At 52.1% G+C, this 105738-nt stretch overlaps 3 protein-coding genes across 5 annotated transcripts; 2 read left to right on the top strand and 1 right to left on the bottom strand.

Moving 5' to 3' along the window:
* Positions 1 to 8563: 8563 nt before the first annotated feature.
* ADCY3 (adenylate cyclase 3) lies at positions 8564 to 86420 on the top strand (the record flags this gene model as incomplete). Of its 3 annotated transcripts, XM_082745041.1 has the most annotated exons (22): positions 8564 to 8681; positions 9188 to 10038; positions 44934 to 45083; positions 65703 to 65833; positions 66357 to 66468; positions 66605 to 66732; positions 67750 to 67908; positions 68317 to 68494; positions 72568 to 72696; positions 74234 to 74376; positions 74505 to 74666; positions 76223 to 76310; positions 77118 to 77234; positions 78734 to 78993; positions 79260 to 79325; positions 80638 to 80719; positions 81528 to 81686; positions 82056 to 82202; positions 82739 to 82858; positions 83967 to 84090; positions 84740 to 84864; positions 85387 to 86420. In XM_082745041.1, the coding sequence occupies exons 2-22, from the start codon at positions 9364 to 9366 to the stop codon at positions 85567 to 85569; spliced, it is 3438 nt and encodes a 1145-aa protein (XP_082601167.1). In that variant the 5' UTR covers positions 8564 to 8681; positions 9188 to 9363. The 3 variants fall into 3 exon arrangements, with proteins under 3 accessions (XP_082601167.1, XP_082601166.1, XP_082601168.1); XM_082745040.1 differs by lacking the exon at positions 85387 to 86420 and having other exon boundaries at positions 84740 to 85182; XM_082745042.1 differs by lacking the exons at positions 8564 to 8681; positions 9188 to 10038; positions 85387 to 86420 and adding an exon at positions 12104 to 12254 and having other exon boundaries at positions 84740 to 85182.
* Positions 77809 to 97968, bottom strand: CENPO (centromere protein O; the record flags this gene model as incomplete). The annotated part of the gene is given in 11 exon segments (XM_082745172.1): positions 77809 to 79779; positions 79942 to 80187; positions 80348 to 86189; positions 87491 to 87655; positions 88384 to 88555; positions 90546 to 90805; positions 91486 to 91603; positions 96163 to 96332; positions 97570 to 97674; positions 97855 to 97915; positions 97918 to 97968. Coding segments are annotated over 8 exon segments (1074 nt in total). The 3' UTR covers positions 77809 to 79779; positions 79942 to 80187; positions 80348 to 86189; positions 87491 to 87518.
* PTRHD1 (peptidyl-tRNA hydrolase domain containing 1) lies at positions 97829 to 102183 on the top strand. The gene is made up of 2 exons (XM_082745255.1): positions 97829 to 98252; positions 101839 to 102183. The coding sequence occupies exons 1-2, from the start codon at positions 98001 to 98003 to the stop codon at positions 102007 to 102009; spliced, it is 423 nt and encodes a 140-aa protein (XP_082601381.1). The 5' UTR covers positions 97829 to 98000; the 3' UTR covers positions 102010 to 102183.
* The last annotated feature ends 3555 nt before the right edge of the window (positions 102184 to 105738 follow it).

The following is a 105738-nucleotide window of genomic DNA, read 5'->3' as shown; positions in this document are numbered from 1 at the left end:
CCAAGGTTGGAAACATCCAGGGAAGATATGTTTAGGAATAATGAGCTCACATGGGTCCTTGCTCTAATAGGCACCCCCTGGACATCCTAGCAGGAGCTTACTGGGGGAGGCAGAACAACGACCCCCCCCACCCCAAGTTCATTATCCTAATCTCTAGAATGTTACTTTACATGGCAAAAGGGATTTTGCAAGTATAATGAAGGACCTTGAGATAGGGAAATTATCCAGGTGGGTCTAACCTCATGCCATGGGTCCCTAAAATGGGAAAAACTTCCCAGGCTCTGGTCGGAGGGAGATGTTGCTATGGAAGAATGGCAGAGAGGTATAATGTTGCTGGCTTCGAAGAAGGGGGCCATGAGCTGAGGAATATGGGTGGTCTCTAGAAGCTGGAAAAAGTAAGGAAAAACTGGATTTCCCTAGTCTCCAAAACAGAAGGTAGCTCTGCCAAAGGCATGACTTCTGCCCAATGAGATCCGTTTTGAACTTCTGACCTCCAGAACTGTAAAATAATAAATCTGTACTGTTTAGATCCTACATTTATAGTAATTTGTTATGGGAATTTCAGTCAAGGAGTACATTCACTATGGGCCGACTTGATGCTAAGCACGTGAAAATCAACAGGTAAAAAACCAAAACAAGGGTCACCTGGGTGGCTCAGTCAGTTAAATGCCCAGCTCTTGATTTCCGCTCAGGTCGTGATCTCAGGTCTATGGGATGGAGCCCCATGTCCGGCTCCATGCTCAGCGGGGAGTCTGCTGGAGAGTCTCTCTCTCTCCCTTCCCCTCTGCCCCTCCCCTTGCTCACTCTCTCTCTCAAATTAATCAAAAAATCTTAAAAGAAAAAAAAAAAAAAAGAAACAGGACCCTTTTTCCAGCAGAACTCACATTCTATGGGGAAGAAACAAAACTTGTGAGCAAACAAATAATTCTGCACTGTTGTTCCAGGCGGACCGCGCCATCAAGAAACAAGAAGCAGGGGAGGGGAGGGATGGGGACACTTTTGAGGACCTCAGCCAAGTAGAAGACAGATGAGCAGACTGTCCTCACAGTGGTTCCCAAAGGGCTGCCCCTGCTGGAGATCCAAGAAGACCTCACGGACCAGGTGACACGGGAAGGGGGTCTTTGAGGATGAGGAGGAGTGTGTCCCGTGGACAGTGGGGGTGGAGAGACCTGGGCAGAGGGAATGGCATATGCAAAGTATGGGGGCATGAAGAGTGTGCTGGGGAGGGTGAGGAGCGCCAAGTGGCTGGGCTCAGGAGGAGAAGCGGGGCAGGTCCGGGGAGTGGCGTGGGCCATGGGCATCCCCAGCATTCCTGTAGGTATAGAGAGAACGAGCCCCCATGAGAGCTGGAGGCGTGACCCAGAGATAGCCCCTTGTGTCTGTTTTCTTGCAGTCCTGCACGACCAAACAGATACAAATCTATGGGTTCCACTTACCAATCAAGCTCTGAAATCAATCCCTGGTTTCGTGATAAAAATAGTGATTAAAATTACTTATCAGGGGCGCCTGGGTGGCTCAGTGGATTAAGCCGCTGCCTTCAGCTCAGGTCATGATCTCAGGGTCCTGGGATCGAGCCCCGCATCGGGCTCTCTGCTCAGCGGGAAGCCTGCTTCCTCCTTTCTCTCTGCCTGCGTCTCTGACTACTTGTGATCTCTGTCTGTCAAATAAATTAAAAAAATCTTTTATAAAAAAAATAAATAAATAAAATAAAATTACTTACCAGGTAAATCATTCCACTTCCTGCCAAGGGGTGGGGGAGGGATCACTTCCGGTAAAACTGAAGTCTGAGAATAACCAGGAGGCGGATCTTGCCACCTCCTGGCACATTTCCGGGTAATTGAAGAAGCTCTGGGATTGGGAAAGAGGACCCAACAGATCGGTTATTTTAATTCAACGAGGCTCACTGATAACCTCGCAGGGCGGGCACTCCAGGTGTGAAGGTGAATCAAGGCCTTGAACCTGGGTTCAAAGTCCAGTGAATGGGGTGACAGGTAAAATTACACAAAATCCTAATAAGCGTTCTATAAAGGCCTAGAAAATGTGCTGTTGGATCCTGTCTTAGGTTTCTGCAGCTGTCATAACAACCACAGCTGGGTGGTTTAAAACAACAGAATTTATTTTCTTGCCATTCCAGAGTCCAGAAGCCTGCAATCAACATGGTCGGCAGGACTGCGCCTCCTCTGGAGGCTCAAGGGGAAGTTGCCTTCTTGCCACTTGGCATTTTTGGTGGCTCCAGGGACTTCCTGGCGTGGGGCCCCATCCCTCAAACTCTGCCTCCATCTTCACATGATCTGCTCTGTGCCTGTCTCTCCAAAGGATGCTAAGCTTTGGGATTACGGCCATCCAAGCAGTCCGGGATGGTCTTCTCTCAAAATCCGTAACTCAATTACACCTGCAAAGACGCTTGTTTCAAAGTCACAGTCACAGGTTCCAGGGATCTGGACCCCTTTTGGGGGTCAACATTCAACCTAAGTAAAAATATCACTGAAGTTCCTTTAGTGCAACTTGAAAGGGAAGGTGACATCTGAGCATTTTACTAGTATTTTCTTATTTAATCCCCTAGCAGGTGGGAACTGGGCAGTCCTCCTACCTGGGAACAGGGACAGCTAGGGACCGGATAGCAATGAGAACAGATCTGAATTTGGAAGGATCACCCTGGTTGCAGGGTAGAGATTTGGCTGGCAGGGTGAGAAGGGCAGGGTCTAGGGTGATTCCCGAGATGGGCGTGGCACCCGTGGAGAGGGGAGGCTAGAGGGATGGGAGATTGTTCTCATCTGCTGGGAGAGCCCTAGACCAGCCCTCTCTTTGCCCCTCCAGCCTGATGACCCCGTGGCGGTCTCAGCCTTGCTCTTCAGGGTGTTGTGACTTTCCACCTGTGAGAGGGACCGTGAAGGTGGAGGCCCCCAGCTCCTCCCCGCCTGGACCTTGTCTCGCCATCTCTTGTTGTTCTCAGATCTGTGTCTGCTCCCTCTTATCCCCAGCAGGCCGGGGGAGAGGCTCGTTAGCACGAATTTCTATGGTGCCTCTTCCCAGAGGGGCCCTGGCTTGAGTGCTTTTGGAAACGTGACATTTCCACAGAGGCCCCGGGATTACTCAGCATTCACACATTGTTTCACGCTCCATGGGCATGGGTCTTGCTTTCCCCAAATCTAACCTGTCTGGGCTTTGACTTCCTCATTGGGCTGAAACAGGATGATGCCTCGTGCCCCCTCTGACATCCGGGGAGCCACGATTCTACAGGTGGCCTCTGGCTGTCAACTAAACACCAGGTCTCTGAGATTGAGTACACCCTTGGTTAAGGAAGCAGCAAATGACCAGAGGAAGCTTCTTGAGGATTCCTGCTTGAGTCAGACTTCTGCGTGGCCTAGTGCACATTCGGCAACCAAGCCTCTCTCTGCTGCCCCTAGCTGTGAGGTCACTGTGTCCTGAGGACGCTGGTGCTTATCTGGTTAAGCTAAAGGAGAGCCACAAACCACTGGGCCCATAAGGCCCGACCCCACACAGCATGGCGGCTGCGGATACTGACCTCACCACCGACCCCATTGGGAGGCCCAGGTCCAGCGCAGGAGCACTGACACATGGTTAGGGTTTAATTGATGTCATTTTGGTGGCAAGTTAAGGAATAGCTGGTCTGTGTCAAATACTGAGCAGGAGAGACCAGGGACCCGGTCCTGCTCCTGTGGGGATGCTCATACCCAGGCACGGGACAGACCCAGAAACGCACCCGGCCCCGGAAGGCCGGTGCTGTGCTCTCTATCTCTACTCACTTCCCTCTGCCCACATGAGAGGCTGTGGAAGTCCCCGCAGGCAGCGAGCAGGCCGTACCAGTGGGCAGCACAAGTGGGGCACGGGGACCCGAAGGGGAGGCCGGAGCCACATCTGCGGGACGCATGCGCACCTGCACACGTGCTCATTCACACGCGTGCTGACATAAAGATCACACATGCCCACACTCAGCACGTTTGCTCACATGGCACATACACCACACTGAGCAGACAAGCTCACACTCACCACACCTACTCTCGCACTGATCACACATGGTCAGTCACAATGATCACACACACCCACACCGACCTCATTCACTCCCAACTCACACTGATCACACATACACAAAACACATACTCCTACACACAACACTCACACACATGCACTTCCTATCACGCTCCCCTTTATCCACACACACACACACACACACACACACAGTGGCCTTGTCAGTGTCCCAGAAGCAGAGGCACCAAGAGGCACAGAAAGGGACACGGAGGACAGCAAGGACATCGGCGGATAGGCCGATGCTGTTGGAGAAGAAAATGGCAGCGGAATCAGGAGAGGCTCCCAGATGCAACCAGGGAGGGCTCCCGGGAGGTGGCAGCCCAGCCCAGCATGCGTCACGCAGGGACAGCTGAGGCCAGAGCGCCATGGGGATCCCACCATGAGGTGGACCCAAGCTCCCTCAGACTGACTTGTTCTGTGGAGATTTGCCACCCACTTTGGTTCGCATTAAGTTCCTCTTTCCTCCCAGTGACCCCACTTGGGTGTGAGTGCTGTGTCATCGCACTGCCAGGACCCATGTTTGGGGAGGGTGAGTAACTGAGATCCCGTGGCCTCAGCTGCTTAGCCAGGGCCCAGGCTGAGTTCTCGGACTGCGGAGGGCCGGCTTCCTCCCGGACCACGTGGCACTCTCCTCCAGTGACAGGGCTCGAACCTCTAAGCCAGTGGGAGTGGATGCAGGGTCTGGACCCCTTCCTCTTGGGCCAGTGCTCTCCTCCGCCCTGAGCATAGGCATCTAGGTCCTCTGTGCTGTCCTGTTTCCCGCCTCTGAGCCCATCACTCGGCCCCTTGCAGCTTGCACACACCTGCCAGTACTCCAGAGTGAATGTGCCACTCGACAACCCCTTCAGCACGGGATAGGAAGCAGGAATCAATGTCCCCCACCCTCCAGTCCTCCAGTGGAAAGTTCTGAGGCGCTCTGTGCACGAAGGAATTGAGCCCTATCAGCCACTGTGCTCCCTGTTCACACACCCTTGTCTTTACTGGGTTTCCTATCTTCTTTCCCTGGCAATCACTTGTCCAGTCAAACCAACTGCATGTAGGCCTTGGTCTCAGGCTCTGCCTTTAGCTAAGGCCCCAAACAGGGCCCTCCTGGGGCCCAGCATCAGGGGAGCTAAAGACCTTCTCTCCTCCCCCTTCTCTTTCCCCAGGACACCAGGGCTCTGCTCTGATCTATTGTTTGCAGGGTTCAGGAGCCACTGCATCTCTCCAGGGGGCCAAACCACTCTTGTTTACGCAACAGCAATTACTGCTCGGCAATCATCTCCAGTCTCAAGCCATACAAACAAGAGGTGTCTTCAGCAAAGAGATATCCTGTCCCCGATCTTGAGTTAGGGTGGGGGTCAGGATGCCCACCAAGCTTCTACCCAAGCCCAAGATTCCATCTTCACTTTAGAACATGCGTCCTAGGCAAGTCACCCACACAACCTAGGTTGCGTGGGTGCGTGCCTATACGTGTAACGTGTGTGTTTTAAGATAGACTTACTGTATCTTTGGATTATGAAAGCAAATGCTCGCCAGTTGTCCGGATTACAGCAACAGAAAATGTATATAGCTTGGGAACTGAAGGCACCTCCTATCCTATTCTTGAATGGAGTTGTTTTTAATATCCTTAAACCAGGGCATTTTCAGCATCAATGAATGAGGTCTATTGGCTTCCTCATCAGCAGGAGGTGCCCTTATAAAGTGTCGTTTCTTCTTAGGGAAATCATTCATTCCATGACTGGCTCCAGGTGCCGGAGACGTTGCCAAGAGCAAGACAGACAAGGAAGGCTCTTAGGCCTGTCGGCCTGTCTCCCAATATTGTGTTTTCCCCAGTCTCTGTGCACAGCACCTCAAGCAGCTTGCTTGCTCTGGAATATTCACTCAGTTGCCTCTGGCTCTTAGGGAGGTCCACGGAGCTTCCCATATCCACAGGGAAGGGCTGCACCCATTACCCAGAATGCCAAGCGGTGGTAGGGAGGTTGTCAGTCTTTGTCAGGAGGCTCCAGGCCTCTGAGGGTGCCCCTTTCAGGACAAGTCCCAAAAGGCCCAGTGTCAGGTCGCCTCTGATTGCCGCCCACGCCCAGGGTCTGTCTTGTTGGGGGATCTGGTGCTCAGAGCCAGCGGGCATCCTGAGGGCAGGGGCTGGGGGTGGGGGGCATCCCTGGCCTTCCCTGATGCCTGGTTCAGCTGCTGAAGAGGTGCCCACAACAAAGAGAGGAAGAGTAGGGACGGTCAGGGAGTTGGAGCAGTGTAGGAGAGCCTTAGGGCAGGAGCGTCAGGAGACTGGGTTTTTGTGTTTGTGTTTTTTTTTTTTTTTTTAAATCAGAGACAACTGTGTGGAATCCTCTCCCTTCCCTAGGGGAGTTTGGAGCTGAGGCTGAGGCACAAGGGCAAAAACCCAGCAAGGAACACACACGGCCCAGGAGCCGGGCATGGTCTTGCCAAGTAGGGAGCCGCACAGGAGAACTCCAAGGGTAGTCCCATGTACCAGCAAGGGGGAGGTGTCCTTTGTGCCAACGCAGACCCAAACAGTATTTTTTTAATTTAAATTCAATTTAGTTAACATATAGTGTATTATTAGTTTCAGGGGTAGAGTGTAATGAGTCATCCGTTTCATACAACACCCAGTGCCCACGACATCAAATGCCCTCCTTAGTGCCCATCGCCCTATCGTTCCATCCCCCAATCGAGGCCTAAACGTCATCCTCTTTTGTTAACACCTGTCTCTTTGTTAAACATAAAAACCATGCCTCCTTTAACTGCACGCAACAATTCAAAATAAAAAACACTGGGACTCCAAACAAAAGAAAACAATGGGAAAAGGTGTTTTATTCAAATTATGTTTCTCCTAAGTTTGAGCTGACACCCCCCCCCCAACCTTGGTAATCAGAGCCCTGACAAGTTTGGACGGATGTTGGCTGCATTTCAGAATTAGCGTGAGGGACGGAGAGAAACAGCTATGATAGGATCCATTCCCTGATGAATCTTCTGAGGGCTGAGTTAACTGAGGCTCTGGAAAGGGATCACTCTTTCCAGGACCTGGATGGCTGAGTTTTCTCTCCTTTCTGATCCGCGTCTTCTGCTCTCCCTGATGCTGCTGGCTGTCCTCAGCAACCCCCCCCCCACCCCCCATGCTTTGTTCCCCTTTCCCTTAATTCTTAAAGCCTGTGGCCTGTAGTGGCGCTTGGCAAGGTTCTAGCAAAGCCAAGGAAAGGAATTTTTTTTTTTTTTTTTTAGATTTTATTTATTTGACACACAGAGAGAGATCACAAGCAGGCAGACAGGCAAGCAGAGAGAGAGGGAAGCAGGCTCCCCGCTGAACAGAGAGCCCGATCCCAGACCCTGAGATCATGACCACAGCTGAAGGCAGAGGCTTAACCCACTGAGCCATCCAGGCGCCCTGCCAAGGAAAGGAATTTATACTAAGGTGTAAGAGATTAATAGGCTTAACCATTCACAGGAGCATTTGGGTTTTTATAGGGTGTTCGTAAATTCAAACCCATCCCAGGTGGAATGTGCACGGGAGATCTTTCTGAAGCCAGGTCTCTGGCATTCCACGTGCCAGGTGCCCAGCGGGCCTCTCCTCCCCTCTTCCTTCTCGAACGGAGCTCGGCTGCGGGCCCCTCTGCAGAAGGCTGGGGCTGCCAGGGTGGGCGGGGACACTTAGGCCCGGCGCGCCCGGCGGGGCAGGCGTCCCCAAACCTCAACCCCGGCCTCTCATCTCCAGGCCCAGAAGGAAATCGCGGCGAAGGAGGCGGCGGCGGGGGTGCTGCGAGCGCGCCTCACCTGCGGGAGGCGGGAGGACACGGCCCGGGCTCCCTTCTCCAGAGACCCGGCCTGCCGCGGAGCTAGGTGTCGGGTCGCCCATCCTTCCTGCCCACCGCCCACCGCGGCGCCTCCACCGAGCGGCCGCCGCCTGCTCGCCGCCCCGGGTCAGAGCGCGGGGCCACCGGCGCCTCGGCCCCTCGCCCCCGCTCTCCTCCGCGCCCTTCTCCTCCTTCCCCCCGCCGGCTGGAGCGGGGCGCTCCCCCCCACCCCCCAACTCCCGGACGCGCTCGCCGAGAGGGCGGCGACTGCGGGGAGGGAGGGGCGCCGCCCGCCTCCCGGGGCCTGGAGCGCGCGTGGCCCGGGAGCCGCCGGCGCCGCGCGGGGACTCACAGTGCAGCGCGCCGCGCCCGGACTCGGCTGGCTCGGCTCGGCGCGCGGGCGGCCCGGAGGATGCTGGCGGGCTGCCCCGGCCTCGGCCCGCGCTCCCGCCCGGGAGGGCCCGGGGCGCGCCCCTAGCCGCGCCGCCGCCACCGCCGCCAGCGCGGGGGCGAGAGGGAGGGGTCCGACCGCGCCGCGAGCCGCAGCCCCAGGGGCGGGCGCCCCCCGGTTTCCCAGCCCCCGCCGCCTCCTTCCTCCTGCCGCCGGGCGCCCGCGGATGCTGAGGGGCAGCCCTGCGCCTCCCCCTGCCGGATCCCGGGCCTGACGGCGGGGGTTGGGGGGTGCTCGCGCTCCGGCCGGGGACCGGGGACCCGGGCGCTGGCGGGGCGGCGCGGTCCCCGGGCGTCCTGAGCCCTCCTGTCCCCGCCCGCCACACGCGTGACCCAGCCCCGCAGCCCGCGCAGGGACCGGCCGAAGCACGCGGCTCCCGAGTTCCCGCACAGGTAAACGCAGGGGCAGGCCAGCCTTCCGGAGGGCAGGTAGTGCCCCGAGGTGGAGAGCTCGGGGCCTCCAGGGGTCGGGTGGGAAAAGGAAGTAAACAGAAGGAAGATTCGGGAATCCCGAGGATGGTTCCAGCTGCTCTCGGGCACGTTTTATCTCCCGCTTCTAAGGCTTGGGCCTGGCGGCGTTTTAGGTGAGGAAGTGAGGCACTGAGGGAGCAGAGATGACATAGAGACGGACCCGGAGTGTGAGGGGTGGAGAGGTGGCCAGGCCTTTTGGCCAGCCGGGGACAAGAAGCTGTTCCACGAGGACAGGAGTGAGTGTGTGTGTGTGTGTGTGTGTGTGTGTGTGTGTGTGGCCGGGCGGTGGCCTGAGTGTGGGGGTGGCTGGAGAAGGCCCTGGTCCTGGAGCGTCGTGCGCAGCGATCCTCTCAGGAGGGGTAGGGTGGGTCGTGCGGAACCCCAGGCAGGAAAGCAGAGGTGTTTCTACTTAGCCATGTCCTTCTAAGTTCCAGATGACCCGCGCTACCTGTGCCCTGGAGGTCTGCGGTGCGTTGCTGCGGGAGGTGGCTGGCCCTCTGTTTGCCCCAGCTCTCCGAGAGCCCTGGTAGGTGGCCCAGTCCGGAGCCCTCCCGCCGTTCCCGGTCCCTTTCTCCTGGGCCAGTAGAAGCAGCCCGCAGCCAGGATGCCGAGGAACCAGGGCTTCTCCGAGCCTGAGTACTCGGCCGAGTACTCCGCGGAGTACTCGGTCAGCCTGCCCTCTGACCCTGACCGCGGGGTGGGCCGGACCCACGAAATCTCGGTCCGGAACTCGGGATCATGCCTCTGCCTGCCTCGGTTCATGCGGCTGACCTTCGTGCCCGAGTCCTTGGAGAACTTGTATCAGACCTACTTCAAACGGCAGCGCCACGAGACCCTGCTGGTGCTGGTGGTGTTCGCGGCCCTCTTTGACTGCTACGTGGTGGTGATGTGCGCTGTGGTCTTCTCCAGCGACAAGCTGGCTCCCCTCCTCGTGGCCGCCATGGGACTGCTGTTGGACCTCCTACTCTTCGTGCTCTGCAAAAAGGGGCTGCTTCCGGACCGGGTCACCCGGAAAGTGGTGCCCTACGTGCTGTGGCTGCTGATCACCACGCAGATTTTCTCCTACCTGGGCCTGAACTTTTCGGGAGCCCATGCGGCCAGCGACACCGTGGGCTGGCAGGCCTTCTTCGTATTCTCCTTCTTCATCACGCTGCCGCTCAGCCTCAGCCCCATCGTCATCATCTCCGTGGTCTCCTGTGTCGTGCACACACTCGTCTTGGGGGTCACCGTGGCCCAGCAGCAGCAGGATGGCCTGAAGGGCACGCACTTGCTGAGGGAGGTGAGTCCTGCCTCGGGTCCCGCCCTGGGGCTTCCCTTCCCGCCAGCTCTCATCCAGGGTGGCCACAGTTTCCGGGGTGGGATGGCACTGTTTTCTTGGCCTTCGAGTCAACATGCGTTGGGGTGGGTATGTGCTTCTGGGGATCTCAGCTGCTTGTGCAGGAAGACCGTCTCTCCCGCAGCCCCTGGGCTTAGCGCTAGAGCTTTCTGTGCTGGGCCTGAGGGAGTGGAGGATGTCCGGACATTGGGCCTCAGGGCCACTATTTCACTGGTGTCCTGCCTAAGTGGGTGGCAGGAAGGCCTATGAGGCCTGGTCCTGGGGCGGTAGTTATCAGCCATGTCCCAGCCAGTCCCTGCCCTTGATCCCTCCAGAAAGACCTCTTGTGGGGAAAGGAGCTCCCTTGGCTTCTGATCTCTAGCCTGTCACGGGTTAGCTTCAGCAGCTGTCTAACTCGTGCAGATGCAGTGATTCTCTGTCAAGTGGGGGCTGTCTGTCTGTCCTAGTGCTCATTTCCAAGATCAGAGGGAATGTGGGTGAAGACATACTAGGAGACCTGAAGGTGTGATGGCCCTAGATCCTGCTTGTGCCTCAGGGAGCTCAGGGTGTGGGGATTACTTAGATGACGTGAGGTGTGGTGTGGGGACACAAACAGGGACAGTCGTGCTGGCCACAGCGGTGAAAGGTCTGCTAGTTCTTTGAGGACGTGTTTTGCTGGAAGGGGTGGAATTTTGGCCTCAGCTTAATTAAGAGGCCGGTGCTCTGCCCAGGACCCAAGAGCCTGGAGGTGCTGCGGGGCTGTAGAGACTGGGAGATGCCATTCTCAGCCTCCGTGTTTATCTGGTAACCCATTGGGAGGAGTCTGGGGGGGGGGCTTAATAAATTCCATCATCCTGCTACCTCCTTTATGCACGAGATGGGAAGTGACCTGCCTAAGGCCCTTCGGTCGGTACAGTAGTCATGTGCCCGGAGCGTCCATTTCTCACTTCCAGTTTCAGTGATCTTCCTACTTTATTGTGATGCTGGCTGCATCTCGGCCAAAGCCATCATCCTGGTCTTTTGCACTTGAGGGCTGAGTCTCCAGGGGCCCCGTGGGACTGTGGGGCGTTGATGCAAGAACCCTGTGGGGCTTGTCCCATCGCCTCCCCCTCGGTTAGAGGGAAAACACAAGTTTGCAGTTTTGACTTTTTCTGGGTTCTTGGACCCAAATTCTTCATGTTCCTCCATTCTGGCTCACACACTGTGCTCATTCGGGAAGCTCTGTGCTCTCATTCTGCAGAAGCCTAGTCCTGGGCTGGGGCAGCATCTGAACCCTGTGGGTACAGCAACAGGTCCTTTGTTTTTCTCCGAACACCCCGTTCACGTAAAGTGACGACCTGGGTCTGCCGTCGCTGTCTCAACTTCTGGGTCGGTCGACTTCAGCCTGTGCTTCTGCCAGTCAAGGGCCCTGCTGGGAGCTGTCTGGGGAAGAATGGTGGGAGCCCTGCTGCTTGGAATCAGTAGGAAGCACGGACTGGGGCAGACAGGCAGGTGGACATGGCAGCATTTGGGGTCTGTGATCTGACTCTGAACCGTTCCTAGCTGCTGCGGGCATTTTCCTCTCTCTGGAGCCCCTGAACCATGAGGCTCCCACGTGCTTCACTGTCCGTTAAGGAAGCAAAGCAAAAATTCCATCCTTTGGAGCCTCAGATGCTAAACCCAGGATTGCTGGTATCCTTTGGGCACTATTAAGAGGAGAGACAAAAACCCGAAAAGATTAAGAAACAGGAAAAGAAATAAGTAAATAGAAGATAACCACGTTAGCATCCCAGGAGAGCATGGCCTTGACGTGGAGGCAGGGCCCTCCTTGTGGCTTTGGGGGATTGGTGGGGAAGGAGGAGGTGGCTCTCGAGGTCCATTTGGGAGCCTGAGATAGAATGCAAGAGGCCCCGGCTTTCAGTAGGCTGTGTTCCAGAAGTTTGAGTCACTTGTTTGGAACTCCTGTGACTTTTTAAAAGGTGCCTGGGTTCCCAGGCTCACTCGCCAAAGTTTTCCTTAAGTCACAGAATCGCCGCCTTCAGTATTTCTGGATGGGGTGGAAACAGCCCAGGTGTGTGTGTGTGTGTGTGTTGTGAGGACACTGCATCCAGCTGTCCTCCAGCTGTGGAGTGAAGCGACACTCACCTGCCGGCGGCCCTGGTGGGCCCAGCTTACCTCCTGGGATGGGAGAACCATCAAGGGTAGGTTGGCCCAGGGGCTGCGGGGCAGGGATGTGAGGCTGGGGCACCAGGCGCGCACTCCAGACCTCCTGCCCCTCCTTGCTTTTCTGTCTCTTACCTGCAGCCTCCCGTCTTCTTTTTCTTTGCCCATCACCTGTTGGTTCTGGCCAGGAATTCCCTTCTGGGCCTGTGGGGCGGGGGAGTGTGAACTAAGTTTCATGGTTAGAAGCAGACCCTGGATTTGGGGGCTTTGAGAATGCTTCTGTTGCTTCTGCCTTCTCTGCACCCTTTAATCTCTCAAACCCATGCTCTGCTCTCATGGGGGCTGGGGATCGACAGAGGGATGGTGGGGGGGTCCTCACAGTAGCCCACATGTCCCAGGCAAGTCATGCAGCCGGCCCCTGGCTCTTCTCATGGGAGGCAAGCAGGTTGGGGTTCCGATAGGAAGAGCAGGTGAAATCTGGCTGTCGGGTGGGGTGTTGCTGGGACTTTATTTGTGAAGTAATATTACTGGGCAAGAGGGATGGGCCTTAACCTGCAGGGTTGCGACTAACAGGAATCCGATAATCACAGTCAGGCACTGGGGTGGAGGGGAGCCTGAGCTGTGGCTGGCAGGGTTTCCCTACATCCCTTTCCTGGCCTCAGTCCTGGCACCACTAGGTCTCTTATGGCACAACTTGCCTTCTGCTGCCCTGCACCACCCCACGTGATGTGTTGGAGCAGGAGGGGGTCAAGGGCAGGACCAGGCAGCAGCCAGTGGGTGAAGATGGGGAGGGGGAAGGGCAGAAAATACAGCCACGGTGATGGGGGGCATTCCTGAGACCAGCGATCATTCCTGAGACCTTGATGCATTCAGGACCTATTAGCATCTGATGGGGGTGTTAGAGCAAAGAGTCTGTGACAGGTTAGGGGACAGGGAACAACATTTACAAAATCACTTGTTGCTTTATTTCATAGCAGAAAGGTTATTTGGAAGCAAAATTTCCTCTTGGAATTAATAGCCTGTTAAGACCTTTCCTTACAAATTAGAACATGACAGAGCCGTGGGTGTGTAATTCCCGCCACCCATACCATGACCTAGACCGTTCACCGTTCACCCTGTGAAGGAATGTTCGGCTCCAAGGGGCTGGAGGCAGCTACAGTAGGGGTGTTGTGGAAGGGCTGATGCTTCCAGATGCCTTCATTGGCGGGCTGGAGTTTAGGGTTCTATGCACATCTTCCCATTCAATCCTGGATTGTTACCAGCTCCATTTGACTGATGAGGAAACCGACGCCCAGGGAGGTTGAGGGATGGAGGGGCCGGGTAACTGGGGAGGGTCACTGGGGAGTGAGAAAGTGGGTGCAGGGGGTGGGCAGGATGGATCCCGGGGCTTCCCTGAAGGCCTCTTTCTCTCAATATGGCCTGAACCACCAGAGGCATCAAGGTAAGAGATGGGTGCAGGAAATGTGGGGTCAGGCAGCAAGGCCAACCCTGGATCAGCTCTGCCACCATCCCAGAGCGGGACAGAAACGGCCATCCACTGCCCCCACCCCTCAGAGTGTGCAGGTGGGCAGGTTTTAGGCATCTGAATAATAAGGAAAGGCCTCGAAGGGGACGGGGAGGTATAGAAATCCAACTGTGGAAGAACAGTCAATTAACGAACACATAAACACCTTTGCAGCACGTCACCCCCTCAGTCCTGTCCTGGGTTGCATTTCTCTGTGGCCTCTTTGGGTCCTTCTTTATGTGGAAACAGCTTTTCCAGTATGTCCTTGTCCTGTATGTGCGGTGGGCCCTGCCTTTTGCTGGCTGCATTGCCTCTCAGAGCTTTAGCCGTGAGTGTCCAATCCCTCGTGTTTATTTTAAATCTGTGCTTTATCCTTAGTGGGCTTCCCTGGAGAGGAAACCAGAGCCCGGGGCTGGGCCGCTGGTGGGTAGCTGGGTAGCAGCAGGCTAGATTAGACACCAGTGTCCGTGCTGCGGTCTCCCTTTGCCCCCCGCCAGGCCCGCCTTGTGGGCAGGTACATGTTGTACGTCCATCCATATGTGTGTACACATACACGCACACCCAGGCTTGCTCTGCCTCACAGCCTGCCTGAAAGCCCCTTGAGATGGACTTGCCGGGACTCCAAGGTGACGCTCATCCTGCAGTTTCTTGGTCAGTAAATCCCACTAGGGTGCTCCAAGCCTGCATAAATATTCGGACCTTCCCCGCCAACCTCCCTCCCCTGTCCTTTCTTGATATGCACTCTTGGGGGTAGGCGTCCGTGGGTGTCATCCAGACCGACACTTGGATGTGTGTGCTCAGGGCTCACGCCCACGTTCAGGGCCAGGCCTATGGACGCGGAGTATACACAGGTGCCCTCATTTACTGAGCTCCACCTGGGTTTCTGTCGAGGAGCTCCCAGCAGGAGGTGGATATCATTTTCATTTTACAGACAGGGAAACCAAAATGCATGACGAGTGACGTGACTTGTCCAAGGCCATATAGCTAGCCGGTGGCGGAGCAGGATTCAAACTCAGGTCGGTGGGATTACAGCGTTCCTTGTCTTCTGCAGTCCTAAAAGAACCCCTTGGATTAGCTATCCTCAGCCCTGTTCCAGTCGGGATAGGATTCTTGGTTCCTTAACTCACAATCCTTCCAAGGAGCTACATGGAGGAGGAGGTGTTTCTGGGGGCAGGCATGGCACCATGGGTCAAGAGCACTGTGGTCTGGGGGGCTAATGGGGGTTGCAGCCAAGAGCCTGCGCACTTCTGTGGCTGCTGGAGCCTTTGCTGTGCTCCGGGACCGTGTCTAACTGATGTGTGCCAGGCTGACTCGCTCATCCGGAAAACGCTGAATTACATCTCGTGTAAGATGGGGCGCGGTATTGCTCTCTGAAAACATTTTTGGGTCAGAATTGGGTAAAGACTTGTTTGAATATTTTGGTTCTCTAGGAAATTCAGTGCGGGGCGGCCCTTTTCTCCGTGGCCTTCCCGCACACATATGTGCTCACGGACTGTGTGTTTCACTTACCCTTTCTGTGATAGTCTCAACACGAGAGCCTACTGTCTCATGAGTCCCTGGGTCGGCTGTGCTCAGCAGGGCAGTTTTCTGTTTCCGAGGCACCGACTGGGGTCACTGTCTTGACTCTGGCCCTCAGCCTTTGGCATCCAGGAGAATGCTGTCCTGGAATGCTCTAGGAAGCCTTGCGTGTCCGGAGCCTCAGAGCTCCCTCAGGTGACTTCTCTGTGTGTTCCACTAGGGCTTCCTCACAGGTGTGGTGGTCCCTGAGAGAACATGGAAGCTACTAGAATGTTTTAGAGGCTAGACTGGTCATCGTGGTCAAAGCAGGTCACAAAGCTAAGCCGGATGCAAGATAAGGGGAAACGGATTCTACCCCTTGATGTGAGAGTGGCATGTTTATTTCGGGAGGGAAGGGATAGAGGCCAGGCATCTTCTGAGGCTGCCCACAAACCAGGGGGGCACAGGGGGTGTGCTGGGAGAAGGGATGAAAGAAATCCATGAGTCTGGGCGGGGGGGGGGGGTAAAAAAAAATACCATGTGACCATAGGTTGCTTCCAGAGTTAGAGATGTGATCCAGGCAGGGTGTATAGAACTTTAAGGCATTGCTTCTCTGTGAAATTCATCATTTCTAAGATTTTCAGAAAGTTCCAGAAACTGCATTGCACATAGAGAGACAGTGGCTCATAGTTCATCTGCATGGGCTATGGCTTGCCTTATGTTTTTGAGAAGACTTCGTTCTCTAGTCAAACATGCAGACCCGCTCTGTCCAGGGCTCTGTGCCAGTTCCTGGGGAAGCTGTCCCTGCCTTCAGCCCTGGTCCATGCTTTGGCAGCCTGGCTCTGATGTTTGTCTTCCTTTCCCAGAAGGTGGGAGTTTGCTCAGGTACGTGCTTCAGAAACATGTTGGATTCGTCTGTCTTAGCAGGTTGTCATTTATTTCAAGGAGATATTAAGAATGATTGAATTCCTTTTCAGCTCTTTGTGGTGCCTCGGTTGTGACTGTCACTCTGTAAATGTTGAATACATACATTCCTGCTTCGCTTTTACATTTGTTTCCTTCCTTATCATCTCGTGAAGAGTTTGATAAATTTTTGGTTCGATCCAAGATGGGAATGTTTTAGTGCTAATCCAAGTGATTTGAGAATTTTTAAAAGCAAGATTTATATTACCTTTCAGGGGGTGCTGATTCACACTCCCTTGCTGCTTGTTTGAGGAGAAAAGCAGCAACAAAGGAGGGTTCTTAGGAGCCCCCAAAATGAGTCCTAGATCCTGTTGGCTTAATTCTAATCTCCTCTTTGGACAAAAATGTGATTTGTATGAGATCATACAGAAGAATGGCTAAGCCGAGTTAGACCTCTTACCATCTCACCTCCTCTGCTTATTCCTGTAGTTTAAGGAGAAACTTCATTCCTTCCACCACCTCTCAAATATTTCATCAGGACTGCAAGCAGTGATCTAGTGAGAGTGTACGGAGAGGAAAACTTGGCTCCTTCCCTTTAGAAGCTCCTTCCCTCTAGAAACTTCCCTCTTGGTACAAGTCCTGTTAGTGAGGACCTACCTAGGCAAAAAGAAGGCTTCTAAGGAGCTGGCCATTGATCTGGGTTTTGAAGGATGAGTAGGAGTTTTCCAGGGGGAATAATGGGAATGGGGCTTTCCAGGCAGAGTCATAGGAGTTTTGCTCTTGATTGGGACTGGTGAGCATCATTATGTGACAGGAACATAAGTGGGTTACAGGAGCTGGAGAGACAAGGTGTAGAGAAGTCAGATTTGGGCTTTGTTCCTACAGTGGTGAGGTCCATCAAAGGAATTTAAGTAGGGGCAGATGGAGTCTGATTTACATTCTGAAGAGTCATTTTGGTAGACTTGGGTGAGGCCAAGATTGATTACAAGACTGTTGAGGTCATACGGGCATGATGCCATGGGGGCCATCCAGCAATATGGAAACAGGCTAAAGAAGATGAGTTCAGTTTGAGGTGCCCATGGGACATCCACGTAGAATTATCAGCTTATTCAGTGGGTAATTATTGAACACTAGGCCCTATATTCAAGATCTGGAGCTTAGAGACATTTAGAGTTCCAGATTTGGGAATCATCAGCATTTAAATGGCACCCATCTCCATGGAGAGGGTGAGTTTTGTCCAAGAAAAGTGTGTAGAATCAAGAGAGAAGAGGGCCTAGGACCTAGCTCTAGGGAATAGTCAGAGGAGGAGTCCCCAGCACAGAGCATCCATGCCCCTCCCCGCTTCCTGCCGAGGTCCCTGGTTATGTATTGTTTTGTGTCCTCTATAATTTTTCTTGCTTACCAATATGGATGCCTCATTTCTTTTTCTTGTTTGATTGTGATGGCTAGGACTTCTGGTACTATGTCGAATAAATGTGGCAAGAGTAGACATCTTTGTGGTGTTCCTGATTGTAGAAGAAAAGGTCTCAGTTTTTCACTATTGAGTAGCGTGTTAGCTATGCATTCTTCATGTATGGCATTTATTACCTTGACGTATGTTCCCTCTGAACCCACTCTGAGAGTATTGTGAACAGTTGTTGAATTTTGTCAAATATTTTTTCTGCATCTATTGAAATGATTATATGATTTTTATCCTTCATTTTGTTGATGTGGTATATTGTGTTGATTGATTTGCAAATATTGAGCCATCCTTGGATCTCTAGAATAAATTTCACTTGATTGTGAAAGATGATCTTTTCCGTGTATGGTTGAATGTGGTTTGCTCATATTTTGTTAAGGATTTTTGCATCTATGCTCATCAGGGATAATGGCCTGTAGTTCTTTCCTTGTTGTGTCTTTGGCTGGTTTTGGCATCAGGGTAATGCTGGCCTCATAGAATAAGAATATATTTAGAAGCTTTCATTCCTTTTCTACTTTTTTGGAATAGTTTAAGGAAAGTAGGTACTTGCTCTTCTTAAAATGTTCAGTAGAATTCTCCTGTGAATCCATCTGGTCCTGGATTTTTATTTTTTGGTCGTTTTCTGATTATTGATTCAATTTTGTTACTAGCAATCTGTTCAGGTTTTCTTTTTTTTCCTGATTTAGTTTTGGAAGGCTGTATATTTCTAGGAATTTATCCATTTCTTCTAGGTTGGCCAATTTGTTGGCGTATAATTTTCCCCGGGTGTTCTCTTACAATCCTTTCTCTTTCTGTGGAATCATTTATGACTTTTGTTTCTGATTTTATTTGGGTCCTTTCTCTTTTTTCCTTGAAGAGTCTGGCTAAGGGTATATAAATTTTGTTAAACTTTTCAAAGAACCAGTTTTTTGAGTTTCATTGATTTTTGTTTTTCAATCTCTGTCATTTATTTCTGTTCTGATCTTCATGATTTTCTTCTTCTACTCACTTTGGGCTTTGTTCTTCTTTTAGTTCCTTTAGGTATAAAGTTGGACTATTTGAGCTCCCTCCTGGCCATTTTCTGTCTGACGCGTCTTCCTTTCTCTGTTTAGGTTTTTAGCCATTTCTTCCAGCAAAATTCCTCTTTGTGGTTGTGAATAAATTTCCTTTGATTAATAACATAGGCTTTTCTTTTTCCCTCTCCTCTCTTCAAGAACACTTTCTTTATTGTAAACAAAACCAAAAATGACATGTTTAAGAAAAATTTCCACCCCACCCTTTACCCCCATTCAAAACCCCAAAGTAAGCAACTGGATTTGAACCTTTACAAGATTTCCATGGTTGTGGTTTCTTGTTCCCATGTCCTTTCAAGACTGCTCCCTATGCAGTGTAACTTGGGCCCAGCTAAGTGAGATCTGGCAGCATAAGGCCAGGCAGCTGCCTCTCCCATTTCTCTGCTTGGCTCTAGATGAGCTTCTGGACTGCTTCTGGAAGGCTGTTTCCCACTCAGTGGGACTGGGCCCTGGGTAACTGATCCCCACTGGCCAGATTCTGAAGAGACTGACTGATCAGCCCAAGGCTTACTCACCAGCGTGATGATGATAGATGGACCTTGCCATCCTCCCGAGGAGGAGAATACTATGTATGTCTGTTTTTTCGTACAAATTGACTGCCAATTCCTAAAAAACCAAATCCATAATTTCCTGAAGGGGAATCTGAGCACAGGGCATCCAGCACTGCTGAGGGCGGGTCATCCTCTCAGGCTGGGGCTGGGAGCTGTTCCTTCTGCTCCTGCTATCCTTACGGCCTGTTTCCCAGTATTGGACGACGCCATTAGACACAGCCTCCCTCTGATGGCTGGCAAAGGGGCACGATGCCCTCTTCAGCTCTTTTCCTGAACTCCTACATGTGATTGTAGTTGATCCTTCATGAGCACTCTGGAAAACACTACCCTCCCCCCACCCCAAAAATTGGGATGGTAAATTATACTGCCCACCTCTGGGAACAAATCTGGGACCCTGCCTCTTTATTTCAGGAAGGATCGAGTGTAGCCTGGCCATTTTAGGGAGCGTTTCCTCTCCTTTCTGTAGCCTCTGGTCTCCAGCTGACCTCTACAGTTATAAACTGGTACAGGGGCCTTGGGAGCCTGGCCTGCCCATGAGCTTGCTGCTTTGGGAATCTGTAAAGGCAACTGGCTTCCCACCTTTGACTCTGAGTACCTCCTGGTTCCCCAGCTTACCAGCTGTGAGCTCTTCGGTACATCATTTAATCTGTCTGTCCAGCATCTATCTCTGTGACCAGTGTCCGTGGCCTTCCAGCACAGGGCTGGTTCACTGCCAGTGCTAGCCATGCTTGTTGCTCCGGCTGGGGCTGGCCTTGTTCCTGGCTCTGATAGAGAGGAATTTCGAGCAGCTTGGGCCAGTCCCAGGGGAGAGAAGAGCAGCTCCATGTTCCAGATGTCTAGAGGGCATCTTGGTTGGTCACTGGACACTTAACCCCCTTTCTGGGAGGGGAGGGGAGCTCGGCCGCCATTTTGTTGTCATTGTTGTTGTTGCCTTGTAAATGTTAGAGGAAATGTGTTTTCAGCTGAGGTTTCCCATGAGGACAAAGAATTCTGTACTTTTTTTAAAATTCTGTACTTTTGATGCGGGGGTTTTTGTTTTTGTTTTTGGATTTGCCTTACAGCATTGGCCTTTCATTTAGTATCTTTCCCTATTTGGAGAGGACTGAATTAAGAGTAGGTCATGTGTGGGTGAAGAAAGTCTCCAGAACAGATTCGGATGGAGTCATATCAAATGTATTCTCCCGGGGTCAAATCACTTGAGCCATGTGGTGCTTGGTTTCTTTATTGGGAATAAAGGGGACCCTGGGGGCTGGGGGACATCCTGCCTGATCCTGGGTGGCCTTGCTATGCTCCTCTCCACCAGTATTAGTGACATATACCACCCAAGACTTCTCACTGGACTTGGGGTGGAAAGAGTTGTGGGGCTTATGGTCCAACACGCAGGCTGTGGATGTCCCAATCCATTCTCTAGTCTTTGCTTCCTTTTTTTCTGGGGCGGGGGAGCTCCCTTTCTTTACCAACAGCCTAATTGGTCTGAAGACGCTGTTCAAACTAGTTCTAAAGGACATTTACATAGATCTTTAGAGTACTTCTTAATCTGCTGAATGTCTTTAGTCCTCATACCTACTCTGAGTTGATATTCTTGTTTCTGGAAGAGAAGAGGGCAGAGGGGCATGGGGGTAGACGAATGCCCAGGACCACACACTGAAAATGCTGTATAGGCTCATCTCAAGTCTTCTAGATCCAAATGTAGTGAAAGTGCTCTTGCCTGATGAAATAGGGGTGGGTCGCTGGCCAGTGAGTGTGCAAAGTTCCAGTGATAGTGGCCACACAACTGTGTGCCAAAGCACATAGACTATCCACCAAGAGAGTAAATTCCACTGTATGTGACAGAAGTAAAAGCCCAGGCTGGATGGCTGGGGGTCAACAGATGACCTCAATATGGTGCGGTAGGAGACACACTACCTCAGCAGGACTGTTTGTGGGGTGAGGGCGCAGACTTGGATGGACCCTGATGGAACATTCTGGAGTGAAAAAAAATGTTCTGGGTCGTGATTGTGGATGGAGTCCCATAGCTGTTTGTATTTGTCAACACTCCTCAAAATACACACTTGCCGATTGTAAAGAAGAATGCAATGAGGTAGAATTTTTTAAAAAGTCAGTAGAATCCAGAGATCACAAAGAAATTGTATGTATGCAGATACATTTATATGTATTTAACATTATTTTAATTGAATACATTTAGCTGTATCATCGCTTGTTCGTCTTTTGTTGAGGGGAAGATCTTTCCTTTCCGTCCAGCTAATGTTCCTTAGAACGAGGGTAAGTCATCTGTAACTTCCAGTTTCCTTAAGAGAGAGGATTGAGGGTCAGTTGGAAATAATCCAGATACAGAATTTTAGAGTATTTTTTTCTTAAGACTTTGTCAGAGAGAGTACAGAAGCAGGGGAGTGTCAGGCAGAGGAAGAAGCAGGTGCCTGCTGACCCAGCACCCTGGAATCATGACCTGAGATGAAGGCACACGCTTAACAGACTGAGCCACCCAGGTGTCCCAGAGTTTTAGATTTTTAGGATCTTTTTTTGGTCAAATTTTTGCTGGTATCTTGCTTACTTCTAATTTATCAGCAGTTTCTTCTAGCTGTTCACTCAAAATTTTCCAAAATATTCACTTTTCTTTAAAAACTCAAACTTTATCCATTTAGGTTGTATTTAAATTATGTAAATATGATACCAAAAAAACAGTGGACAGACCCAGGTTTGGGACTAAACACAACTGCCTCTGGGGAAACACTCCAAAAGTTGGAGCAGAAATGCAGGCGAGTTCCAGAGATGATCCTGCCAGCTACGAAAGGCCAGGAAGTTTGAGAGGGACAGCTGGTCTTGCCTCCTCTGGCGTATTGGTTCACAGGACTTTGGGGCTGTCCTGCACTCCTGGCCTTTCTCTCTGCGCCCCTTCCTTCCCTCTCTTAGCGTCTGTTCCTAGTTGTAGTTTATATCGAGAGAGATGTGCACCTGCCTCCTGCTTCCTGTCCGGCAGCCCTTCCAGTGTTTGAATTTGGCCACCTCGCTCCCCTCAGTCTTCTCAGCTGAAGCCACCTTACCTTTCCAACAAGTCCTCAGGTGACGAGAGTTTTGGACCTTACAGGATGCTGGGCACCTTCTGCCTGCAAATCGAAACGCGGTGCCTGGGAGCGCCGGCTCCTGTCTGACAGACCTCGTCCCCCGGCCTTGCTAAGAGCCTGCCTGGCTTGCCTTGTCGCAGGACACATGTGCTAGTGGCATACATCCTTCTACAGCTCTTCTTTAACATTTGGTGGCGAGGGTGGTCTCTGCTCTTGGACAATTAAGGGATCAAACCTTCAGGAAAGAATTATAGTCTCCGCAAATATTTACTGTAATGTAGAGAAACCCACTGCTGCTGGATGCCTGCTCGGCGGAGACTGTTGGAATGTTCCCCTGCCTGGCTGTGCTGTTTAAGGGAGTGGGGGGTAGGCAGAGGAGCCCTTCCAAGGGACCGTGCAGCTGGGGACTGCTGCTCAAGCCTGGAGGGTGTGTTAGCTAACCTGGGCTGCCCACGACCCCTGGCCATGATTCTGTAGCCTGCACGCCCCTGTGCCGTCTCCTTTCTCTGTTGCTTCTCTGATCCCGTGACCCGCCAGAATAGCCAAGATGAGTGTGACTTCCAAGTTAACCTGAGTCGGACCCATCCCCGTCTTTGCTGTTGTTTCCTGCAGGGATGATGTGTGTGATATTGACTACCTGGACTGGGTAATTTCATTCACACGTCTGCTGCTGGCCACCTGTGGTCCATCTAGCTAGTCATTCTTCTTTTTGGTCAGCCAAACACCTATGGCTCTGGATCCATGTTTGTGCAAGGTGCTGGGGCTACAGGAATGAGTAATCTGGGGTCCTGCCTACAAGGGGCACCCAGCTTGCTTTATTTACTTAAAACCCAAAAAATGGTCTGAATATGAGCATGGCACAGAGTGGTGCCTCCATAAATATTTGTTGAATGTTGATGCATGAATGATTAGGTGGGATCATCTGAAATCACCAAAATCCAGCCACTTTCAATCTGTAAAAAAAAAAAAAAAAAAAGGTAATTGCATTGCTTATGGTTCAGTCTAATATAAAAGTAACAAATGCGCCCATTATGGAAAGCCCAGAATAGACTAAATAGTATAGGAAAATATTGCCCATGTTACCCCTCAAGGATGCCTACTGGTAACATCGGGCCCCTTTTTATCAATCGATAGATACAAAGATTGATTTTCTTCTGTGTTGTGTGAAGTGCTTGATGTAAGAAATGATTGGACCCAGGCAGGAGTTATAAATAGTTATAAATAACGAAAGCCACCCCCCCACACACACTTCCTGCCCCTGCTCCCCTTTCCATAGGCCCCCGCTACCAAGTGTTTTGTGTGTGTGTACTTCCAGAGAACTTCCTATGAATTTGCGTATTTGTTTGAGTATATGCACATTTAGGATTGAGAGATTATTCATACGTTTATGCAAATCACTGAAACTAACTCCTCGCTAATGCCCACCCGCTCCTCCTCTCCGTCACCCGGTTTCCCTCTCAAGGTGGGGACATATACCTGCAGCCTGCAGCAGCCAGGGGTTCCCACCCGAGGTCCACGCTGTGTCTCTCGTGTGCAGCTGTGGCTGCTCCTTAAGCCGAGGAAGAGCCGGGCTGGTGTGGTGAGCTGCTCCTGCAGCCTCCATGCCTCCCTATGACAGCATGGGGGACTCCCACGGAGCAGGAAGTGCAGGCCCAGCCCAGCGGGCTGAGGGGGGGTGGCTGGAGGGGTTGGGGAGGTGGACGGCAGCACCCTGGCCGCGGGTGAGGTGCTCCATGAGTCCCAGCACTTGCCGCAGCCCTGGTCCCGAGTGGGGCACTTAGAGACACCCGCATCAGCACAAATCAACTTGCCGGGCAGAAGAGAGAGAGGGTGGCACTTTGTGCAGATGGAGGGGACCCGAGCTGGGAGCTGGCCACCCAGGGCACTGTGGAGAGTCGGGGCCCCACAGTACCCACCTTTCCTGCCTGTGCTGACATTCTTCACGCTTTGCCTGTTTCATCACTGTTTCATCAGGGAATGGGAGCTGCGTTCCCACAATGGTCTTCTTTGGGTACTGGCATCTGAGGCAAGCCCTTTGATGTTCCAGGGGTTGGTTGGCTTCTCCCTGAGTGAGGAGGCTAGAGGGGCGAATCCCTGATGAGTAAGAGCCAAATGCAAGGCCAGATGCTGGGGTTCCAGGGCTGGGTCTGCCATTCATCAGCTCTGCGGTCTCGGTCAAGTTGCTCAGCCCGGGCTGTGCCGCCCATGTTAAGCCTCTGCGTGAGTGATCGTAGGTAAAGCTCTCAGAGCAGCGCTGGCCTCACAGGTTTGCTGAGATGCTGGGGACCAGCCCGCTGGGTTGTGGCGAGGAGGGTGGGAGACTATGAGTGCAAGTCCTTTGTGAACCACCAAGCCCTGCTCACATGCAAGTGTTACTTTGCGTTTATCAGTAACCATGTTAAACCAGAAAATGTATCCTCAGGGAGAGGTGCTAAACTGCATTTTGCTTGAGTGGAATTTACAAATTGTGCTGAGCCCAAATTTACAAATTTGCAGCTAAAAGGACCTTGTTCCTTCCGCTTTCTGTCCCCTGCTTCGCATGTTGCTTCTGCCAGGTGGGGACGGCCTTGGAGAGGTTACTGTTTCCAGAGAGAAGATGCCGAGGCCTAGAGGGGTGGTCACTTGCCTGAAGGTCACATGAGAGATGGTGTCCTGGCCCCTCTGGGTAGCGCTAGTCTCCTGGCTCTCAAGCTGGCTCTTTTCCATCCACTCAAAGAAGGGACTGATATGATGAGGCAGGGACGTGTAACAGGTACAGTAAATAGGAGGTGGAGGGTCTGTTTGTGCGTATCCTGTGTGGTTCTCCTCCAGGAACTTATGTGGAGATGGGAGAGCCTCAGAGGGCTGGGGGTGGAGGAGTAGGTGGGCATTGGGATATAGGGTGACAGGGTACATGAGGGTTAGTGGGGTATTATGAGGAATTTACTCAAGTGGAAGGGTATTGAGTGTGTGGTTGTGTGAAGAAGATGTGAACAGGAGGTGGCGGTCAAGGAAAGGTGGGTGACCTAGGGTGGGCACACTTGGAGGGGATGGTCCGGAGTTCTGTACCTTGAAAGAGCTTCCAGTGTAAAACTGGGGTGGCCTTAGGTTTTAGATTTTTGCTGGGGAATTGTTCTCGGTTGCATGGTTAAACTTGCTTTTGTTTTCCCAATCTTGGGAAAGGTTTGTTGTCCTGGGGCCAGGGCTCTCTCCTCTGAGATCTGGAGCCAGGAGCTGTGTGGTTTCCTGGGACAGGATTGCCTGCCCCTGCTCCCCTGGCTGAATAAGAAGGAAGTCAGAGGCTGGCGTGGTTTTCTCCCCAACTCCTGAGAGGCTGTATTGAGAGAAACTGATCTGACAGTAAATACCTCTACGGGTAGTTCCTCTGGCTCAGAATAATTGACTTAATCTGCAGTGTGGCTCATTTTTCCCTTTGGAAATAGGAGAGCTTCTGCCTGAGTCACTGCTTCGTAAGATACTGTTGCTCACCTTCTCCCTCAGGAAAGTCTCTCATAGGCACATTTTGATATAATCGTTACTTCTACTCCCAAGACAGAGACATTTGGGTCCAGCACCTTTCCTTTTCCTGGGCATGAGGGTGGGGCTCACCCCAAACTGACTGAAAGGATGTCCTGAAACCCTCAGAGTGCCGCTATGACACATAAGACTTATGAGAGTACAAAGAATACAACTTCTTTCTATCTTGAGAGGGAGAATGCTCATGGAGGAGGCAGTACTGAGCTGGGCCATGAAGGGCAAACTCCACTGTGAGCTCTGTATTAAGAGATGGAGGCAACTTTTAGTGAGCAGTGGTCTAGAGGATAAACATATATTAACAGAGATCCTTTGGAGAATTGGGTAAGATAGTAAGGGAGAAAACTAGAAGGTAATTTTGGATCTGAAGTGGAAGACCTGAACAGACATTTAAGACGACCTTGACTGCAATCTGTAGTCAGTGGGGAGCAGTGCAGTCCCAGAAAGGAGGACAGAAAAAATATTTGAAGTTGTGTCTGAAGCTGTAAACCCATATTTTAAGAAGCACAGCATAATTCAAGTAGATACAAAAACCAAAACTAAAGAGAATCACATCGGCGCCAGGGTGGCTCAGTCGGTTGAGCAGCCGCCTTTGGCTCGGGCCATGATCCCAGGGTCCTGGGATCAAGTCCCATATTGGGTTCCCTGCTAAGCAGAGAGTCTGCCACTGCCTCTCCCTGCTGCTGGTGCTCTCGTCCTCTCTTTCTCAAACAAATAAATCTTAAAAAAAAAAAAAATCTAAAAATCTCATCAAGGTGCATCATAATCGAAATGCTTAACACTAGTAATAAGGAGAAACTAATGAAAACTGGAAAGAAAATGAAAAGACATGTTATATAGAGAGGAAAAAGAATGATAGCAGATGTCTGGTCAGAAATTATTCTAAGGCAGAAGACAACAAAACTGAAAGATAAAAATGGTCAATCTAGAATTCTATACCCAACAAAAATATCCTTCAGAAAGTGAAGGTGAAATACGTTTGAGGGGGGCATGCCTGGCGACTCAGTTGGGAGAGCATGTGACTCTTGATCTCAGGGTCATGAGTTCAGGCCCCACAGAGGGGGTAGAGATTAATATTTTTTTTAAATACTTTTTAAAAGATGTATTTATTTTAGAGAGTGTGCACATGAGAGAGCATGTGCGAGTTGCGGGGAAGGGCGAAGGAGAGAGCATCTTTAAGCAGACTCCCTGCGGGGCATGGCGCCTAATATGGGGTTTGGTCTCGGGATGCCTGGGTGACTCAGTTGGTCAAGCAGCTGCCTTTGGCTCAGGTCATGAACCCAGTGTCCTGGGATCAAGTCCCTCATCAGGCTCCTGGCTTGGCGGGAAGCCTGCTTCTCCCTCTGCCTCTGCCTGCTGCTCTGTCTGCCTGTGCTTGCTTGCACTCTCTCTCTCTCTCTGGCAAATAAATAGAATCTTAAAAAAAATATGGGGCTCAGTCTCATGACCCATGAGATCATGACCTGAGCTGAAACCAAGAGTCAGACACTCAACTGAGTGAGCCACTCAGGCACCCCAAGAAATGCTTTTTTTTATAGACAAACTAAAGAGAATTCATCACTAGCAGAACTGTACTACAAAAAGTATGAAAGATTTTCAATCAAAAGAAAAATGTACTGGACAGAAATTTGGACTGTACAAAGGAACGAGGAGACACTAAATGGTAAATATGTGGGAAAATATGAAAGTCCTTTTTTCCTCATTTAATCTCTTTTGAAGACTATCTAAAGCAAAAATATGAAGAATGCACTGTGAGGTTTATAACCCAGAGGAAAGATGTATGACAACAACAGCACAAGGGACCAGAGAGGAGACATGACTGTAGACTATTGTAATTCTCTTATACTTTAGGTAAAGGAATATTTGAAGTGGACTTTATTAAGTTAGTGATGTGTATTGTAAATATCAGAGCAACCGTTAAAAAAGTGTAACAAATAAGTATGGCACATAAGCCTATAAAGGAGGTAAAGGAGAATGATAAAATCAAAAGATGCAGGAAAAGAGGAGAAAAACAACAGAACAAATGAGACAAATAGACAATATTGATAGTTGAAATTCAGCCGTATCGATGAAAATATTAAATATATGCAATGTAACAACTCCATTTAATAGGCAGATATTGTCAGATGGATAACAAAGCAAGAACCAACTATAAGCTATTATAAGGAAACCCATATTAAATGTAATAAAAAGATGGAAAAAGATATCCTATTCAAATATTAATCAAATGCAAGATGGCTTGGCTGGCTCTGTTAGGCAAAACATAAAGACAATGGGACTTGGGAATCTAGAACATTACCAGGGACAAAGAGGGACATTTCATAATGATGGAGACAATTCATCAAAAATTCATCATAATCCTAAATACATATGTACCTAATAACAAAGCTCCAAAATACATGAAGCAAAAACTGACGGAACTAAAAGGAAAAATAGACAATTCCATAATATTTGACGATTACATCATTCCTCTGTTACTGGTAAAACAAATAGGCAAATTAGTAAATATATAGAACATTTGAACAATCTGAACAACCAGCTAGACCAAAGCGTTTTATAGAACCTTCCACCCATCTACAGAAAATGCATTATTTTCAGGTGCACTGAAATGTTCATTAAAAAATGATTAAAAGCATACAACAAAGTATGTTCTCTGACAAAAAAAATGATGGATTGAAGTAGAAATAACAATTGTATCTTGAAAAATCATAAAGTATTTAGAAATTAAACCAATACCTAAAGAACCCATGGGTCAAGACAAATCACAAGAGACATTAGAAAATGTTGAGTTAAATGAAAATATACCAAAACTTGTGCAATGTAGGCAAAGTAGTATTAAGAGGGAAATAAAGAAGGTCTAAAATAAATTATGCTTCCACCTTAAGAAAAATCCAGAGTAAAAAGTTGGAAGGAATTTAAAAAAAATAACAGAAAATGGTGACAAATAATAAAAAACAGTGAATCCAAAGCTGGTTCTCTGAAAAACCCATAGTGCTAAATCTCTAGTTAGATGATCAGAGAAATGAGAGCAAATACAAATTACAAATACCAGAAATGGAAATGGGAACATGACTCTAGGTCCTACAGACATTAACAGAAAAATAAGATAATATTATTATCTTTAACTACTATATGCCAACAAATTTGACAACTTAGATATTTTGAACAAATTACTGGAGAGATATAAACTACAAAGTTGAGTAGTCCTATATCCATTAAATAAATTGAGCAAGAACTTAAAAACCTTCTTCAAAGAGCACTCCAGTTCCATGTGACTTCAAGGCTAAATTCCACCAAACAATTAAGAGTGGAATAATATCAATTCTACACAAACTGTGCCAGAAACTAGGATGGAACATTTTCCTACTCCTTTTATGAGGACAGCATTCCTGGATATCAAAACCAGAAAAAGACGTGGTGTGGGGGAAGACTATAGGCGAATAGCTCTTTTTATTTATTTATTTATTTATTTATTTATTTATTTATTTATTTATTTGACAGAGAGAAATCACAAGTAGATGGAGAGGCAGGCAGAGAGAGAGAGAGAGAGAGAGGGAAGCAGGCTCCCTGCTGAGCAGAGAGCCCGATGCGGGACTCGATCCCAGGACCCTGAGATCATGACCTGAGCCGAAGGCAGCGGCTTAACCCACTGAGCCACCCAGGCGCCCCTAGGCGAATAGCTCTTGTGTAAAAATCTTCGAAAGAACATTAGCAAATGAAACCCAGTATGTAAAAAGAGTAACACATAATGACCAGTTAGGGATTTTCAAAGGAAAATAATGTTTTGACCTGTTAAAGTCAATTGATATAATTCAACATATTAGACTAAAAAGGAAAATTCATGATTATTTCAATAAATGTGGGAAAAGTACTTGACAAAATTCAACACCCATTTATGGTAAAATGCGTTAGCAAACTAGGAACAGAAGAAAATTTCTTTGACCTGAAAAAAGGCAGCTCTGAAAAACTTACATCCTATTTAATAGTGAAAATCTGAATTCTCTCCTCCTAAGCAGGCTTGGCTTTGTGGGCACATGACTTGCGCCATCTTGAAATTCTTGACGTTATCTCTGACCTTCTGTTTTGTCATTGAAGTCTACTGGGACAGTGGAACATGCCTGGGTACAGAGGAAATATGCACAGTATGTGTGTCTTCCATTCTTTGGTCCATCTTCTTGTAGTGTTTGCAGAGCTCCAATAGCATGAATTCTGGGGGAGCTCCTAGAGTCTGGGAGTTCAGCAAGATGCAAAACAAGTACAAAATAAACTTTTGTTGCATCTACAACTAAGTGGAGATCCTGACAACCCTGAGGGGCCTTGCTTTCTGTTCAAACTAGAACTTGCTTCTAATGTGGAAAGAAGTTCAGTGGCATTCTAAAAACATCTCTTTTTACCCACATTGCTTCCCTGTGTTAGCCAACCATTTAACGCAGAAATTGGTGGCATGGAAGGAAAGATAGAAACCATAGTCCCTTTTCTTTTCAGTCCTTCATTAGTCAGCTGAAGGTAAAGTAGACAGTGTTAGTAGAGTGCGTGCATATCAAATGAAATAAGTTTAGTTTTGTACAGTGTTTCCACTGTTTTGGTAAGAATAAAATACACATATGAACCTATACACGTGGAGCTACTCACTGTTTCATTTCAGTGTTCTACATATGTGTCATGTGCTCTTGTATTTGCATTTCAATTGGCATTGTACAATGTAAAGATGGTGAAAATCCATGCTAATAATTTTTAAATTTAACTTAGACCAATGTTGCATAAAAAATAAAAATCACCATGACAAAGGAAATACCACGGAGGAAAGGACAAAGCTTTGTATTTTAGTACCTTCATTGGCTCTTTTTTCCCGCTTTTTGAATAAGGGAAACTTCATTTTTCCCTTTCCAGTAGTTATGTAGCTGGCCCTGTCCCTCAGGTCAGGAACAAGAGAAGAAAGAAAATTGGTTCTTAGCACTTCTTTCATGAGGTCCTAGCCAATGCAATAAAGCAAGAAAAAGCAATCCTACAAATAGGAAAGGAATGGAACTGTGTATTTTCATGTGATTGGATCATCTGTGTAGAAAATCCTAAGGAGTCCTCAAAAGAATAGGAAGTTACATGATTAGTGTTGAAAGATCTTTTGTGGGGGTGCCTGCATGGCTCAGTTAAACTTCCAACTCTTGATTTCAGCTCAGGTCATGATCTCAGGGTTGTGTCATCAAGCCCCATGTTGGGCTCCGTGCTGGGTATGGAGGCTGCTTAAGATTCTTTCTCTCCCTGTGCTGTCCCCCCTAAACACTGCTCTCATGCACTGTGTCTCTTTAAAAAAAAAAAAGTCTATTTTTTGTATACTGGCAACAATTAGAAATTGGAAAAAAAAAATTGGGAAAAAAAATCCATTTAAAGTAGCATCCAAAACCAAAAACTACTTAAAGCTAAACTTAACAAGATGTGTGAAGACCTTTATAATAAAGAATAAAAATATCACTGAAAAAAATTAAGACCTACATTAATGGAGAGATCACAGATACTAAAATGTCAGTTCTCTCTGAATTGTTACAGATTCAATTCAGTGCAAATCAAAATCCTATCAGTCGTTTTTGTAGAAACTAATAAGATTAAAAATTTATATGGATACATATGCTAGAAAGATAACAATATTTTTAAAAAGGTCTTATACTACCTGCTTATAAGATATAAGGTTATAGGGGCACCTGGGTGGCTCAGTGGGTTAAAGCCTCTGCCTTCGGCTCAGGTTATGATCTCAGGGTCATGGGATCAAGCCCTGCATCGGGCTTTCTGCTCAGCAGGGAGCCTGCTTCCCCCAGTCTCTCTGCCTGCCTCTCTGCCTACTTGTGATCTCTGTCTGTCAAATAAATAAATAAAATCTTTAAAAAAAAAAAAAAGATATAAGGGTATAGCAATCAAGATAGTACAGTACTAGCCCAAGGTTAGATTCCAAATAAAGTCCAGAAATGAGCACATCTATAATCAGTTAATATTCAATAAAAATGCCAAGGTAATTCAATAGAAAAATGATAATCTTTCAACAGATGATATTGGAATCATTGATATCCATGTGGCAAAAATCATAATCCATATCTCACCCCAAATATAAAAATTAACTTGAAATAGATCATAGTAAAACTTACAGAACTTTAAGAAAAAAAAAATCCTTGTGACCTTGGGCTGGGCAAAGATTTCTTGAAAGGAGATAGTATTGGAGCTGCAAACCTCATTTTCCACATGAGGAAGTTGAAGATGGTGGTTTTATGGGACGTGCGAACAGATGCTAGAATAGGAGTTGTTGGGCTCCAAAGCCACTGCTCATCCCCTGGGGTCACACTGCCTCCTGTGGTGGGGCGGGAGAAGGGCTTGCTGATGAATGGCTGAGGTTCTTCGTGTCTCTGTATGAGGACAGCACTGTGGGCCGGTGAGATGCTTGGAGCAGCTGCTGGCACTGCCATCAAGGGCTTCCCAGTCGGAGTGGGTAAAGGGGCAGTGTATTCTCGGCTCACAGAAAAGGAGCCAGCTCACAGCGGCGGTGACTGGCGCAGGTCCCAGCCCCCAGCGACAGGGGCAGGATTCAAGCTCCGTGTCTAACTGCCGTGTTAGTGGCCCTGACTGGTACTTCATGGAGGGAGGGGAGGGTGGGGGTGTGTCGGGGGACAGAGTCATCAGGGACCCACAGAGGACGATGCCGTGGGAGCGTGGAGTGCCGGTGGTGAGCTGGGAGAGGTGCGGCAGCCCCTGTGGGCAGAGTTGGCTGTCTCCGGCCGGAGAGAGCCCAGGTCGGGACCCTTGTGTGTCAAAAGCCTAAGGCCGATAAGTGGGGAAAAAGCAATGGAAATATGTTAAAAGCCAGGAACCTCTCAGGAAGCTGGGGGTTGGTTTTTAGAACTCTTTGGAAGCCTGGAAAATGCATGTTCCCAGGCCGGGAACATCCCCGCCACCTCCGTGGCAGCGGCCCGTCTCCCAGGGAGAGCCTGATGGCGGCTCCCGCAGGAGGAAAAGCGTTTGAGGCCACGAGGAAGGAAGCTGGGTGGCTGCAGAGAGCAGCCCAACAAGCGAGTCCCGTGGCGTTGTTCGTGAGGGATGGTTGGGCTGATGGCGGTGGCCCGACGGAGCCCCCTGGGACCCGCGGCAGAGTGAGACGGTGACTGGGGACAGCCTGAGCCGGTTCTGTGTAATGTGTGTGTCCTCAGTAAACGCTGGCACCGGACGGTGAGGGAGAGAGGACGGGCTTGGCAGCAAGCTGGGCAGGCAGGTCCCCCTTCTCCTTTCATTGCTGGGGGCCGTGACCCTGCGGTTCCCAGTTCCTGCCTTTCACAAAGCAGAGCGGGAGGCCGGAGGGCGAGGCCATTGGACTCCGTGCCCGTGTGTCGTGGGAGGACCCTTGGGAGGTTTCTCTGCGCAGCTGATCCTTGGAAAGATCGGGTTGGGGGGCGGGTGTGTGCGTAGAAGCAGGTGCACAGAGAGGAGCTGCCCACTGGGCTCCCCGACCGAACACCGAGGCTCTGGGATGGAGCCCCCGTCCGTGGGGTGTTTACGGGGGGCCACTCCCAGTGTCCGTGAAGAGGAGGCTCTGTCCCCAAGCGTCCCCACGTCTGCTGGCGGTCCGGCTGTTCCACGAAGAGATTTGCGCTAGAAAGATGGTAAGGCAAAACAGGACAGCAGAAGTTGTCCTAAATGTACAGCCCTGCCCTCCCTCACCCCTGCAAGATAACCACGGCTGACATTTTGGTATTTTTGCTCCTGTCCTATCCATCTCCTTCTGTGAGATCAGAGTGCGGCTGCATATTTAACCCCCCCCTCCCCGCCCAGTAATTTATCCTGCACGTGTTTCCTCGTCAAGAAGCGTGGGGGAGACGGATTGCTCAGGCTGTCAAGGAAGGCTCTGTGGAGGAGGCAGGGCTTAGCTAGATTTGTAAGGGAAGGAGTGGAAGGGTGGAAGGAGTGGGGGTTACAGGGGAGCATTTCGGATGGGACCCTTCTCACATCCGGGTCTCACATCCGGGGCTGGGGGGAGGTGTTTTCCTGCTGTGCTTGAAGCGTCAGGGTCGTAGCTATGGAGGCAGCATTTCCCTTCTCTCTCCATCCCTCTGTCTGTCCCTCCCTTTGCCCAGCAGTCACTGAGCACCTCGTGCGTGCCCGGGGCTTGCTGAGTGCTGGGGACATGGTAGTGATTGGAACAGACCTCATCTCTGTCTTGCTGGCGCGTATAATATAACGGGCAGACATGTCTCTTTTACTCTTTTACAACATTTAAAGGTAGTAATACAAAGGGGGCTTTCATGGACTAGAATGCCAAGTCCATGTGCCCTAGCAGGGTCGGAGGAGGTTTTCCTCCCAGATGCTTTAGTGGGAAAGTTCAAGAGCTCTCAAAGTGGGGGCCATAGCCAGTGCTGAAGCCAGACGTGTCTGCTGGCCACCACACCAGGGATGTCAGCTTGGCTGGAGCAGATGTGTTACGTCAGGGACGTGGAGGGTGGGAAATTTAGAAAAATCGATTGGGGCCAAAGTAGGACTTTGAGTGCCAGAATGAGGATTTTGAATTTCTACCTTTTAGACGATTGGAAGCTAGCTATGTGGTCTGAGCAGGAGATAGTGCTTGCAAAAAGACAATTTGGGAAGATTATGTGATTCCAGGGGGTGGATGGACAGAACCAGAGAGGGGCCAGGGAGTGCCCCATCCTGAGGGATAGGTGATGACGAAGGAAGACCCAGAGAGAGGAGATGGGATGAGTGACCCATGGGTGCTGCTGAAGGGAACCCCCACCCAACAGGGAGAATGGGCTAGTGCGGGTTCAGGCATTCAAGGAAGGTTTCCTGGGGTGTGCACAGTGTTGGGTGCTGGGTTCTAGTCATCTGGGGTGCACGGTCCCTGTGAACACCGGGGAACTGGACTAAAGGCAGGATCCTTGAACCGGCATTCATGGTGGAAGACCTCTCCGTGGGCATGGCTTCCAATGTAAGGAAGAGATGCGGGTCGACGGGGAAGGGCAGTGAGGAGGTCCGGTGTCTTGGGGTGAGGGGTGAACATTGGAAAGAGAGTCAGCAGACAGGAGAAAAATAGGTGACGGGCGCAGGGTGGGTGATGGGAAGCAGCCATGTATGTTTGGAGTTTGGTTTACAGAACCAGGAAAGTGGGGGTGGGGGAATCTTGGCTTTGCTTTTGTATTTATTACACCACCTAGAACAGTGACTTGTAGAAGAGCGCACCAGAAGTAGAGAGGGTGCAGTGCAGCTTCTTGTGCTGCAGGCAGGAGGGCCCCGGGAGCCCCGTTCTTCATCTGGTCCCCTGGGGATGCCAACGCACTTGGCTCCGAAGCCCGGAGCTGGAGAGATAGCAACCGAGGGGGAAAGCCCTGGAGGGTTGAGTTGGAACCAGTGACTGAGAAAACCACCCCGGCTGTCATTGGACGGGCTCTGAGGGGCTGCAGGGAAGAAAAACCCCTGAGGAAGGCCTAAGCGGCACGTTGGGAGAGAAGGGGATGGCGTCCCCAAGGAGGAGGAGCGGTGGCTGGTTTCTGCAGCTGGAGAACCTGCGGGAAGGCTCACTCTCAAGGTCTGAGCCGCTCTGAAATGAGAGGTCGGCAGCTCTGGAATCCTGGGAGCTTGCTCTGTTCCATGGGGCAAGGGCTCCGATGTTTTTGTGTGATTGGCGGTCTCCCTGCACATTTCCGCATGCTCGGTTTATGTGATGGTTCTGTTTCCAGAATTCCAAAAATCTCCTGTCTCTGGATTACGTGCTCCTCCTCCTCTGGGCTGGTACATGTGTTCTCGAGTTCATTTGAAGACATTTCCAGAAATTCAGGGTCTATGCATTAAACGCAGCTGGATTGCTCAGCGGCAATAAGACCAAAGCAGGAGGCACAGAGCTCTGCTGTCACTCTGCTCACTCTCGTGAGCATCCAATTTATTTTTTGCCTTTTTTTTTTTTCATTTAATATTGGTCATCAGAAATTGGCTTAAATGTTCTTTACCATCCAGAATCCATATATTAAAACATCTATAAAAGCTCAGCGTTGCGTGTGTGAAAGTCCATAACCAAGTTTGCCAGATCAAATTTTACTCCCTCGTGGGGGCCTTTGCTGACCTACCCTTTCCCCCCTCCCCAAAGATTTTATTTATTTGTCAGAGAGAGAAAACACAAGCAGGGGAAGAGGCAGGCAGAGGGAGAAGCAGGCTCCTGGCTGAGCACAGAGCCTGATGTGGGGCTTGATCCCAGAACCCTGGAATCATGATCTAACCCGTAGGCATGTGCTTAATCAACTGAGCCACCCAGGCATCCCTAGCCTTTTCTCCATCAGGATCAGTCTGTGCTTCCTCTCTTTCTAGTAGCTTCTTTATCCCCACTAGAGTTAAGCTCTTGAGGTCTTTTTTTTTTTTTTACTGTCAAGGACCAGTATGGGACCCCACTGTTTCCCAAGACACTAGTGGGGTTGAGTTTTTTAAAAAAGGAACTGAAGCCAAACATGATTAAATGTTGTAAAATAGAGCCCTTTAAGTAAAATCGGAATTATTTGGCCTGGAGAAGAGGACCAAGGTGACTAAGTAACGGGGTCACATCAGTAAGAGAAGACACGGAATGCTGGGACCAGATTGTCTTCTGTCTGTAGTGAGGCCACTGGAGAAGGGGGAGCTTTTGATGAGTTCTGTGGTTCTTACGTATCTGGGCTAACAGACCCTTCTGAGAATCTGGTGAGAGCAATGGACTTGCTTCCCCAGAAAAGGGTGAAACATTTGCCCCTAATTTTAGGGGTTTGCTGATTCCCCGTGTCCTAGTCCCCTTCAAGTGACTAATCCCTGGGTCAGTATAAAATATTAGGTGTGGGATGTTCATTCCTGCGTCTCCTCCTGCAGAGAGACAGGCAGGACGGCCTTCTCTGGTCTTCATCGCCCTGCCCCCAGGGACATGGCCGTCTTTCCATCCGGGGTGGGTTTGTCAAGATACCGTGTCCTTACGTTCAGCGGGCATCAGTCACGATTTCCTCTCAGCCCCAAGGCCTGTGACGGACATCAACATCTGCTTGCTCGCATCTTTGTCCTCAGAGTTTATTACCGTGCAGTTAAAAAACCTTAGGAAAGTTTCATGTGAATACTCGGACATCAGAGAGGAAGATGATTTTTTTCTAGCCAAGGTTTCCCGACCTCGCGTCTATTGACACCGGGGGCTAGGTGATTAATTGTTGTGGGGACTGCTGTGTGCTTGGTAGGGTGTTCTGTAGCGTCCCTGGCCTCCGCTCAGCAGATGCCGGGAGCCCTGTGTCTCCTTGTCGCTGTGGTCAGACACGTCCCCAGATGCACTGCTGCCTGGCCCCGGGCAGGGTGGACCGCCCCCAGCTCTAGCCTTTGTCTGCCTCATTTTGGCTCTCTTACCTAAGGGAACACGTCAGTGGAGGGTGAACCCTTCTCTGGCCTGCCTTCTCTTGCCATTCACTGTGCTCTGTGCCAGTTGACTGTGCCGGCCCCAGAGGCTGCCACAGAAGCGAGAGACACCCCTGCCCTTGGGGACTTTGCTGTGTCCCCGGCAGGGAGAAGCAGCAGAAGGTACAGTGGGGGCGTCCGGTGGAAAAGAGGCATGTGTTCTCCAGCCAGGACGCTCTTTCTTCTGGACTTTTCCCATGGCGGAGTCTTTTTTGTCATTCATATCTCAGCTTCGAGGTTCTTGCTTCAGGACCGCCTGCGCTAACGACCCGTCCGACCCCGAGTGGCTCGCAGCCCCACGTTCCTCACTCGCACGAGCGCAGCGTGGACAGCGCGTGGCCTGTCGGGGCTGCGTTCAGCTGGGCTGGGCTCCAGGCGTAGCTTGGGTTTTGCGGGGCTCCCACGGGTCCCTCGTTCTGCTGGATCCCCGCGCGTCTCCATGCTTATTGTTCTCAAGGCAACAGTGGAAACACGAGAGCACATGCGGGCTTGTCTCAGCATTCCCTCGCGTCATCCGCGCTGAGGTCCGTTTGGGCCAGAACGGATCCTGGGGTCAGAATCCATAGGAGGGAGGAGTCTCGGTGAGGGTGCGGCTGTACAGTGCTCGTCCGGGGAGACAAGAATGGGGCCCGCCGGCTCCCTCGCCTTCTGATCCGAAGCAGCTGCCCGTCACCTCATCATCTCTATTCTCTGCTGAGCTCTGACCCTCTTGTTGTTGAATTATGTTTCTTTTCTAGTTCTGTCACCAGAACATCCACTCCTGATAGCTGGAACTGCCTCTGCTGTGTTCAATGCGACATGCCAAACATCTCCCTGGCACAGGGTGGACATTCACAAAACCTTCGAATGAGTGAATGAATGAATGAATGAATAGTTCTGTTTGGGGAGTGGGGGTTGGAGCTGGGTCTTGGGACTGTAACAATAACAGGTATGTGCTGGGAGTTTGAGCCAGGTTATGCTGGAGGGTCATCCCGTGTGGCCCTCCACAGGCGGAGCAGAGGCAGGATGTTCTGGTTAGAGCTGTAGAGCCTATCTTACTGGAGGATTGGAGAGAGGATCAGTGTGGCTGGGGTGAGGGGAGCGCAGTGGGCAGCAGCCAGGTAGAATAAATAAGTGATACTAGAACCCAGTTGTTAGGAATGCTATGTTCCACACCTGCAGGGGAGCCGTCAGGTCAGAGTCTGCAGAGTGGTGCCCCTGGTGTTATGCAGTGCACAACCTGAGAGACTGTTCTGGCAACCCAGTTGATCATGGAGGACTTCTTGTAACATGTCAGGTTGGCTGGATGCTTATTCTAGAAGTTGTTTTTATTTTGGAAGAGAGTAGACATTGAATATTTTTTAGCAGAGGCATACCCAAGCTATAAAACTAGCTGGAAGCTTCTAGAGGTTTTCTTGTTTTGAGGCCCCTGGTGGAAACTTGACAAATGCCCAGCTTGGAAGGATAGCTCAGTGGTACCCCAAGGCTCAAACCTTGAATGATACAGAGTAGGGTTGTATTTACTGGAGACCCCAGACATCTCTTGGCACAGTGATGCTAGAGTTAGCTTTAGAGTAGCATGAGAGTGGCCCCTGTTGTCCTTTCTGGGTTCTGTGCTCCCCATGGGCCGCAGGTGCCTCAGACTCCACCCAGCCTCTGCTGAGCCTCATCACAACTCAGCTGAGTGACGCAGGGCAGGTCCTGGACTCCTGCTCAGGTCCTGTGCTGGCTTGTCAGGGCGAGGCCAGCAGCGGACCAGTTCCCGGGCAGTACAGGTCTGGTCAGGCTGTCTTCTAATGTTCAGTCTCCTGGGTTGGGGGCAGGTTTTTATTAATGTCTTGAAACTTGAACTCTGTGCTTGGAGTGGGGACAGAAGAGGAAAGAGATCTGGCTCTCGCGTCAGCACCATCAGGAGACCATAACCTTGTTGCTTCATGCCTCTGAATCCAAGTGTTTTCCATAAAATGAGAATAGGAACTTCACTCGTTGTGACATATGAGGATCGTGAACCTGGAGGCTCTGAGCAAACTGTTACAGTATCGTCAGGATTTCCCAGAGTCACTTAGCACCTGCTCTGTGCTCAGCCCTGGACCAGGTGGTCTTGCACATGACCTCTGTTTTGATCTTGTGGAGGAGCCTTCAGGGCCACCGAGGGGACTAAGCCACCTCTCAGTCTCGGGAGGGGAAGGGACTTGCTCCAAGCCACACAGAAGCCTGACCTCTCTCTGCCACGCATTCCTCCAGTGGGCGCCGGCCTTCCCGTGTGGACTCACAGTCCCAGGGCTGGGGAATTGGCAGGGAAACAGAAACAGAGCCCTGTCCCCTGGGCGCTGGCTTTCTAGTGAAGTAAACAGAGTAAACGGACAAATAAGAAGATCAGGGAGTGGGAAGTGCAGGTACTTCTCTGCAGGGTCTAAAACAGGAAAATGTTAGAGTCGGGGGTTGTCAGGGTAGGTCTCTGCGAAGAGGGGACATAGCAGGGACCTGACTGATGAGGACCAACTATGGTCTGCAGTGAACTCCAGAGAGGGGTGTCTCTTGGGCACTGTATGGGACCACCGCAGGCTCTGGCCTGGCTTCTAGGTTGGGGAGCCTGGTTACCTACAGAGGGGCCTGCTCCCTTGCTCCTTCCTGCCCTACAGCTCCTTGGAGATTTTTTTTTTTTTTTCCAAAACATCTAAGTTAGTTTTAATGAACAGAGGCTCCAATGTGGTCTTCCCCCGACACAGAGCATCACAAGGTCTCTGAGGGCAGCTGGCAAGGATGTTGATTCCCCAGAGCGGCTTTCTCTCTCTGGGTTTCTTCTCCCCAGTTCTAGAGTGTTCTGGAATCTCCAGGCTGGAATGAGCCTATGGGGAGGGGCCAGCCTAGGCAAGGGAGGCACCAGCCCTCCTTGGATAGGATGACTTCCTGCTTGGCCTGGCCCCGTGTCCCCGGGGACTGTTAGAAATGTGCAGGATTTTGTGATTCATCAGATTCCAAGGGGAAGGATTTTGTGAAGGAATTTTCTCACGGCTGCGTCTCGGAGCTGGGGTATTACAGACACTTCATCCGGCTGTCATCGGTTAGATGAAGCTGTCTTCTGAATGTTTGCCCACTTGGGAGATTCATTCATTCTCCTCATTGTTTTAAAAATCTTACATTTAAAAAAACAAACAGTTCTTTTGCACTGAGACTGAGGCCTAGTCTCTTTCACTAGAGAAAGGAGACCACTGGGATAAGAAGAGGTGACCTTGATGGCACCCCAGAACGGGACTTCTCAGGCTTGCTGTGCGGGGGAATCACACCGAGTCTGAAGCCTGGTGTGGAACAGGCTCAAGGTGGCACCACGGCCCCCTGCCTGAACCCCATCTCCCCTGGAGCCAGAGGCCATGCATCAAGGCTCCCATGGGCCTGCCCAGGCTGGGAACCTCTTCCCCTTCTGTTCCCAGGGTCCTGTGTCCTGTGTGCGAACCCTGCCCCTGGAGCGCCCCAGGGCAGTCCGTGTTGACAGTGATGGAGAACAGAAGCCTCCCGACCATGCTGCCATGCTCAGGGGGTCGCCAAGTGCAGTGTCCAAGCCGGTCTTTGTTTCCAAGACTGGCGACTTCCTGAAGCTGTGCAACACCTCCCTGACCCAGTGTGACCTCCCCACCTGCCTGGTCTCTGTCGGCACTCTTTGCAGGCTCAGCCTTCGCCTCTGGACGGTCTCCCCTGCTGTCCTGGCCTACACGGTCCCCAGGGAAGTGACTGAGCCTTGTTCCTCTATTCTGATCTGGGGTGGGGTGGGGTGGGAAAGGTGTGGGGTGCACGGAGGGGATATTGACTCAAGGGCTGGCTCCCGGGGAGATCCTGAGGCTGGGAGGTCAGGTCTGTGATGGTTTCTAGTCAGCTGATCAGAGGCTAAAGGGGTCAGGGCGGGGGGCGAGTTGTGACGTGGTTGCACTACCTTTCAGGTGGGCCGGGGGAGCACAGGGGTGGCGGGGGATGCTGCCGGGGCCATGGGGGCTGAGCAGGGCTCTTGAGGAGAAGGAGGGGCCTGCTGGGTAGGCCAGGTGTAGCTGGGGGTGGGCGAAGGCAGCCCTGGAGGGCGGAGATGAGTCCTGAAAAGGAGACCTTCCCCCCTTACCCTGGCATGAGGTGGGGGGGCGCGCTCCAGGACTTACTGTAAGACAGCAGGGCTCAGGGCTCAGTTTGGAGATGCCTGTTTGTCCCAGTCACATGAGAGACATGGTTCAGATGCTTGCTGGGGTTCAAGTTTTCCTTGGGTCCTGTAGTGGGAGCAGGACTCATCAGTGTGTTTTGGAGAGAGGACAGCCTCCCTGCTTACCCCATCTTGTCCTCCCTGGACCGGGGCCACCTCCCGCCAGCGGCGGCCCTGGGGGCAGGGACAGTGTCTCAGTCCCCGTGGACTCCTCGATGCCTGCACAGTGCTGGGCTGAGAACAGGAGGAGGTTTTCTGGCCCTGGGCACACAGCAGGCCGCACAGCAGGATCACCCAGCAGCGTTGGCAGACCTCTGCCCACCACGTCCAACCCCTGAGCGCCCCCCACCCCCCGAGGGTGGAGCCGGCGCCATTACTCAGGTGACTGTGTTGCTGTGTGCTTTGCATGTTGAGAGCCTCCCCCTTGAGCAGAGCAGCAACTCCTCACTTCTGAAACTTCCTCCTCCCTAGTGGACCCTGGCTTCCCGGCTGGAGGTCTCCTTGGCTTAGCAGCATTGCCCGATCTAATTCATGGCCTGGACCTGGAGGCAGAGAGTCACCTGTAGGGCCCTGGCTATCCTCCCACGGCTGCGTGGAACAGAGGGGTTGGGTTGGAACAGAGCAACAGCCACCCTGAGGACCCTTTCTTTTGTCGAGGCAAGTTTGGAGAACTGAGGGAGCTCTGAGAATCCCACAGCCTGGGGCTCCTGGGAGAATTCTCTAGGAAGGAATAAGCTCCCCGGGAGGCCGGGAAAGAATTCCCTGGCATGGGAGGGACCTGCAGGACCCACACGAGTCTCCAGTGTGTGACCCAGTCATGGCCATTTGCCTCCACGTCCTGCTGAGAGCGCAGGTCACGAAGGGGTGGGCCGCGCCCTCTGTAATTCGGGGTGCTCCGGGGACAAGATGCTGTGTGAACGCCCCGGCCTGGCCTTCCCTCCTCCGACTCCAGCCTTGCTGAGTGGGTTCTCTCCAGGCCCAACCTTCACCCTCCCAAGTGCAGCCTGATGGGGGCCAGATGGGGTCAGGACGGCAGGGATGTGTGAGAGGAGTTAGCCCGCCCCTCAGCTCATAGATGGCAAAGCAGGGGCTCAGAGAAGGTACCTGAACTAGTGGGTCGCCCATCCAGCGAGGGGCAGCACCCCTGGCCAGTCTGCCTTCTACACTTGTTGTCTGCACCTACGAGTGGAAGGCAGAAGGGGCGCCTGTTTTAAAATAGGGTTCGAGGAAGGGAGTGTGGCTCCATGTAAATGGTCGCCAAGGGCGAGCCGAGCCTGAATCTTGTTTTGCTCCTTGGATAACCATCTTTGGTGGGGGTTGGTCTGAGGCTTTCCCACTGTAGTTGTGGACTGTCGCAGAGCGGGTGTGATTTTCTCACGGGGCAGCCCGATGGGTCATGACAATAGTAATCCTGGGACAGCCTCAGCAAAGTACGCTTCACAGAGTCTGTTCCATCCACCATGCCAGGTGGTCAGGCTGAGCTTGTTGCGGGGCAAAGAGACCCCTGAGCATGAAGCTCTGTCCGTGGCCTGGTATGGCAGCCTAGGCTAGTTGTGGCTGGGACCCAAGATGAGCCTATGGCCCCAGGGAAGCTTGCCTGGGGCCTCTGGTTTGGAGTCATGGACACTGGTAGCTATGGGGCCCAGACATGTGACTCCTGATGTGCAGCTACTCCCCTGACCTCTAGGACCCAGAGCCCCATAAAGCCGGAGACCCTTGGCCTTGGTGACTGCTGTATCTGGACCCCACGTGGGCTCTGGCAAAGTGCGACTGCTCAGTGAGGATGTGTGAGGTACAGCCTGACCTTGTTGACTGGCTTCCTGTACCATGAACTTGGGGCTGGGCAGATGTCCAAAGTTATACTGCCTTGGAAATACAGGTAGCCTCTGGGCTGGTAGGAGGTCCTGGATTTCAGGCCAAGACTGGCTTTCAGACTCAGCATGGTCTGTGTGATTTGCTTGGACTCAACATAAATTGGTGGCTCTTTGGACTCTTGGGTATTTAGTAAGTAGCCAGAGGCCATACAGATACTGAGAGCTCAGGTTAGAATGGTCTGTCATGCCCAAGCAGAAGAGCAGGAGATGTCCCATGGGACTTTGAAATTGCCCACCCACCACATGAATGGTGTGGGCATTCGGGGCTGCCCAGACCCCAAAACACAGTAAGGTGGTATTTGCTGGAACCAGCCACTGAAGGAGCTCGTGACATCTGCGTTTGATGACCAGTAGCAACACACATGTCACCTACTAACAAGTTCACTACTCAGCAGGCCTTTGCTGATTGCCCAGGCCTGCAGGAACGTTCTGCTGGGGACTGATCAGCCCTGGTGAAATAGAAGTAGGAATATGGCGCAACCAAGAGTCCCCAGGACATTCACGTCAGAGTTAACCTCTCTTATTTTCTATTAAACCATCTTGTTCAAGAATCTAAAATTGATGTTCCTGCATTTTTCACCTATTCAGAAAATTCGGAAAACATGATACTTCACTAGGAGAACTTTTCTCTCTGAGGGGTCAGAAATGAGGAACCTTTGTCACCCTAACCACATCTCAGCTACAAACTTCTGCCTGAAGAGCCACACCCTTCAGAGAAGGGGTCAGGCCTCCCCGGCGGGGATCAGGGAACCCAGGTGGGGAGGATGTGAGCCGCCCCCCCCCCCGGGGACGTGAGAGGGGCCTGACCTGGAAATGGGCCTCGTGGGAGCTGGAGAAGCTGTAGAGCGAGAACCTGGGCCAGCCCTACCTAGATGGGACCTAGTCAGGGTCAAAGGCCGTGGCCATTTGCACAAGCACTAGGAAATCGGATGTGGTTTTATGTTTGGGTCCAGAGCCAAGGTTGCCTCTGGCAGGAGGCAGTCAGGTCTACGGTCCCAGCCTGTGGAAGGCTGGGGACCACAGGCACCAGGGGGAGCCTGCAGGGGGCCAAGGAGGGAGGAATAGACTCGCAATGCCCCAAGGAGGTCTTTGTGCCACTGAGCTTGCAGAACAGGAGTCTGGCCCCACAGTTGCCCTTTCCCCTTCCCGTAGCTTCCTCATGGCACCTGGGTACTGGGACTGCCAGGTGGGCTGGCTGAGGGGGTGCATGTGAAGCCCAGCCCCCTCCACGCCTGCAGCCCATACGTAAGGTTGCGTGATGACTGCGGGTCGGCCTGGGGCGGCTGCCTGTCCCTTGTGACCTTCCATACAACCTGTAGCTTTTAGAGTCATACGCTCCTGGCTGGTGGATCTGGGGGCTGGACCCTCTCCAGCCCTGCTAATCAGCACAGCAGCTAAGGGCACCTACTAGGTCCTCAGCAAGTGCTGGTTGAATGAATGAGTACGTGAATGAATGAATGAAGAATGAACTGGGTAGCAGAGGGACCTCACAGGTGGACAGGACTGGCCAGTTTAGCTGTGGTGTGAAGCAGGGGGAGCGAACAGCCCCTTGACCAGGCTTCCAGGCCTGGGCCTCCCCCACCAGTGGGACCCAGATAGGCTCGCTGGGGTCCCCCATGGGCACCGTGCAGCTTGGGAGTTGATTTTTGTTACCCCTGCGCCACCTCCCTCCGTCCCTCCTCCTGAGCTGGAGCTTCATCGTTGTCCTTTTCTCTCCTGGGGGCACAGATCCTGGCCAACGTCTTCCTCTACCTGTGCGCCATCGTCGTGGGCATCATGTCCTACTACATGGCGGACCGCAAGCACCGCAAGGCCTTCCTGGAGGCCCGCCAGTCGCTGGAGGTGAAGATGAACCTGGAGGAGCAGAGCCAGCAGCAGGCGAGTCTCCTTCGGGGTGGCCTCCGGCCTGGAGCCGGGGGGGGGGGGGGGTGAGGGGGGTGGGGGGGAACCAGGGCGGGACCCAGCGGGGGAGGGGGGGTCAGAGTTCACTGCCAGGGTCAGGGGTTGGCAGCCTCCCGGGCCTGTCGCCCCCCAGCGAGCATCTCCTGACGTCAGGGAGTTTCTCTCGCTGGAACCTCCCTTCTCTCTCCTCCTCCGTGCTTGACCTAAACCTCCCCTCCGTCTGTGTGTTTTCCCCTGTAATTTAAAACTTTGTAAAGAACTGCATTGACCCAAGCAGTCACCGGTGACTTCCTGTGTTCCTCTCTCAGGCTAAAAAGTTCTGTGTGTTTCTTTTGAATACTTTACCCCCCCGGGGCATCACCTCCTCGGCTGCCCTTTCTGGTTCTCTGGCCCCCTGGCGGCGCGCACCTGCCGCGGGCTGGCCGGCGCTGGGGTCTCTGCCGCTGTGGTGGGCCCAGCCGTAGCGGGGGGCCTTGCCCGTGAGGCCCCCCCAGCCTGCTCCCCTCCACCCAGGGTGCTCAGTTTCCTTTGGGCTCAGGGCAGGTTCCCATTTCCTTCTCCTTCTAAGTCACTGATGAAGAAGTAAAACCAGCCCAAGCCCGGGGGACCCCCCCCCCCGCTGTTTACATTGTCCCACGGAGAGAAGTGCCTGCGGTCCCCGCTCTCTGTTTACCAGCTTGACTCCAGCCTGACCCACCCGGTTCTCCTGTGAGTCAGTCGTTTATATAGTTTCTGGTCTGGATTCATCTCAAGTGCCTTTCGAAGGTCTGCAGAAGTTACATCTGCCACCTTCCTGTTACCCATAGGCTTGTTTCCCCCTAACAGACTCAATAGGTTGAAGCTACAGGATTCTCTGGGCTGGGAACCATGTCATTTTGGGGTCAGGTGGTGCTCTTGGCTCTGGATTCGCTGAAATTGTTGTTTTCACAGACCCTGCCACTCAGGTGGACAGAGCCATAGTTTTGGGGGGCCGTTCTGGAAGGCTGTCCCGTGGGCGAGCCTCACCTTCTCTCAGTGGTGCTCTTCAAAGCCACATACTGAGTCATTGGCTGAGTCCCGAGGATGTGTTTTGTCTGTTTACCAGGGATTGCTAGAAGCTTCTGAGCTGGGCCTAGGGGCCAGCTTCTTCAGAAGACAGGTTTTAGACGAGAAGTCTCCCCAGCCTCCATTGCCACAAAGGGCCAAGTTCAACCTGAGAGCTCACTGTGTGTGTCTCCTTCTCCCATCCCTGTATCCCGTGGTTCCCCAGGAGCTGCTCCTGCTTGCCTGGACGTAGAGAATCCTGCTGTACCGGCTTTATGGAGTCTCTTGAAAGGTGTTTTTCAGTTTTGGCTTTTATGCTGTCTCTTCTGTCTTCGCATCTCCTCTCTCCTAGTGTGGAGTCATCCCACTGGGTTCTCAACGTTAAAAACCACTTGTGTCCCCGCTCAGCTAGGTCAGGAGTTTTTGTCCCTCGTACTTGTGCAGTTTCCAGCATCCCTGTTCATCTCGTCTGCCTCACAGCGTGTAACTGGCATAACCCAGGACATCTTCGGTCACCGGGGGTGGGGGGGGGGCGCTGCTCCTGGGGTGCTGGGGAAGGTCCTGTTATCCTCTGCAGAGATAATTTAGACAAGCTGCCCACCTCCCGCAGCCTCGCTTTCCTCGTCTGCAAAGCAGGAGTGTTGTTACTTGTCTTGCGGGGTTCCCTGCAGGTAGAAACCCAGTGGGAGTGCTTCGTAGCCTGTAGAGCTTGGACATGCTGCTGATCAGGCTGCAGTGCACGGGCCACGCAGTGCTTGGGCATTTTCTGATGTCCCCTCGAGGTAGGGTCAGCGTCTGGAGCCTGGGGACCACGCGCTCTAGGACTCCTGCATGCCATGTGGCAGCCAGGGGGCGCTGCAGCCTGTCCGGGCCACACTGCTGTTCCATGTTGTTGCCTGCCCAGGGCCGCAACCGCAGAGCAGACCCTGGTTGCAAGAGTGGGAGGTCCAGGGAGGCAGAAAGGAGGTGGGGGGGGGGGAGGCGGGGGAGGAGACACACAAACAGGCCAAGCTGGGACAACACAGGTGCCTGTAAATGCCCATCATGTGGAATGAATTTGGCTCGCCCCGCTCTAGCCCCAGTGTGACCTTGGGACAGTATCTTCCCCTTTTTGGGCCTCAGTTTCCCTATGTGTAAAGCGTACATGAGAATAAAACCTTTGGCGAAGATGGGATAACATGCGTGAATCCCTCTGGAAATGAGGAAAGCACTGTCCCCTTCAGGAGGGGCAGAATTCTGCAACCCCCCAGCACCACTGTGCCTTGCAGTGGGCTCATGTTTCCCTTAGGACCCTTGTGGCTGTGCATGGAGGAGAGCTGCTGGCATTTTTGCTTTCTTCCCATGTCCTTGGCAGGTTTGGGCATCGTGGTTGTGCTGGACTTAGGAGCTAATTTGAAAAGTGTTTCCTTTTTTTTAACCTGGGAGAGCTTGAAGAATGTACGGGTTCTTTACAGGATTAAAAGGACTCACGAGTGAGGTCCCGTGGCTCAGGAGTTTCCTTTATGAGACTCCGTTTCCTTCACAAGTACAAAGTTTTTGGTTTTTTGGGTTTTTGTGTAAGTTATAGAATGTTTTTGTTTTTTCAGGAACTCATCCATTTCATATATATATGTTGCATTTTTGACATGTTTATTCTCTATCTTTGTGGGATTTGTAGTGATGTTCCTTTTTCATTACTGGTGTTGGTAGTTTGTACCTTCTGTTTTTTTTTTTTTTTCTCCTTAATCTGTCTTAGTTGAGGTTTATTAATGTTTGGGCCTTTTCGGTGAACCACCTTTTTGTTGCTTTTTTTGTACACTTCTATAATTAGTTGTTTTTGACTTTGATTTTCTTCTGCTTTCTTCAGGGTTAACATCATGTTCTTTTTTACCTTCTCAAGATGAAATTTAGCAAGTAATTTTAGTGTTTTTATTTTCTAAAACATGCACCAGATGCTATAGATTTCCCTCACTACTTGTTTTTGCTTTCTTCTACAAATTTTGATATGTCTTAATTTCCATCAAGGTATCTTTGATCCACAGGCTATTTGAGAGGACATTAATTAATTTGCAAAGATCCAGGGAATTTTTAAGGTCATCTTTTCATTACTGATTTTTAGTTTACTTCTGGTGCAGTCAGAGAACATACTCTGTATGATTTCAGTCCTTTGGAATCTGTCGGAACTTTATTTTTGATATTGCATTTTTTGCTTGACTTTGATGTACTTAAGGATGACATGTATTTTGCAAAATGCATCAAAATATCTTTCAGCAATGACATAATGTCGGTACGTGTCAATCGTGCATTTTCATCTACACCAAACTAGTACTTTTACCTTTTTGGTCACAGTGCAAGGACCTCACAACGCTCAATTCCCCCTCCCCTAGACTTTCTGGCAATTGTAATATATTTTAACTCCACATATATCTGAAGCCCCGTCAGATGGTATGACTGCATCTTCCTGCAGCAAATAGCCAGTGTGCACACTTGCCCCCATTCTGCCTTCTCAGATGCTCTCTTGTTTCTTCATTTTTGTGCTTCCATCTTGAAGAATTCCCTTTAGTGTCACTTTTCTTGAAGGTCTGTCAGTGGTAAATTCTCTCCATTTCTTAATTGCCTAGAAATGTGTCCATTTTGCTTTCAGTTTTGAAGTTCAATTCTCAGAAGGAGAATTCTAGGTTGACTCTGCTTTACTCTGAGCCCTTTGAAGGTGTCTTTCCGACATCCTGTGGCTTCCACTATTTTCGTTGAAATGCCAGCTGTCCGACACACGCTGCTCCTCTTGAAGTAATGCAGTAGTTTTTCCTCTGGTTGCTTTTACAATTTTCTTTGGTGTCCACAGTTTCCTAAGGATGAGCTTAGCACTTTTCTTTACAGCTACTCTGCCTGGTATTTGAAGAGCTCCTTGAGTTGATGGCTTGAGGTTTTTCGTCAGTTTTGAAATTTTCAGTCAGTATCTTCTTGCTTCATCCTGTCCTTTCCTTCCAGGACTCTAGATGTCCTTATTAGACATTTTTACCATGTTCTGTGAATCTCTCTCTCTCTCTCTCTTTTTATTCCCCTGAATCATCATCTTCTTCTTTTTTTTTTTTTTTCTGGGCTCCAGACTGAATATTTTTACTGACCTAACTTCTGGGTTACTAATCCTTTTATCTGCTTTATTAAATCAATGCTTGAGCTCCTCTGTTGAATTCTTAATTTCACTATTTTTTCATTTCTAGAACTTCCACTTGATTTAAAACGAAACAGAACAGATTCCAGTTCTCCAGTTAAGTTCTGTGCATTGTCATCTATTCTTTGGAATATATGGAACATTTTAAAGGCTCTGACAACTGTGATGTCTGACAGACCAATGGGTCTGCTTTTCCCCCATGATTTTTGGTTTTTCCCTATTGACTTTTGCCTTTTGTGGCATTCTGGACTTTTTTTTTTTTTTAATGCTGGATAAATTAAATGCTGAATGTCGTGTACAGAGAGTAGTCATGGCTCTGGTGAATATGTTTCTCCTGAGAGGATTTACTTCTCTTGCAGCTCATCCTGATCCAGCGTGGGGACAAGAAGATTTAGGGCTGGGTTTTGGTCTGAGAGCAGGTTTCTCTTTGTGCCTCCTCTTGGGAAAAAGTCCTTCAGGGGTTTTAAGTCAAAGGCTTCTTCCACTCTTGAGGGGCCCTGAACTCCCAGCACTAAGAGGACTGCCCAGACTCCCCTTTGACTTCAGCCTTTCCGCTGTCACTTTCTGCTTGAGTTCTCGGTCTCGCTCGCCTCCTGTAGCTTGGGGGTCGCAGATGCTTCGAGAAGGTGTATGTAGAGAAAGGGTCTCTCCTCTCCAGGACCTCGCCCCGCTGTTCCGCCTTGAAAGCCTAGCTCAGCAAACCTTGTCTCTCCAGCCCCTCGACAGCGTATAGCCCTCGCTCTCTGGCCGGCCTCCGAACCCTGGTCTCAAGGGCAAAAAGGGGCAGAGTGTGTCGGCCTCACTGAAATGTGTTTCCCTGCCCTCAGAACCTCGTCCCTTCTCATCCTAGCTCCCTGTGTGGTTTCCCATGGTCTTCATCCAGCATTTCTGGTTGGTCTTGGCTGAAGCGTTGATCTGGTGTAAGCACCTCTATAATAGCAAGAAGCAAAGGTTGGACATCCTCCTCAATGCCTTGAAGTTAAATTTTAAGTAGCTCAGAGTGTATGTACATGGTATAAAATTATGAAGGTGTGAAAAAGGTTATTCCGTGGAAAGTAAGGTTCCCTGCATGGCCATCCACTTCACCATCCCTCAGATCGCCACCGTCACATCTTGTAGACCCTTTAAGGATTCCAGTTACTTCCAAATCTGGGGCACAGACAGGCAAGTAGTACACCCCTCTCCTGCCCCAGGTCTTTCACCTGCTCTTCTAGAAGGTTCTCCGGTGACATTGCATTGCCTTATCCTTGTAAATGACTGTATCGTATTCCGTGATCAAGAAGTAACGTTTACTTAACTGGGCTTCCAAGTGTACTGTTCTCAGTGGCAATTGAGTTCACGGTGTTGTATGCAACCTTCACTGCTATTCATTTCCAGAACTTTTTTATCATCTCAGACCGAAACTCTGTGGCCATGAAACACTAGCTGCTCCCCCTTCCTTTCCCCTGGCTGCCACCATCCTACTTTCTGTCTCGATGAGTTTCCCTTTTCTCGGTACCGCGCGTCGGTAGTATCACGTCCGTCTGCGACCAGCTTCTCGTTCTTGGCACAACGTCTTCAGAATTGATCTGTGGTGCCACACGTGGCGGGACGTCCTTCCTTTTCAAGGCCCAGGAATGTTCTGTTGCCCGTACACACCACATCTGTGTATCCCCTCGTTTGTGGATGCCCAGTTGTTTCCCCTCCTAGCTGTGGGGAATCGTGCTGCTGTGAACACGGGTGGACACCGACCTGTTTGACTCTCTGCTCTCGATTCTTTGGGGTGTAAACCCAGAGGTAGAATTAACGGCTCATGTGGTAGTTCTCGGTAGTAGTTCTCATTTTTTAGGAAACCAGGCGCATTCATGGTTAGTGTTGAGAAATATTACTGAATTGTCTCATATAGAGGTTCAAAGAATTTACACTCCTCCCAGCAGTGAACGAGAATGCACTTGGGCAGTTAAATCTTCCTGGTTTATTGAGAAAATGCTGCTTTGATATGGGATTGCAGCAGCTCCTCCAGAAATGCCTGTTTGAAAACCCCAGTGGCAGGGCAGGGGCCCCGAGGAGGTCGTGGTGTCCCGTGAGCTCTTTCCTGCTGAGGACTCCTTTGGCTCAAGTCACGGGCCAGGTAGACTGAGGCTGGGAAGAGCTTTCCTTGTCTGTGTATTTTAGCATACATTGTAGACTATTTGGTAAATGCAAACAAGTATTAAAAAAAAAAAACACTGATAGAGAATTATCCCTACGAGTCTTTTTTTCTTCCTCTGTGTTTTGAGAGTGTCCTCAGCATGTTTTCCTGATTATAGAAGTAACATGTTATTCTCGTAGATAGCTGGTAAGAATAGCGGCTAAGAACCAGCTGTCCGAGCGTGGACGCCTGCGTCACGTGGTACTGTGGATGCCAAATGGAGAGTCTGTTTTGCACGGTGCACCTGGGCTGTCTCCTATCGGATGGTTGTTGTCGGATAAAAATCTGAAGATAGAGAGAAGCGTAGAAAAGACCACCCAAACTTCCAATCCTTTGGGTGTTTGGGAAATATTTAAAAATAACTTTATGCGTGGCTGGGTGGCTCAGTCTTGGATGTCTGCCTTCGGCTCAGGTCACGATCGCAGGGTCCTGGGATGGAGCCCTGCATCGGGCTCTCTGCTCAGCGGGAAGCCTGCTTCTTTCTCTCTCTCACTCCCCCTGCTTGTGTTCCCTCTTTTGCCGCCTCTGTCTCTGTCAAATAAATAAATAAAATCTTTAAAAAAAAAAAAACCTTAAAAACTACAATGTGATAAGTTGTTCTCTGCTAGAAAAGGTCTTAGAGCTTTCCAAATTTGCTTTTTTTTTTTCCTTTTTCCTTTTTATGGAGGTGAAATTCTTGTGCCATCGAGTTAACCATACGAAAGGGTGTCATTGAGAACCTTCCCAAGGCTGTGCAAGCACCATATCTAGTTCTAAAACATGTTCATCACTCTGAAAGAAAACCCCATACCCAAGCCTGATCTTCAAAACTGCACAGAAGGCACTGCCTGAGCGTCAGGCCAGCCCCGAGCAGCTGGTTGCTTTCCTCGCCCCTAAGGACTGAGGCCTGAGGTCCTCACACTCACCTGCCGTTCTGTGTGCGCCTCTCTCTGGGACTGACCCCAGGGTCTGAAGCCTGCACCGCAGGCGGGCCCCGCCGATGAACTTGGCCCTGGGATTTGTGTCCATTACTTCCTCCAGCATTTTCTGGGGAGAAGTGAGACCCGGCTTTCCCACCTTTTTCTCGCCTTGTGATGTTGGCACTCTGCCTGTTTGGTCTTCACTTTTCTGCAAAAGTGAGATTAAAGATAATGCCGTCGTCATGGGGTTGTCTGGAAATCGCTGAAGTAAGAACACGGACATGGGTCTAGAGACGACGAAGCCCTTTCGTGCTATTGGCTGCTGTCGCGCTGGCTCCTGCCTTGGGGACATTGGCTGGGGAAGGGGCCCCAGGTCGATGGGACCAGCTGCCTCCCTCCCTGGGTGGCAGGGCCGACCTGACATCTGGGAAGGTCGGCTGAGTGCCGGTGAGGAGGAAAGGTCAGCAATCTCATATCGCTGTCCTCCCACGAGGACCTCTGGTGAGAATAAACATGAGATTGTAGGGGCGCTTGGGTGGCTCAGTGGTTTAGGTCAGCTCAGGTCATGATCCCAGGGTCCTGGGATTGAGCTCCGCATCGCATCCCCCTCTCTCTGCCTGCCTCTCTGCCTGCTTGTGATCTCTGTCTGTCAAATAAATAAATAAAATCTTTAAAAAAAAAAATATGGGATCGTAGATGTGAAAATGCTAGAAAGGGCTGCAGAAAGTCGGGGAAGCTGGTTTCGTTGCGGCTTCTGTGCGAGGAGCTGTCTGAGGTCTGGGCCTCTGTGGTCCCTCCCAGTGTTTAGATGCCTTGGTGAAAAATTCCTAATTAAAAATACGCTCAGTAGATCCTTTGCAGAGGAGGCCTCATTTCAGAATTGAGTATATCATGGTTCATGTCTCACTTTGGATTTTGCCGGTGTGTATTTATCTTGTTTTCTAAGCCTTGCCGGGGTGGGGGCGGGGAGCAGCGTGTGCACCGACGGGGGGAGCTGCCCTGGCGGCTGGGCGGCCTCCAGCAGGATGGTGGCCTCTCTGGGCCTCCTCCCCTTCCCCAGCCAGGCTGAGGGGATCCCATCCCAGCTCCTCGGATTCTGTTTTCCTTGCCACTGTCACCTGGGAGGTCGTACTCTCCTTCACGAAGATGGCCAGCGTCCTGCTGGTAATGGCAGGTGACCCCTGACAGTGGGCCCCCTCGCCCCCACCCCCACCTCTGGAAGGTGCAGAGCAGCCCCGGGCCTTGGTGTACAGGCTTCCCCTTCTGTTTGGGCACCGAAGTGGGCACGTCTGTGTCGTGAGAAGGAGTGGGATGGGGGTTCTCAGGTTCCAGTCGCCCCATTGCTGCAGCCTCCCTGACCCCAGTCTCCTGTCTGCAGGGTGGGGTCAGGGGGTCCTGACTGCCCCGAAGTCGTTGGGAGCCGGAGTTCTGGGACGGCACCTCTGGCAGGCACGGAGCACTCTTTCTGCTGAGCACCTGTCCCACTGCGGAGGCAACCCCTGCACCAGCCTGGGGCACGGGGCCATAGGATGGACCTGGGGCCTCGCTCCCGCCTCCCCAGCTCCAGGGGCCTGTTAGGGTAGAGCAGGGAGCCCAGAGGACTGGAGGACTGGCGTTGTTTTTCTGTATACCCGTGTGGCCATACCCCAGGGTGTGCTTGGGGACCTCGAGGGTTGCTAAGTGGCCCAACCGCGGTGTGGCAACGGCAGGCTGACAGGAAACCTGCGCAGCACATACCTGTCGCCAGGTGCAAACGACAGGATTCCGAGCTTCTCTGGATCTCACACTCAGAATTAACTTCCCAGGGAGTGGGACAAGGTTGGAGGAGGACGCCAGGGAGGATGGAGGGATGACAGGATGTGGCAGCGGCAAGCGTTTCCTTCAGACCACGTTCTCGTAGACGGGTGGGCCTGTCCTTACTCGGGGAAGGGAGGACTGCCCCAGACCCCACCCATCAGAAATAGAGGAGGGAGAGCCCAGGGCTGACTGCCCAGGGTTGATTTTAAGTCAGAGAAGCATCCGCTGGCCTCAGGGAGGGCCAGGGGGCCAGGTCATCTTCGTCTGGGGCACCCTGGGGAGCATGGTGCGGGTGGTTTCCATGTAGCCCCTGGGGGCATGTGCAGGACAGAACAGCCCCTTTTCTCTGCTTTTCCTTCTACTTAAAGCGAACTGTGGCTTTAAGGGTCACTGTGACCAGGGGGTGGCGTTTCTTCTTCCTTCTGGAGTCTTTCCTCCAGGGGGTGACCTTCGGCCTTGACGTCTTGGAGGGAAGAACCACCTGTTCACGGGGAAAGGCACAGACTTCTCTCCTGGGAGCCCCAGAGCTTGGGACTCTGGAGTGCGGTCATTTCGTAAGCTTCGCTGCTTGTCTTCTTGAACGGTCCTCCTGGCTGACCTCTGCCCATGCCTCACGAGAGGCTGGCTGGGGAGAGGGAAGTCAGGGCAGGAGAGGACAGACACACAGACACAGAGCAAGAAAGACACACAGAGAGAGACCAGCTACCTCTTGCCCTGGGGTTGAGGCATCTGGTGTCCCTCCTTAACATGCTGGCTCATGCCCTGGCAACAGTGAGGGTGGGAGGAACGTGGTCCCAGCAGCTGTGCCTCTAGCCCCTCGTGTGGTGGCCCAGGGCCAGGCTGCTGTGCCATCAGCCCCTGATGTGGGTGGGACAGACCCGTCAACCCCCAGAGAGCCACAGACGACCCTGCACCCCAACACCAGGCTCGAATGTACTTACCACCTGAACTTCCAGTGTATCGGATATTTGTAAGCTTCATTTCAGCCACGAGCATGTCTTGGTTTGAGAAAAGCCAGAAGGCGAGTTGCCCGGGGTGTGAAGCAGGAATTCATGCTTCTGTGGGCTCCACCGCCACCCCTCAGATTTGACAAAACGTTCTTCATTCTAACGTTTTAGGACTTAGCAGAATAAATCCACGTTTTAAATAATGCAAGGGACGAGCCCACAGAGGACAGGTATTTCCCAAGCCATGGGGCCTCCCGGGGGCGGGCGGGCATCTGCAGGGTCGGGCAGCCCCAGGACTGAGTGAGGCCTGCGTGGCTTCAGAGCTATGGCCCAGGGGTAGGGGGAGGTGGCGGCGGTCAGAGCTGCAGCGCCTGCCCCCCCCCCACTGCGTGTGTGTCCCCAGTTTTAGCGACTACCATCCGTGTCCATGACCAGTGTGGCTGGGGCTGTGCTGAGTCCTGCCCTTTCTCTGGCCAGGGGCCCAACGTTTTGTTTCATCATGGGGTAGTTATGAGCAGGTTACTTTGTGTCGAGCCCTGGGCTGCGTTTTCATGGGATTACCTCCTTGAATCATCCCGGCAAACCCAGCGCAGAGGTGGCACGCCTCCCTCCCAGTGGGGGCCTCTGTTCTGGGTACCAGCAGCTTCACGGGTATCTTCTTTGGACCACGCCTGGCCTGTGGGGATCTGCTTCCTTTGACCTTGCCTAGAGTTTAAAACATTTGTAATGCTTAAGAATTTGGACATTCTCTTTATAAAACTTGTATACCTGACTGCCTTGGAAAATGGAAAGATACGAGAGCACAGGGCTCAGGAGTCAGACTCGCATTCACATCCGCGCCAGCCTCTTACTTGCCACATGACCTTGCGCCCGTTAATTATGCCCTCAGATCCCCCTTGTGAAGTAGGAATGGAGTAAGCTTGTTAAAAGGTCTAAAAGAGAGCATTTATTGCAGAAATATTGTGGGCCCTGTCCTTGGCACTGGGATGTGGTTTTAAGCAAAACAGATTCCAATGGGGAGACAGATATTAAATGAGCATACGCTATTAGCAGGTAGGAAGGCTGTGGGCAAAGCAGGGGATGGAGCATAGGAGGCTTTCAGATAAAATAAGATTTGAGCAGAGACCGGAAGTCAGGGTGGGAGCTGTACAATGTTTAGGGAGAGGAAGCAGTAAGTGCCAAGGCCCTGTGGTAGGTTCGCGTGACGTCATGGCAGTGGTTGCAGGTTGAGTAGAAGTCAGGGGAAGAGAGGGAGGAGGTGAGGCAGGGAGTGGGTGGGGGTCAGTCCTGCAAGGTCTTGTAAGGACCATGGCTTTCCCTTGAGGGAGATGGGAGACCCTGGAGGGTGGTAGGTTTGAACTGGATCCATCTGGCTGCTGGTGGAGAAGAGCGAGCAGTGGAAGCAGGGCGACCAATTTGAAGCAATGCGGTAATTTTTGGAAGAGAGGATAGTGGCTCAGACCAGGGTGGAGGGGACGAGGGGAACACTTCTAGATGTGTTTTGAAGGCAGAGCCAACAGGACTGACTGCTGAGTGACCCAGGAGGTGAGAGGGTGGGGAGTCCGTGATGGCGGTCAGGATCGGGGCCAGGAGGCAATTGGAGGGGGAGGAGGCCCAGCTTCGGTGGGGGGTGGAGAGTCCGTCTTTCTGATGTCTAGGAGGAGAATTGATGGCACCCAGCTCATCCTGTGCCCTGCCTGCATGTTTGGGAGGCTCGCTGGGCCAGGTCTGCATCTGCATCCTCCGGAGGGGCCCTTCAGGGGTGAGGAGGGGGTTCCTGTAAGACAGGACCTCATGCTGGGGAGTCCAGCGAAAGTTGGCAACCACACAGCCCGGGTCAGAAGGGCTGGGAAACGTGTGTTCAGGCTCGCATTTGTAACGTGATGGGTGCGGATTCTTGGGTGGCTTTTCAAGAAGCCGGGTGGGTGCTGGCCAGTGTACACTGGGGAGAATGGAGTCCCGATCCACGTGGAAGGGCAGAAGTGGGTCAGCGGGGGCTGAGTGCAGAGGTGAAGCAGGACACGTGGCGGACGGAGTCCTTCCCAGAGCACCCATCACTCGTCACTTGCATGGGAGAGCCTGGGGCCGGAAGCCCAGCCAGAACTGGGCTGGGGCCGAGCCGAGTAAAGGCCCAGAGAGTAAAGGAAGGGGGGAGCTGTGTTTGGGAAAAGCACTGGTAAGATTTACTGCTCCATCGGGAGGAGCAAAGGGAGCGAACCCAAACCACCACGACCCTCACAGGTGGAGAGCTGGTCTGTCAGACTCGCTGGAACCTTCACGCCTGGGTGGGTTGAGCAAGGACGGAAGCCCGTGGTTGTGCTCCCACCGCAGACACGGCAGGTCTTTCCCAGTGACAACAGATGTGGCCTCGGGGTCCTCCAGGCATCGGCTCTCGGTTACCCAGAGTTGGCCCCTCAGCCGCACTTGCTTGCTACAGTGTCTAGAACTGCACTGATAGGGAAGTTGCTAGTCATATGTGGCCATGTACATTTAATTAAAATTGAAAAATTAAGCATCAGTGTGTCTGTTGTACCAGCCACGTCTTCCGTGCCCCGTAACTACAAGTGGCTCGTGGCTACCATCTTGGACAGCACAGACCACACAGCATTTGTTTGATTGCTGAAAGTTGCTCGAAGGCGACGGCTTGCCCCTTGGGCCACGGCTCCTAGTTGACAGCTCATTATCTCGCCAGACCTCTATGGAGCACCTGCTCCGTGTCAACCACGCCGGGCCAGGGCTGCACACACCACACACGTGGCCGTCTCTGGGCCCAGAGGGCCGTCTCCTGAGATGGCAGTCCCCTTGGCCCGCACGGTGGCCCCCATCTCTGGAGACCGTACAGGAGTCCAGGCAAGTGTCCCCTCTCCCCCTCCAGCAGGGTCAGGGTTCTGCGCTGCCCTTGGGTCTGTGTGATTTCTGCACTGTCACTGATGACATGGCCTGGTGGTGACTTGTTGGCCCGCCCCCCTCCCCGTTCTGAGATTAAGCATGACGCTGCTTCCGTCTCGGGGCTGACAACTTGGGAGACTCTGGGGATGCAGTTTTCACATCCAAGGGGCTTGTTTAAAGAGATGCCGGTCTTTGAGCTGCCTGTGAACGCCCACAGCCCTTGGCTGAAGACAGCAAAGCACTCCGGCCCCGTGAGACCAGTCACTGCGGGAGGACCTGAGTGCCCAGGCCGTCGGACCTCTCGGCAGGACTGTTTACCTTTGACCTTGCTGGCATTTAGCTTGGGGACTTGCAGAGATGACCAGTGATTGTTCTTTGAGGGACGTGGTCTTTGGATGGGGCAGCCCGTGCGGGTCCCTCGTCTATATGGTGGCTGCGCACCCCGGGCACATGGCAGCTCGGGAGTTTCCCGATTTCACACGTCGTGGCCCTTCGCCCTCTCACTGGGGAGAGGTGAGCTGTGTGGGTTCTCGCCTCCTGGGGCCGGCCAGGTCCTCCCGCTCCTTGTTTCCTTCCTTGTGCTGCCTCCTCTGCTCAGCTGGTCAGGCCAGGATGGGCACCTGTTGTGGTCGTTGGACGTTTCTTTGGCTTTCAAGTGTCCTGGGAGCTCCAAGAATCTGGAGAAATCAGGCCCAGAGCAGATGTGTTTGTGGACAGCTGTGCATGTGCTCACAGCCTGTTGTGGGTTGTAGTGAGGTGTGTGTGTGTGCACGGCACACACAGAGGACATATGTGGGTGTGCACAAGGACACAGCATGCAGACAGACTCCATGCTTGCTCGGTGCAGACGCCACACACAGCCCCCAGCTACCCGGGCGCTGCTGATTTCTCTCTCCCTTTTAAGCCTCCCTCCCTCCGCCCCTTGACAAGGATGTTGTAGAAACTTAGCCGCTCATCAGCCAAACTCAGGTCTCCACACCCCTGCAGCCCACGTGCTGTAATCCACTCCCGAGTGCCGCCCCAGGACCTCTGGGGGTAGCAGGGGCCTCCTGCTTCTGTCTCAGTCCTGAGCCTTACAAAGGCCAGGCCTGGCCTGAGTCACTGCTAAGGAGAAGGGGGCGCGATTGGTTCCTTCCCAGAGCCTTGTGGAGGCCATCCGGACCACCTGTGCCTGTCAGGGGTTCAGGGCCCACCTGAGCAGTGCGGCAAATACCTGTTTCCAGATCCCTGCCTGGGACTGGGACACACGCTGCACCCCAGCCCGTCCCTACCCCACCCCACCTCCGCACAGTGCCCAGGGCGGGCTCCGGTTCTTCTCCGTGGGATCTGGGTACCAGGAAGTCTACTAGAAACTTTCAGGGCTTGTTCGTTGTTTTGCTTCCTTTGGTTCCTTTCCCAGAGCAGGTCAAGGCCTTGACTTGGTGCGCATTTCGAGGACAGCCCGCAAAGCACAGCGGGACTGGGGAGAGACCACATGAGGCAGCTGCCCGCCTTCCCCATCTCTCTGCGTGGACCCAGGTGGCAGGGCCCCTGGCCTCGGCCTGACGGGTCTGGCATGTCCCTGTCCGCTGGACCATCCTGTGGTTGGCCCCCTCCGGTAGCCTCCTCATCCGGCGTCTGGGACCAGAGCTCACTAGCTCTCTGGGCAGCATATTCCTCATATTCCTTGTTTGAACTGCTTTGACTCGTAGAACATTTTTTTCCTGCTCTAGAAGCGACAGTCTGTTCCCCAAAGCCTTGCCTCACCAGCTTCCTGTTGTGGGAACCTCCAGGCAAGCACCATTCCTTCTCCACACACCCTCAGGCCTGAAGGTTGCTCTGTGTTGCCCCTGGGTGGCTTCCCAGCCCCTCAGCCCACCTCTGATCTCTGGCCTCAGGCTCCTGCACCGTGTGGTCCCTCCCCGATGAGGGCCCAGGTGAACAGTTTCCTTGAGGAACTCTTTCCTTGAAGGCTTTTAAGGGGGAACTTCTAAACTTTAATGTGGTCACAGGTTACCTGAGGTCATCTGGGCCTCATCAGGAAGCGGCCTCGGGTGATGCTTGAGGCTGCCACTTGGAGGGCCAGATGGGGCTATGGGGCCTGAGGTCCTGAGGGATGGGCTCGTTGGAAGCAGGGACCTCCTGGAGCCCAGACGTCCAGGGATTTGCCATAGATTCCTGCTCTTGTGGGTAGCGGTGTCAAACGATGCCACATTTCCCCCATTAACCTTACTGGGTCCCTTGCGGGCAGTTGGGTGGCCTCATGCTGTGGATGTGTCACGGTGGAGGCCTTCTAGGGCCCCCACAGCTGGCCTCTGTCCTAGCTGTAGGGTAGCTCCGCATTTGGCCCTCACATTTGGCCCTGTTGGTTACATTCAGGGTCCACAGCCAGTCACCGAGACCAGGCCTCCTGGCATTGGCCCCTCTCCCCTCCCCTCAGCCTGTGAGGAGGGTGTACAGAGGCTGAGGGAGGTCACTGTGGCCTGCCGGTGTCTGTCATGGGGAGCCAGGCGTCTCCCTCAGTAGCACCTGTCTCCTCTCCTCTGCTCTGCTGACCCATCAGAAGGAATGCCAGCAGCTGCCACGACCCCTGGCCTGCTCTCCCTGAGGCCCCGAAGGGTCTGGTCTGGGGCACCTGGGTGGCTCGGTGGGTTAGGCCTCTGCCTTCGGCTCAGGTCATGATCTGAACTTAGGGTGCTGGGATCGAGCCCCGCATTGGGCTCTCTGCAGGAGAAAGGGGAGCCTGCTTCCCTTTCTCCCTCTGCCTGCCTCTCTGCCCGCTTGTGATCTCTGTCTGTCAAATAAATAAATAAAATATTTAAACAAAGAAAAAAAGAAGGGTCTGGTCTGCTGCCGGGCCACCATGTGAGGCAGCCACAGAGGTCTTGGTCTGCTTCTGCAAGGAGGGACCCACACCAGGAGTGGCCGGACATCCCAGCTCAACTCCACGAGCACGGGGCAGCACAGAAAGGACGTTCCAGTGGCTCACCCACGGGAGAGTCCTCATACAGGTTTCTAGAACAGCATTGTCAGGTCCTTACTAGGGAAGATTTGGGTACTTCATGTTCCTTCATATTTGCAGCAAAATAGCGTCCAACTTGGATGAGAGAATTACTGTGTCAAAAGCACATTTTTTTGGTGAAAAAGAAAATCCCACCCACTCTTTCGGTCCAGGAGCCCTGGGTTCTGGTTCTGGATCCGTCACTGACTTTGAGGTACCTGGGGGGAAACCACTTACCCCCTCCATGGTTTGATTTGGTCAGAATGGAAGCAGAATTACACACACAGGAAAATACAGGGGAAGTGAGGAAGTTTTAGCGAAGAGGGACGGCGTTGATATTAGCCCGTAGTGTCCATCTGCCTGGGGAGTGGCGAGACAGAAACCAGCCCGGGAGGATCGTTCTGTCACTCGGCCCTCAGAGAGGACCCCTGGCCACCTTCCTCTTGTGCTGTGGGGAGGGGGTCCCCCCCGGCTTCGAACCTGGGCATCAGTCTCCTTCCTCAGCTCTTATCCAGGCGGACGTGGGAGTCCGGAGCGAGCCCGGTGCACTTGCAGGGCTCTTCCCTTTCTAAGAAATCTGGTCATTGCAGCCAAGTGGGGTCAGGGTCACAGCTGGCGTCAACAGGAAGTTTTGTGTTTATTTCCTGTTTAAGAAGTACGTGAAAAGTCAGCGGCAGCATAACCATATAGCAGTTTTGAAAAACCTCCCGTTCTCTCTGGATTCCATTCGCCAGGTCGCAGTACCCTGTTCTCTCTCGCACACGCTCTCCTGCCGTGGTTCAGGGCCACACCTGGGCCTGCCGTCGCCTCCTCAGAATACGGTGTTGGGTCTTTTTCCCTTTGGTCATGTTTGCCTCACGGCACTAGTCATTATGATGATTTCTGAGGTTCATCCCAAGGATGTGTCCCAGTTGAATGAGCCACTTCCTGGGCATTTGGGCCTTCTGGTCTTTTCTACAAGTGTGAGTAATGTTGCCTTGAAGTCTCTCTGGCATGTATGTCTTTTTCTTCTTGTGGATTCTATCTGTTAGAAAAATTCCCAGGAGAGCCATTAGTGGGCCAGAGGCCTGGAACATTCTTGTGACTCCCAAAACATATAGTAGTTTCTTTTTGAGGAAGAGCAGGCTCTGCCTCTATGCTAGGGAGACCAAGCCCACCTCAGCTGCTCTGGGTCGCCCTGTTCCCCTGTAGAGGCCTAGCTATGTTTTTAGGGCAATTGGGACTGTGGTCCGGGGCACAGAGCACCTCGCAGGACTGGACTGGTTCCCAGGTTGCCCAGAGAGGCTCTTCTGGAGGGGCGGGACTCTGAGGTGGGGTCTGAGCACGGGGGAAAGGCCTGATCCTGTGGGCGCTGGGTGCGGGCTGCTGGGGCTGGTAGGCGGATTGGCCGGGAGTCCAGCTCAACACTGGGACTTTCCTAATCCTTGGTGTCCCGCGACCCCTCCCTGCGCACACACCTGCGTGCCCTCTTCCCTGGGGTGGTGGGCCCTCCCGCACTCCTCACACGTCTACCTTCTACCTCTTCTTCCCCTTAGCGAGCACCTGCACACACACGTGGCGGGGTCCAGGGGGTGGGGGGACAGAGGGAGAGCAAGGCAGGGACACGCATGGAAGGAGGGAGCCAGTTCCCTTTCATTGTTGTGCCTGGACCAGACAGAGTTCCTAGGCCTGGCCAAGTGACCCCAAGACTTTCTTCTCACCCTGGACACCCCACTGGGACTCTTAACCTGTCATAAACCTGTGGCCAGCTTCAAGGCCCAAAGGATTTTAGGCCTCGTCTTTCTGAGGCACCTGTTGTCTCCACACCCTCAGGAGCCACACTCTCCTCAGCTCAACAGTTATGTCTCCTCAGGTATCATAACAGCTGCTGTGTATTGAGTGTTTACTGTATACAGGCCTGTCCTTCATGCCCTACAGTGAGGAGTCACTTTTTCTCCTGCTTTACCGATGAGGAAACCAAGGCCAGGGACAGTGAGAGTCATGTGGTGTCACCCTGCGTGTCTCAGTGGCGGGGCCTGAAGTGGGCCGTGGGGTCCAGAGCTCAAGCTCTTCCCGTCCATGTGCTCCTGTCCCTACCAGCCGGATTCCTGCCCCAGCGCTCACCACCTTCACCCTCCAGACTCCGGCAGCTCCCCACAGGCCGCCCTGAGAGCTGGCGGGGCCCCAGGTCTCTGACTTGTCCGGAAAACCCCCCCTTGTGGCCCCCATTCTGCCCCAGCTGAGTGCTTGCTCCTGCCTGGGGTCAGTCCGGTTTCCAAAGGCCCCTCACTATGTGCAGGCAGCGGGCACAGGGACCGTGCCTCGTGCTCCTTCCTGGGCTCAGCGGGAGCCACAGCAGGGCACACCAGGCTGATTTTGGCCCCTCGTTCCTTGGCATTGGCGCCTCCCGGTTGGTGGTTAGCTGTGGGGGCCACATAGCCGTGGAAATGGGAGAAAGGTGGTAATGGCTGTGGTGCTTCAGGTAAGAGCCATGCCCTGCACACTGGACCAAGGGCCCACCTGGTCCTTAATGGTGTGATTAGCCACAAGAAGGAGGGACAGGTGAGAGGGACTTCCTGTGGCACAGGGGCGAGTGGGCCGAGGCTCTGGTCTGCACACAGTCATGGAGCAGAAGGGAGGGGCTGCCCCTACCGCTCAGCCGTCTTCTCCCAGAGCAGGTGAGGCCCCAGCCCTCTGCCTTATGGGGGGCACGGGCCCGGGCCCCCGAGGGGCTCTTGGCTGCCTCACTCCAGGGAGAAGAGCAGAACCTCCACACCTTGGTTCTCCTGCCCCAGTGAGAGGTGTGTTTAATACGCAGGGCTGGGGCCTGTGGCCTCGGGGTCCACTGAACACAACAGAGAACAAGAGCCAGTGGGACCCGCATCCTCCCAGGCCCTTGTGGAAGGCGGGGTCCCCCGCTCCTGTGCCCACCAGGACCCACAGCCCCTGTTTCTCTATGGTCCTGTGACGCCTGGCCTGGCCCCAGGCGCTGAGGACGCAGAGCAGCTCTTGGTTTCCTGCCACCCCTGCACCAGCAGCAGGCCGGCTAGACACGGTGCTCCTGGACCCCCCTCCCCTCCCGCCTGGCCCCTCCCTGTCCGTCAACCTGGTCAGCAGCACGTGGTCTGGTGCCTCAGAATCACTCCAGCACAGGGGACAGACCCAGATGTGCCTCTCCGTCCCCTCCCATTCCCGCTGTGCCCCCCCCCCGCTTCTCCCAGGCTGCCCTCAGTTTTGCTGCCGCGCCCCGCAGGCCTCCAGAGAGCCTCACCGCAGCCACACTTCCCGAAGCTGTTGATGCTTCTGAGCTTCCATCCCGCAAACCTCAGCTTGAGCCGCAGCCTCAGGTTTCTCCCCACCGTCCTTCACTGGCCCCCTCGGGGGAGGCCGCGCACCCTTGTTGACGTGGCTCCCGGCCTGGGCTTCCCTGTCCGGCTTTACCTCCTCCTGGGGTCCGTCTCCTGCCCCGGCTCCCAGCCCCGTAGCCGGCTCGGCCTCTGCCCACAGTGCGTCCCAAACCAGCCCTGTCTCTCCTTTCACATCTCTCTGCCTCTCTGGTCCTGACCCCTCAGACCAGCACCTTCCACCCAGAAGCCCAAGCCATGGGCCTGTCCTGCCTGCTTGGTGCAAACCCTCCCTCTGCCTGGGTGACAGCTGACTGGTCACCCTGCCCCACCCCACCGTGTCTGCCCTGGTCCTTCTCTGTGGCTTTCAGGAAGGAGCGGTCCTGTTCCTCGCCTGGCACCTGAGGCCCTTTGTGGTGCAAAACGGGGGTCAGCAGACATTTTCTGGAAAGGGCCAGAAGAGCCCTTTCAGTTTTGTAGGCCATATGTTCTCTGTCACAACAACTCAGCTCTGCTGTTGGAGGGAGAAGACAGCCGTAGATGACACGGAATCAAGCGAGTGTGGCTGGGGGCCAGCAAGACTACTTTGGCGCAAACAGGCAGTGGCGGGATTCGCCCAGCAGATGGCAGTGTGCTGACTACGCCCCCCACACCACCCCCCACACCGTCCCCCTCCCCGACACCCCCATCCGAACCCACCTCTGGAGCTGCAGTTCCCTATTTCTCCCTCCACTGAAGGACTTGCAGGTCCCTGAACCTGGGGTCCTTAGGTCTCTGTGCCTTTTTTTGGTGGCTCCCTCCGACGAGATGTTCTCAACATCTTAATCTTCAAGCCTCACTTCCAGGAAGCCCTCCTGATTGCCCCGACACCCCCCGGCTGATTCTGGAACCCTTCTTTCTTACTCCCCTGCTCTCCCTCGCTCGTCTGGGCACGTACCGTACCGCACCGCAGTGGACACACTTACCTGTCCCCCATGAGACCCTCAGCCCTCTGAGGGCAAAGACTCACTCCTTTGGTAGCATTGGTTCCCAGCGGGCTACCTGGCACATGGTAGGTCTTTGGTCATGTCGAATCAGAATTCTTAAGTGATTGCTCTGTGCAAGGTGGGGTGGATGACACAGGTCCTGCCCTTGGGGGCTCCCAGCGATGTAGGCACTGTCGCCTTCCCTGTGGCCTTGAGGATGTTCTAGAGGCACAGAACCAAGCGTGGGTTTCTTCATGAGTGTCTGACTCCCGTCAGGGCCCGAAGAAGCTCAGTCACAGGAAGTTGCTGCCTGGGCCTCTGGCTGCTTCCCCGCGTGGGGTCTGCGCGGAAGGGCTCTGGCTGACGTCTGCCGCCGGAAACCTCCGAACCCGCCTCTGGAAGGATGCAGGCCAGACCTGCCTCCCCACTAACGCTGTCCTCCTCCCCGCAGGAGAACCTTATGCTTTCCATCCTGCCCAAGCACGTGGCGGACGAGATGCTGAAGGACATGAAGAAGGACGAGAGCCAGAAGGACCAGCAGCAGTTCAACACCATGTACATGTACCGGCACGAGAACGTCAGGTGCGCCGCCCCCACGCCCGGCAGCAAGAGCGGGTCGGGGGCCGGACTTCATGGGTCGGCCGTGCCCTGTGGAGTTCCAGAGCCCTCCCCAGGCCTAGAAGCCGGGCCACCCCCGCCGTGTGAGCCTCAGCCCCTGCGGGAGCAGTGGTGCTGGCCGATGCTGGGGCTGAGACATCGGGGCCGTGTGGTCCAGCCTGTCAACCTAATATCACCCCAGGGCGGAGAGGTCACCCAGCCGTTCAGGGCCAGCACGGGGGCGCACAGCCACGCTCCTTCTAGGAGGGGTGGGTTCCCCCAGGAGCCAGGAGTGGGCAGCGTAGGGGAAGGTGGCCCTTTTGAGGGGGGCCCCCACAAAATAGAGGCCCAAACCCGCCCTGGAACTGCAGGATCTCACTGCTTTGGGGCCTGAGCAAGGGCCCCGTCCGCCGGGATCCTGGCTGCCTGCGCTCGCGTGCCGGGGCTGGCGGGGGGGGCCCGCGCGGTGTCTGCAGCCTCACGGCCGCGGCCCGCCCTCCTCCCGCAGCATCCTCTTTGCGGACATCGTGGGCTTCACCCAGCTGTCCTCGGCCTGCAGCGCCCAGGAGCTCGTGAAGCTGCTCAATGAGCTGTTTGCCCGCTTCGACAAGCTGGCTGCCGTGAGTACCCGGGCTCACCCGGCTTTCGGGGTCGGGGGCCCCCTCGGGGTGCGGGCCTGGCCCTCCCTGGTGCGCCTGGTTTCCTCCCACTGTGCGAAGGAGGGACTCAGAGCCACCCCCACCCCCGTCCCTTCAGAAATACCACCAGCTACGGATTAAGATCCTGGGCGACTGCTACTACTGCATCTGCGGCCTGCCCGACTACCGGGAGGACCACGCCGTCTGCTCCATCCTCATGGGGCTCGCCATGGTGGAGGCCATCTCGTGAGTGGGGTTCCGGGGTGAGGGCCGGGGACCACGGGAGAGGCAGGCCTTTCTGGTGCGCACCCCAGGCCCCCACGCCGGGCGGGTGCCGTGTTGGTCGGCAGGCTGCTCGGTGCCTGGTTCTGGGCAGCGGGGACGTGGTTTGCGTTCGTCACGGCCCGAGGGGCCGCGAGCCTTCCACGGCCTCCGAGGGGCCCAGCCTCCATCCGCCAGGGTTTTCTGGAGAAGTGGCAGTCATGGCGAAGTCTGTCACGCCCCCTCACGCTTGCTGGGACTTTCCTCTCAGATCCCCTGTTCTTCTCTCGGTGTTTTCTCACTGTGAGCCTCCAGGCTCATCTCAGAAAGTCCTTGTGTGGCCACGAGGGACTGGAATCCTGGCCTCTGCTCTGGGCTCCCAGCCAGGGCTCCTGCCTCCGGTGCTATGAGGCATGAGGACGTGACCCTTGTCCTCACACTTCCCATCGCTGTCCTCCCACAAGCCCCTTGGAGGCCCTACCAGGCAGGCCCTGGCCACATCAGGCCCCCCAGGAAGCCCCCCAAAGGGAAGGGGGTCCTTGCTGAAGCTTCTCCCCTCAACCATGGTGGGGGCCAACAGGGGTCACCTTGCCACCAGAGGGCCGTTTTGCATTGTTACCCTTTTCTGGGTTAGAGCTCCTTTGACATTAGCCTAGAAACAGATGCTGTGCTGGGGTGGGGGGGCAGCTTTCCCGGCTGCACATGGGCCCCGGCGTGGTGTCCAGCACAGGTGGATGTGGGGAAGCAGCAGCCTTTGCTCTGTCATCTCCCACCTGCACCCCCATCACGTGAGCCTGTGATGTGGAGTCTGGGCACAAGCCTGCTGGACCCCCAACCGCAGGTTACTCAGCTCAGGTGGAGGCAGAGAGTTGTGGGGGGCCCAGGAGTACCCTGGGCCTGGAGGGAAAAAACCCCATGCAGAACTCCTCCCACGGACACAGAGGGCTGGTCACCTTGCTACGGCCAAGCCTGAGCCCCCTCCTCTCCACGTGTGCCTGGCAGGTACGTGCGGGAGAAGACGAAGACGGGGGTGGACATGCGTGTGGGGGTGCACACAGGCACCGTGCTGGGGGGCGTCCTGGGCCAGAAACGCTGGCAGTACGATGTGTGGTCGACCGACGTCACTGTGGCCAACAAGATGGAGGCTGGTGGCATCCCCGGGTGAGCAAACGTTTCTTCCCCGGGGGGAGGTGCGGGGGCTGAGGCAGGGGTTGGCAGTGACCGTGCCGCCGCCCATCTGGCTGGAGCTCTTTCCCGGACTCGGCCGGTCAGGGCGGACACCCCCCGAGGGCGGTCACGATTCATTTCTCTGCGGTGACTCCCAGAAGTGGGTTCATTACCCCCGACAGCCGTGTTGCAGCTAGGAACCCACGAAGTACACACCTCACGGCAGAATTGAGGGGGGCCTTCCGAATTCCTTACCTCCCTCAGTGCTCTGGGCGGCCGAGGACATGTCCTCCCTGCCTCATGGGTGTAGCGCTGAGGCTCAGAGGGCTGGGTGGCCTCCCCTGGGGTCTGCCGGCCTGATGGGCCTGACGGGCCTTGGGCCCGGGCCTCTCGCTGCCACAGGCGCGTGCACATCTCCCAGAGCACCCTAGACTGCCTGAAGGGCGAGTTCGACGTGGAGCCAGGCGAGGGGGGCAGCCGCTGTGAGTACCTGGACGAGAAGGGCATCGAGACCTACCTCATCATCGCGTCCAAGCCGGAGGTGAAGAAGACAGCCGCCCAGCATGGCCTCGGTGGCCCGGTGAGTCCCCCACCCGCCCCGGACAGGGCACGGGAAGGCGGGTTCTAGAAGCAGGGCAGGTAGAAGAGTGGGCAGGGGTATCTGGAGGGGGCACCCTGGTGGGGGTGGGAGGAAGCAGGCTCTGGGGAAAGGAATGGGCCTGGCTCCGGCGGGTTGACAGAGGGGAGGCCCCTGGAGGTGTCTCTGTGGCCCTGGGATAGCAGCTGGTGAAGACAGGTCTTCCCTACATGGGGGAAGCGGTCGGAGCCATGGGAGAGCTGGCCAGGATGCCAGCAGGCGGGGGGGCAGGGAGTGGGGTTGGCTTGGTCACCGAGGGGAAGAACAGAGGCCGGGGAGGTTTGCTGGGTGGGAGATGAAGCAAGAACAGGATGGAAGCAGTGAAACCGTCCCGCCCTGTTCTCGTCCCTGGGCTGCTTCCCTGCATCTCCTCAGACCAGGTGCCCACAGCAGCTGCCTCGCTTCTCCGGCCCTGTGCTGGCCTCCTGGCAGGCCATCTGGTTAGGAGCCACCAGGGGCCGCTGCAGAAATGGGCCTTCTGTCGTCCTCTGCTGAACCTGGGAATTGTTTTGGTCCTTGTAACGTTGTACTTAGGAACCCACCCGTCATGAGAATTGAACGAATAAGGAGTTTGGTGCTCTCAGGGTCGACATGTGGTCTGAGACCATCCCAGGGCTGGGGCTTTGCATAGTAATGACAAAAGCAGAGCATGAGCTGGTCTGGGGAGGCTTCAGGGGCTGTGGCTGAAGATGCAGCCCGTGGGGAAGTTTTAAAAGAAAAATACACCTTTCCCTTCCCCGAAAATATATGGTGATGGCCAGCAAATCAAACACAAACGAAGACTCATCCGTTAACTTTAATCACAGCCACTATTCCGGGAGTGCTTCTGGGCATCTGTTATCTCATTCTTCAAGACAACTCTGCGAGAAGGGGGCTGTCATACCCACTTTGCAGAGGAGGAAACTGAGACCCAGAACTCTGCAGGCGAGTTGCAGATCTAGTAGGCAGCAGGGCTACTGGGCCTGGTCCCCCCGCCTGCCAGCCACCCTGCCTCCCAGATGCGCGTGTGTCGCTCCTGTGTGCAGCTCACACAGACTCAGCACCGCGGGGGGGGGATGCACGGGTGTGTGGGCCACCGCCTCACTCCGAGTAATGTAAAATGCCCCGGCGCCCGTGGTGAGCGGAGGACAGCTCAAGATGCATTGTGTTGCATGTAAGGTTTGAGCTATAGTTAAATGCTCCAAAGAACTCAGAAGAGTAGGCACCGGTCTTTCAGGAAATTAGGAACTGTCAGAGTAGAAAGGAAAGCCTCATGAGAGAAGACTTGACCTTGCCCCCAAATTAACAAGTCCTTTGTATTTGTCAGAGTGCTACATGCAGAACTTCAACATACTCCCTAGCACATGTTAAAAATGTGTCTTCTAGGCTGTTCTACGAGACTGTAATAGACAATACTTTAGGAAATCACCTACTTTTTTGCGAAGTGCTTGGAAATTTATAATTTCTGGGATATAAAATTTTGTAAGTAGAGAAATGTTCTTCCATTCAAAAATTACCCCCAAATTGGGCTTTACCAGGGACCACCGTGAAGTCACAAAGCAGCAGTCAGATAGGTCTTTGGGACACTCGTTCCCGTTCATTCTAATCTTGCATTCTATTGTGCTGATTCCAACAACCCTTGCATGGTGTGAAATTTGGGTCCGGCATTGTTCGCCTGACACCCCCACTCCAAGGGTGCAGATGAGACCACTGAGGCACAGGGAGCTTGGGCAGAGCAGGCCTTATGAAGCTGTTGAGCTTGAGTTCTTCCAAAGGAGAGAAAGGTTGAGCTTGTGGTGGCATCGCTTCACACATGAGCACAGAAGCCGTGAGCGAGGAGGAAGGGGCCCGCGCGGAGGCTGCCGCCCGCACAGGACGGGTGGCGGTGGCCGCGGGCACACGGACCTTGCCGTCCGGGGTGCCCCGTCACACGCGGCAGCCAGCGCCCCTTCTGATGGAAACATGGACAGCGTTCTCTCTTCAACACTTCTTTCAGTGACATGTTGTGGCCATTGAGGTTTTCAGTATTTTGTAAAGTTGATTTTTAACGGTTTCTTAATGCTCCTGCCGGAGATATTTCTTGAAGTAGGAAGGCTGGGTGAAGGGTTCTGCACGTGGGAAGTTTTACTCCTGTCCCCGCTCACTCATCTCCTGATGCCCCCCGCCCCTGGGCACCCTCCCTGCCTGGCTCTGAACCCGGCTTCGGCCCCCTTCAGCTACGTGGGGGCCCCTGGTTGACCCGAGCAGGGAAGCCTCGCTCAGGCGGCCGTCGTCAGGCTCTTGTCAGATGTCCAGCACGTGTCAGCCCTGCTGCATCTCGGGGACTTTGAACATTTAGCTGTGGTAGCCTGTCCCCCCCCCCCGCCCCTGTATCCCCGTGTTCATGGCAGGGCAATGCACAGGTGAACCACGCATCACGGCTGGTGTAGCTCGTGTGGCCAGCTCGGCGACTGTTCCAGAAGTCTCCTCCTCAGCCATATGTGTATAAGGCGACATCTCCATGGGTCAGAAGCAGTAATGCATGGACGATATGGGGGGGTGGGTGACGCAGGTGTAGTGGGGGGGGCAGTGGGGCGAAGGAAGGAAGGTGGTGAGGGGATCTCCTCGGGAAGTCACAGCAGCGAGCGCAGTCCCACTTGCAGAAATCTGGGCCCGCGGTTCAGCGTAACAGAGCGATGGACGGGGACGAGGAGAATCCTCGCGAGTCCTTCCAGGCCTCTCCCTGCCCACCCTGCCCTGTTGCCAGGCTCACCCAGTCTCCTTGTCTCAAATGCCACCTCTGACGACTCCCGGGTCTCCACCTCAGGCCCAGCAGCTTGCCCGCACTCACCCCTGCATGAGCAGGGGCAGCTCCGTCCCAGGCCCGGGGCCTGCTCATCCCTCCGGCCGCCCAGCTCCCCGGCGGCCCCTTCGTTCTTTCAGCAGCTCAGACCAAACACTGAACACAGGCTCGAGCCCGGTCTCTACAGGACACAAGCCAGCTCTGTCGATCCTCCTGTGAGAGAGGGCTCTAACCGCCCCCCCCCAGCACCCTCCCACCGGCCACCACCTCCCACCCCCCACCGCGAGCCAGGCAGGGCTGTGCCTGTGTGGCCAGATCGCAGGTCTCCAGCTAGTGATCCTGCTGCTGACCCGGTCCCGCCTTCCCTTCTCCACAGCAGGCAGTGCTCCCGCTGAAGTGACAGGGGACATCCTGTCGCTGCCTTGGTCTCCGCCTCCCTCGGAGGGAGAGCCAGGTCCCATGGAGGCCGGGAGAGCCCAGGACACCCAGGCCCTTGCTCTGCTGTCACTCATTGCTTTGGCAGCGGCATGGGCCTCCTGGAGGCGGGGGTTACATGCCTGCTGCAGGGCCTTTGCACCAGCTTCTCTCTCTTCTTGGGGCGGGGGAGAGGGGGTGGAGGCATCCCCCCGGGAGCTGCAGGATTCACTCCTTCGGGTCATCACTGAACTGTCTCCCTCGCGGGGACACCTCCCCTGGCCTCGTTACTCTCTCGCTGCCCAGCGATCCCTGGGCCCCTTTCTCGCTTTACCTCTCTCCAGAGCACTTCCCCCTTCTTCCAGACTGTACTGATTTGACTGACTTGCCTTCCTGCTGCCTTTCCTCACTAGAACGTGAGCTCCACAGTCAGGAATTCCAGTGTATCCCCAGAAGTTTAGGGATTCGGCCAACGCCCATGAATCGAGAGGACTGTTCGGCCGTGTTACAGGGTTTGACTTACTCTGTCAAGGAAAGGGACTCGTCACTGGGGAGACGGGCTGGTGGGACTTAATCAGACTTTTGGAAGGCGTTCGTCAGGTTCTACGACCGGCAAGGACCTCTGTGTCAGGGACTGTGTCAAGCTATTGTTTTAGAAATAGGAGTGGGAACAAGAGGGTCTTTCTCTGCTTAGAAAAATTCCGATAGTAGAAACAGGCACCGGCAGAGTACGGAGTTTTAAAATTAACGTCCTAGAGGAGGAGTCAGGTAGTGACGGAGGGCGGACCGAGCGGGTGTGCCGGGGCGGGCGGGCGGCTGACGGCCGCTCCTTCCCACGCAGGCCCTGCTGAACGGCGCCCCGGCCTCCTCCAAGCCCGGCTCCCCCGCCCTCATTGAGACCAAGGAGCCCAACGGGAGTGTCCACACCAGCGGCTCCACGTCGGAGGAGCCCGAGGACCAGGATGCCCAGGTGCGTGCAGGGCGAGGGCCGGGGCGTGAAGGTTGCCAGAGGAGGTGTCCTGCATGGGACTCGGGCACCTGGCCACTGGCTCTGCTCCTTTTCATCACTGTCCCCTTGGGCGTCCCCTCCTCCCCTGGTCCCACGGTCTCCTTAGTAGTTCCTGGGCTGGGGGTGAGTAGGGACAGAAGAGGTGCTCAGCTCGGAGGCTTTTGTCTAGCCCTCCTGTCCCAGAATCCTGTGGCTTTGAGGTCAGTGAGGACATCCATGGAAAATTCTGTAGGGTCTGACGAGACCGTTGTGGAAGTGAGACCTCAGGGTGGGCTCACCTGTCTGGCGAGGTCCAGACTCCACAAGGCCTGGGCACAGATGGGGCATTTCCCAAGCAGTGAACCTGGTCCCCGCCGAGGACGGGGTCCTCGCTGGGAGAACATCCAGGGCCTGCCCTTGACTGCGGAGCTGCCCGGCGACGTTCACTGACGAGGGCAGCTGCCCTGTGGCCGGAAGCGCGGCCTTGCCTGTCCTCCCTGTCCCGGTCCCTCTCGGTCAGGCTCTGTGGACCGAGAGGGGACACAGGGCCGGGAGCTGCTGGGTTTTTCTGGATCACCATGACATTCAGCAGCTTTTCCCTAGTGTGATTTTCTTGATGCAAAGTGGAAATACAGACCCGACGTGACTCAGCAACAAGGGCGCCATGGTTTTAGCAGCCTCTGGCTTTCCTGTCCTCACGCTCAGCCGCACTCTCCCACGCGCACTTCGGGGACACAGGTTCTTGGTGCTGGAGCAGACCTCCCACGTCATTTTACAGGGAAGAAAGCTGGAGCGGGGGAACATGCGTGACATGGGTCCTAATGTCAGCCAGTGGCACCGGAGCTTAAGGCTGGGCCGTCTTGGTTCTGGCTTCCGTGTGCACTCTGGACCAGTACACACAGCTCCGATGGGCCCAGTGTCCCTTGTTATTTAGGCCGATGGCCGTGGAATCAGTCTGGATTCCCATCTCTGGAGCCGAAGCTTACCCTTTATGGGAATAAAAATAGTAGCGGCCCCAGCCCCACCAGCCCCAGCCACACCAGCCCGCTAGTGACAAGGACGTCCCTTCCTCTCCAAGCACCCCCCCACCCCCAGACCTTCCCTCCCCAGGTGAGCTTGATGTGTGTTCCTTTAAGAGCTCCCGGAAGCCTGAGGGTTGGGGGTGGTTCACCTCCCCAGCGATAACCAGGGGTGACCCCACGGCTGGGGGCTCCCCTCCTCCTAGCAGCACAGCAGTCTCACACTGCTGGCCCCCGCTCCCCGACGGGCTGCTGGTAGCAGGTGGTCACTGCAGAGCCGTGGGGCCGGGAAACCAGGAAGGACTGTGTCTTTGGGTCCAGACCCAAGGGGTACGCAGCTGCAGGGGGGCATCGGGAACACTTCCCACCAAGTGGTTCCTAGAGTGGAGGGCCTAGTCCTCCTGAGTGTGATCCTTTTGTTCCCCTCCCCTGACCACCCTCTTCCCCCAACTCGCCCCGTGTCCCTCCCGCCCATCCCCACCTGGCGCACTGGCTCGCAGGCCGACAATCCCTCGTTCCCCAACCCGCGCCGGAGGCTGCGCCTTCAGGACCTGGCCGACCGAGTGGTGGACGCCTCTGAGGACGAGCACGAGCTCAACCAGCTGCTCAACGAGGCGCTGCTGGAGCGAGAGTCCGCCCAGGTGTAAGTGGTCCCCCTGCACGCACCTCGTAGGCCCTAGCTCGGGGGTCAGCTGTCCCGGGTGGGGACCCTTCCGATGGGCCAAGACAGGTGTGACATTTATCATTTCCTGGGTCTCATTTCCTTTGCAGAGTGAAGAAGAGAAACACCTTCCTCCTTTCCATGCGGTTCATGGACCCCGATATGGAAACCCGCTACTCGGTGGAGAAGGAAAAGCAGAGCGGGGCTGCCTTCAGCTGCTCCTGTGTTGTCCTGCTCTGTACGGCCCTGGTCGAGATACTCATCGACCCCTGGTGAGGGAGGGCATGGCAGGAGCCCAGAGGCCGGGAGAGGGTGAGGTGGTGAGCGTCCTAGGCCAGGTGGGAGGGAGGTCGCTGTCTCCGCAGGAGCAGGACACTGGGGCAGAAGCTTGGTCTCGTTCTTGCCTCCAGTGGAGCTGCCCAGGTGAACTCAGGCCCAGGTGTGGCTATGACCGTGCTCTGGACCCCCTTCTTCCTGTCTACCCCGGGGTTCTAGAAGAGCACTAGCATCAAAACTCGGACCGAGAAAGCCCAGGGACAGAGAGGAGTCCAGGAGGTGGGAGATCTTGGCTGCGTGGGCCTGAGTGGGGCGGGGACAAGGAGACAAGATGGGGACATTCCTCAAGCCCAGTCGTCAGGGCTGATCTGGCTCCCGTCTCTTGCTTCATCTTAGCAGATGGATTTCAGGCTCTGGGTACAACCAGACCCCTGGCACCCAGCAGTAGGTTGTCCGAGGCAAGGAATGTTCTGGAGTCCTCGCCCCAACTGTTGAGACCCAAGTAGAGGGCGGCTGCCCGCCCCCTCCCTCCCCATACCCCCCTCCACCACTGCAGCTCACTCCTATGCAGGGGTCCCTGCTCCCTGTGAAGGGGGGCGGTGGAGACCTGCCCCAGCTGTAGCTAGGGGAACCATGAGGAGCCTTGGATTTCATCGTAGCTTCTAGACACAGTTTCCTTGCCAGTCTGTTGCACCGCTGTATCACCAAGGTTCCAGAAGCCAAAGATGATGGTGGTGCTTGTGGCTTGAAGGTGGTCACGTCTGCCACTAACCCCTGGGAGGGCTGGGTCACATGCACTCGTTCAGTGTACAGACGGCGGCTAATCAGCGCCAGGCACCGAGGGGCCAGGACGTGCCGTGAACACAGCACAGCAGCTCCCCGGCCCGCGTGGAGCTGGTGCCCTCCTAGTGGGCATCAGAACGGGCGCGCAGGCAGGGGCCAGCGGGGCGGGTAAAAGTGAGGAAGGCAGCAGGAATGCGGGCGGCGAGTTCCACTTTGTCTGCGCCGCCTCTGCCTAGCGCGGGGCGGAGCCGGCCTCACGCACGGGGACAGGGCGGTGTTGCGGCAAAGACCCAGAGTCGGGCGAGAGATGACCGCGAGCCAGGCGCTGGCCTAGCCGCGGGGGTCTCTCTGGATCCAGATGGTGGGGTTGTGCGAACGGGGAGGATCTCTCAGTCATGAAGGCGGTGTTCAACTGTGAAGCTGTGCGGTTGCCCGGGGGTCACCCTGCCAGCACCACCCCCGCCCCGACAGCCGGGCTGCCCAGTCCCAGGCTGCCCCCTCGCGAGCACAGTGCTCACCCTGAACCACCCCCAGGTTTCCACTGGGCATCTGCACCCAGCAGCAGAGGAGGGGCGCACGTTCCCAGGCCCTGTGCTCCGCCTCCCTCTCGCCTGTGCGGCAGGAGGCAGGAGTCGGCGGCATCATGGGGACACCTGAGGAGTGGGCGCAGAGGGCCTGCTCTTGTACCTTCTCTCCTCTCCCAGCCCTCCCCCCTCGACCCTGATCTCACTGGTTCCTCTGTCCCCCTCCCTGTCTCTCCCTGTTACAGGCTAATGACCAACTACATGACCTTTGTGGTTGGGGAGGTTCTGCTGCTGATCCTGACGGTCTGCTCGCTGGCTGCCATCTTTCCCCGGGTAAGAGCCACTTGGGCTCAGGAGCCCTCCCGGAGGCGGAAGGGGTCCGGACGGAGTTTTGCGTCACCCGACTCCTTACGAATAGACTGTTGTGTTGGGACAGCGCAGGCGTGTGTCCATCCATTCATTCCATGTCACTCACTCGCATCTGCTGAGCTAACAAGGCGCCTACGCCGGAGCCCAGACCAACGGGAAACTGTAGGACAGCAGTGGAGGCCCAGCTGGAAGCGGGTTGGCCCTGGATTGTGAAGGACCAGGAGAGCCAGACAAAGGGACTGAGGTTTCCTCCTGTAAGAACTGGGGTGCCATGCAGAGTTTTTGATCAGAATGACAAGAGAAAAGCAGTGTCTGAGGGGAATGGGTCCAGCAGGTGGCTTGCCGGGTAACTTGGAGGATTTCGGGTGAACTGACCCAGGAAAGGCGGGGGCAGCCAGGCAAAGATGGCTGCCCCGAGACTCCTTCCCCACCACGGCCTCGCTGCTGGGACTTACATGGAGCGGGCTGCCGCCGGCTGGTGCTGCCCACAGCCTCCTGGGCTGGTCACGGCGACTGCTCCAGAAAGGGCTCCTGGGTGGCCCTGCTGTGTCACAAACCCCTCCAGAGGGACTGACAAAGAGTACCAGGGTCCTGCTCTACGTCTCAGCTCTGCCAGGTTTTGGTTGACTCACAGGCAAAGGTCTACATTTTAGGTTCCTGGGAGGTAGGGGAGCAACCAGAGTCATTAGTAGAGACCTTTTATAGGAGAAAAAACCATCAAAAGTTTATGAAATTCCATTCCTGAATGGAATGGAATTCCATTCCTTCTAGGCCTTTCCTAAGAAGCTCGTTGCCTTCTCGACCTGGATCGACCGGACCCGCTGGGCCAGGAACACCTGGGCCATGTTAGCCATCTTCATTCTGGTCATGGCAAACGTCGTGGACATGGTGAGCTCCTGCTGTGCCTTGGTGAAGGGACCTCCCCCACCCCCCTGTCCAGTGGAGAAAGGCTGGTGGTCAACCAGTCCTCCCCCACTAGACACAGGTTTAGAGTGGCACTCAGTTTCCTAAACACATCACCTTGGCCAAGTGGAGGGGATCTTCTACCCCAGAAACCTGAGACTGACCTGTTTCCCCCAGCTCCTAGCTCTCTCAGAGTCCAAGGGCTCAACCCCAGGCCCCAGGCCCCGTGGCGGACGCTGACTCATTGAATCTTTCTAACATTCCCAAGACATTGGTATCATTATCTACAGCTGCAAAGCTCAGGTTAATTCACTTAAGGTCACAGTCAGTAAGTGACAGAATCAAGGATCAAGCAGTTCTAGATCCCAGTCTTGTGAGGAAACGCTTTCACTGCTCAGGGGGCACAGTGCTCGCGGCTGGCAGCCCAGCACTGTGGACTCAGAGCCACCAGGCAGCGACTGAGCCTTAGCAGCTTGGAGCTGCAGGGAATGTTCTTGTCAGTCCTCATGGTCCCCAACAATTTTGGCTGTACTGTATACGTGCTCTTAAAAAGTCCTACTTTTTTCAAATAAATGTTACATCATTTGCTTTATTTTCTCTAACAATTTAAGCCCCGGGGTTGGGGAGAACCTCACTGTGGAGACTTGTTCTGTAGCAGCATAGGTGAAAAGGCCCTTAGGCCAACTGCTCCAAAGTCCAGTTAGAATGCCACGTTCGGAGCTGCAGAACCCCACAAGCCCGGGTCACGCGGCGCCCGAGTGCAGGGAAGGAAGCCTGAGCCCCTGGCCTGCCTGAGCACCCCTGGAGCCTGGCGCCGGGTCTGGGGACCACTGTTTAGCAGGGTCACGGACACTGTGCAGGACAGGATTTCGAGATCCCGTCTCCAGGGCAGGGTGAAAGACCAGGGCGGTAGGACAGCTTTTCACTGAGAACTTCCCGGGGGCTGGCCGAGTACCGGCGGTGGAAGTTCCGGGAAGTAGGTTTGCTGCGGCAGATGGACGGACTTGCCATTGACTTACGTCTGCCAGGCAGCGGGCCCAGGCCCGGAAATAGAAGCATCTGAGCAGAGACTGGCTGCCAGGCGGCGAAACCGGGACCGAGGCCCCCTGGCTGGCCCCTCGGCCCCTCCTTAAGCAACAGTGAGAAGGGACAAGCGCGCATTGTACGGGAAACCTGAACGCTGGACCCCTCGCTCTGGCGGTCCCGCTTGCTGAGCGCGCTGCCGGGCGCAAGCCTAGCCTCGGGGGGCTTTCTGTAAAGGTGGCGACACTACAGATACTCGACGATTTTCATAAACATCCAGCAAGATACGGTTCAGTTCTTAGTGAGAACTACTAACTTGCATTGTTCCTTGGTAGCTGTCCCGTCTGTCAGTGTTTCTGAGGGAGCTGTGGGACGTGGTGGCCACGACCCAGCCGCCTCTGACCGGTGTCTGCTGTCCCCTTGCGCTCCGTGTCCTCCTGCCCCCTGGTCCTGGCCTCCAGCTCAGCTGTCTCCAGTACTACACCGGGCCCAACAACAGCACCGCAGGGCTGGACGTGGAGGACGGCTGCGTGGAGAACCCCAAGTATTACAACTATGTCGCCGTGCTGTCCCTCATCGCCACCATCATGCTGGTGCAGGTCAGCCACATGGTGAAGCTCACACTCATGCTGCTCGTCACGGGGGCCGTGGCCGTCATCAACATCTACGCCTGGCGCCCCATCTTTGATGAATACGATCGCAAGCGCTTTCAGGAACACGAGTAAGATGAAGCCTGGGGATCTGTATCGTCTCCTTCCTCCACCCCAAGTCCCCACTTCCAGGTCCCAGGCCCGGGGCTCATCGGAGGATGATACGGGAGTCGGGGTTCGCGGCTTCTCACAGATACGCCACTAGTGGGCTGTGACCCTGGGGTAGATCCTTTCATTCTTGATGAGCAGACGATCCTGGCTCCCTCCGTGTTTGGCTGTTGGATGTCAGCCACTTGTCCCCAGGGAGGAACTAAGGGCGCTACATTCTGTCCCACAGCTTTCCTGTGGTCGCCTTAGAGAAGATGCAGGGACTTTCCACCCCTGGGCTCAACAGCACTGGCAGGTAAGGGCAGCGGCTTTCCTCTTCTTGGTCGGGACTTAGTCGCCCTCTCTTCTAGAGACAAGAGAAGGCCATGATCTCACCCCTTCAGAGGCAGACAGCGTGGGATTTTCATTAGAGGAGGGTTGGAGAGAGGCAGAAGGACGCTGGTCTGGACACTCCGGGGCCAGAGCGAAGCAGGGGAGCAGCAGCACTGTGCTTTAGCGGGCGGGACAGGGCTGGGTTGAGGTGAGGAGAGTGGGAACCAGTGGGACGGACAGCAGAGGAGGAGGAAGGAAGACTGCACCCAGTCTAGAAGGTTCGAGGATGTAGCTTTGCTCCCTGCTGCACGGCTGTCTCTGGGGCCACAGGCAGGCCAGTTTTTTAGTCTATTTTACATCTTAAAGAGGATATTGGACTAGAAGCTCTCCAAGGTCCCTTCTAGCTCTAACATGTTGATTCAGTGACTTGATTAGACCTTCAAATTAAAAAAAAAAAAAACAGATTATGTAACAGAATTAGGGCAGAAGAACAGAATAGGCCCTTCCTAAAAGAAATCTAAATGGCTACTAATAAATGAAAGGCATTCACGTAATTACGGATGTGAACATTAGGACCACAACAAAAGACCACTACGCACCTATCAGTTGGGCAAGGACGGAGAAGTCTGGCACTATCAAGTACAACAGTGACGGACTCCTGATGGGAGTATAAACCGGTACAACCATTTTAGAAAACAATTTGGAGTTATTTATTATTTAGTAAAGTTGCAAATAGTCCTATGACGCAGCATTCCCACCGAGCCCTACGAACATCACAGAAATCCGTGCACACCTCTCCACTCCAGGATGTGCGCACAATCGTCCAGCCCCGTCGTTCATCATAGCTGCACATACACAGGAACACACAAAGCAGATGAGAACCCAAACCACATCAACAGCAAATGGCCCCACAAGCTGTGATACATTCATACAACAGACTACTGTATAGTAATGCAAAGGGTAGCTCCATTCAGAAATGTGAAATTATTAAAAAAAGAATCATACCCTCGTATGTACCCTCGTCTCATCACTGCAACGCCAGGCTCTCCTTTCTCCAGAGGCTTCCATGGTTGTACCTATGGTGTTTTCTTAATACCTGGGGAGCCCTGAGGTGGATTCTGGGAGGGGCCAGGGCTCGGCTGCCTGTTAAGAGCCCAGTGGTTGAAGAAAGATTGACGTGTGGGAGTCTGGACTTGCTGTGAAGGTGCCTAAGGAGCTGGGAGAAGTTTCTGGCCCAGGGTGACAGGAAGGGCCCAGTCCCATTGGAGGGAATCAAGCTCTTCTCTGGCCCACAGGCTGCCCCTGGTGCCCTCTAAGTACTCCATGACCGTGATGATCTTCATCATGATGCTGAGCTTCTACTACTTCTCGCGCCACGTGAGTGCCGGCACGCGCCCCCCTCCCCTTGCACACAACCCGGTGGGGCCTCCTGAGAAGCTCAGGATCCAAGAACCCGAGCTCCTCAGGAATGCTGCTTCCCTTGCGCAGCCTGACATGTGGGCCTGCCTGAGCCTTCACCCCCTCCATTTTTCTGTTTCCTGCCTGTAATACAAGAGTCTTTGCCTCTTCCTCCTGACCGCCTCCGGGATGCTGAAGCAGAGCACAGAGACTGAAAGCTGAGAGAAAATCTGTTTCCTAGGTCAGGGCCCGTGGGTTTTCACCCACCCTGGCTCTGGGCGTCACTAAGACACCATGGAGCCAGAAGAGAAAGGGAAAGAAGCTGATGAAGTTTTGTTTGCTTAAAAGGAAGAAGAAAAAAAGCAAGCAGACCTGGGGGGGGTGTGGAGTAGCTCCCCGAAAGCCCAAGTGCCCCCCAGTGGTTTGCCAGGGGAAGTACAGCCTTCCCTAGCCACTTGTTGGCTGATGGGGCCCGCTGGAAGTCGGGGCTCCACCCCAGGCTAGGAGGTCCCCACTGCTGCCACCAGCCTCCTAGACAGACCCATAGCTAGAATGAGGTCCCAGAGCTAGGCCCCCACATACCCAGAAGGCTCTTGGAGCTCTACACAACCATGGCGAGGCCGGGAACCCCACTGAGGTGTCGGTGCTTCTCTCTGTGTCATCTTTCCTTGGCCACTTGGTCGTCTTCCTGCGGGTGTTTCCCCCGTGGAACCCCTCCGAGTTCCGCTCTTCGCCTTTCCATCAAATGGCCGGCTGAAGCACACACCTTGCCCGCGTCTGTCCACAGGTGGAAAAACTGGCAAGGACACTGTTCTTGTGGAAGATTGAGGTCCACGACCAGAAAGAACGTGTCTACGAGATGCGGCGCTGGAATGAGGCCTTGGTCACCAACATGCTGCCTGAGCACGTGGCCCGCCATTTCCTGGGGTCCAAGAAGAGAGATGAGGTGAGGGGTGGCCTCACACGGTTGCAGGCAGCCAGGACGCTGTGTGTCTCCATCTGGCTGTCGGCGGCGGACGTGAGGCCGGCAGTGCACAGGCTTCTGGGACGTTTTCCGCGGCCACATGTCCCTGGAAGGCCCCACCCTCTGCCAGGGGTCATCTCCTCACACGAGGGTTCTGATGCCTCATTTCCCGACTCCATCCACCCTCCTCCTCACAGCCAGGGCTCTTACAGGGCCCAGGGAAATTCATTCGAAGTCGCGATGGGCCACATCCTTACAAGCTGCAGTCCATCTAGAAAGCGGAGTCCACCGTCCTGGGGGTGGGAGGGATTCATTCCTGGGCACCGACCCCACCAGGCCCTGCCTCCTTAGGAGCTGTACAGCCAGTCCTACGACGAGATCGGAGTCATGTTCGCCTCCCTGCCCAACTTCGCCGACTTCTACACGGAGGAGAGCATCAACAACGGCGGCATCGAGTGTCTGCGCTTCCTCAATGAGATCATCTCAGACTTTGATTCCGTGAGTGCCCCTCCTGCCCCTCCCTCGCCCTGTGCCAGCCTGTTCCGAGTTCTAGCGCAGGCCGGGCCGCAGCAGTCGGAGAAGCTGAAGCTATGCCAGCGGCTCGGTCTTCCCGTGTGCGCCTCTCCCGGGAGCGCAGGAGCTTCTGCGGCCTGGCGGGTCTGCAGGGGGGGGGGGGGTGTTACGTACACGATCACAGCGGAAGCACTGGCCCAAATAAGATTCTGAGGCACCGTCTGCTCCAAACCTGATTGAGATTCCGTAACTGTCTACTGGGTGACTTGTGTTGCCGAGGAAAATACTTTTCCAGGTAGGTTCAAGCACCCTAGGGGCCTGGCAGTTTTGTCGCATGTTAAGGTGACAGAAATGGAGTCTCCGTCGGCAAGTCTGACTAACATCATGTGACCGATAAGTGGCAGAAGAGCTTTGGTGGAGTCCTGTGGGGCTGCTGTACACAGGCATATCTGTCACTTAGTTGACTCGTTTATCTCCTCGGACTCTGGTGACCTTTCTCTCCTCTTTACTACTGGCCTCAGCTGCTGGACAACCCCAAATTCCGGGTCATCACCAAGATCAAAACCATCGGCAGCACCTACATGGCAGCTTCAGGAGTCACCCCAGATGTCAACACCAATGGCTTTGCCAGCTCCAATAAGGTAGCTAAGCGCCCCCCCATGGCTGGAAGGGATGGGGCGCTGTCTCCTGAGGCAGGAGCGCGGCAGTCCACGGCTCGCATGTGAAGCAAGGAGTCACCAGGGTAGCTGATGTGAGCGAGCACTGCTGGCTCAGTGGGTCACACACACACCACCAGCACGTAAGGCAAACTTAAAATTAGGTTTATTGGCACAGTTTTTTTTTTTTTTTAAGTTTTTTTTTATTTGTCAGAGAGAGAGAGAGAGAGAGCAAGTGCACAACCAGGCAGGGTGGCAGGCAGAGGTGGAGAAAGAAGCAGGCTCCCTGCCGAGCAAGGAGCCCAATGGCGGCACTCGATCCCAGGACCCTGGGGTCCCTTTACCAGCCCAGTTTAACCGGGCAGAGAAAGAGTAGGCTACACAGCCCCCCTCCACCTCTGCAACTGGTGCCCAGCTTAGGCCAGGCAGAACTGCTCTAACCGTGGCCATGCTCCCTTTACACTCTAAACTTTCTAAAGAGCTGGGGAGTAAGCAACCATCCACGCAATTACATGACAATGAAAACATCCAGGTTGGGGGAGCAGTTCTGATAGAAAAGGGGTCTTCAGAGCTCACTGGCCTGCATCAGCCTGTTCTTTGGTCTTATCGGACTTGCAGAGCTAGCTGTTTACGAGAGGAAATGAGCTGTGGGGGCCCAGGGCCCAAGAGCTGTTCTTAAACTGTTATCATCCTATTTTGTTTTTCAACTGTCCTATACAAGTACTACTACCATCTCCATTTTATGGATGAGGCTAAAGAAACCTAAGATGGGTCATGACCTTCAAGGGCTTAGAATCTAGTTAAGAAATCAAAACGAGGACTACCCCAGACATGAGCCCAGGCAAGGCGATGAGGTAGGACTCCTGATTGGCCGCATAGCAGATGGGAAGCAACGTAGCTGGCCAGGATCGGCCCCACCCCACCTGGGGACCCTGAGGAACCTAAGGGATCCAGGGGAACTGTCAGTGACGAGCCAAGGTAGAGGTCACGGCCTCATTTGTGGGAGGTGTAGGAATTCGCCTCCAGAATGCCGCGAAGGGAGGAAGGTGTCCATTCCGGCTCCTCATGCTCTCGCCGCTGCTCCCCCGCCCAGGAGGAGAAGTCAGACAAGGAGCGCTGGCAGCACCTGGCTGACCTGGCAGACTTTGCTCTGGCCATGAAGGACACACTCACAAACATCAACAACCAGTCCTTCAACAACTTCATGCTGCGCATCGGTAAGGGTTCTTGGGCCTGCGCGCTCCTTGCCATGCTCCGAGGCAAGGGCTTCAGCACATCCTGGGCAGAAGGGCCAGAGACTTAGCCTTGGAGGCGTTTAGGTTGGGGAGGGTCGCACTTGCACAGCTCTGGGACCTTAGGGATCTCAGATGATCAGACGGCACATCTGGCAACATGGCCATACCTCACGGCGATGAGCCTGCCTTCGGAGCGTGGCTGTGGTCAGGCTGCCTACTCCGGCCCCCCAGGGCAATCCTGCATGCCTGTGGAGAGCTCTGCTGCCTCAGTCCAGCATCTTAGGAGTTCATGTCCCCTGCTGTCCCCTCTGTGAAGAGGTGGGGGTGGGATTCTCACTCCTGGCTGAGCTCACAGGACCCCTGCAGTGACAGATACGCATTGAAACTGGCAGCTTCTGTGCTGCATGAGTTAGCATGGTGGTCAGGACAGGACAGGACAGACCGGAGACATATCTGCCCTCTGGTGGCTTAGAGACGAGCTTCCTGAGGACTCTGTTCACAGACTTGGGAGCCTTGTGGCTGGGATCAGGTGGTGAATTCTCCGGAGAGGAGCTGGTGGCTTCTGAGAAGGGATAGCGAATGGGATAAATCATGGCTCGTGGCTGCGCTCAGTTTTCTGTCCCTCCACCAGGCATGAACAAAGGAGGGGTCCTGGCTGGGGTCATTGGAGCCCGGAAACCACACTATGACATCTGGGGCAATACGGTCAATGTGGCCAGCAGGATGGAGTCCACGGGGGTCATGGGCAACATTCAGGTGAGGCCTGCAGCGGAGCGGAGCGTGTGCGCAGACGCAGGAGCCGGCAACAACATCGGACTAGCGCGTGTTGCCATGTGCTCCTGCCTGTCCGTTGGCCCGGGGTATCAAGGGGGTAGCTCTGGAAGGTCACAGGCAAGGGTGGGCAATACTTCACTCCCCTTTGCAAAATTTAGGCTTAAGCTCTTGGTAACCCTATCCTTTTGGTATGAACTTTCTAATCTCTTGCACCACCACCAACTTCCCCGAATCATGCCAGCTGGGTCTGGCAGAGTGCCGACAAAAGAACAGGGAGCGATGCTGCCAGAGACAACCTAGGGCTGTCCTTTGGGTCAGCGAGCGCTATTGCTGTGAGAGAGGCCCCAGGCAAACTACCCTGGCCCCCTCATGCGCAGAATAAGGGGCCTGGCCGAAGACATCTGGAAAAGAGCACTACAGGCAGACTCATCGGGACCCGCAGGCCCCATGTGGACACCTCTGGGCAGCCCCGCTCTGAGCTCACACAATGTTCTCCCTCTACAGGTGGTGGAAGAAACACAAGCCATCCTTCGAGAGTACGGCTTCCGCTTTGTGAGGCGAGGGCCCATCTTTGTGAAGGGGAAGGGGGAGCTGCTAACTTTTTTCCTGAAGGGGCGTGATAAGCCAGCTGCCTTCCCTAACGGCTCCTCGGTCACCCTGCCCCACCAGGTGGTGGATAACTCCTGAACGGCCTCCAGTTTCACCAGTCCAGATGGGAAGGAAGAATCTATTTTTTGGAATCAGAGAAAGGCCTTGGGAAAGGACACATGACCAAGTCCCGACATTCCCAAACTGTTGAAGTGCACACTCACATAGACTTTAGGTTTAAAAATCTCCTCAAGCCTTCATTTGTTCATGGATACGTGAGCTCTGAGGGTGGCCATACTCTTCCTCAGTGTGCCTGTAGCTTCCTCAGAGAGTAGGGGTCTTAGGCGTAGTACTGGAACAGAATCTTCCAGAGCCCTGGGTCTGACCAGCCCTCCTTCCCCCAGAGAGGCCATGGCCACTGTGAGCAGGAAACGTGTCCGAGGTGGAACAAAGCTGCCTTTGCTTCTGGGCTGGGAGCACAGACGGGAAAGCTGTGCTTCAGACGAGGACGTGGTGGGACAGGACGGCCGAGCAGGCAAGTGTTCTGCTCCCCAGTGCTCACCTGGAAGCAGTCTTTCAAGCTGGAGACCTGCTCGTCTCAATCTGGTCCGGGTTAGGTGAACTGGCCCTCATGCTATGTTCCTGATAATCTTGAAAGGTTCTTCCGGAACCCCTGCCACCTTAGTCATGACAGCAGAAAGTGCAATATTTCCTTTTACCTGGTGGGAGGGAGGGAAAGGGAATTTATTTCTGAGAGAAAAATATATAAACAGATCTTCTACATTTATATTTTTAACTTTCTGTTTAAAAAAAAAAACCACTTTCCGATATTGCCTTGCCTCTTGAGCTCTTGCTACAGTCAGTCGCCTTTGCTACTGCTTTAAAAAAGAGAATTTACAGGTATTGATAAAGAACAAGACTGTTTTATTAAAAGCTTTATTCAACTTGAATGTGATCATTGTGAAAATTCTGTGTAGTACTTTGCTGACTCACACCGCGCATCCTTACCAGGTGCCTGGAAGGCAAGAGCCTGAACTAAGACGGCTGATCCTGCTCAAGCCCCTTTCTTCCACATGGTGGTCCCAGCCGACTCGACCCGCCCCACGGGCGCCCACACGCGCAGGGTTGCTTCCTGGTCACCTGGTCTAGGAAGTGACCGTGTTAGGGCAGGATGCGGCTGTGGGCCCAGGGCAGGACGGGGAGTAAGGACACCTACTTGTGCCTGGGCAACGTGCGGACAGGCTCTCAACAGGTGGACCCTGCCAGACGCAGGCTTTCACATCCGGGCACCGTCCCTCTACATATTCCCATAAGGAACAAAACATGTCAGCAAGCCGGAGGCCGGGGTTATAACGTAAGGAGAAATGATCCTTGTAACTGAGATCAGGAGACGGGGGGAGGCAACTGTGCAGCTGTGGCCAAGAGCCTGCAGGAGAGCGAGGAGGGAGGGTCTGCGGCCCCTGACAAGCAAGGAGTAAGAGCAGACTTCGGATCACGCTGTTTATAGCTGTCTTAATACTCTCAACTCTCTACTAACATGTTTAGAAACAAAGTATTAGCTACATACAGCCCTGATTATCCATGGTACTTAACACGTATTCTTTATAAAACAGTAGCCTAGAACACAGGGCTTCAAACTAAAGATCATTCTTTTCTTAGCCGTGTGATTCCTGTCATATCAGGAACCTGGAGTGTTCTAAGAACTTTCTTTTCAAAAGTCTCAAGAAAATGAAACAGAATTACTTAAAGCTCTCAAAAAAGCTAGGAATACTCTCTAGTTAAAAGGTACTTACTCCCTCTTTGACAACACGCCTTCAACTGCCCCATCACATCCTCTGGTTTTCAGCTAAAACACAATCAGATCGACACCAAAACTGTCCGAACCGCCCCGACCACCCTGATGGGCTGCGCGATTGCTCTCACTGCAAGGATGGTCCCCAGGCAGGGGGTCTGAACCTTTCAACAGTTTTCAGTTCACAGGACCTAGCCTGGGGACTGTGCACAGTATTATTTTACTCACTTTTTGACATGTTCCCAATGAAAATATTCTAGGAGACCAGGCTCATATCCAACTTTTCTCCTTTTCTTGCAAATGAAGTAAACACTTGATGTAGGGGCTTCGAAAAAAACAGATTTTCATGGGATGCTCGCTGTTCTTCCCACGAGGGGGATAATGCGTCCGTTCCTAGAACAGATTATATGGACCTCATTTAGTGCGACTAAATGAGGAAAGAACCCAGATCGCTGATGTTCTGGACCCATGTAACCTTTTTTTTTCGGTCTGGAACTGAAACTGCCCTTTATTGGACCAATGACATTTTAAGCCCCAAACAGACTCTGCCCAGAAGTCTAAAACCTATAGTGTAAAATGTGTGGCAGCTTCGAAACTTTCCAACTTCCTAAAAATACTTGATCCTTTTTTACATTATGTCCCATGTCACATTACTCTGGTTCATTTAACCAAAACAGTTACACAATCTCTCTCAGCCAGTGCTCCAGAATTCCCATACACCGAAGGGTCTCTAGAGAGCTAAGTGTATACTTATTTGTCTAATTGGCTGCCTAGTGAAACGAGTCTACTGGCGCGCTTGGCGAGTGACCCCATGACTCGGCCTCATTAGCTGTCTCTCGAGAGGGGTCTCCAATGACGACGCACATAAACTGAAGGAACACTGGCCAAGTCCGACGGGGCAGAGGAGGTGGGAACTAGGGTAATTATGTTTACATAATTACAAAGAGGAGAGGAAAAATGGTAGAAAAAAGGAAAATAGTCTTTGTATTGTACTGAGTAAATGTCTAGAGTAACAGAAGACTGGGGCTCCGGGAGAGAGTCCACCATTTTACCCCGTTTCATTCCACCTGAACCCCACAGAGCACATCATCATTTCTTTGCCAAGGCGTCCTTCCTCTCACCTTGGTACGTAACGGTGACGTCAGTTGGCAGGGTTGTCGTGAGGTCCTTATACCGCAGTCTGGCACAAAATGGGACCGACTGACCCTGCGGCTCCACTTTGTAAGTGAAGGAGAGCAAGTTGCACAGCGAGTTTCTCCGCAAGGGCCCGGCCAGGAAGGCTGCAAAGTCACTCTGAGGAGGGTGGGGGTCAAAACAGACACAATACGGGATGGTGACAGTTCCAAAGGCAGTGGGTGGCTGTGACACTTCAAACATGTCTACAAAAATACGGCCCGTGAATCAAATTTCAGAGAAATAAAGGGCAGAAAGAAGCCTGTGAAAAGGACTAATGATAAAGACTTATAAGATAACCAAGAGTTGGCAGCATCCTAGAAAGGGCCGCAGGAAGCACTGAATAAACGGCCCAGGGCACGAGGGAGATACACGGCCTTTGTGCGGCCGGTGGAGAGGCTCTGCGTCCGCCTTCTCGTATCCGTCTACCCGAAACCCGAGAGCGTCGGAGGCAGTCGGAATGCAGGCAAGCCGGGGCGGGGAGAACAGGACACGAAGCTGACAAAATTCACATATTCCTTATCTGCATTCATTTTCCATCTATGTAAAGAAATTTGTTTTAGCCCAACCCTAGTTCCATTACATCCCCCCAAAAGGCCAGAGTTTAGACAAAGATGGACAGTACCCCCCTATGTATTATCCCGCTCCGCATCTATACCCAAGCTTCGGCAAGGCACCCGGCACAAGGCAGATTCGATAAACCCCTGCTGAAGTGAAAGCACAGAAACTACACGGACATACGCTGGAGATACTGTGGGTTGATTTCCCAACCACCGCAATAACCTGGAATTTTTTGGTTTCCTAGGACAATTATGTTTATACTACACTGTAGTCTATTAAGTATGTAATAACATTATGTCAAAAAAACTAGTGTATACATTTTAGTTAAAAAATACTTTAGGGGCGCCTGGGTGGCTCAGTGGGTTAAAGCCTCTGCCTTCGGCTCAGGTCATGATCCCAGGGTTCTGGGATCGAGTCCAGCATCGGGCTCTCTGCTCGGCGGGGAGCCTGCTTCCCTTCCTCTCTCTCTGCCTGCCTCTCTGCCTACTTGTGATCTCTCTGTCAAATAAATAAATAAAATCTTAAAAAAAAATACTTTAATTAAAAAATACTTTATTGCTAAAAAAAGGCTAACCCCCATTTGAACTTTTAATGAGTTGTAATCAATGATCAGATCGCCATAACAAATAATGAAAAATCTGGTAATGCTGTGAGAATTAGCAAAATGTGACAGAGACACAAAGTGAGAAAATACTGTTGGACAAATGGCACCGATAGGCTTAACACATGCAGTTGCCACAAACCTTCGATCTGTAGAAAAATGCAATATCTGCAAAGCACAATGAAGAGAAATACCAGAAAATGAGCTGTGACTGTACTACTCTGTGACGGGAAGACAGGGTCAAGTATTCAAGCCGGAAGACCACCATCAGGGAGTATAAATAATCCCTTAACCAGTATCCATGCTTCAACAGCATCCACCATTTCAAGAGGGGAAGAAGGTGGAAAACAGCTTGTATATAAATAAGAAACATGCACCATAAGGATAATGGTCAAATTTCAGGCTCAGAATTATAAAGCATTTTAGAGTATGAAAGAAAACTTGTTCGCCCCCCCCCTTTCTTTCCCCTTTTTAAGCCTATTCTGAGCTCATAAAATATAATATATAAGATCCCAGACAGGGGCACCTGGGTGGCTCAGTGAGTAAAGTGTCTGCCTTCAGCTCAGGTCATGATCCCAGCATCCTGGGATCAAGCCCCACATCCAGCTTCCTGCTCAGTGGACAGTCTGCTTCTCTCTCTCCCTCTGCCAGTGCCCCTGCTTATACTTTCTCTCTTTCTTTCCCCGTCAAATAGATAAAATCTTTAAAAAAAGACAAATAAACAGGGGCACCTGGGTGGCTCAGTGAGTTAAGCCTCTGCCTTCAGCTTAGGTCATGATCCCAGGGTCCTGGGATCGAGTCCCCCATCGGGCTCTCTTCAGCGGGGAGCCTGCTTCCCTCTCTCTCTGTGCCTGCCTCTCTGCCTACTTGTGATCTCTGTCAAATAAATCAATCTTTAAAAAAATAAAAAAATAAATTTAAAAAAACCCAAAAACCCCAGACAGATACCTGAAGTCGATCTGCCTGGTACTTCCTCCCAGCGTAAGCATTTAGGTATTCACAAAGACAGAACAGGAAGTGCTGAATATTAGTCTGTAAGTACTTTGCAGAGATCTCCTCGAGGGGAATGAAGACCGGAATGGAATGGTGAAGTATCCGAAGTGGCTTCTGTATGACAAGGTCGACGAAATAGGAATCCAGCAGATTTCCCTCAAAAGCAGTGCTGATGCAGACACAGAACCCTCGGCTGGTCAGCTTCCCACTGAGCCCTGCAGAAAACAAGAGAAGCCTCTCAACAGACAGCAGCACAGAGAGTGTCTTCTTCAGCTGCGCACCCCTTCACTTCAGCACTGCCGTGTACATACAGTATGAGCTCAAACTGTGTTGAAGGAACATCATAGACACTTTCTGCTCACTCTGGCTCATTTTAAGTTTGAGCTGCTAAAACCAGAGAAAATGGTGGAAAAGATCAAACATCTTAATATCAAATTATGGAAGAAGAGATTTCGAAATTTTCATTTTACCTCTCCTTTTTCTCTGAGTGTCAATTAATGTACAATAGTCCAGTTCCTTCCACAATCCTCTATGCCACAGATAATGGGCAAGATAAATCCCCATTTTAATGGGGAAACAGAGACTTAATGGGTTCGAACTATTCGACCAGTGGCATCAAGGCAGCCAGTAGCAAAGGTAGTTCTAGTACCAGTTCTGATACACACTGAATAGCTAAAATGAATCCTCTAAGCTGGCCACGAACCAATCTTCTGCAAAAAGAGGCCAATTTTCTACGTCAAGATGCCTACAGAGAGTATGCCAGCTTTGTATGTTATGTTGAGGAAGGCAAAAACCCAAGCTCATGAAATAAGTCCAGGATCAATAATGTATCTAGCAAACCAACTCACTAAAAACAAGAGATTCGGACTGAAACAGGTCAGAAAATAAATTATACCTGTGAAACGATACGCCCGCAGGATGGCTTTCACATTTTCTCGTCTTCTTTCCGCAACTTCTTGCTCACTGATTTCCAGGGTTTGGTCAGGTTCTACATTGGCAGCAGATGCTTTAATCTGCAAAATATGTAGTAAATCAAGCTGGGTAGGGGCATAGCACAGAGTTCTTACCCTGACACAAGTAGAAAGAAAGCTAAATGCAGAGTTTGTTTTTTGTTTTTAAAGACTTAATTTATTTATTTGACAGACAGAGATCACAGGTAGGCAGAGAGGCGGCCAGAGAGAGAGGAAGGGAAGCAGGCTCCCTGCTGAGCAGAGAGCCCGATGCGGGGCTCAATCCCAGGACCCTGGGATCATGACCCAAGCCAAAGGCAGAGGCTTTAACCCACTTAGCTACCCAGGCACCCCAAATGCAGAGTTTTTAAAATTATTATGTAACATCTCAAGAAATGCTACAGTGACCAGGTAATGCTATGAATTCACAACAGAGGAAGAACCTTGTGGGTTACAGAAGTAGAAACTGTGCTTGCCTGAAGAACAAATTAAGGCTTTGGTGGGACTGGAGAGTATTGTGAGAGGAACAAGACAAGGATGTGAGGGAAGTCTAGGATGAGTATAGGGTGAGCAAAGCAATGAAAACAGGACATACCACAACTTGAGGGATATAGTTAAAGCCATGTGCTATGGACTGAATGTGAGTATCCCTCAGAATTCATTCGTTGCTGGTGATTAGGTCACAATGTTAGAGCCCTCACGAATGGGATTAGTGCCCTTGTAACTAGTGTCCAGAGGGCTAGCTTGCCGCTTCTACCATGTGAGGCTACATGAGAACAGTACCATCAATTGGGAAACAGGTCCTCACTAGATGGACATTGAATCTGCCGGGTCCACAGTCTTGGACTTCCCAGCCTCTAGAACTGTGAGACCTAAGTGTTGCTGTAAGCCACCCAAATCACGGTATTTTTGTTACAAGAGCCCATATTGACTAAGACATTGTTTAGTGGGAAATTTATAACCTCACATACAAAAAGGGGAAAAGAAAGACTTAAAAAAAAAATTAAGTATTCATCTCAGGAAGCTAAAAAGCAACTTAAATCCAACAAGAATGATAGAATGATGAGACGGTATCAATGAAAATACAAACACAAATGCAATACACATGTACCAACAGAGAAAATTAATAACACCAAAATTAATAAAACTAATACAAAATTGATAAAACTTAAGAGCGATCCAGAAGAGAAAAAGAGTAGAACAGTGAACACAAATTACCAATAATAAAAACAAAAATTACCAGAGTAAAAAATGAGACCACATTACTGACTAATCCTACTCACAAGCTGGTAAGTTGTTTGAGAAGGTTCAAACAACTTTATAAAAGTGAGTTTAGATGAAATGGACAAATTCCCTGAGAAATGCGACTTATCAAAGATGACCCAAGAGGAAATAGGAAATATAAAACCTTTATATTAATCAAAGAAATTGAAACAGATGATTTTATTTATTATTTGACAGAAAGATGGAGAGGGCGAGAGCAGGCACAAGCAAGGGGAACAGCAGGCAGAGGGAGAGAAGCAGGTTCCCCTCTCAGGAGAAAGCCCAATGTGGGGCTCGATCCCAGGATCCTGGGATCATGACCTGAGCTGAAGGCAGATGCTTAACCGGCTGAGCCACCCAGGATTCCCCAAATTAGAAATTTAAAACCTTCCCACAGGGGAGGCCTGAGGGGCTTTCCTAGGTAATTCTTTATAAAAATTTAAGGAAAAACCACACTATTTTATATAAACTCTACGATCAAATTGAAGAAAAAAAGGGAAAACATCTCAAAATTTGCATTCTGAGACCAGGTTAAATGTGCTGCCAACACCTGACAAGGACATTAAAAAAAAAAATTCATAAGACAATCTCATGAATTGAGATGTAAAAGTCCAATTAGCAAATATCAGCAAATAAAATTCAGCATTATATAGAAAGGATAACACATCAAGCCAAATTAGGTTTATTCCAAAAAAGTAAGCCATTATCAAACACCAACCAATATGTAGCACATTAATAAAAGAAGAGAAACATGACAACTTTAATATATGCAGTAAAAACATTTAATAAACCTCAATACCTGATCACAATTAAAACTCTAGCAAACTAGCCATACAAGAGGATTTCCTTAATCTGATCAGAGTATACAAAATTTAGAGGGAACATGTTAACCCTAAGACTATTTCTACTCAACAATATAATGAAGATCTCAGCTAACAGAATAAGGCAAGAAAAACAAGTTACAAGGATTGGCAAGCAGTAAAACTGTGATCGTTTGCATATGACATGATTCCAAATGTAGAAATCCCCAAAGAATAGAGAGAGAAATAGAATGTAGATTTAGCAAAGTTGTGAAATATAAAGTCAGTATACAAAAATCAAATATATTTCTACACGACAATTTGAAAATCAAATTTCTAAAAAACAATCCATATATCAGAGGTCATCAAAATGTGGCTTGTGGGTCAGACCTAATTGGACACTTATTTTTGTAGATAAGGTTTCACACCCATTAAATCACACACTGTTTGCGCCACTTCACAATACAACAGCAGAGCTAAGTAGCTGCCCTAGAGACCATCTGGTTCACAAAGCTTCATATACTGACGATCTGGCCTCACACAGGAAAAGTCTGCTGACCCCTGCCTTATATGGTAACAACAGGAAAAATCAAATACCCAAAGATAAATATAATGACTGATTTAAGACCTCTACACATAAAACTACACACATTGCTGAGAGATTGAAGAACTAAATAAATGGAGAGAAAGATCATATACACTGGCTGGAAGATGCAATACTGAAAATATTTCAGTTCTCTCCAAACTGGTGTACAGATTCAATGCAATCCCAAATCAAATGTATAGGTTTGTTTTTGGAAACTGATGGCTGATTCCTGAATTTATGAAAAATTCAAGGGGCCAAGAATAGCCCAAGATAATTCTGAAAAAGAGGACATATATGACAGATGTATATCATATAGGACATATATACAGTAAATGAACCTCTGGTACTAGCACAAACAGACCAATGGAACAGAAGTCAGAAACAGGCCCGCGAGGGACCAATGATCCATTACAATACAATGGGGAAAGAATGGACTTCAGAAAGTGATACTGGATGCAGTGGTATCCATATGGAAAACTAAAAAAATATGACCTCTATTGCATACCATACACAAAAATCAATTCCAAATGAACTGTAATTCTGAAAGTACAAAGTATAATAGAGCGTTTAGAAAATACCACAGAACAGCTTCATCATCTTAAGTTAGGCAAAGATTTATTAAAAGAAAACAAAAGCAGTAAGTCAAAAGTTAGATTCCTAAATCAAACTTCACTGAAATGAAGACTTTCTTTTCATCACAAGACACCATTAGGGAGTGAAAAGGTAAGCCACAGGCCAAGAGAAAATTTGTAATAAATATCCCAAACAAAGAATTCATATTAAAAATAAGTAAAGATTCTACAATGCAGTAAGAGATAGACAATGCAATAAAATTTCTGTGCAAGCCTTGAAAAGCACATTTCACAGCAGAAGACTTTCAAATTTCCAATACAAGCCCTTAACAGCATTAGTTATGAGGCGAACGAGATTCTAGGACACTCCCACCAGAGAGACGGATTTTTTAAACTGACAATATCAAGTTCTGGTAAAGATGCACAACAATGGAAATCTCATACCCTGCTGCTGGGAATGTAAAATTGGTATAATCACTTCAGAAACTGTTCTGCAGTATTTACTAAAGACAGTATACATACCCTGTGACCCAGCAACTCTACAAGGTATATACCCAATAGAAAAGTATATATTTCCATCAAAAGACAGAAACAAGAATGTTTCACAGCCCCAAAGTGAAACAACCCAAATAACCCAAATGTCACCAACAATACAATTTAGTAAATAAGTTGTGGACTAGTCATAAAATGAAATTACTATACAGCAACAAAAAAGAATGACCACTATATGCAGCAGTTTGGATCAGTCTCACAGAACAGTCAGGAAAAAAAAAAAAAAAAAGTCGGACAAGAAAGAGTTTACACTTTTTACATTTATATAAAGTCCAATGATGTGGTGTTTTATGAAGCATTTTCTTGCCTGTGCAGGAGTTATTAGAGCAGCAGAGGTACAGAAAGAGAAATAACTAGCAGACTACTGCAATAATCCTGGCACCCAAATCACCTAGTAAACATTTTACAACATGTGGATAATAATTGAAGGACAAAGACAATCTGAAGGAAAATCTGACAGGTCATGCTGACTCTGGGCTTGAGAGAAAACTGAAAAGAGGGAAGAACTGAAGTTCACTGTGTCGTTTCAAGTGTGGGTAAGGGAAAGATGGCGCTAATGACAAAAGTGCCAATGACTCAAGTCAGGCTGAGATTGAGGTAAGACCCGTGCGTCTGACTGCGGGCTAAGAAACGATTAGAAGAACTTGCCTGGCCTGTCAGTGGTGTCTGACAATTACTGGTTCATACTGATATTAGCTGACTCTACAGGGCTGATCACTTGAGAGGTCGAGGGCTGAAATCAATCCAGGAAGATCACAGGTGAAACCCAGTATACAAATCTGCTAATTCCCAGATCCTGCCTGCTCTTTACACTCTCGGAAAACCTGCTAACGTTACCCTTGCACTCACTCTGGCTTGACGCTGCTTTGCTTCAGCTCTCAGCTCATCTCGTAGACATCTCAGTTTATGAATCTTGGTCCTAAGAGCGCCTTCAACGGCCTGTGCTCTCTGCAGATCTTCTGAGTTTTTACGGGATCTATTCACTTGAATCTCTAGTCTTTCCAAGTGAGCTAAAACACCTGAGGAAAGAAAAAAGGCCATTTCACAAGAAGCCAGGGATCTCTAACTCTGGCAACAGGAAGCATTTCAGGGGGAACAAAGGGTGACTCTTTTCAGAATTTGGGTCAGCTAAAATGTTGGACATTAGCCACAATTTATAAAACCAGAGAAGGTGACAAGAGAAATCAATGACAAGCCACCTCATAGCTCAGCACTAATGTACAAGCAGGCCCTGACCAGGACACTGCCCAAAGAGAGCATTTTCTGAATATAACTCATCTCACTTACCCATGATAGTAAGGACCACGGGTAAACGAGGTCACCAAATTCAGACTTTCTCAGAACCTTTTCTTAAAATGTAGAATGATTTTTTAAATTGTCTTTTATGCATGTTTTCCCAAAGCGCTAATGCATAACTCTTTGGATTTAGACATCCAGAGAGACTTAAATGAAGTACTTTAAAGCTCCAAAAAGTATTACTCACACAGGGCTATAAAGACACACACGAGAGCGAACTGCCTACCAGTACCACTGGGTATCGGAAAGGAAGACAAGTTCGTGGTTGGACAGAAATTCAGAGGCAAATCTCAGTTCCCAAGAGCTTAAAACCAACACAGGAGAGGTCACAGTTTCAAAATGCCAATCAAGTCCAACAACGAACCGCCTGCTGAACATTTCCTACCTCTAAAGACTCTTGTGCTAGAGGCTGCACTTGCAAACCATGTAAAGACTGAAAGCATGAAGAGAATGAAGTCCTTCTCTAATCTCTACAACCACCACCGTAAGGCTATCCTTTGCCTTCCCTTTCCAGATGAAGAAATTAAGGCAGAGAAAGGTAAAATAACTTGCCTAAGGCCACAGTATTTCTCAGGGCAGAGCCGGGACTCAAACCTAGGCCTAACCAACACCAAAGTCACTGCCTGGCATCGACCCTTCCACAGGCATAATGCATAGATGACCCCAAAAAATCCTGGAAAGAGGCCTCGCTGGCTAGAACTGGAACTCTGAATATAAACACTGAGCACATGGTGAACTCTACCCTATCGGTTTAGAAAGGGCCTAAAAAAGAGCCTAGAAACGTTTTAAGTGATTTTCCTTGTGCCAGGAATGATCTTATGTCCCTTTCAGTCTCCCGTCTGTTCCTTTCACCCTAATGCTCCTCTGACAGGTCACACCCGTCAGAGGAGGAAAGGGCTCCTTTAACCTAGGGGTCGTCTTGGCAGCGGTGGTGGGGAGGGGAGGCGACCCTGTGAATACCTCCTTTGGACTTGCCGTCATTCGCCCACTCCATCTCCTCAGATTTCCACAGGCGCCCCTGGGAAGCTGGGCAGGCAAGCGGTAACAGACACCCAGATTTCCTTGCTGGTAAAAGAAAAAAGGCAAGAAAGTCACACCTATTCACGGCAGGACGCGCACAACTCCGGAACGCACCGTCGGCCTCCGGACACCTACCTGCTCCAGAACACGCCGTTTTAAGAAGCCGTTCACCCTTCCACCCTAGTCACGGTCCCGTCCGTCACCAGGTCTTACGTTTACTCTTACCTCCGCTCCTCTCGCTTAGGCAGAATGAGGACGAGCAGTTCCCGCCGTCCACGCCTTCAAAAAATCAAACCAGTCGGACCCAGGGTGCTTTGCGCCGCCGCCGTACAAAAACATGGCTGCCCTTAGGGCCCCTCCCTCATCCCGGCATGCACCGGGGAGCAGGGCCGGCCTTTCGGTGGGCCAGGAAGATGGCGTCCTCTGGCCCAGAGCCGCAGATCCTAGTCCAATACTTGGTGTTACGAAAGGATCTATCGCAGGCCCCATTCTCCTGGCCGGCGGGCGCACTGGTAGCGCAGGCCTGTCACGCAGCCACCGCGGCCTTGCACATTCACCGCGACCATCCCCACACGGCCGCATACCTCCAGGACCTGGGGCGCATGCGCAAGGTGGTCCTCGAGGTGAGGCATCCGGCGGAGGGGGAGGGGCATCGAGGCCGTCGAGAGCGGAAGTGGGTGTGGTGTTGAGGCTGAGGCTTAACTTCGTAGAGCGGGTGCGGCGATAGTTGGGAGGGGTCGTTTACGTCTAAGTGTTGGAAATGGTTCGGGGGCTTCAGCTGTTTCCCCGGGCGTCTTCCCATGGCTGGAGCGGGTCTGTGTAAAGAGTGGACTTCGGTCCACTTATTAATGCTTCCCGCACCCCTCCGCCCTCACCCACGGATGTCTTAGGAGGTGCCAGTGAGGGTGGAGGCCCTGCCCTTCTACCTGTGCACTGGGCCAGCCTTTTATTGCATCTCCCGAAGGTACTGTCACGCTCCCTCCCGGAAAAACCGATTCGGAAGGGACAAGGACACGGAGTTCCTATTGCAAGTAAAGTGAATCTGAAGCATTACCGGGATATGACGCCTAATTATTTGAAAGTTAATGTGTACTTAATGTAAGTTGAACCTAGCATCATAAATAACAGACACAGGGCGCCTGGGTGGCTCAGTGGGTTAAAGCTGCTGCCTTCCGCTCAGGTCATGATCTCAGGGTCGTGGGATCGAGCCCCCCATCGGGTTCTCAGCTCAGCAGGGAGCCTGCTTCCCCCGCCCTCCCCACCTGCCTCTCTGCGTACCTGTGATCTGTCTGTCAAATAAATAAAATCTTTAAAATACATACATACATACGTACGTACGTACATACATACCAGACACCACCGGTGAAGACAGAGGTAAGGTTCTTTTTGCAGATAGCCAAACAGATCTTACCCTCACCTTTACCCTTTGTCAGTTCTGCTGCTGCTGGAAATGTATCATGGGAAGATAATCAGATGCGCCAAGGCGCACTGTATACAACAAGAATATAAATAGGAGCACTTTATAATAGTAAAAAATGTGGAAATTACCAAATTTTCAAAACTAGTGATTGGTTCATTTTATGCCCATAAAATGTGCTATAATAAAGCTAGCGTATCGTGGTTTTGGAGCATATTTAGGTGGCATGGAAGAGTGCTCATTATGTGATGCTAACTGAACTGTATTCTATACAAAATGATCCAGATTTTGAAAAGAAAAACTAAGGAAGTACATCCGAATATTAAGCTAGTGGTAGGATTTTGGTTTGTTTCTAATGCTTCTCTATTCTTTTTAGTTTTCGATGTGAAGCACATCTTTTACTTTACATTGTAAAATTTATTTTAAACAAACTAGAACCCTGAGGTGCAGTAATACTTTATGGCTAGCTGGCACAAACCGATTTATCTGTCAAGAGAAAAACTTCTGTTGGGTAGTAAAATATCAGGCAGTAATTTCTATGGGGAAATGTCTTGAGAATCCGAGTAGACAGAAATGAAACAAATTTTTAAAAAAAGATATTATTCATAGGGGCACCTGGGTGGCTCAGTGGGTTAAAGCCTCTGCCTTCAGCTCAGGTCATGATCCCAGGGTCCTGGGATTGAGCCCCACATCAGGCTCTCTGCTTAGCAGGGAGCCTGCTTCTTCCTCTCTCTCTCTGCCTGCCTCTCTGCCTACTTGTGCCCTCTGTCAAATAAATAAACAAAAAAAATTTTTTTAAAAGATATTATTCACTTATTTGTCAGAGAGAGAGCACAAGCAGGGGGAGCAGCAGGAAGAGATCGAAGCAGGCTCCTCGCTGAGCAGGGAGCCTGATGCAGGATTCAGTCTGAGGACCTGGGATCATGACCTGAGCCAAATGCAGACGTTTAACTGACTGACACCGTGGTGTCCCAGCTGATAGCTTTTTGTTTGTTTCTTTGCTTTAAGATTTTATTTATTTACTTGAGAGAGAGAGAGGGCATGAGAGGGGAGAGGTCAGAGGGAGAAGCAGACTCCCTGCTGAGCAGGGAGCCTGATGCTGGACTTGATCCGTGAGCTCTAGGATCATGACCTGAGCTAAAAGCAGTTGTTTAACCAACTGAGCTACCCAGGCACCCTAGCAGATAGCTTTTTATTCAGACTCCTTTTGTAGGAAGCAGCTCAAGAAATTATGTGGTTCGGACAACCCCCTCCCCCTCACTTTCAGGCAGATAATATATTATTATTCAGATGAGAGATCTGAAACCCACAGAGATTAGGTGACCTCCCCTAAGTCTGAAAGACGTCTGATGATTCCTAACTAATAGCCATACCCAAGAAAGGGACCAAGGAATCACCCCTGAGTAAATTAAGGTGCTGCTGCAGCCATAAAGACCAATAAAATACAAGACCATGCCAAGGCTAATTCCATTTCTTGGGTGCCTGCTATGTGCCAGGCACTAGTCTGAGCCTAATTTCTTTGAGTCATCACTACAAAGAAAGTCCCTGCTAAGTCACGTAACTCATCAAAGATCACACAATTACTGGGACACTTGGGTAGCTTGGCTGGTTAAGGGTCTGACTGTTGATCTCAGCTCAGGTCTTGATCTTGGGGTTGTGACTTCGGCCGAATTGGGTTCCATACTGGGTGTGCAGCCTGCTTAAAATATACACATGTACAGAACACAGTCAGTAAGGGGCAGAGCAAGAGTTTGGGCTTACTCTCACTGTCCTGTGCTAACGTCTGGTGCTGAAGGAGGGAGGGGAAGTCCATGAGTTCTTCAGCGTGGCTGTGCCCAGAGGACTCTAGGTAAAGAGTGACAATCTCAATTTCCTCTATTTCAATGACACATATCTCTAGTTACCTTACTGGCTTCTGCCTTCCTAGGCAAAAAAAAAAGGGGGGAAAAATACCTTATTCTAAATAGCACACTAATTATTATTATTTTCTGAGAGCTAGCTCTAATACTTCCTGCTAATGGGAGCCAGCACAGTGATAAGGATGATGAGACACAATGGGAGAGGATGTGAGAGATTTGCCCGTTGAGCCACCCAGCGGGCATCTGTTCCAGCAGAAGGAAAGCCCTTCAGGTTTGGTCAGGTGGGAAAGGAGGGGAGGACGGAGATGGAGGCGGTGTGTGTTAGAACTCCTTTCCTACAACTCATTTTTTTTTTTTTTTAAGATTTTATTTATTTATTTGACAGAGAGATCACAAGTAGGCAGAGAGGCAGGCAGAGAGAGAGGAAAGCAGACTCCCTGCGGGGCAGAGAGCCCGATGTGGGGCTCGATCCCAGGACTCTGGGATCATGACCTGAGCCGAAGGCAGAGGCTTTACCCCACTGAGCCACCCAGGCACCCCCTTTCCTACAACTCTTAAAGTCAAAGCTGGCTGAAGGATTAGGGATAGCTGGATGGACACCAGCCATAAGAGAAGTAGAGCATAATTACAGTCAATGCATACAGCATCTCAGGAGGGAAGAGAAAAATTGTTTCCATTTTAGAAACAGATTATACCTCTCCCTCTCCGACCCCCCAAACCACTTATCTAAGGTCCTTCAGAGAGTGAACAGCAAATGGGGCAGTGAAGCTCTTGCTTCTGGAGACTCGCTCTCCAGCTCTTTCGTTGAGAAAACCTATTTCTCCACTTTGAGTCAGGAGGAACCCCCCCCAGCCCCCACACTTTTTTTTCATTGCCTCCCGACACTTCCTCAAAGGGCCATTCAGTCTGTGTTCTGTGCTCTGCTTCTTGTAGGCTGCCGATGAACGCGCCCTGAAGGATCTGGCTGAGACCCTACAACAGAAGAACGTTGACCACATGCTGTGGCTAGAACAGCCGGAGAATATCGCCACTTGCATTGCGCTCCGTCCCTACCCCAAGGAAGAAGTGAACCAGTATTTGAAGAAGTACCGATTGTTCAAATGACTAAGGTTAGCAGTTGCCTTGATGTATTTGAGCATCAGCTGGATCCAGAAACTTCTTGCCATCCATCCCTAAGCATCATGTACTCCTCTCAAAGGCAGTTCACCCTTCCTTTAAGTTACGAATGTTTCTTGAGGGTCAAACCCATGTACTTATTAAAGTTGTCATTAAGAAGTACTTCCTCCTATTCTTAATTATTAATTAGTTCCGATGGGCAACTAATTAATAGTAGGTGAGCCGCAGTATTGTCTATGCGGCGTTGCTCAAATGGAAGATCTGGTTAGACTCCTCTCCGGGGGTCAAGGAAACGAACACCTGTCCTTCCAGTCATCCGGTCACCCAAGTTTAAAACTTTGCCTTTGAATTCTTTATTTCTTATTCACATCCAGATATCATATTCATTGAATCTTGGACACTATCAACTTTAAGATACACCATTATTTTACATGTTGTTAGGAAAGAAGAGACGCTGCCAATTAAGACATGCGATTAATCATAAAATGTATTTCAGTTTCAAAGATGTTAAACTGTACATATGCACACACACAAACACACAAATACATATTTGATGAAATTTGTCAAGTACCGTATTGTAGTTTTTGGTGCTACCAGCCTGCATTAGGCTCTCATTTTGTTCATCTGAGTGTCCCACTGGTCTGCTCACATCTCATGTGTCCTGGCTATAATCCAGCAGGCTTTCTGCCATAAGGTTTATTTAAGATCACTGAGCACCCGGTTCAGTAGAGACTCCTACCTCGCCATAGAATAAAGTAGGGACTCTTCAGCTTAGCCTTCAGATCCTCCACATGTGCATTTCCTACCCAGCATTTTAAGCTTGTCTTCTACATTTTCCGTACACAAACTTGATGCTTCAACAAAGGCACTCCAGTTGCTGCCTGCCGGTCTCTGGCCTGGGAGTCAAGCATTGGTATTCTTCCCTCCCTGTTCCCACCTCTGGACTTGAAACGAATTCTGGCTTAAGTTCGATCACCTTCACAAATTCTTAGCCAGCCCAAAATGACAGGTCCCTTCTCTGAACATCTAGAACAGTCTACAGTGTTTTACACAGAAAGATTTGGAAACATCTACAGAAGACTGCTTGGACCTCTGTGAAGCAAAGGTTTTAAAGGGTAATTTGCTCAACAAATACTTGTTGTAAGTCTATGGTGGGTGGCAGTTTGTATTAGGAGCTGAGAATATAAGGGTGGACAGAACAATTTTTGCCTTCAGATAGCTGAGAATCTAATGAGAATACAGATACATAGATAATTCATACAGAAAGAACTGTGCAAGGAAACATGGGTATTCTTGCCCCTCCTCTCTAGATACCAAAACAAATAAGATACTAGATACAAAGATTTTCTGTTATAAGAGGTGGTCATTTGAAACTGGGAGAGTGGCTTGGAGAATTAGTAGAGTGCTGAGGGCAGAACCAAGTCCAGGAAACCACATCAATAGAGTTTCAATCAAATGCATTGTGGAATTTCAGTATCTAAGTACTAGAAACAGGTCGCGTTTGGGAACATAACGGTGAACTTGTTGGAAGCAGGTGAGGGAGGCCATGGGGTGGGAATCCGACTGTCTTCTATTGAGACCAGAATGGGAGAGGAGGGAAGAGGTGGGGACTGTTCTTTTAAGAAGTTCAGATGGGAAGTCGTAATGATCGAATGGGGGCCAGAAAGATGAATTCTGGGTCCCACAGGGGGACTTTTCTTAGATGTCTAAGCAAGTTTATGGATGAGGAGAGGGAGGCTGGGGAGAAGAGAAATCGAAGTTCCTAAAAGGAATAACTGATAAAGGAAGTCCAGAAAAAGGGGGAAGAGGTGGGGTCCAGGACATAAGGAAGGACCGGCCTTGAGCAGAGAGAGAAAACTCTGAGACTGGAGGAAAGAAGTGGGGAGATGCAAACATAGACACGAGTCTATAAACCAGGGAAGGGAGAAAGTTGCAGTTGACCATCCTTGTTGACTTCATTTTCTTCTATGAAGCGGGAGGGACATGCAGCCTTTCGTAACACGGAACAGACTTCCTAAGCACTGTATTATATGGCACAGCATGGTGGTGAAGGCCTCATACTCTGGTGTCATATGGCCTGAGTCCAAATCCTGGCTCTCATTCCTTCAAGCTGTGTGAATTCAGAAAAGTCAGTCATCTTCCCTGACCCCCAGTTCCTTCATCTGTACAATAGGAACTTATGGGAGTGCTATGCAGATTAAGTGTGTTAGTACAAACAGGTCCCCTTAGAACAGTGCCTGGGCACTTGTTGCTAGAACCTACGCATAAAAAGATAAGACACAGTCCTTGAAGAGCTTTCAGTCAAGTAAGCCTGTTTTCTAATTCCTTTCTGCTTGAGAGGGATGCCATCCAGTTGCTGCTATTAGGAAAATGTTTCTAAATGACATCATATCTTAAAAAACTTTTCAAAATTCTGAATTCTGCTGCAAGACATAGTGATAAAGCTGAGAGAGAGAGAGAGAGAGGAGGGAGAGAGAGAAGTCAATAGAGCTGAGAGAGAACAGCTTAGACAAATCCCTAAAGCCGAGATCTGAGGACAAATAGCATAAACTTGTACCCAAGAGGGGAGAGGAGAGGTATCCACGGTTGATCTCGAGTGAATGCAAGCTAGTACCAGGGAAGTAGCACATCTTATGAGCATCAGCTCAGACCATTGTCATTTGAACTAGATCAGTGTTTTTTGAAGTGTGGTCCCTGGGTCAGCATCACTTGGTTACTTGTTAGAAATGCAAATTCTCAGGCCTTACCCCAGACCTACTGAACTGGAAACTGGTGCTGTCTAGAAGCAGCCTGGACCCTGGAGGAAGCTGGCTGAAAAGATGAAGAATAAATATGTGTGATTTAGAACCAACCCATTATGGTGGTGTACAACGTGCCTACAGAAAGGACTGAGACAGAGAGCAAGACTCTAGCACCAAGTACAGTGTAACTGGCCTTGCATATCAAGTTTACAAAAAAAAAAAAAAAAAAAAGTGATGTATTCTCCAAAAAAGCAAAGATTGTACTGGAGGTCCCAGATAGGTGATATATCCTTGAAAAGAATATCCTATGCTTTGGTAAGTTTCTTATATGTGAAAAATGTTTTGTAATTAACAAAAGACTTTGCTAAGTGCAAATCAATCCTGGCAGTTGCGTGCAATGCAGGCCACCATGTCTCAAGTTTGCAGATACAAAAAGGCTTTGACTTGCCTGCGGTCAAAGTCAGTGGCAGATCTGGAACTGAAAACCAGGTCTTTTGTCAGTCTCATTTTCTCGTAACCTCCCCTTGTTGGCTACTAATTTGGGTTTCAGCCACCTAGCTACTAGAAAGGGGTTTGAAAAGGGGTCATGAGTAGTTCAAGTGCTGGGAAGCTGTATCTTCCATTTTAAATTGGTTAATTGACATTCCGGATTATAAATCAGCCTCCTGTGACTGTGAGTTGTGTGACTCAATACCCTAGAGTCCAATTATCACTGGATGAGCTGACAAAATCGAGTTTCTGAGCTGGTAGCACTGAGAGCCCGTGCCTCAGCCATGGCTTCTCGTGGGGCTGGCAGGATGCAGAGGGCTCCCCTGGAGGGGTATTTAAAATCACATTTTATTGTCATTTAATCAGCATACATCTTCCCCCATGGATTCTGAGATGCCATCCTGGGAGTGTGCCCTGCTTCTTGGTTGAGAATCTTGGCAATAGCGAACCACAGTCCCTGGTGGGAAGGTATCAGTATGGAGACATG

This window comes from Mustela nivalis (assembly GCF_964662115.1).
Source record: "Mustela nivalis genome assembly, chromosome: 8".
NCBI lineage: Eukaryota > Metazoa > Chordata > Mammalia > Carnivora > Mustelidae > Mustela > Mustela nivalis.
This window is presented reverse-complemented; position numbering and strand designations above follow the sequence as displayed.

Bases quoted from the DNA above. Each gene is read 5' to 3' on its own strand.
- PTRHD1 (XM_082745255.1), top strand. From the start codon at position 98,001: ATGCACCGGGGAGCAGGGCCGGCCTTTCGGTGGGCCAGGAAGATGGCG. The intron at 98,253-101,838 runs GTGAGGCATCCG...TGCTTCTTGTAG, and splicing joins TGCGCAAGGTGGTCCTCGAG to GCTGCCGATGAACGCGCCCT.